Consider the following 121,896-nt stretch of genomic DNA (forward strand, 5'->3'; position numbering starts at 1 on the left):
TTTAAAAAATCAACCCTGATACATGATGCTCAGGCTTGAAAATCTTGGATTTTGCTATCAGTAACCACAAAATGATGCTCATTTCTGCAGCATATATCAAGAAATCGTTGCTGTCTGTGGTACATACTGAACAAAGACTGGCTTTTAAATGGAGACTACAGCAGCTGTGGATGTTTGTTTAGCTGAAGCCACCTTCATTTACCTGCCTTTCGAGAAGACAGTATTGTCACAACAGCTGCGTCATGTCATAAACTCAACTTCAAAACAACAATAATTGGAATCCATGGGAAGCACCTGATACTTTCAGGAAAACACAAAATTGTGTCAAAGCACATCAAAGTAAAGTATGTTGTACAACAAAAAAGATGTCAAAGTAATATCAAGATAGACAACTAAGAAGGTGAAAGATTAAATGCAACAAACATTATTGCCAGCTTTTGGAAATAACTGCAGAATATCCAGGTGACTGAAAAAAATTAATTGGAACACTGGGAAAAGAACAAATTAGCTCACTAGGTATGAGCAAGGGAACTAACTAAAACTGACAAGACTGAATAATAGAGCTTGAAGGTGTACTTCATAGAATCTATACATTAGAGCTGATTTTGGGATATCTTCAGGTAGACCATTATCCAGTCTATATCTTAAAGAACATCCATTATTTCCTTGATTTTTCCCACAGGCTTGTCCCCATCTCTGATGCTAAAGATTCTTTTATCATGAGCTCTGAATCAACTACTTAAGCCTCTAAAGAGCTCCACTCAGAGCAGAGCCTGAAAAAAACTTTAGTACCTTAGCAGTACCAATGATAAAGCTCCTCCAAAACCAGTAGAGCTATTTGTATTTCCTCATCTCCTAACATGGCAATGAATGGGATACTTGCACTAAAAATTATGAAGCAGAATTCTCAGTTAAGACTTTATCAGCTAAGGTACTTCCCTAAAACTTTGTTTTGTGGTTATAACTTGAAAAGAAATTATGTTCCAAATGTCTAGAAAGGTTTTTTAGTGGCTATGAAGAAAATAAAGTGATACCTACGGCTGGCATACTGAGGAGCAAAAGGAATGCCTTCACTCAGTGAAACAGCTCCATGCCACCTGCACAAGCCACCTATGCCCCATAAGCAGCAGCAGTGCACAGGATGCTCCTGAAGGGCATCTTTGGTTTGGTTAAATTTGAAGGGAATTCAATCTGTGTGCTTCAAGACCAATTTTTTATGTGAACAAAAGCATGCTAAGGGGGCAATTGCTGCTAATGCACACTCTTACTTTGCACTAAAATATCACTGGCATATTGCCTGCGGGCACCAGCCTGCTCTGCTGGGTTCAGAAGCTGAGCAGCAAGTTGATGCTTCTGGCAGGACTTGAGAACAGGTTTACTAAGGCTCTTTGGGATTTCTAATGTAAGTTCAATACTCAGAGGGAAAGATTAGGCCTTCAGGTGTTTTACTGTAGCGAGCTGCTGTTGAGTTCTGAGTGCCAAGGTAGGCACAGAAGATTTCAGCAATATCTTTGAAACTAGAAAAAGAAATCAATCCCCTTCAAGTTTTGTACAGAGACTGAAAGTCTCATAAATTTTCTGAGGTGAAAAATTTCAAAAAATGAGGATGGAGACAAGAGTGTGAGATTGAAGTACATGGGCACAAAAAATATTAGGAAAACTGAGGAAACCACTGCAAGGGCTCACTTTCTCACTATAAAATGCAGCAGAACTTGGAGGACTTAAATCTTTGGCTGAAGGATACAAACATAGCAAAGACCAGATGTGCAAAAAACCATGAGTGACCTGGTTTGAACTTTGAATTCCAAAAGGGAAATCAGCAATACAGAACAGAAACTTCTCTAGTAACAGTAGGTCCTACAATCTTCTTGGTCCTCATCTGTTTCCTGCTGTTTTGCTGTTTCTGTTTCAGCACTGAAGCATTCCAACTGCCCAAACGATTGTTTTGTGCAGGGACTATCTAGACACAAAGAGGGTTATAAACGTTTTGGGGTTTTGTCATTTGGTTGCCTCTAAGAATGATTTTCCTGGCTTTGCAAAGACTAGTCCATGTCCAAACAGGTGGCACATAAAGTAAAAAAGACAGAGCAAGTTACACACAGAGCAATATCACATCAGTCCCTCTAGTCTGCATGTAGGGTAAGGAATACCCCACATGCTCCCCATGCAGCAGGATCACACCAGCACATTTATGCAGTGAGTTTCTAGCTGCAGTTCTCTGAGACACTGTGTTTTCAGGACATGTTTTCAGATACAAACATCACTCTCCTACCACGGCTAACTTGAACATACCTTAGCAACATGGCCAAAAATGAGAAGCCTCAGGCATACAGACAAGTTACCAGGCAGTGACGAGTCGCTGTGTGTCAGCTACCCTGCAGTAGCTATCTGCACTGATGCTGTTCAATGTCTGCAAGGAAAGACTTGGGACTGTGATTTGCTTCTGCCACAGACTGCGTGCACAGTTGCAGCACATCAGCTGATAGGAGGTCATTTCTTTCCCACTTTCATCCTGCCTGTGCTGCCTGTAGTATTTTGCTGGCTGATTTGACAGGCCTGTGCAGACACAGGCTGTGGATGGCTGGAAGCTTGTTTCTATAATTTCCCACTTCGCTCCTGTTTGAAGGACAGCCTGGCAGGGTGTATACACAGGCGTGAGTCTGGCACAGGGCCCAGGGAAGCACCCATGGAGTGGGAAGAAAACATTTGCTATGAATTAGTGGTTGGGCAGAGGGAGGGAAGAAGAAGGCATAGAGAGAAAAATTATTCGGATATTTCTCCATGGAGTGAGGACAATGAGGGTTCATAGAGGATGGAAGATAATAGCTGATAGTGTGATTGTGGTTCTGGGGGCATTGACTCAAAACAAAGGAAAAAGGTGTCATGTCAAGCAGGACTCTTGCCTCACTCCCTACAAAAGCATAAAGATATTGGGAAGAGAGAAACAAAATCTGCTTGTTCTATTCTGTTTTCTTCTTTTTCTCTGAAGGCTGGTACAGTACAATAGAAAATTTAGAAGCACACTGAAAAAAGATTTCAGCTAAGTGCCTTCTCTGAGAGCAACCTGTGAATTAACTTCAGGCCGAAGTTCAAAACTATTTTACTGCTATACCTTTTTTTACACCAAAGGCATCCTACAACTACTCAGCGTTTCAAATCAGCTTATTTCAAAGCTTACAGTATTACCTTGTTACAGTTTCCATTTGAGCCTAGTTAATGTTTGCAATAATAAGAAAATAAATTGTTTCAGCGAGAAAATAGCAACTGCAGATATTTGCTTGCATTGTAAAACTGATTGGGTCAAAGAACAACTTCCCCAGAGGGAAAAAAAGAAAGAGATCCAAATAAAACCAGAGATGTAAACAGAAACATGCATCACATCTCTATCCTGGCAACCAGCATGAGGGTTCAACAAATCTGCACCAAATGACATCCAGCTCAAGGTCCAGCATTTTGCCTTTATTATTTAGCTTTTTTGATTAAAGCTTTGGAGTTTTTTCACTGCCATCTTTTCAGTGACTGAGACATGCCTTTCACAAATTAAAATGTCCTTTTTTCTTAAAAATGCTGGGATTGATTGCCAGCAGGTCACATGTATTTCAACAGAAAAACTGGCACTCTTTTCTTACTCAAGTTGACTATATAAAACAGCATAGATCAAACCAAGCACAGTCCCATGGGAGCAATAGACAGGGAAACACACACACTCCAGAATTTCCTGGATTATTTATAAAATATGATGACTTTAAGTACATGGTTTCTGTAGCAGCTCATAGGTCCTCTGTGTACCTGAGATTCATGTTGTTTCCTCTTTTTTTCCCATTTTATCTCCTGGGTTTGGTTTCTTAAAATATAAATTGGATATTTCTGCTTGTTTGCATTCCCTCCCCAAACACCAACAAAATTTCTGGAATTGGCACTAGCACTCTGGATGCATAAAGAAGCAACTTTTCAAATTAAACCATGCACAATTTAATTTCTCTTGGGGTCTTAATAACCACAATATCTTTCAAACATAAGGTACAAAGCTTTATTTCAAAAAAAGAAGAAAAAAGGCTTCAATTTGTACACGTCTCACTTATTCCCCTACTAAAGATAAGATCTCAAATTCTCAAAGCAACAAAGGTAGAGGCAGCTATTTAGTCATCTGAATTTGTTTATCATCATTGTTTACTATTTATATCCCAGTGGCATTGTATTATACACAGTGCAGTATAGATGAAGACAGTCCTCTGCATCACACAGCTTACAGAGACAACAGTAGTTAATAAGGATGGTCTCAATCTCTCAGCCTTTGGTGTTCATCACCTTTAAAAGAATGGCATTTGTGCTCGGAATTCTAGATCATGTGTCTACATGGAAAAAAGTGATAGTAAAATATTTAAGTAGGTAGACACTTTTACAGGCTTCAATGCAGGCATAATTTCAGCACTTCTAGCTTCCCTGTTGTATGTGGAAAACACAGAGCACTAGTTACAAATGTGGGCTGCATGTTTGTGGGAATCCTAAAGGCTGAAAGACAGGGGAAAACCAAGACAATCACCATTTATTCCTAAAGAAACTAGAAAGTATCTTGTACTATAAAGGCTATTCTCACAAACTTTAGATGTACAAGTCATGATTTCAAATATTTGAGGTTGCAGGCTTTGCCCCTGCATTTTTTACTGCTGCCTGTGAGTAGAGCAGCAGTCTCATCATTAGCACAGCTTTATATTATTCTGCAGTATGTCAAGAGCTGTATTCTTAAAATCTGCAGATTTGGAAGTATGAATCAGCAAAATTGTCACCTATTTCTTTTACTGTTAGAGAATGGCTAAGCAAACCACAAGTGTAATCCAAAAAAAACCAGACTATAAACACTCGATTGAACTGGTTGGTTTCTGGTTTACAGGCTCTTACATTCTGCTCCCACCAGCCAGACGATCAATAGGGCATAGATAAAAAAAAATATTTGGAAAAATAATTCACAGTTTATTTATGAAGGGAATAGTTTGTTTTTTACCCCTCAGGAAGTTTCACTTGGTTGCTTAAACAAAAGAGGAACAATTCTTCTGGATATAGGAGAAGGATATTATATTTTTTCATAAACCCCTTTTCTCATCACTTTTCCCTTTCTACCTTTGCTATGTACCACTCTGTCTTGTGGGCTGCTATTTAGTGAAGAGATGATAGATATACTTTGCTTCAGAATGCATTACTATGAAGAAATGCCACACAAACACTAACTGTGTGGGAGAGAGGACTGAAGAAAAGCAACTCAGAGTCAAGCTGTGTAATGAATCTCCATGGGAAATATATGTAATTAATTAAACGTTGAAAGAAAAGACTAAAAGCTGCCAGCTGGGTCATCAAGTAACAATAAAAAACCAATAAAACAATAAAAAAAGATCCAAGAGGCCAACTCACCAACTCAGTGAGTGAGGGCAGCCTCTCTGTTCAGCTAAACCAGAGATAACTTTCACTGCTACCCTAGTACATCTCAAGAATTTGCAGGATAAAATCTGCTCAAAAGCTTAATTCCCCTTGCTGTCAGAACTTTCTCAGATTCTGCCTGTCATATGTGAACTGGTTCCTCCCTCACCAAGCCACTGTGGCCTTAAATGCCTCCAGACTGAGCTCTATTATGTATTGTAGCTGAGCATACCTAGTAAACAGATACATGAGCCAAACTAATGATCAGGTTTATAAAAACCTGCTGCACTGTCATCTCCTCCCTTCTCACACATACCACCTGTTCTCCAGCTCATCTGGTTTGGAGTGTTTTTTCCCCCATCCATCTGTTATACCTTCCACTGTCTTCACTGGTAAGCCCTGTGCTGCATCATTGTATAGTAAGCAGCACAAAATCATACTTGCCAGCATGGAGCTATTAATTAAGTTAGCAGAAGTGGGATAATAACGAGACCCTGGCTCAATATAATTTTCACCTGAACCAGCTGAACACACTTACCTAGAGGAAACAAAGGCCACTCTTCCAGCATTTTATGTATTCACAATTTTTATTCATGGCACAATTAACCATTTCTACCATTACAGACTGTGCTGGACAGTTTTATTTGAACAGCAGTCTGTCTTTCCTGCACTGAGCAGTAAAGCACTGACATCTTAGTAGGGAACAGCAGACAGGCTTGGTTTTGTTCTGTAGTGGCAACAGCTCCCTGCAATGCTGCAATAAGCATGCTGTGACAACCAGTAATGACACCAGCCAGAAGACATCTGAAAAATACTGCAGTAATGTTGAACTGAACAAAATATTTAACTCTGCAATTTCTTTACAGAGAACCTGGCATTGAACCCAGATCAGCTGCTGGCTGAGAGCAGGACCCTATGCAGCTGGGGCAGTGACCACTTGGGTGTGCAAAGAATTGTCTGTAAAGACTGGAGGTTTTGGTTCCTTCTCTAGAAAGCAGAAGACTGTCCCTTGCATGCCACACATGATGTATGCTTGCAGAGATATGTGTTAAAATATGTCTGCATAAAGTAACCTGCCTTTCTCCATCTCTCCCAGTCAAGAGAGATGGAGAATGTGTGTTCATCACACAGCTAAGGTGCCAAGTAAACAAGTGGAGTATTTGTAACCCTCCCCTTTTACCTAAAAATGCTTAGCTATGCATATCTTCTTTGTTTTATACTTCCATGCTACATTTGCAGGGAGGAATTTCTCCTTCCCTGTGTCTGGACATCTTAATTTATGGAGGAGCTAACCATTTCTCTTAACTTTGACCTTAATTCTAAAGCAATCTGAGTACTTGAACAGGGGTTGAAAAAGGCTAACGAGGAAAACATAGCTTTTTAGAACCTGTGTCCATCCAAACATTTCACTCAGCACTGGCTATGGTCACAGCCAAGTAAATCCCAGTTACCTACTCCCTTACCAGCTCAAGAATGTATCCCACAAAAGATGTATAATCAGGAAAATAACAAACTGCTACTTTTAATCTCCCCATCCATACACTTTGTACATACCTATCCAAGGCACTGAATCCCAAGAACCTTAAAGTTAAAAACTACTTCTTGATTTCTGGGTTTGATGCCTAAGGCTTCTTCATCAGGAACCTGCTCAAAATTATATAAACAGAGGGAATAAAACAAAGGGCCTCCAGACTCTAAAGACTGGTTCCCTTACAGCAAATTTGTGATCCATGTTTACATTTTTCATACAGAGCTACTGGCACTTTTGGAAGTTCAGTTTATTTCTTGACAGCCCCAGCTGTCAGGTCAGTGCTACAGACCAAGAGAATTTGAGAGGGTCAGGACCTTCTCTCCAAGTCTTGTTTGTTTCAAAAAGTCTGTAGCCAGTTATACAGAAATAGAATGCTCCCTTCATGAAGTACAGCAGTACAGATCATTTCCTCTTAATTAGTGAGGACATACAGACTTTTGACACTTTCTTTCTCGTGTATTCCATCCTGTTTGTATCAGAGATTTCTGTTACTTTTCACAGGGCTCTCACTCAAGCTTTTCAGACTTCCTTCATTCTCATTGTAAAGAGAGAGCAGATTGCTCTGTAGGAAAATGCACATGAAATAAAATGTGCTTTCCCTGAAGCACACAGCCTGCTTCATGGGGAAAAAAGCTAAATGCCTCTGCACTGCCAATAGGTGCCCAATACAAAGCAAAGTATGCAAAAGAGAAGTAACCTGCTCTGCAAACTACTGGCACAGATGCAAGTGTTGCCCTGTGCAGGTATCCAAAGTGCAACACTAGAGTCAAACACATATCTGCCTGCAGCTTTGCCAGAGTCACAACAGCAATGCTTTTGTCTCCTCTGCTTTCTTTAATTAGTGTCACATCCATTACAGAGCTGCAGCAAAACTGACATTTCAGGAAACAATGCCTGGCTCTTGCTAATCAGAAGGAGAGCTGTAAATCTCGCAAGGAGAGTGGTTTTAATTTGTGCCTATGGGATTCTGATATTGAAATACTGGCCTTAAATATCTGCTCCGTGGGGAGTTACTGCTGCACATTAATTCTGAACTTACCAGTTGCTGAGCTGCAATAAGAACAATAAAAAAAAAGAGTGATGAGTGACATAACACTAAGTGACACAGCACCAGGAATGCTGTAGCAAATGCAGGAGTGCACTCACCCATGAAGCACACCACACCAATATTCACCCCCTACACACAGCCTGTACTATCCATGTGGGGAAGGAACCAGCTTCACCAGAGATCCACACTACATACACAGAGAGATAGTTACATGGAACAGCAACGCAGCCCATCAGAGAGACTTGGGACGTCACCATCCAGTGTGCCACTTCATGCCTTATTTTCTTTCTTTGCCTATAATGACTCATATGGGGACAGTTCATTGAGTCATCTTCTATGCAGCCTGTTACCACAAAAAAAAAAAAATCAGATTAACTTAGGAAAGTTTTCAGGAAAGTTTTCTGAAGTGCCTCTCTCCAATTTAACACACTTTTTGATTATGCAGCTTCCTATTGTTTTTGTGAGGTGACATGAGATCATCATGATTCATTCAAGTTGTCCATGTTTCACTACATCATTTACTGCTGGAAATGGCACTCCAGAATGCAGATGCCCTTCAAATTCCACAGTCAATGGAAAAACTTCCACACCATATTTAGAAAATCTCAAATCTCTCTTTGCTGTGGCCCTTCATAGAGGAACTTTTCCCAGGGATGGCTGTAAAATGGATTGCTGCTTATTTTTGAAGGTGCAATAAGACAGTTTAAGGATCTGTCTATTCTTTAGAAGTCTTAGTAATATACATACCATTACATTTTTGCTTTTAAATAAGCTTGTAAAAATATGTAAAAATTCAAATTTCCCACATTTTATATGCAAAATCTTTCTAATACCAAATGGTAGCAAATATATATTTGGTAAATGCAAAACTACAAGGATGTCTCAATTGGATGGAGACAGAAGCTCTCCTTTTTGCATAAGATAAATATTTATATTCATATAAGCTTCTATTATGATTCATAAACATCTCAGATTTTTTTGCATCCTTGTGGCAGCTTCCTGAGGCACGGTAATGCTGCCATGTCTGCTTCAGAGAGGAGGAGCTGAAACACTGAGGTTCATCTCATAGAACTTTTAGTTTCTTAATCTGAATTACTAACCTGAGTTCCTCTCCTCACAAAAGAAAAGAGAAGCAATCACTTTCAGAGTGACTGGTCCTTCCTAAAGTAAGCCAATTGAAATTACACTCAGACATTATCTTACCCTAGACTAGATACATGGAGAAACTGGAGGGCTAAAGGATATAAGACACTAATTTTGTTCCTGTGCACAGAGACTTTGTTAACAAAGAAATTATGCAACAAAACATTATTTTGACTTCATATTTCTCAAAAGTCAAGCCCACATCTTAACTATTGAGTAACATAAAATAGTGGGCAAGACAATAAAATAAGCATTTGCTAAAATTCTTCTTTGATGGATTTGATGCAATAAGGAAATTACAAGATTAGTTTAACCTAACAAAAATTCTGTAACACAGCTATTACAGATGCAGACCAAAGTAGTTTGTTTGAAAATGCTTTATAGGTCTTACAATGATGTATGAAAAAAATATTACATATGAGAATGGTAAATCTAGTGACAGGGCTGAATACCACAAACAACTCAGAATTGCATGCAGCAAGTCATCAAACACATAGATGGATCATGCAGTTGTTTTTTCTTTTGAATCCACTAGAACAGGAAATTAAGCAGTGAAGTCAAAAACCAGTCTGGATTTCTGGACTAAAATGTACCAACAAATCAACTAAAAATGCGGATTTAAGGAACCATGTTGTTCATTTGTCAAACATAATTTTATTTGTTTTTTTTTACTTTGTTTCTATTTCCTTGCAATATTCCCCTGTCACAAATTTTTCCTCGAACTTCAGCATTGAAATATGTCAGCTTTCAAGTAATACAAGGGCAGGAGAAATGAGCTAGCATTCAAAGAGAAAGGAGAATGAAGCCACAAGAGCATAGTTGAGCTTTAAGTGTGTTACTGTCATCTTATAAAATTCTCATCAGTTTGGCTAGTTGCACTGTAGTTTTTCCCCAAGATTTCTTATCCAGAAGAAATGAAGTGTGATACTGGGGGTTGTGTTCAAAGTCAACTGCTATCACTGATTTCAGAAGAGCTGTTTGGAGTCTAAAGCTAAGTGCAGAACTGTGGTCCATCTTGTACAGCTAAATGAAAACAGGTGTTTAGAGCAGACAGAAAAAGGGTGGCCAAACCATAGGTCTATTCAAACTAGTATTAAATGTATTCCACATTTTGGAAGCTGAGCCACAGCCAAAGTGGTTTGGGTTTTACATAGTGAGTGATTCTATTCATTTCACTTTTACAATGATTTGACAATAACCAAGGTAATCAATTATGAATTTCAGGCAAAGTTCTGGTTTCTGCTGGACTTGTTTTTGTATGCTGTGGTACAGCTGAGAAACACAATGAGGAATACTCCTTCTTTTTCTTTATCAAACCTGGCTGGTTTTCAACATTTGTATTTATTCTGAAATCAATTCAGATTGACTCACTTCTAATAAGCCTGCTCTTATATCTACAATTTTAAAGAGGAACCAAAATTCTTTAAAATAAATGCATTCCAAACCTTGCTTACTCTGGTGACCAGGGTTTACATAGTGCACAGGCAAGGAAATGTCAAAGCACTGAAATAAAAGATCAAAGAAGTCAGTCTGTAGAATGGATACACAGCTACACCATAGCAGCTACAGAATAAAAAAAAAAGGCATTGCAGAGTGTTCCTATGGTTTAGACAAGTTGTTCCAGGCAGCTTGTCAATATACTGGCTGTAATATCTCTTGCAGTCTTTCTACGTGATGGAAAGGCACACACGAATATTTAGGTCAAATAAATAATACATATCTCAGAAATAGTACAAACCAGTGGGTGTGTCCTTGGAGGTTTCTGTTTAGTGGACAACATTTGTATCTTGAAAACGAATGCAAGTGTGCTTTGACCTTTTGTATCAAGATCTGCTGGTTTGGGCTGGGATAAAGTTAATTTTCTTCACAGTAGCTGGTGCTGGGCTGTGTTTTGTATTTGTGCTGTAATGACATGGGGATGTTTCGGTTGCTGCTGAGAAGGGCTTACACAGGGTCAAGGCCTTTTCTGCCTCTCACCCCATCCCACCAGTGACTGGGCTGGGGGTGCACATGGATTTGGGAGGGGACACAGCAGGGACAGCTGATCCCAGCTGATCAAGGGGATATCCCAGACACTAGAGGGAAAGTTGGCTGGAGGCTGCTGCTCAGGGACTGACTGGGCACTGGTCATTGTTTTTTATCTGCATCACTTATCTCTCTAGGGTTTTATTAATCTCTTTTTTTTATTACCTTCTTTTTCATTACAAGTTATCAATATTAATATTATTATTTTATTTCATTTCAATTATTAAACCATTCTTATCTCAGTCCAGACGTTTTCTCACTTTTCAAGTCTCCTCTCCACCATCCTTCTGGCAAGGGTGGGGATTGAGGGACCAGCTGTGTGGTGCTTAGTTGCCAGCTGGGGTTAAACAACACAAGAGCACTGGTGATTTGGTGATTTATATAGTGTTCCTCTTTTTTTTTAATATCCATATCCAGAAGGACACACCTAGCAAAACAAAACAAACAAAACAACAACCAAAAAACAAAAACAATCAACCAAAAAAAGCCAAAGGAAAAAAAAGATAAAAAAGTAAAAAAACAAACAGGAAAATAAAAATCAAGGAAACACATTCCAGGCATAAATGAAAATATACTGAGTCAGTTACTGGTTGCTAGATCATTTTCTCTCATAAATAGGTCTCTTACCTACTCTTGTCTAGCTACTGAGTAGCTAGAATTTTCCTCTTTCACTTGCCACAGGTTTGAATTCTGAAATATAGACTAAAATTAGGACTATAAGATTAATCATTTATAGAAGGGTACACAAAATCATGGCAAATTAGAAATCAAAATACAGACAGAGAGGTGAAACCCACCAGCAGTCTGAGACCAACAACTGTGCATTCCAGCTTCTATTATAATATGTACTTATTTTTTCTTTACATCACATCACACATTTTCCTATTCATTGTCCACCAGCTACTATCTAGGGATGACCATGTGCTGTCTAACTCACTGCTTTGCTTAATAATGCACTTGCTATATCTTCTTGTCTCACTTACTACACTTGTCACATTTCCAAGCACCCATTTCAAGCAGCTAATTACAGTCATAACTGGAGCACTTTCAGACCAGCCTACATGCCTCGTGTTTGCCAGATGGTGGATCCAGATCTCCCTGTCTTGTGTGTACTCTGCAAACAGATATAACCACAGCCCAACATTTTGGAAACCTGTTTTAGATCAATGTTGCATCAGTATGTCACTGAGAACTGACTTGGCCTACATCTATAGAAGGTAGTTCTGCTTAACCTGTTTCATACTGAATTTCCCCAAGAGCTGCTCTGATATTAAAATACTTTTAACAAAATATTACAAAGATTCTAACCCCCAAATGATGTAATCTTCTTCAGCTTGTCTATCTGAATTTTAAGAGTGCTATGACAATTAAGGACAATAACAACTTCAAGGTCCTGTCATTGGATGCAGCACTCAGGATCTAACACATTTGCAGCTCAGAGTATCACAGCTTTTGTACTCACAGCTTGTCCTGCTCAGCACATAAGTAATAATGCAATGACAAGCTAATATCAAGCTGACAACGAATAGCCATAGAATTAATCAAAAACATCTAAGAAGAAGAAATATTTAAGCTAGAATGCTTACAGTTCATGGCTTGGAGCATTTCTGCCACAGGAACTTTACAGTTGCAAGGATGTAAGCACAGGTATATTTACTTTTTCCATACAATAGCCACCACACAGGAGTTCAGAAACTTCTCATGTTACAGTTGGTCAGCATTTTACTCCTTTATCTGGCCACTTAGCGACCTTCTGTCCTGTTCCATGTGCTATAAACCATCCCTGTGCCACGGAGCTTTAGGAAGAAAGATGGAAAGAAGAAATGTACCAGTCACTGCACCCATAAATGAGGACAGAGTATTGTTATAGCTTCTGGAAACAGCTGAAACCTGAAGGATTACAGCAGCCTTTGTGGCAAGACTGTTAAAAACAGAGCTAAACAAAGCAATAAATATACAAATAGCAAGGCTAAATTTTTCAGTGCTGGGAATGAGTTTGCTACAGTGTTAAGCTATGAGTATGCACTAATTTTACACAAAGGCACTGGAATAGCATTACTTTAGATTCAGAAGTGGTGCTTTCCTCAGGGAAGGCTCCCAGGAGAACCACTTCCAATGATTTTTGTCCCACCCCCCTTTCCTCTCAACCCTGTGAACTGCTGTATTTCCACCCCTGCCAGAGAGAAAAATGAGAGAAAAATCATTCTACCAGGCTTGAAATTTCCAAATGCTTTTAGTGGTTGTAATTTCCCCAGTGAGCAATTTTTAGCAGAATGAGCAGATAAAATTACACTGCAAACCATCAGACTGAAGGATAGAATCTTCATCATAATCAGGCATCATTCTAGCAACCGTTTCATCTCAGGAATTCCTTGCATATTCATCCCTCTTAAAGGCAAGGGGACAGAGGTCTCTGAATAGATGCTGTACTCAGGAGTTCCTCCTACATTTTATTGCAACAGAAAGAGTGGCTGTATTTACAGGGACTGTATTTGCTGTTCCAGGAGGGTAATCCAAGGTGCCCAGTGTTCCCAGCATACAGCAGCTGTACAGTTGCACTGTTTGCACCATCACTGCACCAGCCCTGGGTTCCCAGCCAGGACTGTGGGATTATTAAATACCAGTCAGGCACTGAAACCAAATATATACAGGTGATATCGAGCAGTTACAGATTTACAATCATGTAAATTAAATCATGATGAACCACCAGCTCTGTCCATCTCACTTTTCCTCCTGGTCCTCAATCTGTCTTTCAAGTACCATTTTTTATTTCAAACGACTGCTGTGAAAAATGATTGCTCTCATAAATCTTCACAGGTTCAGATACTTAATCACACACCTCTGGCATCTGTGACCAGGGTAGCAGCCCTATAGACCTGGATTTATAACGCCACATTTCAATTATCAGCTCTATGGTCACTTATTTTACCATTCCTTTCCTTCACAGTTTCTAAATGTCAGAGGTATAAAATATTTGGTTGGGACATTTAGGGAAATACCAGCATTATAAAAAATATGACAATGTGCTAATTTTCAGACAATACATGCTAGTAAGCGTGTAGTTTCCAAGACTTAATTTCAACCCTAGTATGCATATTTTAAAATCACCGATTTTAAAATTTAAATTAGAACAATTGCTAATATAAAAAAATTAATTATAAGCATGATCACTGAACCAAAAATAGGAGTGAGTTATAATTAGCATGCTAGCATATAAATGCCATAGTAGGAACTGATACTGGTTACAAATAATTGATTTGTGAATAGATATGTTCTTCGTGAACTTTAGAAATCTGTAACTCAGAATTATTCTCATTACAGAAACTGGTCATCTTAGGTGAAAGTACTTCTATGCATGAATGATCCAAGAAAATCAATCATTTTTATGGCCACAGAAAGAGGTTGTTCTGGGTCACTGTCCAGATAGTAAAATATTAGAAGCTTGTGATCTAGTTTATAATTCATGATAGGTTATAGTTAGGCCTACAGATATTAAAAAGCCCTTTCTTCTGCTGAAACAGAAATTGCTCTAGAGACCTCTGCAGCTTTCAGAGTTTAAACACCCTGTTCAATGATTTTGTTAATATGTGTCTGTAAATTACAAAATTTTCGAAGAAATTGTTTATTCGTATTTCAGATGGGCATCCCAAAAGAAAACAACCTAACTCTTAAAATTTCAGTATTGCTGTATTGTCTAAAAAGTACAATAGTAACTTTATTCTATCACTATTTGTTTAACAGAAGAGTGGGAGTGAATGTAAGATGAGTCAATAGCAAACACAGGCTCAAATTTTTACCACAGCTTTGTTTTGAAAGGGAATCCTGAAAGCAATCAAAAAGAAGCCCATGTGTTGATGTTTCGTTATCTGTCACTGGGATCATGGTCTGCTGTCTAATATCCAGGACCAGAAATAATAGTAATAATATTTTTTTTTCTGTGTATAAATTTGGTCTGTATTAGCCAAATGGAAAGATGCTGCCTAGTCAGATCAGCAGCAAAAGCAGTCAAAGGAGCAGGAGAATTATGAAGAGGCTATTTCTTTAGATATCACATAAATTAATTGAAAAATACAGAAAGGGCTCATTAAATACTTGTTTTATACAAAATAAGAACACTTTTAGAAACATGATACACAGAAGTAAAATGTAACAAGTATACCCAGCTACTTACATGACACAGAGCACGCACAGCACAAAGATCAAATAAAACTCAGAAATCATTGAGATTCCTAACATTGAGAACCAAAGTGTATCTTTGAATCAACAGGTCTGACCTCTGTAAGAGCATATCTAGTAATTCTTACATTTGAATTAATCAGTCAACAGCTTAAACAGTCATTTGAAAGGGGATAATGAGGTGGTGACAAAGATGTTTTACAGGACACACATGCCAAGTGTCAAAGGAGGTGATCAATAGGTAGCAGAGGATGACTCCAGAAGCTCATTACAGGTGGTGAACACATCTCAATACTAAATTTAATGTTTCCTGAAGGGTATTGGAAGTATATACTTCATATTTGAATATAACTTCATATTTGAAGTTTGAGAGGCTACAGTCAATGGAAGGTTGTTAAAAGAGGATTAAATTGTTAAAAGCACTGCTCTAGGTAAGTGACCTCTGCAAGCAGAACTTTGGATGGATATCAGCTGGAGAAGGCTCCATTTGTTGAGGTTGGATAGAATCGTGCTTCAGTGATGAGGGACTGGGCAAGACTTATCACCATGCAGGGGGTCAGGAAAGGCAGTGTCATAATCTAAAAGACACAGCTTGAGTCTGAATGCAAAGAGACAGGGCTGAGTTGGAGAATAACCTATGAAAAATAAGTAGGGTGGTGACCACTAACCAAGGCAGGAAATTACTTAGAAAGTCAGGTAAAGAGGTGAGACAAGCCATGCCACTCTAGGGAAGTTTCATAACATGACTAGATGTGTTCCCTTTTAATAAAGTGGGGTGAGTAGCTTCTGCTCCTGTCTGGAATGCTTTTTTTCACTCATGCATTCCCTACGGAATACACACACACACACACACACACACATATATATACATACATGTATTTGTTTTTTCTGAAGATGACTGGCTGAAAAAAAAAGCAATTTTTAGCTTGTCTTTGTTGTGATATCTTGATAGAAAACTTAGAAGTGGTTCTACTACTGTTGCTTTATAGATATGGTCATACGTGGTACCCATTGTTAGTATTTAAGATTTGAGAGGTCTGGCTAAGAAGTTGATAGTAACTAAAAGAATATTCCTTTCAAGTAAAAAACTAACAGTGATGGTTTCCAGCTCCCCACTTTTCCACATCATTAACTATGATCACAGATAATGAAACTTCTCTCTGATCTGCCCTAAATTGCACTTGCATTACTACACACTTGGATTCTCCAGATTTCTGACACTGGTATTTACAAACAAACAATTCAGAAAGGTGCTGTCATTCAGAGTGGAACTGCAAGACTTTTCTTTTGGTGGATTTTTCCTAGGGGAAAAAAACCACTAACTTTTAATTGATTACACAGATTGGAGTGAAGCATCACGTCTATGGAGGTGATAATTCTGTGAAAGACATGTTGGATCCACAAAGAATTTCTGACATTTTCTGCTTTGACACAGAAGAGGAAGTCAAACTCTTCCATTCAGTGGATTTTGCCACCAGCCAAGCTCACAGCTAAACCCCTCTCACTGAACATCCCATGTAATACAAAGCAATGATCAGACAATGAAGCTAATGTTTCTGCAGGAGGAGTGCATGTTGCTGGACAAGTAGGAGTCTACATCCAACCTCCTCACACAGCTAACATTTCCCATGTCATGCACAGTAACACATCTGACTTCAATAATTTTTAATTACATTTGTGAGCTTGATAACATATCTTTAAGCCTTATTACTACTATTTCCACCAAGGTGCAAGCATGAACATTCACTTACCCTTCAGAGAACTATCTATTGTAACTGGAAATGCTTTTCAGATTACTCCCAGAAATAGGCTCCATGCTTTTAAGAGCCATGATGCCCATTATCTCCTTATAAAATAAGCAGAATAATCAACGTGCCTCAAATAATTTTCCACTTTGGGATACTACTTTGCTGGCCAACAGAGCAACCAAATATAGCTGCAAGCCAGCTCTTCTACATAAGCATGGTCAATATAGGGGTTTTTAGCACTAATTTTTTCCAGACAACATACACCTTTTAATATCTTTAATATGCTGCCTTATTTTCTCTTCCCTGATGCCCTCTGTGGTCTTTTGAAGAACTCCAAGTACTTTGTGGGGCTCTAAAAAAGCTCAGTGCTTCTCACTCATTCATCTCATTCTTTATGCCCAATGAGTAAATGAAGACTGTAATGAAAACAGGTTTTGTCCATGTAATAAAAAACTAGCAAAAAGCTGCTTATAAAAGTGCACTTTCTTCAGTTCCAGAATAGTCCACCCATGATAAATCACCACACCTCCCCCCACCCCCCAAAAAAAAAAAGAGAGAAGGAAGTTATTCAAAGTACGTAAGAGAAGGAGAAAAACAGTTTGTTGTGTTAAAGGGAGCAGGAAAGAGACACTAGATACCAAGAAAAACATGAGATATATTTGCAGGGAAACATGCCCCCAAGACAGACAATTGTTAGGACCGTAAATACTCAGCCATTTATCAGACATGGGCAAAGAGCCCATCAGGATAGGACAACTCCTCAGAGCAGTTCTCAGAGCAGCCCAGGCTACTGAGAACCCAAGGGAAAAGGGTTTGTTTGCAAACATCTCAGACCATCAGAGTACTATGTTCTTTCATCTGAAGAGAACAAACGGTGAGTGGTAAGAAATTTCTCCTTGCTATAATGGCCCACGAAAAGGAAAAAAATGAAATTACTACTAATTCACTCTCATTTCTCAGTACTTTTCAAAACACACTGGCCTGGGCTGTACAAAGTTTTCAAATACTGATTTCATCAGTTCCCTGTCCAGAAGAAATAATTATTTCCTTGCTTCTGATCATGTTTCTCCTTTTATCACAGCAGCCCTCTGTCACAGCTGTGCTTTGGGAACTTATCTACAACAGCTACTTCCCTTTCACAGTCAATGCTGTACCGTACTTGGTACCCTGTAATGTAGGAATGACTAAATCATTTTTTTAGATATACAGTTATGCTTATAGCTGTATATATTAAAAAATAAATTGCCTGAATAAGCTGTGTGACAAAAGCTCCCCCCTCACCCCGAATCCTCTGCTGTCTTCTTTGTTTACCATGATGTCCACCTGTCTTTATAATATGTCCATTCTTTGCCTGTTCTGGGGGTTATGGAGTAAGTGCAAGTCTGGCATAGGCTCTGTTGGAAGCTCGTGTTTTAAGAGGTTGTAAGAAAACAGGTATTAATATCCTTCATGAGAATTTTAATGAAAATTGGCACTTCTCTTATAATGGCATATGATAAGACAAGTACCTTTCAAAAATCTGTTGCATCTGTGGAGGAACAAAATATGTCTTCCTATTGTAATAATATCTGTGTGACAAGACTTATTTTCTTTTAAATTGATATAAATTGGCAAGTATTCTTTTATGATCCATTCTCTTTCTTTCCTTTGGAAATGGGCAAAGACCAATTTAGAATAAACCCAAAATATTCTCTATATAATATTCTCTATATAACCCCCACTGTAGTTATGCTCCTAATTGTCCCCAACTTGCCTAGAATTCAGAAAAATAAGTGATGATTTCAACACTTGATTCACTTGAGAGGGAAAAAAAAGAGAAAGTTAAAATAAAAAAACAAAGGTTAAATGGGCTGTGTGGTGCCCAGGGTATGCTGGTTCAAAGATTGTGAAAAATCAGTAATAACTGCACAGTTCTGCACATGGGAAGAATTTGGTTCATTACATGGTCTGTGTCTACATGACATTCATGTAACACTAAAGATGAAATCAATGTAAAGATGAAATCTCCTGAAAAGAAATTCTAACAAAAGCCATTTCTACAATGTACACAGGCTGCTGTCATATATTTAGGGTTTTCACACTTCTTTTGAACAGCAAACCATTACTATCTGCAAGAGTTGTTACCAGAATATAAACTTCGTTTTCTTAATTTTATTTAAATTACTGTGTAAGACTACAAATAGGGAAAAATAAAATCCAAAGGAAAAATAATTCCAGGTAATGAGGACTCAAACTTGAGTAGGTGCTCCTTCAGGGTGGTTTTGATTATATGGATGAAAGACTGGGAGTCAAAACACAGAGATTAAGAATAGAGAGAGGATGCTTAGGAAGGAATAAGGGAGGCTTGGGACCCTGTTGGATTTCCTGGAGGGAGGCCTGCTAGATGGTAGAGACCCAGATGAAAAATATGTCAATGTGTTATTTCAGGATGATTTTTCTATTTGAATAGTACTGTTTAGTTTCTGTGGATAGCTCTATTATTTATTGGCTGGTAACTCAGGATGATCCCAAAGCCTGATGCTCCTACTGTTCACACCAGGAAGGCAATGGAGCAGATGACATTTTTCATCCCTCAGCTGTATGAAGTGGCTCCCCATCCATGGCGCATGAGGTGCTGGAAGCAGACTTGCCCCTCAGGACATGGCTGGGGTATGACCCTGGAGAGGAGATTGCCATGTATTGCCAGTCACAAATACCTGAAGGAATGAAGGGCATGTCCCTGAATTCACACCCAAACCTCCTGGACACAGCAGGTCACTGCCTGCCTGAAGAGTGAGAAACTTCCAGACTGTGACCAAGACACATAAGAGCACTAGACTCCACAGGCATATTATTCCACACAGGCATATATATTCCTCAGAATATGCCATTATTATGCAAAGTCATGTTGTGTTACCTGAGCTGGGCCAGAGTATCTTTGTACGTCACCATGGCAGTCACAGCGTCAGACACAGATCCCAGGATCCTGGGCCCAAAGCCAGCACAGCCTGACCTCTGCTTCCAGTTCCAGCACTAGGCTGTTCTGTGCCAGCTTGAGGGTCAGCAAACATCCCTATCAGCACCTTCATGAGAGACAGAAATAAACAGCAAGGTAGTGGTACAAAAGCTCTTTAGCTATGACCTATCACTAATTTTTGCATCTGGTAATCTTCATATTGCCTAAAGAGAGATTTTCCTCTAAGTGACAAGTGTTCTGTTTCACTGGGTGAAATCCATGCCAATGCCATTTGCCCTAATGACGACAGTCCACCATCTCAGGAAAAAGTGACAAACTGGCAATATCCTGCAATACAGGATACAAACATTAGCTTGTTTATAATGTGTTATAATTGGAATGGAAATCATTCACAAATTAAATAAGTGAATAAACACAGCTCTCCAAAGTCCTAAATTAAAATACTCAATTGAAACGCTTGTCTTTGCCATTTGTGAAACAAATGTTAAAACATTTGAAGAAAAGCTTTTGCATTTTTATTGCAACTGCTCTAAATGGAAGAGTGACAGATGATGAAACACACCAAACATATTCAGTCCAGATCACAGGAAAGTATTTGTCACACTGTCATATAAGAAATCACTGCATAAAACTAGAAGACAATGATCAGCAGAAAGGTGATATCCATTTTTAGTCCTTGTTATAAAGCAGGAGGGGCACCAGAAATATGAATGAATCATCTTGAGTCATCCAGCAAAGTTTCACAAGGCTTAGCACAGTGACTGAGGTTAATCGGAATGAAGGATGGCACCATGCAGACTTGCTGAGTCCGTAACTCAACAAGGGAGAAGGAAATCTTCCATCTGGATTCCAATGATTCCCCAGGGCCTGATTTTCCAAAGGGTTTTAGGTGTATAGTGGTGTAAATGAGGACAAAGTATGTTTTCCTAAAATTTCCCAGGCTCCTCTGTAGACCAACTTATCCCACTGTTTTGACATGCCCTGGAGGACACACTTCTCTCCACTGACTGTACAGAGGACCTTGGGGGACTATTTTCTGTGCGGAAACCATCTGTATCTGGCATTTAAAGCTGTTTGGTGTGGCTCCTCTGACCTAGTGGCCTATATCCGAGTTTAGTTCCAACTAAGTCCAAGTCCCACTGGCCTGCCTGCACTGCTCAGTATCTAACACCTTTGTAAAAATGCCCATGTATCCCTAATGTCACCATCCAAAGATGGCAGGCATTCCCATGCGCATGCTACCGCAGCAGGCTCTCTGTACAGGCAGAAGCTCCTGCTTTAGACCAGACACTGGGCATCACTCTTTTAAATCCTTTAAACCATACTTTCATTTCCATGTGGTTGTAGACCACAGAATCAAAGAATGGTTGAGGCCCCAGGGTTCCTCTGGGGGTGATCTGGTCCAGCCCCACTTCTCAAAGTAGGGTCAGTTAGAGGAGGTCATTTCATTCAGGACATATTGGAAAGGGGGTTGTAGCCAGGTGGGGGTCAGCCTCTTCTCCCAGGTGAGAAGGATGAGAGGACATAGTCTTAAGCTGTGCCAGGGGAGGCTTAGGTTGGACATGAAAAGAAATTTCTTCAGAGAAAGAGTGATTTAACATTGGAATGGGCTGCCCGGGGAGGTGGTGGCATCACCGTCCCTGGAGCTGTTTAAGGAAAGACTGGCTGCGGTACTCAGTGCCATGGTCTGGTTGACATGGTGGTCTTCGGTCATGGCTTGAACTCAATGATCTCAGAGGTTTTTCCAACCTAATTGATTCTAGCATTCTATGATTCATTTTCATATGGTTGTAGAGCAGAAGATCACTGGAAGGTTAGGCTCTGGTGATGGTCTGCTCCAGCCCCACTGCTCAAAGCACTGCCAATTAGAACAGGTCATTCAGGACCGCAGAATCACAGAACTCTAAAATGGTTTGGGTTGGAACTTTAAAGACCATCTAGTTTCAAATGTCCTGCCATGGGAAGGGATGCCCCCCACTAGATAGGTCACTCAGTACCCTACCCAGCCTCGAACAGTACCAGGGACGGCGATGTCATCAGCTTTGGAGTTACCTCCAGAGAAGGGGACACCACAACCTCTCCGGGCAAACCCGTGCCGCCGGCACTTGACCAGCCCCACAGTACGGGGATAATTTTCATTTAAACCATTTCAGGCGGCTCCTGCGGCAAGGGAAAAGCAGGGGGTGGCCGGGAGCCGCAGGGCCGGGCGCGTCGGTCCCTCGGGGGCGGAGAGGAGCGGGCCGGGGGCGTCCGCCCCCTTTTCCCCCCTCACCGCCTCCCACGCGCGCACCTGCGCAGGCGCGCGGGCACGAGGCGCGCCCCCGCCCCCTCACTCCCTCCCTCGCAGCCAGGCGCACGCACACGCCCTGCGCGCGCGCGCGCGGGGGGCGCGCACCTGCGCTGCGCCCTCAGCTCCCCCCCCCCCGGCCCCCCCCCCCACCGCGCGCGCGGCGCCGGCCCCGCTGGCGCCTGGAAGGGACCGCGGCGACCCCTCCGTGCCTCCTCCTCCTCCTCCTTCCTTCATCCATCCTTCCTCCGAGCCGCCGGGGGACAGCCCAGGTGATCCGCCGCTGGGGGTGCGTGGGGATCTGTCTGTGTGTGTCTGTGTCTGTGTGTGTGTGTGGCGTCCGCGTCGAGTTTGTAAGTTCTCGGCGGATATCGCCCTGCTCTCCCCCCAGCCCGGGCGGGGTTTCCTCACTGGGGGTCGGTGAAAGATATTCCGCCTGCCCTGCTCCTTCCCCATCCTGTCCGCTCCCTCCGTGCCCGTAGAGCCCGCGCTGGAATCATCAGCGGCTGCAGGCTGGCGGGGCTTGCACCTCCCGCAGCCGCCCCCACCCCAAATTGCGGCGCTTAGAGCGGGCTTTGGCTGCTCTATGGGCTGCCTCCCGTGCCTCGCTCCCTGGGCAGGTTACCCTAAGGAGCACTCAGCCTCCGTGCATCGGTCCCTTCCTTGGAGGATAATCTCGGGCAGTTTTAAATAGCCTCCCCCCTCCCCCGTTTTTTTGTTTTTATTTTCTATTGCCACATTTATGTAACAAGTGCCTGCCCTCACATCAAGCTGGTGTTGCTGTCTAGGGCGTTGCATGCTCCGGGGGGGCGATGTGTCCAGTGCTGTGGCTGAACATTAAAAACAATGTCTTTCTGTTGAAGAAGACAGGGGTTAAAATGAATGAAGATCTGAAGGTTAATTTGAGCTGGCTGCCTCAGGATCATGTAGAAGCCAGCTCTACAGAGAATGCCTCAGCTGCAGGCTCCTCCCTGGTTCCTGCCGTAGACCCTGAGCCAGAGCTTTTGGTAAACCCCTGGGACATTGTCTTGTGTACTTCAGGGACCCTTATCTCCTGCGAAAATGCCATTGTGGTTCTGATCATTTTTCATAATCCCAGTCTTCGCGCCCCCATGTTCCTCTTGATAGGCAGCCTGGCGCTGGCAGATCTCTTAGCAGGCATTGGATTGATCATCAATTTTGTTTTTGCCTACCTTCTGCAGTCAGAAGCTACGAAACTGGTTACGATTGGACTGATTGTTGCCTCTTTCTCAGCATCTGTTGGCAGCTTGCTGGCTATCACTGTTGATCGTTACCTCTCCCTGTATTATGCTCTGACTTACAATTCAGAGAGGACTGTCACTTTTACCTATGTCATGCTCATATTGCTCTGGGGTGCATCTATCTGTATTGGACTGCTGCCTGTGATGGGCTGGAACTGCCTCAGAGATGAATCCACCTGCAGTGTTATCAGACCACTCACTAAAAATAATGCAGCTGTCCTTTCGGTCTCTTTCTTGCTTATGTTTGCCCTCATGCTGCAGCTCTACATTCAGATCTGTAAAATCGTGATGCGCCATGCCCATCAGATTGCCTTGCAACACCATTTCCTGGCCACTTCCCACTATGTGACCACCCGAAAAGGAGTGTCTACTTTGGCCATTATTTTGGGGACCTTTGCTGCTTGCTGGATGCCTTTTACGCTCTATTCTTTAATAGCAGATTACACCTATCCTTCTATATACACCTATGCCACCCTCCTGCCAGCCACCTACAATTCCATCATCAATCCTGTAATATATGCTTTTAGAAACCAGGAGATACAGAAAGCACTTTGGCTCGTCTGTTGTGGCTGTATTCCTTCTAACCTGTCTCAGAGGGCAAGATCACCCAGTGATGTCTGATTGGCAGCCACGAGGACGCTCCTTAACATGTTACTTTCCAGACATTCTGTCTTTGGTTTAGATGCATTCATTATTAAATGGTGTGTGATGGGTTCACATAAAAACCGCAGGATGGACTGACCTTTTTGTAAACAGAAAACCCCAGCGACCGAAATCAATCGAGTGGTTTAAGGAAGATTTCCAAAATCAAAATAATCAGTGTTCTTAACAGATTTATAATGTTGCTCAGGGTCTTTTTGTCATATTACCCAGACTTTGCCATGTTTGCCATGATTTTGCATTAAGTTTACTAATTAAAATTAGATTGAAACAACATACTTCTTTAAAATTGTTTATGTGATTGAGTTTAGTCATACTGCATGTTACAATCTGTTGTTTGGATATTTTTTCCTCTTTAATTTTTTTTTAAACAGAAAAAATAACCCCAAACCAAGTCCTGTTACCCCATCTGTATATCATCAGAATACTCTTCAAAATAATGGCCAATTGTACTGATTTATATGGAATTTATTGTAATAATATCAGTGCAACGAATTTGCTCGAAGTGAGAAAGTACTTGTGCAGCTTTTTATTTTACATCTCAGCATGAACTAGGTTGACAATTGTTTTCAAGAGTTACCTGTTCTCTCATGTGTTCTGGCTGGATGTTAAAGCAAGAGAAATGCGTTGATTTCTTTTTCAAAAATCAGACATATGTTTTTACTTGCATGTGGGACATTGGAGCTATGCTGTTGATTTTAAAACTGATGAGGGTATCTTTGAAATTGATGAAACAGTATGTCCTCTTTCAGCTAGGCATTTGTAATAGATTGAAAACTAGGTTTCTCAGACGAGTTTATCTTTTCAGAACAGTATGAGAAATGTTTCATAAAACAATCTATAGATTGCTCACAGCACATATTTAGCACTACACCAAATGGTTCCCCTACATTTTTTACCAAGTCAATACTATTACCATTTGTTTTCGCTGTTCTCCAATGTAATTTTAAATACCAACATTTATAAATTCTCAAAGCATATCTGGTTCATAATTGTATGCAACCAGGACTGCAAGATGAAACAGTGTTTTCTCCTTTTCTGGCAGTTTCATTCTTTGCACTGTACACATGTCAGTTCACTTCATTATAGAACTTCATTATAGTTCTGGTCTAGAAAGCAGAGCTTCCTCTTGTGAATGGTTAAATTTCAAACTGCTTCTAACCTTCCACTGAAGCCACATTAAAATGCACTAGAAATAAAGCATTGTTTTCGGATTTGAAGACTACTTGATTGTCAGAGAGAAAATCTTCCTGGCACTTGTCTTCATGAAACATATAGTGTACCCTCATGTCAGCGCATGGGAGTTTAGAGTACTGCTTCCATTAGTGTTGATGGGAGCTCAAAGTGTTCACGCCCTGGCATCAGCAGGAGGTTATGCTCCCTTGAATGTCAAAGTCAGCATATTGTATTGTTGCTTAAATACCTTCCATTAAAAAAAAAATAAATTCCAAAACTCAAGTGTAAAAATAGCAATATTTACAGTTCAATGAAAAAATATACCTGTGTAGTAGAGATAGTAGAGACAACTGCGCTGCTGGTCTGGACTTTTCCAAATGGAATCTGTCCTTTCCACGTGGACGTTTGGATGACTGTAGCTTTTTGTGGCAAAGTTTCTGTGATGTTAAGAATCATATGCTATACACAAAGCTGAATCTCAAATGTGAGTTGTCTGTAAACAAGACTCTGTCGAGATTTTTATGAGCAATAATTAATTTTAGTTGCAATGCTGGGTTTAAATTCCATTATTTATTTGGTTCAACCTTCATGATATTTGGTTCTTTCTTGGTAATCTGATTATTTTAATAATAATTGCATGGCATGATCCAGTAGAGCTGTGAATTTGAAGCTCCCCTGGCTTCCCTGTGATTTACAGATGCTCAGCAAGTTAGACTATGACCTCTGCTCAGTGTAGGGTATCGGTGTTCTTTATCTACTTATGAATGTTACTGAAACGCTAGTCATTGAATTTTCTTACAATTTTTTGTATAAGAAATACTCACTTCATAAATATCCATGATACATATGTGTGCAGTTTTGCAAGTATGCAAACTATTGGGAAATAATGGCAGTAAAAGTCATGAGATGAATAATGCAGAGAGACTGAATATGTAGGATGGCACTTAAAAAAAGTTAAAGCCATGCAAACTTTGTTCCCCCTGCTTTTTCCCTTGTTTGTTCTTCTGTGTCAAATTGCTAAAAGTATGATGAAGATGAGCAGCTACAACTGTGACCAAAATTCAGTCCTGAGGGCAATTGTTGTTTTCCTTATGCAGATGTGTTCTCATGCTCTTGGATAACCTCATAGGCATTAGTGCTTTTCTCTAGGCAACACCTGTGTGGTAGGGAAGCCAGAGAAAAACAGCACAGAGGGAGATAATGTCATTCCCTCTTCTCATGTGGTTTCACCTCGTGTCCTTGTCATCTTCCTCACTCCACAGACTGCTCAATTCTGCAGAGGCTCTCCAGTGTGCCGGGGGAGCCGACCTCTTCCTTGTGCCAGAGCAGAGAGATTTGTAATTGGAAGCTTCTCTCCTGAGGAGCAGAGCAAGTCAAATGGAGGAAAGAAGGATTAATTATAGCAATCCCACAAAGCTGGCTCATAGGGATGTGATTTGCCCTTGTTTGAGGAGTTGTGCATGGTTACCTTCCACCACAAACAGATGCGAAACATGATTCTGCCTCCAAAGATACTACTGTGACCTCCAGGAAGGATTTTACCTCTTCCAGAAATATGTTCCAAAACTGAGGCTGTGCAGCACAGGCCAGAAAATCCCACTGAGCATAGGTTTGCCTGCAGCTGTCAGGCCAAACTTTACTATAGTCTGCAGCACCAGGATGGGTGCTAGATAACACACCTCTGAATGAGCTCTGGGAAATGGGGGCAGAGCTGTGGGTGCAGAGCTGCCTACCTCACTCACACAGAATTGCTTGACAGGCAGCCACCTTTCAGACCCTGCAGAGCTAAGCAACTCTCTGCTGTCCCCTCAGAGTGACAATGGCCCCTGTGCTGTATGGTGAAGTGCCAGTATCCATCCAAGGTCCTCCTGCAACTGGCAGAAATCCAGCCAACTTGCAGGTTCTGGTATTTTGTTGTCTTACCTAACAACAACAGTGCATAAGACCAGGGGGGTTAGATTCACCTTCTCTGTACAGAGAAGTACCTTTCATATCTCCATTGTAATGACAAAAGGTGTTTTTTTCCTTAAGATGTAATTTAGTTTAAATAATTGAAGTTCGTGTTTATTTATTAACACACTTGACCCAAAGTTAGTAACAGGTTGTATCCTGATGGGAAAAATTTATTGTCAGGTTTTTTCATACATTCATCCTTGAAAGTTAGGAGAGGATTTTCTGTATTGTCTTCTTTTTTTTTCCTTTTTTTTTTTAACCATTTCCCCCAATAGTAGTATTTCAGCAATAAGGAGAAATATGTCTTTTTAGCACAAGAGCAATAAAATCCTCCATTATGTGGATACTATAAACTGCTGAGTAAACTCAGAGCAATAGAGAGGAAGCAATATATACTTTAGACAAAAAAAAAGTAACTTGCATAAGGACTTTTAGTAAGCATAAGTCTTCCTTTGTTAAGCAGATCCTATCAGACCAATGTAAGACATTATTTCTGGTTGATTTGTTTTATAATCATTGAATTCCTGAATAGAATTACACAGCAATAACATCTTACCTAAATTCTTGAATCCTGAATTTGTGCTATTTGCTGGAAGAATTATGTACTGCATTGGGGAGTTTTATTCTTTTCATTGTTTGGCATTTAGTTGTACAGCATTCTGTGGATAAATTAATAGTGTTCAAGATTTCCAGTTATAACTTGATCCCAAGAATACCTGAATTGGTCATGCTCATCAGAGTGACTGAGAGGTGGTGCTACCTGTTCTGCAGAGAGCTTGGTTATGATACCAGTGAAGAACACCCCTGCCAATACCCAGGCTCTTTGGAAGCAAGCTCAAAGGACCGATACTGCTTCTGTATCTTCCTACCAGGGACACTCAGTGACATAAGCAGTTGCATCCATCCTTTAGTGTTCAGGGACCAGCCTTGAGGCATCTTGGAGTCGCTAAAACTCCTCCATGGACAGCAGTGAACTTTGGCAGAGACCCGTGCTCATGCTGTCCCCAAAGAGCTATTATTGTTTTGCCTTGTTTTCTTAGGGATTTTTTAGCTTTTAAAAATAAAATAGATGTGACTTCATTTCCCCAAGGTGATAAGCAACCTTATAAAGCAAGTGTGACTGGAAGTTGGGATAAAATAGCATTGCTACAAATCAAGCCCATGAAGCATAACTACACACTCATTACTTAAAAAGAAAAAAGTGATTCTGTAACATTCAGAACAGTGTTTCCAAAATGTTGGCCCTGACTTTTATGACGAGAAACTATGTAGGGTCTGTTTTTTCTATGTATAATAAATAAATAAAAATAAGAATTGGACGGAGCAGTTGCTATTTAAAAACCCAGCAGCAATCCTGTCACTTTATCTGAGATACTGAATGGTTCTAGATTGGCTTAGTGGTAGTCCAGAGATGTTCCGTGGAGAAAAAATAAGATCTCTCAATCTCTGCTTATAGAGAACTAAAAGGAAGGAACTCTAAGGGAGTGGCATAATTTATATCTCATGAATAAGCAATAGGTCAGGAAAGATAAATTAGGCATATGTATCTCCCTCATCTGCCTGTAAAAGAATGATGGTACTCCCAATAAACTTGAAGGGTCTCCTGACTGGAAATACTTCTTTGGTACAAGAGGAAATTACCCCTTAAAACTGGCTGCTGCCATCTTCTTCAGATCAAGAAAATGCAGTTCCTTATAATGGATCAGAAATCTGAATGAGCTGCAAGGATATCTACTTTCATATTAAGTGGATGATGAAAGATGAGGGATGGAAGTCTTTATAGCTTGGTGAATCAGCCAGATTCAATCACTCAGCCTTGAGCTTGGCGGGGGAGGATGCTTGAGTAAATGCACCCCCTGTAGGAAGGGTGTTAAGAACTGCTCTGAGCTGCCCATTTGGAGCCTTACTCCAGGTACACAGAGCTGCCAGGAGGGCCCCGGGGGCTGCCCCTGTTCCAGGGTGTGGTGCAGCAGTCCCCTGTCCCTGGGGCTGGCAGTATGGCTGCCCCTTGTGAGTGCTGTTCAGAGAGCAGAGAGGAGGAGGTATGATCAGATGTGAGGTATCCCTTCCTTGAAAATGTTGCCCCATATTTTATTCTGATTACTACTTGTCTTGTTGGCACAGTCTTGGGTGGCCCCACTTGAAATCAGAAGAGGTTTTTTTGTGGAAAAACATTGAAAATTCAAAGTAGGACCACCAGAAGATTATTTTACAGTAAGTCATTATGTATTTCTGTTCCTTTTGGGGAGCAGCTAAGCCTATAACTTTGTAGTAAATGTTTCTTTGAAAACAGCATGCCTTTGCTCTAAAAAAGTCCATGCTGTGGTTTATTCACAAAATTGTTGTGATCTTCTAAGCTCCACAAGAAGAAAGAGTTGCACATTTCACTGTTATACAAACTTCTTATAGAAGAGAAGGGAAAAATCCAAACTTGAATGTAGGTTAGATGAAACCATATTGCAGTTAATTAGTGTGTCACTGGTGATGCAGACTAATTCAGTGCCCCTTAGAAAGGATGGGGGAGATTTTTGTTTGTTTGTTTGTTTGTTTTTGGATTTTTTTTGTTTTTTACTATTTTAACTGATGGCCATAGGATTACAGGTTGGGTTATTTTTCTTTTTCTCCTTCACCTCCACACCACCCCAGCTCCCAGCAGTAAGATGTCTGGTACAGTCCTTTTTATTTCAAGGCAAACATTGGTTCGCAGTTGGACTTAATGATCCTAAAGGTTTTTTTCAACCTAAATGACTCTGTGATTCTAAGCACCTGCCTCTCATAAGTACAGTGGTGCATTCCCAGGTAAAAGCTGATTAACAAAGTTTTTAATAGTTTGTTATAACCCTTTCAAACATATCAGCAGCCCTTTTTCATTGAACCACTTCACTTAGGCAGGAAACGTCCGATTCACCTGTGGGGTGGGAAAGCAAGTGTACTGGTATTGGTAATATTCTTTTTCCTCTAACCACTTGATCCCAACCCTACTACAATGCCTGAGCACAGGCCTAATCCCAGTTTCTCAAGGAAAAAATAAGCCAATAGCAACTGCACATGCTGAAGACTGTATCCTGCAATGATTTACCCTAGAAAATGGAGGGGGCTTTCCCTTTTAAGAAATAGATGCCAACAAAATAGACTTTTAAATTTTTTTCTTTTAAGTATAAACTCATTCTTAAAAGGAAATACCTATGTCCAAGTTTAACATACTAGTTATATTACATGCTGAATAGAGAAACAGTTTCTTAGAGTATTTCAGTGTGCCATTAACTTGATTAAGTATGATGAGCTATCATTTTTAAATAGCATAATTACATAGCTAAATATTATATATATGTGTATATATATGTATATATATATATATACATAATTATTACAATTATTTAATTTAGATTCTATATGTATGACATGCCATGTATCATGCTCTATGCCTTCATTGTGGATGTGGTTAAACTATAACTTCTTTGCTCAGCAGTTCCTTGTGATCAAAGAAACATATTGCCCAATTTGTATGAGTCTTGCAAATACTGAAAGATTCAGCAATAATTGATATTTCAGCAAACAAAGACAGGCAAGAGATTTTGGAAGGGAAGCAAATTCTCATGTCTTTAATTTGGGCCAATCCCACTTCCATCTTTGAGATTACAGGAATGTTTTCCATGACCACCGATAGTATAGAATGCAGGAAGGGTACTTGCATGGGCCTATAAAGCAGTTATAACTTCTTCCACCCACTGTTCCCTTTCCTCTCTTGCTCTTTTTCTGTCTTCCATACGTGCTTTGGTAACAGGACTGCAGAGATCATGATTCCACACAGTCGTGGGACACAGGTGGACATTTTGCACTGGCTGATGCTAACCTGGGGAATCTTAGAGTATTTTAAAAAAAGTATGTATTCATTTTTAAAAGGCACACAAAATACACATATGCTTCAGGGGTTTTCTGGGAAAAAGGCCTAGGACCTCTAAGATTTAGGGCCAAGGTATAGAGTTCTAATGCATTGATTACTTATGGTCACCATAGAATTTTCCTCTTACTTCAGTGTTCACTAAGATTAAACCCATCAAAATAATGAGGAATTTGGCTTCCCCTGCTTTCAGGGGAGAGATATTTTATAGTATGCAAATAAAAGCAGCAGGACCTTGCCCTTCAAAAATTGAAGTACCCACATCCAGATAGGACAAAAGGGTTGTATCCCCATGGAGTGTGGGCAGTTGTGCCCCATCCATGGGTTTTTGTGCTGCCACTCTTTGGTTGCCCTCTGACAATGTAGTCCCTCATATATGATCAACACTTAGTCCACCTTGTGGTGCCTCTGCCCCAGAGGGCCCAGGAGAAAAGAGCACAGTGGTGAGGCTTTTCTGATGGGTTTGGAAGGGAGCTCTGCTCTCAGCACAGAGCTCTCTGCAGACGTGATAGAAAACAGGGAGCCTTCTTCAATCACATTCCAGCCAAATCTTTCCTTTTGTACAGCCCTCTCAGTGTAAGCAGAGACTTTCCCTGGTCCAGGAGGAGGAGGGAGAGTGGTTGCTGGGAGTTAGCACACTCCAGCACACAGCTTATTACACAGCAGCTCTCCCAGAGCTGAGCAGCTGAAGGTACAGTAATCTGGTGCTGAACTCAGGCTGGTCCCTCTAGGAGGAAAATGCACTTTTCCAGAATGCAGGAACAGCGTGTGTGATTTGTGCCAAAAGTGTGGAATGAGTATTGCAGCTGAAGAGGCAGGTAAATTGCCTGGATTACACATAAGCAAAAAAGTCAGGCAGTCTCTAGGGTTACTTGCATGCACTCAAATATATTTTTTGTTGAAGCTGATAGCAGTCCCATATATGTATGGAGAAGGAGAAGAATATGGACTTTCCTGTTGGGCCTAAGCCAGAGGCAACCAAAGGAAATGGGCATTCTTGGTTTTGTCATTGTTTCTGGAGAGAGACACATTACACCTCTGTCCATTTTGATGTCTATAGCTTTTTACTTTCTGGGGTTAAGCCCTCCTTTGTGTGGTCTGAGCTTTAGTGTCACAGCCAAAATCTACAAAAGTTGATTGTAAATGTGTTTACAAATGGAATTTCATAGGATAAGTGCTGTAAGTGTGCCTCTGAAGTAAAGCTGTAAACTCTCTTTAATTTCAGGCCATGAAATTTGGAATTCCTGGACTAGTAGAAACACTTGTAATTTTTTAGATTTACTAACTAGACCCCCACATTTTTTGTTGCCAAATGCAATAAAAAATAACTTGTAGTTTATCATGTTCATGTCATCAAATCCTCAGAGAGAACTTTTCTTAGGAAACATTGTACATTTCAGGTAGACACCTGATACTACTGACTGCAATGTAGTTCCATGCTGAATTGTAAAAGCTTTAGCAAAAGCATCTGCATGGAGGATAGTTCTCATGCTGTACATCTCACTAGGAGCCAGGTGGATTGAAATCCTGCATGTTGTGCTCTTCATATGAGAACCAGTTACTGGTTTCATACATAAAGGCCTGTGGTAATTTTTGATACTAATTTAGGTTTTTGTTGTTTTGGTTTTTTTTTTTGTAATTTAACTGTGGTTGAAGTTTGAACCATGGCTTGACAGTGTATGAAGTGATTTTTAAAGGAAGTGAAACATCTTTGCCTCAGTTTCCCTTAAGCTTAAAGCTTTGAATTGCAACTACAGAGCTTCTTGTTGTATACAAGATAGTCATTTAATGCACTTTATTTAAAAAAGGCACAAATTATTTTCTTTATAAAATGTTACAATTGCACTATGCTGTAAGAATTGGTTATTAAATATAAACTGTACAGTTTTGTAGTCAACATTGTGTTAGTCATAAATGATTGAAACAATTACATGTTTCAGTTAAATGTTAATTTTATATGTGGTGTGTGTAGCCATAAATAAATTTTCCTTTTTAAAAAAAGAATGGTTGTTTGTTTCATTTCTTTGAATTCCCCATTTTGTTTCAAATAACAAAATGATATCCTTCTACAAATATAAGATTTAAGTGTGTTCCAGTGCAAAGGGATGATGGATGACACTAACTAAACTTGGGGGATTAAATTCAGATGTGCAAACTTGAGCTGAATTTCTGTAGATCCCCTGCATTTACAACACTGCAGAAGGAAATACCAGGCCAAAACCCAGAAAGAAGAGCTGACAGGAGTTCTTGAACATAGAGTTCCAAGAAGCCAGAGTAACCTTCCATGGCTACCTGTCTTATTCAAGTTAATTGGACTATACTGCACTCCCTTCTGACATGCTGCCTTTTGTTTTCATTGCACACACTCAGTTTTGGGGAGCAAAATGCACTATGGATTATAAGAGGGTCTGCATTTGGTCATGCTAAATGGGTCTAAATACTTAATATTTGTGTTAGCAGTCATTAACTGGAGAGGAGAGGTAAAAGTTACTATGGAAGTAAGAAACTGTGTTAACCTAGATTTTTCTTTTAGAAGTTAGGTCCTAATCCTTGAATTAAGTAACTGAAAAATCAGATGCATGATCACAGTTCTGTATTTCCAATTTGACTGTTTTAGACAGGCTAAAAGAAAACGGTGGACTGTCTCATTGTCCAAATTAAATTTTTGTATAAAATGTACAACTTAATTCCTCTGAATGGTTTTCTTGCACACCCATCTTATTTCCCAGGCACATAAATTGATGGAATGAGTTACATCTCTAACCATAGGAGTGACTGTTGTACCCCATAGCCATTGAAATGTGGCTTCTGAAGGAGATGGGACAGTGACTGACAGATATCCAGGAGGAGATCTTGGGGGTGTTTACTTCTACCAGATACAGCTGTCCTCTCCACCTCTTACATCAGCATTAGGCACCACCTGTTTTGTCTAGAGAAGAAGAAACTGCTATCATGGTGCAGGAGTAGAGACACAGTTTGTTTCTCTGAGGTTAAACTATATCCAAAAGGACTGCAGCACAGTGGTGACCAGGATGTATTTGATAAAGATAACAGAATTATGAATAATGGGTATGCAACTTATGTGGCCAGTAATAAATGGCCACTCTACTTATAAGGATGAAACAGTTGAAAGCTGTCAGGACATGGAATAATTTCCATGTTACAGTAAGCAAAACAAAGTTTCACTGTATGAGGCCCACAAGTGGAAATCAAAAAGTGTAGTTTCAGTGTCCTTTACTTGAAGGATCCTTGAGTGCATCATTCCAGGTGTGCATGCCTGTTCTTAGGTTCATTTAAGTGTCTGTAAGTCACACCAGAGATGAGCTGCTGAGTTGGACAGATTTTTGGACACGGTGCAGCACATCTTACCTTCTTACTAAATGCTTATGAATTGTCTTAGTTACAGCAGGATGTCAGAGAGTGTCTATTACCTCACCACTGTCCTATACCATGAATCTTTGCTGTCCATGCAAAGTGTGAGGCCAGTGCAGTTAATGGAGATTTTACATTCATTGCTGAAAATGTTATAGGAGAAATCATCAGTCTGGCATGTATGATGAAGAAAACTCCATTTGCAGATATTCTAAAAGTCCTCCATTTTAAAGTTATTTTGAAATTATCTATAATCATACACATCCAAGTATTTTTTCTCTAAAATTGCTTTTAAAATTAGCAGCTCAAATCTAATTTTTCTTTTTAGTTTTTCTTTTAGTTGAAATGTCATCCTCATAACAAAAATGCTCCATAGGGTTGGTACTACTTTGCATTCCTCTAATGTGGATGTGAGCTGAGCAACCCCACTGCTGTACAGCCTGTTACAGCCAACACTTGGTTGCTGCATGCAGATCAGCTCTTACCCGAGCACATTCTGCTTGTGAATTTTATTGGGATTTTCTTTCATATCTGCAAAAGCCTTTCATCCCCATATTTTGCACTAATTGTGAAGCTGGTGGCCCTTCAATGCAGACATTCTTTATCTGACAACAAAAGATATTTTAATGTAACCAGGACACTGCCTTCCCACCAGTGGCCTAGCAGAGTTGTTTTCACCTTCATTTTTATCATGATGTATGGCATTTAAATGGTGCTTGACTGAAAGCCTATATAAACACATTTTCTAAGATACATTGAGTTTGCCATCATCATCATTTTGAGCTGTCAAGCTCAAAACCACACCATTTCCAGAACAACATTCCAAATCATTCTGCTTACAAGGGGAATACAGAGGATATGGCAAACCAAAGAACTCCAGTTTCAGGCATTAGACAGGTCTAAATGGCGGCAGAAGATTACAAAGTCTCAAACTAACCTCAAGATTTCCTTCACTCCCCTGGCTATTCCTGCTCTTTCACCTTTGCATGAGGGATGACAAAGAAGGTGCTGGTTCTTGTTCCCCCTACCCCCACCCCTCACACGGCATCAGTTGCTGCAGCCTCCAGTTCCACTTTTGTTTTTTCTAAGAGCTGGAATTCCTCAGTGGTGCCACTGGTGAAGCAGTGCAAGGGCTTACATGGAAATTACTGTTTACATGGCAAACCATGAATCTGCAAGGGCATGAGGCTGGAGAAGGAAGTATTTGCTATTTGTCAGTTTAGCCCAGCCAAAAAAATCCACTCCCTGACATCCAAGCAGGTCGGATAGCCCCACTGCTTTCAGTGCTTTTCCCACTGGTCCTGGCCTAGAGGCAGGGCCTGTTGGGGTGGAGGGGCTGGTCCCTGCCCAGCCTGCAGACACTCCCTTTGCTCTATTGCTCTGCAGATATGGTTGAGTTCCCTGCCTGCCAAGGTAGGATGTGTTACACTGAGCCAGGGCCACATGGCACCAGCTTATCTCTCCCTTGATGCTTTGGATCCTTCTGCAGCTTTGTTTCTTGCTCAGATGGGCTCCAGGATTTATTGTCAATGCTGGATTCCCAGTCCCTCCTCAGCTTTTTGTGGGAACTAATAAAACAGATCTGGTTTTTGTTGTTTAATTAACTAGCCTGTATTAGTGTCCCTGGAGCTCTCTGTGCTGAGGTTGGTTTTGGTTTGGGTTTTTACCCTCTCCTAGGAAGATGTCACAGAAAAATGGTGGGGTTTCTTAATGTTCAGTCCATTTCGTTCATCACACTTTTTCTGGAAAGTGTTTGTTTGCCTTCCACCCAGCCACAGCTTGTGCACAGCCTTTACAAAAACACACTCAGCCTTGCCAATAGATGAGTCTGGTGTTAGATCTGCAGAGCCCTGTGTCTGCCATCACAGGGTCGTTCAGGCTGGCTCCCCTTCAGCAGCTGCGTGTCAGCTGTGGAATTGCGCTCAGAAGCCGCCCCCCTCCCCAGGAGCAGCAGCAGCAGCAGCAGCAGCCACCTGCCTTTGCTAAAATCAGGTGTTTCTGCTGGCAGAAGGGGCAACCAGAGTGTTCCTTGGTGTGCTGTTTGCTGCTGCTGTGGTCACCACATCCCTGGGGTCTGGGAAGGGTGGGTGTGAGGGACAGAGAGCAACAGGCAGTGCTCAGGGAGGCCGATTTCCTTCCCTGGTGATCCCAGGTTGTGAGCAGCTGTAGGAACAGACATTTACCAGTCCAGGATATGTTTGCTGCTCAGCCATCCATGGTGCACCTTCTCTCTAAGATTCACCTGGCTGGCTGGGTGCTGATAGCCACCAGCCCTGCCCTGTGGACGTGCACTGAGGCTGTGCTGTAACAGTGTGTGCACTGCAGACCCACAGCAGCTTGTTGGCTTCCAGCTCAATGTATTTCCTTGCCTTACCAGGGAATGATGTATTCTTCTTCAGAGATGAGATAACACATTCCTCAGAGCTCGGTAGTTTCCCTTCAGTGTTTTTCTGCTTCTCCTTGATTCTATTAGATGCTGTTTTTTGGGAGCAGTCATTGATCACAGACATCTGTCTCCAGAGATCTAAACAGCAGAATCTCCATAATTCCTTCTGCTTCACAAAATGATACAGTGTTTCATTAAAGACAAGTTAAAAACAGAACAAAATGCTGCTCCATGTCCCTTTCAATCACCTCACCTTCAGCAGTCATTTGCAAAAAGGCTGTTCCTTTTTCCTCTGCTTAGAAGTTATGTTTTATACCATTTAAATGACAGCTTAATCGTATGATAAAAGGACTTCCCTGAACACAGGTCTTCCCCTTGTGTCAAAATATCAGGGGATTCCATATTTAACATCAGACACAGCTGCATTGCAGATGTAGGTAAAGTTTCCCCTGTGAATAGCTTGCATGATATTACATCACTGTGGAGAGTGCTTCCTGTTGGAAAGCTGTTCAGAGACAAAAGTCAGCAGGGCTCCAGCCCCCATAGTAGAAATCAGCAGCAAAAATCCTGAGCAGCACCTAAGTACAGTGTAAAGATGTCACTGTTCCTGGAAAGGCGTGGCCATGTATAGAATAATTCAGACCTTTTATGATAAAGTAGCAATATTGTTTAGAAAGATACAGAAGGCTTGACAAACACCCATAAAGAGCTTCACAACAGATGGCAACTTGAGCACAAAGAGGTCATATCAAGCATGTGGCAAACACAAATATCTGCTGCTCTTCCTTCTTGCTTCCCTAAGTGTTTGCTGTGAGAATGTGGCAGATAAGACTAGTGCTCCCTGTCACTGTGCATTTGTGGGATTAACATCTAAATGAAATTATTACCGTGAATTTAACATTTACTTAAAAGTTCTGAACAATTTCCACTCCTCAACTAGGCTACATCACATTACATCATCATATGTCTCCCTCTCAGTAGCTTATATCATCTAAAAGAGTGCACCACCACCCAGCAGTTGTAAAGCTTAACATAATATTGCCTTGTTTCAATCTTAGAGTGTAAAACAGGCTGGCATCAGCCTTCTGCTGATGCAGAAGCAAGTAGCAATGTAAAAAATGAGATGGCAATTTGAAAGGCTTCCAGTAATGGGTCAGGGGAGAGATAGGAATGCTTCACAGATTCTGTAGAGTTTTGGGCATTGTGCCTCCCCTTGCATGCTGCAGACATGCCTCCAGTCTGAGCCAGGGAAAACCCAAGGGGAGAGACAGCAACTGAGAGTTTCTGGGCAGTGCATCAGGTTAGAACCTATGAGGCCTAAGGTTTATTTGACCCATTAAAAGTTACTAAAAGCCTCGCTTCCAAGAGGGTTTTACCAGATGCTTTTCTTTCCTGGTGAAGCTGGAGCCCTAGAGATATTTTGCAACCAGCATCCACTGGTTCAGCTGCAGCAGAGGTACAATTTCCTGCAGAAAGGTCACAGGCCATTTGCAGCTTTCCGAGTCAAAAGTACTCCTTAAAACTCCATCTAAAAACCACCTGGCAGCAGTTGTCAAGCACTGTTATTGCCCCTGTGTTTTAGCAGCTGACTGTGAGAACCAGAACTCGAAACAAAATCCTGCCCAGGAGAGATTATGGGTTTGTTACTGATGGTAAAAGCAGAGCAAATGTGTAAGTGGAAGAGCAGGATGTTGCTTTTGAGCGCACAGCATCACGGCTGGGATACGGTGTTCCAGAAATAAGTGGGGTAATGAGCTGGTGTTATGTGAGAGCTCATCTTATCTACAGTGAGCATTGTAAAAGAATTCAGGAAGCAATGCAGAAACTTTTTGATAGCTCTGCTTTCCCTGTTTCAGCATCAGGAGAAATGAGTCTGGGTAGCTGGTGAGGTACAGAAATGGTATTTCAGATCACTGCAAGACAAAAAAAGGTTGGGAGCCAGCAGGGCAGCTGAGAGGGACGCAGCTTGGACTAGGCTGGAGGAAAGGATTTTAATGTTGATGACTGAGTTTTGATATAAAATCAAATTTAGCAGATGAAATCACCTGATGGGAAGCTCTGATATTTATGTAAAACATAAAGACATCTGTCCTTTAACCTACAAGGCTTTATAATACCTAAATTGTCATCAAGATAACAGAGGTCAGACTGCTCAACAAATTGACTTCTACCCAACAAATTGACTTCTCAACAAATCATCTGGTGCTGCATTTGGGTGTTAAGAGGTTTGTTTTATAAACACACATCCCTACAGGTAAGTCAGAGGTTGCACAACAGCCTCTGAGGAGACACTGGGGGAGCTTGGCTCATTCAGCCTGGAGAAGATCTGGCTTCACAAGCACCCAACAAAGCTTGTGGGGATGTTGTCAGGGAACAGATCCAGGATCTTCACATGGTGCATGCTGAGAGCCTGCAGGCCCAAGTGAAACAGTGAGGAGGAGACTGGACATAAGGAGAAACTATTTCCCCATCCCAACAGGAGGCAGTGGAACAGGTTGGCCAGAGAGTGGTGCAATCTCTCTTGGAGGTTTTCAAGACTCCACTGGATAAAACCTTTTGCAACCTGGTCTGACCCTGCTTTGAGACAGAGGTTGGACCAGAGACCTCCTGAGGTTCCTGCCAACCTGAACTATCCTGTGGTTCTCGTGGACAGTGAGTGTTCATACCATGCTCTGGAAGGCTTGGACCTTGACAGAGCATTATCATAGAATTGTAGAATGTTAAGGGTTGGAATGGGCCTTAAAGATGACCCAGTCCCAACGCCCTGCCATGGGCAGGGACACTTCCCACTCAGCCAGGCTGCTCAAGGCCTTATCCAGCCTGGCCTTGAACCCTTGCCAGGGTTGGGACATTCACAGCTTCTCTGGGCAACCTGTCCCAGTGTCTCACCACCCCCACAGTGAAAAATTTCTCCCTAATATCTAACCTAAATTTCCCATCTTTCAATTTGTACCTGTTACTCCTTGTCTTATTTTTAGGTCATAACAAGGAGGTAGATAGAGATCAAGCCTTGGAAGATACTCCCAAGGAAATGGGGGATCTCCATCTCCTGCCATGCAGATCAGCTACTGAAATGGCATGAGCCAAGCGCAAACTACTGGATTTAGTATAAGAATAAATGACTGACAAATTAAAAGAGCCTACAAAATACTGGTGGTCTGGCTCAAAGATCTAGTTGACATTTCTGGAGTTAAACAATAGGAATCAATGACCATGGTCACAGGCAGGGGCATTGACACAGCCTCCACAAGTTACATATTGGATCTTCCTCCTATACCTCTTGGTATCTGCTGCCTTGAACAATAATAAACATTTTGGTGCCTTCCAAAAGGGATGGGCAGAGAAACAATGGGCCTCCAGCCTTTTTTTTTTCACTTTTTACACTATGCCCTTCATAATTTTAAGGATTTCCCCTATTATTCATAACATTGGGTGCTCACAGCAGGTAACACATTTTAAAATTTAACACATTACAAAAATCTACCTTGGGGCATGAGCATTGGAAAAAAATTAATTAAAATTATACCAAGATCTTCATTGGCCCACAGTGTGTTTATGTCATATCAGAGGCAGTATTTAAAAGACAAAGTTAACACTTGTATGTTAGTCTACTCAACAGATAATCCAAAACAGCAGAAAGATCAAGGTACAGCATGAGGCAGCATTAGCAATTGGATTCTGAGTGGGAAAAATTTCCTTATACCATTAAAACATGTTCTTTGTCAAACCAAACAGCTCACAGTCTCTCAACTCCAGCCCAAGTTTTAGGCACAATTCAAGTTTGCAGGGCCATATCATCTGCAAGAATTAAAGCAGAACCTTGTGTCTGCAGGGTACCTGGCACAACATACCTTGGTCCTCGCCTTAGAATCATAGATAACTTGTGTTTAATGCAAATAAAAAAATATTACTATCAATCACAATTATGAGTTCACTATGATTTATTTATCTACTTGACATACTTTGAGGGTATCAGTCTAGTTGGTGGTGACTGATCCATTATTCCCTTGATGTTTGACTCTTATTCACAGACTGGAAAAAATCCAAGAGCACAAAAGTAACTTAAAGACGTCCTGTCCTCTGTAGGGCTGAGGTACAAGGAAAGGCTTGCACAATTTCTGGATGGAGTGAGCCTTCCAGTCACCAGGACTACCAATGCTAAAGTCACAAGGGGAAAAAAAAGGAAGGAAAAAACTCCTGCTTCTGCCAGCATTATTAATCAAGTACTACTGGTTATGACATGAACATTTTCTATGGCAGCTGGTGCATTGCTAAATTAATATATATTCCTTAATACTATTTTCCATGTGATTATGTCTGGCATTATCTCTCTAGATATGATACAATCTTGCTGCTATAACAGAATAAAGTGCTACACATCCACAATTTATAGAAATGCCTGTTCCCTGCTCTGTCTTTACAGTGGACCAAACCACCTGAGTAAGTGAAGTAACAGCTTGTTTGTCAGTGTCCCAGCCACCTGCAAAAACCCCTTGCTAGGAATCCTGGTCAAGCTGCTTTTAGGCTTTGGTCCTATTAAAAAGATTCATTGAAAGTCTTGAATCTGCAACAGGAACTTTTTCCTGACTTATATTGCATGAATGCTTAAGAAATGTTCACATTTAAAAGATATCTGATGGAAGTCTCCATATCAGCCATCTGGAGCAGTTACGATGGGCCCACCACCATCCTGCCCAGCCAAAACTTGCTCACCTGGCAGCTTCCATCTCCATCAGCCACAGAGAGAAACATGTCCCCAGTTCATTTGCAGCTGGCCACTAAAAACCCCCCAGTACTAACTCCTGAGTGGCATTCAGGGAGCCCACCCTGAAACAGAGCAGAAGGTGCCCTACAAATCCTCAGCAGCTCAGCCTTGGAGGGTGTGAGGCTGCCAGGGAGAGTCATCACTTAGCCTGAGGATGAGGGAGGATGGAGGAAGGCTTGTCTTGAGGAGAATGTGGGTTATAAACTGTGCCAGGTTTCATCTTAAAAGAAAAACATCATTTCCTAACTTTTCATGTAAGGGGAAAAAAACATACCCACACAGAACAGGGTAAAAAAAAAATGTCCCTCCTTGCCATTGAAACCTGGGCTCTCTGACCTGGGTTACTCTACTGACCACCAAAGGCCACCCTTTGGGTAGGAGGGAAGTTCTCAGCAAGGTGTAGAAGAAAGTGAGACTTGGGGGACACATGCTTCCATCATTCCCTGAACACTGGTGGAAATGAAGAGAATGGAGAAGCCCTTCTGCATGGAGTGCATTCCACAATGGAGACTGACAACAGAGAGATCATGAGGCTCCAGATGCACCAAAAATAATAGTGCCACACATTTACACACGTTTACACCCATCCATAAGGTAAGGCCAGCCATCACCACTCTGCTCCCTGACAGGAGAGGAGGCAGCTGAGGAGAGTTCCTGGGGGAACCTGCTTGGCATTGGTGTTTTCCCAAGTGGGGTCTGAGCAACAAAATGAAGCAAGTGGAGCTTACACAGCCCATCAGAGCTGCACACCAGCTGTGCAGGGTACCTGCCCCCTACCTCTGCTACAGCACAAAAGAGTGCGTGAGCCCTGCCAAGAAGCTGATCTGAGGTGCACCAGAGCACATTCTCACTTGAAAGACAAAGAAACTGAAATGAACAAAAGAAGAAGTTTTGTCTTTATGAGTACAACTCCCAGGGCAGCAGGGCTTTCCCTCAGCTCTACATAAGCAATAAAAAGGAATTACAGAAACCACATTACTGAAATTTTCTTAGGCCCATGCATATTCCTGCAAGCATTAGGAACAGGTTAAAACCAGAGCAGCTAGTAACAGTGCTATCTCATCCAAAAGATTTGCCTGCCAATGAGAGACTGCTTGTGTAATGCTCTGCCGAGGAGATGCCAAGCCCCAGGAGCTGAAGGATCCCAAAGCTGCTGCAGGGCAGCCCTGGGGTGAGCAGCAGGGCAGAGGGGCCCTGACCAAAGCCCAGGGGGATGTGCAGGACAAGCTGCAGTGACACCTCCCTTTTTGTCCTGTTTTTTTTGTTTTTCCCTGCCCCATTCTAGCAGATATTCTCTTCTCCCCTTCTGCCTCCTCTCTGCCTCCTGCCAAAGTAGTTCAGGAATTAGCAGGGGATGCTCTTTGGCCTCCTTGTCGTTACCTTTAATTAGAAGACACCCTCATTTGCTTTGCTTTTGCCCTCCTACCTGGCAGAGTAATTTGCATTTCACAGGCCATTCTTGAGTCTTGTTCTTCCTGTGCCTGAAGTGAGCAGCACAGAGGGTCACACTGAGAGGCTTAGCAGCAGCAGCTGTGGCACAGCCAGAGCCAACAGCTGAAAGAACACCTGGGAAGCCTACAGGACTGGTTAAAAATTAATGAAAAGGGAAAAATGCTGAACATGCAGTAGGCCTGGGCTGTCTAAGGTCAGTGCAGACACAGAGAGCATCACAACTAGGTGGCACACAGAGAGCAAATTGAGCCCTATGCACCTCTTCAACACAGAGTGACAAGAAATTCATAGCAGTTGTATGATCTATGCCCTCTGCATGTGCCTGGAATATCTGGACAGCAAATACAGCTCTGGAATGCCCATCTCCTCTTCGAATGGCTCCACAGGGAGACAGCAGTTCTGTTTCCAGGCCCCTTTGTTGTCAAGCTGTGCCAGAGCTGCTACCAAGAGCAGTAACTCATACCAGATCCAGTGCTGAGTCACTTTTTTGGCTTCATTGCATAATTTGCATCAGCAGTATCATAACAAACCATCTGCTTTCAGAGACCAGACATCTTTGCAACACCATGCCCCATACCATAAGTTACTAATACAGCAACTCTCATGGGTGCCCAGATGAAGATAATCACAAACACTTCCATAATGTATGAAATAAATCAGATCTTTCAGGAACAGTCACCTTCTCAGTGGATGCTAAGAGCTTTTCAGATCTCTGCTATAACAGTACAGATTACACTGAACCATTTCAGATTGCTCTTGACTTTGTTTTTGTCCCAGCCATGCTTCCATGGCTGAAGCTTCCAGCCTTCAATACTTACAAGTGAAATTTGAAACTTTGGATGTGCATAAGCTTTTCCTCAGGTCCCCTCTTAAACTGGCCCGGAATTATTAAAAATACTTGTGGGCCAGGAAAAATATGTATGTTGCTACATCAAATCCTAAAAGAGATTCACAGCTGAGGAGGCAATCTAAGAACAGAATGATGAGAAGAATCCTGTCTGCTCTACTTCTTGCCACCTGTTCACATGAGGCTTTTTTAGTCTGGTTCACGTAAAGAAACAGCAATCATCTGGCAGAGCTGAAATGCAAACACAAATCAAAATGCCAGCCCTGGAATTCGTTTTGGCTAGAGATCTACAGAGATAGGAAAATATGATAACTGTACAATTCACAAACTGTACAGTTATACAATTCTAGGTATTTCAATAGAATTATCTATAAGCCACGTTAATTACCTCAAAAAAAATTCTGAATCTGCTCTCTTTCCTAGAAAACATCAATATGTTTAATAAAATTTGCAGTATCTAAAGTTTTCTTCCATATTTTTTTTGCCTAGATAGGGCACAACCAAAGAAATCAAATTAATCCCTCATGACAGCATGGGAAATAAGGAATGCATAGTAGATACAGGCTTTAAATGCTGCAGTAGAGACACAGTTTTACAGAGAAATATTGTCTGTCTGTACATGGTTTTGCTGTACACACAAAAGCAGCTGCATTACAGAAGGTTATTAATCAAATAGGCTCAGCACTTTTATTTCTAATCCCCAAGAAATTCTGAGAAAACCTCAGTCTAAAGAAGTCACAGTTTTAAGGAAACTACTTGGAAATCATTACATGTTCTCTGGAAAAGGTAATTTTTCAAGTTATTAAATCAGCCCATCAGAAAAGCCACCTATTTCCCTCCCACTCCTACAATTTTGTCATCCTCCTCCCCTACTTCAGTCCTTGTGCACCTGCTGGTTCTCCTTGCACCTTTGTAAGCACAGAAAAATTAAGACAAACCTAACTTGGTTGTGCAAGCTGATTAAAACCGGAGGAGAAGAGGGGATGTAAAGAACCTGAATAAAGTTAATCTTGGACTAATGGCTGTATTCATCCTATGGAAGAAGAGAGAGCATTTGCAGGGGGGGCAAAGGGGGTGAAAGAAAACTAGCACCACTTGGAGAAGCTGCAGAGAAACAGCCAGGGAGTATCAATACTCCAGCACATCATGTTCACTGTGCTCTGCTTACTCTGAATCACAGCACAAGGTTTTATGTACCAACCACGGCCGTTCAGGCAATTTAAATTGTATTTCCTGTTGAGAAATGCCTTTGAAAAGAGACATTGTTCTGACTGAAATGTTTTCTTTCACTCTCACTTCTCCCATCTATTCAGAGTCAAAGCAAATTATAGCAAATAGAGCCTTCAGAATGGCTGAAGCAGATTGTTAAATGGCTCCAGTCAGTTCAAAGGAAAGAACAAAAAAGTATCAAGTGGCAGCAATGTCTTTCCAAGACACAGCAGAGATGGATGCTGGACTGGCAATCACACCATTGCTGTAGGAATGTTGCACTGGCAACAGGTTCTTTGCAGAGAAGGCTGGGTTTAATCTGAATCCACTCCCTGCCTGGTATCAGTACAGTGTTAAATTGAGTACAGCTTGGTCCATAGCAAATGGGCAGGCTTTGAATCAGGAAAAAGTCAAGCTTCCTGTTCAGACAATGTGGCTGCCCACCAACTACCCTTCAATTTCAGTTTAGACTGCAGGGACCACCTTTTCTTTCTGTGGTTATGCACCACCTGCATTGCAAGCTTCTGGCCATAACCTCAAACAGTAAGAAAATGATGAAGCCTGCAACACATTTCTCATTCTGAAAGAACAAAAACCCCATCTGGAAACAGCAGATAGATAAAATTTATTAAGAGAGGATAAAATGATAAAACCTTTTATGCTATTAGTACTATTGACTTGTAATCTCTTGATGCAGTTTAGATATTATGGAATTTCAGACTTAATATTCTACCCAGAGGATGATATAAAAGCCATTATTGATTTCTACTCCCTGTAAGCAGACTTCATCTCTATGTAAATTAAAGATTGTATAATATATTTCACAATATGTCATTCAAGGGTTGATCAATTCTCATACCAACAGGCAAGTTCCAGGCAATAACCAGTGAACACCCAGTTCTTTCTTCTTTCTACCACCCAGTGAAATCTGGTTAGGCCTTTGCCCGTTAACACTCGCATCTACAGGCACATCATCAAACACCACAAGGAAAATTTGGGATGTATTTCTGGTGAGAGGAGTGGTGTACACAGCAGTGCTGCAACAAGCATCCCTCACCATCATTGTCCCGAGGGAATAATTACCCCCTTTCTATTCACCTGAGGAGGGCAGGGGAAGACAGCAATATCTTCCAACTACCAAGTACTCAAATCCTTCAGATATTTGGAGAACTTCCAGAAGAGGGAAAGTAAAGCAGCAGCATCCACATGGTCTCCCACCCAGCACCCCAGCCAGCCTCTCCTGTAACACACACGTGGGGAGCAGGGAACACGAGCATTGCCAAAAGCTCCCCCCGTACCGCAGCGAGGTGTTTCCTATGTGCTTGTCCCTTAGTGAGCAGGAAGCATTTCTTTTCTCCTCCTCAGAGCAATTGAGACTGTGGTCTCAATCATTTGGCAGGGGAAAGCTTAACCCCACCATGAATGTCCTTGTCACACACTAGGGGGAAAAAACCAACTGTTTCTGTAGGCATTGGGGCCCACATCAAGCATGGAGCAGCTTGGTTTGACACTGTTGCAAGCAGGATGCTGCACAGGAGGGCTCCTGAGGCATCCTTCTGCCTGGACTACCCTGTGATCCTATGAAAGAGCACTGGAAAGGCTTTCTACTAGAGGGTGGCTTCCACCACACAAAGGAGCAGCACTGGAGTCTAAGGAAACAGCAGTAGCTCTTGTTGCTGAACATACTTCCCTTCCTGACTAGGAGATGGGTTTCAAATCACCTCCCCATCCAAACCTGTGCTTGCACACAACAGTATGTGGGGAAACTTAAGTCTGCCAAAACCCCATTCTGATCCTCCAGTCCTTTTCTAAAAGGCAGCCAAAAAACTCTCACCTCCTTGAAAAACAAACTTACCAAAACCAGCAAGGCCCTCAGATTATTTCTCATTAGGCTGCTGATAGGTTTTAGAAATTCCACCTTGCTTGGGTAATGTGCTTTGAATTTCACCCTTGCTGGGTGGTGAAATTCAAAGCACATTACCCAAGCAAGGCTGGAAAATAATCAAGATTTTCTAGTTTTGTATTAGGCTCAGCTCCAGCCATTGATGATGAAACTTGCTGTGCAACTAACTTTTTCTTTAGTGATTTCTATTACCTTGTCACTTAGAAGCTGAACAGCACATCCATTTCTAATCACACATCATTTTCCCTGCAAAAAGAGAGACTCATGATTTTTAATTTAAGCATTGCATTTACAGCAACACAGTTATTAAGCATTGAGGGGCAGCATCTGTAGAGCTCAAGCATACAGCTGAAAGCAATGGGCACAAAATGACACACAAGAGGTTCCCTCTGAACATCAGGAAATGCTCTTTCACTGTGACCCTGCCTGGGCACTAGCACAGCTTACCCAGAGATGCTGTGGAGTCTCATTCCTCAGAGACAATCAAAAGCCATCTGGACATGGTCCTGGGCAAAGAGCTCTAGGTCATCCTGCTTCAGCAGGGGGCTGGAGCACATGACCTCCAGGGATTCCTTCTCACCTCAAGCCCCCTGTGATTCTGGGAATGAAAAGTTTAAAATATCAAACATTAAGCAATTCATATCCCTCTCCCGACTTCCTTGGAGGCCTCTTCTTCATCACCTCACAACCAGGGCAGGCTCAGGGGACTTGTGAGGACATTTACAGGTGGGAGCTCAGCCAAGGTGCAGTAAGTTCCTCAGCTGTCAGACCTTGTCGCTTCAGTGTTTTTTGCTTCATGGCAGTTTTACATTTCAGAGCACTTTGTTCCAAGTTTGTCAAGGACTGAGACTCTGAGTCTCCAGCAGTCAGCACAGTTGCACATGTACAGAGATTTTGCTGTACATCCACTTTTACCACACTACCACTCGATAACTGGGAGAGAAACATCTCTCCCTCTCTCTAACTCGAAATTCATCTTCTCTCTGTCTTCATACAGCTAAGTTTTAAATTAGAACAAGTTCTTATGATTGCCCCGTTTGTCCACTGGAGGTCAGTCTCTTGCTACGGAAAGATTGTCCCTCTTACCTGGTGGGTCTGCAGGGCACAGAAATCTTCTTACACAGAAATCTTACCTCATTTTCCTGTCACTGGATTTTAAGGCTTTGGGTACAAGATGAGGAGAGAAGCCTAGTGCAGTCCATAATGGAAGGTTGCTCCTGGCAAGGCCTTTCCCAGTTAAAGTGACACAAAGAATTGCAGGAAGCTCAAACGTAGTGTTTTCCCAGCTATTGAGTAGGTTCAATCCAAAAGCTGCAAGTGCCCTCCTGCAGCTCCCCTGCCACCACTGCAGCGTTGCAGGAGCCAAGTGCCAGACTCCTCCCTTGAGTAAAAAAGCATCATGGGCAGGGAATTTGTAACTGATGAATGAGCATTTTGAAACATTTTCACACTTTCTGCATTACCTGGCTTTGTATATAAATCAAACACTAAAGTGTAATTACCAGCCAACAGATTTTTACTATCTAGTAAATCCTCCTTGGCTCGTGTGCCAGGATGAGCTCCAGAGAAGGCGGCTGTTTCGGCTGCTGCTCAGGCTGCGTGGGAGAGGTGCTGCACCACGCTGCTTTCAGCAACACCCGCTCATTAGCAAGGCTTCCTCAGCTACTGCCAACACTTTGCCAGACATTCTGCACAAAGACAGGGGTGTTTGCCTCTCCCAGGCTGAGCAACAGATGATGTTGAAGGATGGCAACAGCGGCGACCAGGAGCCGGGGAGCACGGCAAGGAAGGGTCAGCAGCCACGAGAACGGGGCTGTTTGGCAGTCATACACAGAGCACAGGCACTAGGTCCATGCCAGGACTTTAGCTTGGATCAGAAGCACTTTGGAAGCAAATCTGCTCACTCCATCTCTCCATGCTGTAATTCACACCATGGAGCAGCATGTGAATTCAGTTCCTGTCAGATGCAGGCAGGCACAAGACCTGCTCTCACTACAGCTCCAGGCACTTAGTTTGCATGAAGCAGAACTGAAGCCCACTGCCTGCAGTGCCCTGATCTATAGACTGGCTCCCTTTGAGCCCCACTCTGAGTCACCTGGACACGATCTCACTGACCAGCTGACATCAGGGCTGTCTGGGCTGCAGTTTCAGGCATTAAGACTGATGAGATGAGACAGTCCCCATGTTGTGGATTGCAAGACCTGGAACTTTCAAGCTCTACTTTATTTTCTTTAATGCCATGCTAAGAAATTAATGGTGCCTGCTGTATCTTCAGTTCTGTCCTGCCAAGATCGCTGATGTTCTCAGAGGGAAATTTTGTTCTTTCCATCCCACTAGCTCTCCATTTCATTCCATGCATGCTTCCTAAGGCAACATTTTTCTGCATCCTTTCTACAGCACTGATACCCCTGTTAGCATTCAAGCAGCTGGGTGAGAACAAATGGTTGCAGCCCAAACCCTGAAAGAAGCAATACCTACAGCAGGCTGGTAATTGCAGCAATTGTGCAAAGCTCACATCTGGAAGCCTTAAAACAGAGCAGCACTTTAGAGCTGTGCTTTATCCACACATTCTTTTTATATATCCTACCGCCCTGAGTATAGTATGTTTTGCTTTCTGAGCAGAACACATTACCAGCTTACTAGACTACTTAAGCAATTTTTGTATTCATGAATTTTTAAAAAGACCTATTTACTGTTTAAAATGTCAGCTTAAGTCTATTCATCCTAATCAGGTACCGAGGCCAGCAGCACTGCCAGTGCCATTTGTATCCTCGTGTCTCATCTGATCAGTGAAGGAAATAAAAGCTGAGGCAGGCAGATGGCTGAATCAAAGAGAAAGGTCATTGCATACTGCAGCTGATAAGGTGAAGAGAATAAAATAGGGAAGGTGATCTTCAGGGAAAAGGTTAAAACGTAGCCTCACCATTTGGAGGCTTCTGTATGGAGATAAAACAAACACAAAGAGAAGTATCATCAATTTCACCAAAGCACTTTCTCCTATTGTTTAGAACAGAAAAAAATTCCAGACCTTTTTCTTCTTCCCCATCTCGGTTGTAAAAATCTTTATTTTCTACCTCCCATCTAAGAGACAGAAGAATGCCACAGATCTGTGCTGTTATTCTCCCCATGTAAGTGAGGCATCCATGCTTAAATGCTTTTTTACTTGGCTGAAACAGTAAATAAGCAGCAATGTTATAGATAACTCCCACATCTCTTCTGAAATAATTCTAGCTGTTGGCAACTGCCTCACCATTTGGTGTATTTTAACTAGGTTTGAAAATCCCTAAAGTAAGGATTTATTATCTCTTTCAGTAAAGTATGAAGTAAATCTATCAAGCCATATAAATTATTCACATAAATTCCAAAAGCATAGCAAATAATATAGGACAGGAGGGGCACTACAGGAAGGGGATGGAGCACCCTTTACTTAAAAACCTGTGGTAGACCTAAATTCAATTTTCTAAGCAGACCATGTCAACTTATAAAGATGGTTCTTAAAAAACTTTAAAAGCATTGGTTGTCATGACAGTCACTGGGGTTTTTGAAGAGAGTACAGGAGATGATAAAAAATGGGATACTCTTTCAGGTAAGCATTTGGCTGATGGCAGTTGGTTGTGTACTGATGCCTCAAATTTTAGCTTTCATATCATCCAGATTCTGTACTGCATTAGTATATAACTCTGAACTTCATATAAAGTGTTAGCAAGTTCTCCTCACAGTTTAGTTAGACAAAGCAATCCTTTTCCAGCCCAAGAACCAATGGCACCATTGCAGCTTCAGGCCCAAAAGGTATAAACAAACAACAGTGAATTGAGAAGAGCAGTCTGAGAGGATGGGACTGCATAGCCTGAAGCTGTAATTGGACAATGAACACCAATATGTAAATGGATCAAAATTTACAAAAGTGTGACGATTCGTGACTGGTCATCCATCTTGGGTCCATCATGGTTGTAGCCATGGCCAGGCTCTTGAAGTACCCAAGGTGTATCCTTTGAAGGCCTTTCAGTAAATACCTACTTTATTCCTTTAACACTGTCTAGCCTCTGTTCCATGTCACCCTCCCAAGGGATCAGTACAAGGCAGCAATCTTGCTTATCTTTCTGTAAACACTTGTGAAATGTCACAGTGGTGCTCTGCATCGCTTATGCCAAATCAGTGACTGCTACTGGGAGGAGCAATGAGCCAGCAGGATCCAGGTATTTTAAGGTACACCCCACATGCCCCAAGGAACTGCAAACATTTATAACTAATCAAGCTCACACTGCAGCACAACACTGCACATGTTATACATCTTAACAGTCTCAACACAGTCAGATTAAATATTCTGATGAACCTATACAAAAGTTCTTCACAGCAATACAAAAACTTTACCATCTGCTGTAAGCAAAGCTTCTAAACCTTTGTTACAGCAAAATGTGCCATAAATACAAATTATGTAGAAATAAATTTGTGGGGAAACTTTAACAGCCATCCTTGAAAGCATTACTTTGGTTGTCATTCTGAGCATATAAAGCGAACAAAAATCCTTCTTCCTCAAAGACAGAAATAATGATTACAACATAATGGCAACCATAAGCAGTGTACCCAGCTGTGTGAAGGCAACCTAAGAAGAGTTTTAGGAAGCATACTAAATTTGAAATGAAACACAAACAGAACAGAAAAACAAACCACTGCAGGTGATGCCTCTAGAAGGCTGAGCTAGAACTGAGGCTAGATGGAGCTAAAGAATAAAGTAGGTATTTATTAAAAGGCCTCAATGCATACACCATGGGCAGTACAACAGCCCAGCCAGGGTTACATCCAAGATGAACCCAAAACAGTCACAAAATGGACAACTGGTCATGGGATCTCTCACTTTTGTAAGTTCTGGTCCATTAGCAAACTGTCCAAATATAGGTTTAGGTTATGAAGTCCCAGCCTTCTTGTTTTTCTTTCTTCAGTCCACATTGTTTATGCTTTTGGGCCTGAGACTTGGATCAGTTGTCCTTGGTCCTAAGTTAGGAAAGGAAATTGTTTTGTCTACCTACTCTGTGAAGAGAGCTTACAATCCCCTAATATGGAGTGCATAACTACACACTAAAGCAGTACAGAATCTGAAAAATATAAAAGCTAAAACCTAAGGCATCACAGGTATAGCTGAAAACACCTCAAAACCAGACCAGAGAAAATTAATACAAACAAGCATGAAAGGGTGTCTCAAGTGAGGCTAAGGTGGGGCCTCACATGGTTGGGATAAGCAGCAACTTTAGAAAGGCTTAGCTTAGTGATAAAGTGTGACTCTATGATAAACAATCCTACTACCATCATCTTCCTCTGTGGAGAGGAAAAGCTTTTACCCTGAAGCAGCACCCCTTTTAACACCCACTGGTACCAGCACACTCACAGAACAAGGATCCACCCAAGGGAAAGACACCATGGCAAACCAACCAAACCCTTGGTCCTGCTGAAACAGGGAAGGGGAATATTCTTGGCTGGTAATGTGCAAACCATCTACTGAAAACCAGGAGGACAAGGCTCATGAGGAGGCAGAGGGACAGGCTGCAGGCGACAGCCCGTGCTGGGCTGTGGAGTTCAGGAGAGCAAGGGCACTGCCCCCATGGCTGGTGACTGCATCCAGTTTGTGAAGGGTGACAGGCCATGGTGGGCATGGGCCATTCAGAAAGTAGAGAAGGTGACTGCTAAGGGACTAGAAAGTTAAACTCAGTAGAGAAATCAAACAAAAATTAACAGCAGGATGACTCAGGAAAACTTGACTAAAAATTTTATCAGCACTGGCATCTACCAAAAGAGCACCTGATTTCCAGGAAGAGAGGAAAGCAATGAGTCCTGCAACCCCCCTCAGTGCAGCTCACAGGACTTCTGGTTAGAGTTGCTGCCCCAGAGAGAGAGGACAGGCTGTCCACTATTAACTGGCATTAGGGTAACTCAGGCAGATTCCCAGGCCCCTCTTCCCTCCTCTACCCTACACTCGACTGGCAACAAGTGACTGCTGAACAGAGCAGTTTGTTTTCACGTGGTGCCGCAGCACAGAGCATTGAAATGCAGAGTGACTCAGAAAGGCAACAGCTTAAGACAAGCTGCTGAGACATCTCGGAACAGTGGCCCTCAGCTCTAATCTCCAAATCACTCTGCACATAACCCCTTGACAAGAGAAAAGCACAGAACTCTACCCTACTTTGGCTAATCAGATAAGTTCTCTATTTATCTGCAGCAGTAGGAATAATCTCCAAGAGACTACTATATTTAGCTAAGATTCTTAGGGGCAACTCGTCTTCTTAGGTAGCTGAAAAGCTCAGCCCAGCACAAACCTGAGAGTACTTTCCTCTTGTAGGAGTGCACATCTATGTCACCCACAGATGAGAACACATTGCTCCAGAGAAACCTACACAGACTTGACAGCACATGAAAAGAGATTGTTTGCCTGTTAGTAGAGAAAGCGAGATTTGAAATTCCATCTCCCTGCTTTATATCTAAAGGATTTATTTTCTTAGGGTTCTTGTTCTTTCTCTTCATCTTTTTAACAAAAGATGGGCAATTGGGAACCCATAGTCCTTCAGGAGTAGCCTAACTTCTTTTAAAGTCCAAGGAAACTGGGAACGGTGTTCAGTGATAAGCTAAAATCTCTCATGACTGTTCTGGAGCAGACACCTGGGCCTGAGGGATTCCAGCAAGGACCATAATTTATTTTTATTCCCCTTGTATCACCCTCAGTGTTTTAGTACCTGAATGCAGATATGCCTCAATATGCTAAAAATCCTTGGACTTGAGTTCATGTATGTATGGAGTCACTCTTAGCAGGAATGCTTCAAACTCAGAAGTAAAAATCCACACCCCCACAGGGCAAGCACTTTTCCCCAAAGCAGACTACAGCAGGCTGAATTTCTGTGTGGTTTTTCAGAAGGAAAAAACATGTAATATCACCTTAAAGAAAATTCACTGTAAAAAACATTCTCTGGATAAGCTGTTCTAATATTTATTTTACTTCTTGGCTAGGAACTAATACCTCAGCTCAAAATTTAATTTGTACAACTTCAGCTTCCAGCCATAGGATTCTAATGAAGTCTTCATTATTATCAGGTTTACACTCAGTTCAGTTCACAGTGAGATTTTAAGCATTTTTAGAAATAACATCTTTGCTGTACCTTTAGGTATGTTGTTTCAAGGGGAAAAGAACACTTCATTATTAAAACAGTGCCCAGCACAAGAGAGAGAACATAGCTGAAAAATACATCAAGCACCAATGTCCTAAGGAGACATCTCCCTTCCTCCCAACTCCATCTGCATACTGCAAATGAGCTCAATTTGGAGCTTGTACTCAACACCATGCACCCCCTATTGTAATAAAGGTGTGTTTCTTCTCCATTCATCTTAGTAAAGAGAAATCTCAAATACCCAAAAATCCAGTTCAGTTTAGTTCCATGAAAATTCTTTAAAATTCAAAGGGCAACCACAAAAGCTGTAGAAGCAGCATGCTGAGTGACCATCAGTCCTAACTCCAACCAAGCTACAACAAAAGTTGTACAGTTATAAATGCTTTACTAAGAGAACCTTTGAACCAAAAAATTTCAAGCTTGCATATTCAGTTTCAATGTAGAATTCAATGTAGAATTGGTGTCTAAGAATTCTGGTCTAAATTATTTGAATTAAGTTCAAATCAAAAAGTGGAAAATTTGAGAGAAGTAAGAACTGAGAGCCAAAGGGACTGAGGTTTTCAGTTGAACAGAATAAAGATTGATTTATTTTCCCAAGAAACAACCATGTCTAAGATGCATAAACAAATCTGTTTAATTTACAATTAACCTACTAAATTATACAATTGGTTTATGTAAGTTCTTCCCAGTAGGATGAAAAGCCTCTCCTGTCTTTAATCTGATTACAATTAAAAGATTAAATTTAAAGTATTTTTCTAGTAGGCCTACTTGGGTTTGCCTTTTAAAGTATTGTGCTGGGTGTCACAAACCTACAAACACAACTTCTTATTAAAAAAGTGGGCAAGAAGATTTGCTGATGTAACTTGTATTTTCTGCCTTGTTCCCTCTGGAAGCAAAGCTGGCATTTAACGCATTTCACTGGAAAAAAAAATTCCGTAAAGCTACCTGTAGGGAAATTCATACCTGCTTAGACCAGCCAGGAACTTGGAGCTTGAATCAAGGCTGCAAAAGAACCAAGTATGGATGTTAGCAGGAGCAGCAGTACCTCAAGGGAATCTGGTTTTGTAGACTCCATCCTTCATCCCAGGAACATCATGCCTTGGGATCAGAGGTAGCATTTGGAAGTCCTACATTTTCCCTTCTGTTATTGGTAAGTTAAAATAAAGATTAACAGCAAAATCTTACTAATCTAAGGAAAGAAACACAGGCTCAAAAGTGAGATTTTATTCATATTTGTTACTTATGCACAACCCGAAGTATGATAAAACTGATAAAAACAGCCTAGAATAGTGTTTACATCACTAAATTCAATTCACATTTTGTCCATAAAATACCAAAAGGAAAATTGACAACATTGCAGGTTCAGAAAAACAGATTGGCTACTATGACTGAAAAATCTACACTATCTTCACTGGTCACAACTGATTGCTTGTTTAATGCTTATTATTTAAAATAAGCACAAATTACAAAATTTCAGACACACCCAACTTCTGTGCTCATAAAATATATCTTCTGTCATATCAAATTTCAATAGATTGGAAAGAATTTTCTGCTGAGACATTTAATTTCAGCATGTATCAAAAGAACATCGAGAGTGCTCTCACCACCTATGCAGTGATGTAACACTGAGGTCCCAGTTGCACCTTCAGCTACCTCTCCAAAGAATCATTTTGCAGGCCACTGTGCAAGCACACTGTGATGGTAAGGACAAGCCATGTCCCACACAGTGATGAAAGCCACCATCAGGCTACAGCCCAAATTATGTCCTCCCTGGTGGACACACAGACCTCAGACTCCAGGACACAAAATAAAGCACACTTCAGCTCTGCATTTTAAGGCAAAGACAAAACCAGCTCCAACTGGGACAGAGATCACCAAGTACCTTCAGCTGCCCCTGAAGGTTTACAAGAGCTATGGTTGCTCACCACTATGCAGAGATTGGTCATACTTTGTCATACTTTGTGTGATAAATTCTATCACCAGCCCTGAGGCAGCATGTTATCCCTCTACCATAAAGGCAGCCACCACAGATTGCAAAATCATATGCAGATTAAACAGCAATGCAGTAGCCAACAGTTTGCATGCAGACATCATGTTAGACTGTTACATTCTCAGGACTAAAACTGTTAATGGTGTAAACACAGGTTAGATAATCACCTTCCATTTCTCTTTTTATTTTACATACTTCTTTTAACAGATGGGGGTGCCTCACAGAACAAAGGAGGTTTACCACATGTTAGACCTGGAATTACAGAGACTTCTGTTACAAAGATTAAAACTGTAATCTGGTAAGGAAAGAAACCTTCCCCTGCTATGAATAAAATTTAAAAGCCTCATTAGGCAGAGCAGCAGCCTGACTCTTGGTCCAGAAAAAAAAACCAAAAAACCAAAAACAAAAAAACCCAAAACAAAACAAACCATTTTAATACTGTACGGCTGATAAAAAATGGAAAACAAGGAAAACAGAGACAGTCAAAGCAGGCTTTATGGCAGCAACTATGCCTAGGAAAGGACCAAGAAAGTGAGTGTATATGTATATATGGCACAGTACCTCAACAGCCATCAAAACTGCTCTAACTGCCCTTGTTTTATCCATGGGATGTACTGGGAAAGAAATACATTCAAAGTAAGAGTTCTGAGTCAATGTGCTACACAACTACACACGTACAAATCAACAACAACAGAACTTATTTACACACGTTTATACCTACAGGCATAAAGACCAAGTTTAATACTTGTGAAATGTATCTGATTGCTAGACTCTTCCAATCTTTAGCAATAACAGTAGCATTTCTGCACTGTAACAGCCACAGGGTTTCCATCAGGACTATCCTGCATCCAGCTGATCTTATATTAAGACTGGAAAGTTCTACAGGCATTTTCATTTCCATTTATAACACAGACATGCATCTGCTACCCAGTAGAGACCCTCCCAACACTCTTCCCAACAATCAGCCAGCAACTTAGAGCTGGTACTGTTACAGACATATCTGTCTGCTCACCAAATGTTCTTTTTGGATCATGTGGGGTCATTCTTCAAAGTATACATTTCAACATCTGCTACATTTTTAAGATAAAAAGGAAGATAGTATAAAATCAATTCTGTATGCATAAAAACTTAAGCCCGGAAGTGGTTAAAAATAGACTAAGGTGGGCATAATTAGTACCTAATAAAAAAAGCTAAAAGTTACATTTATGGAACTCAACACTTCACTCAGCCATACAGTTAGCTGCCCTCAAAGACTAACAACCAGACCAATTCACAAGTATCTAAGTTGCTTACATAATTAAAAGAATAAGATGTAAAGTCAAAAAAATATATTTTATCCCTTCAAGAACAGGAAAGTAAAATAAAATGCTGGTTCTGTAACAGTGCAACAACTGCATCATATTTTGCACGCAGCACAAGAGTTGCTACATTTAGTGGCACTTAAGTATTATGCAGTAAATACTGAAAGTAAGACAAGTTTCTGATCTGCATAAGCATAATCACATCATTATTACCAGAGTTGCTAAGCTACAGCATTCTGAATAATACCAATTCAATTTTAGCACTTCCCTCACTAGCCTTAATACATGTCAACGTCCTGCTTTACATCTTGCTAACAAAGCAATCACTGAAGCCAAGTATTTAATGCAGTTGCCAGCAGGCTTGGGGCCACGTTCAGTCTGACCAGTCGTTCTCATCAAACTCGGAGTCGTCGTCGGAGTCACTGTACTCCACGGCGATGCGCCGCGACAGGATGGTGGCCACGTCATTGCCAACGGGCTCGCGCTTCGCCTCCTGCTCACGCTGCTCCTGCACCTTCTTCAGCTGAATTCCTGCAGAGACAATCACCCTCAGGCAAAGCTTTCCAGGCAAGAGATTTCGTATTTGACACTGTTGTTGGTGAGTTTGTTGTATCTTAGAAAATACTCAGGAATTTCAGGAATACTCAGGAAAAAAAGAAAGCAAGCATTGAGAGAAGAGAGCCTCCTTGAGCAAGGAAGAGGGAAAGACAAAAAAGGCAGCTGGGAAATAATTCTCAGAGACTGAATACTTCCAGACTTCTAAAACTGTCAACAATATGTTGAAGCTAAATATTCAAGACTGTACAGGTCATTTTGATCTGTATTTGGAAATACTGTTAGACTACAGCTCCATATTGTAAGTGAGGTCAGGATGAGCTGTAAGTCACTGGTTAAAAAAATCAGTGGGCCGAGGCCTGGTGTTGGGTAATTCAGTTCTTCTGAATAGAAGCAAAAATCCATTACATGTACTGGTACTTCACATAATGAACAACAAGTGCTGTGTTCATTAGATTATGTCCGCACAAACACTAGAACATGCTTGACAAAGCTGTGCAGTTTTAGGTGCTAGAAAATGCTCCAACCTCATGGCTGACAAATGTCAGAACAGGTGTGTGGTACCTGTGGTTAATGAAATCTTCCCAGCTGGGAAAAGAAGCCATAAACTCATTTCAGTGGAAAACACTGTGCTCCCACTGGAAAAAAAGGAGTACCTAAAACCCAGTGTGCACTTACCCATCCTGATGGCAGCCAGCAGATCGCTCCGTGCATCGCTCATCGGTGCCTGCTTTGCCTCCGACGCCGGAGGTACATGCATGGGGGAGGAAGAGAGGGATGCACCTGCAGCAGGAGGGCCTGGAGGGGGAGGAGGTGGGCCGGGAGGAGGAGGAGCAGTGACAACAAGCCCACCAGCAGGAGGAGGATGAGTAGCTGCATATGTAGAGCCAGTCACCAGTCCGGAATGGGAAGGTGGCATGGGAAGCTGAAGAGGACTAACAAATGCAGTTTGTGCTGAAGGAATCATAGGAGGGGGAGGAGGAGGGGGAGGACCTGTAGGATTGTAATAATCCACCATCTGAGCTGGGAGCATCCTATATAAAACAGAACAAAAACATTTAATGCATTCAAAGTTAGAACTTAGAAAATTATCACCCTTTAAACTGCACTCATCCAACCTCACATAAAACAAAAAACAAAAGCAATTTAAACTGGTGACTTAATTATGCAAGTGATTATACATGTAAGAATTGTCAAATATTGCTGATATATTGAGATTTAAGACATATATTGAAGTTAAAAGCAATGTCCTTTCAGCACTCTACAAATTGAGCTTCTTTATCTTAGTTCTCCTGCCCATTTAAGTATGAAGCTGCATTTCTTATTAAACATCTACTCTGTGGGACTGCAAAGTGCAAAGTCATTGAAGAAGAAGGGACCAAGAAAACTGCAGACTACACCCTTCAATTCCATAGAAGGTCAAGAGGTAACAGAGGACACAGACATGGAGAACAAGGGAAAGAACGAAAGGAAAGATTTGCCCAAAGGTAAATGTATGTCATGTGCTTCTTCAGTCAAATTTATCAGTTTAAATACCATTTAATTAAATTGATACATTTGATCGATTTTTTAAATAAGAGGTACAGGGAAGAGCTCATTTCTTTGTTAAAATGTCATTGAAAGAAATCTTAATCAGAAAAAAATAGAGAATTTATAAGAGTTGTGAAGAGGTAAAGAACTAGGTACAGGAGACAGGAACTGAAGCAAAGAGACTGATGACATTGAGTGACACATGCCAGTGTATGACAACTGCAACATCCCAACAATGGTCATGGACCTGAGGGCTAAGCACAGTGATGTCTTACACACTGGAAACAACAGAGAAAGGGCAGGCTGGAGCAGTCCCTCCTAACTGAGTCATCTGCAGCACAATAGCCATGAATCAGGCAAGGGCTATCCCAGGATGCATCAAGCAAGGATGACAAACCTTGGCTTGCATAGTAAAAAACAACACAGGCAAGAATGACTACAACTTCCTGGGGTTACAACTTGAAAGTTTAAGCTATTTACACAAAAGAACAGACACAGAGACACAGACGTATTAGAAAACAGATGTTTTCTTGCTACAGGAGAACCAGAACTCTGGAGCAAGCCTTCCTTCAGAATGCATTCAGGCAAAATATCTACACAGGCATTTGATAAATCTCTGTCTTGAATTAAAAAGTGGCATTCCTCCTGTGGCAGTAAGGAATTTGTGTCTGAGGAGACCCCTCCCAATTCCATTGCAAGCTTCTCTAAAAAGGCCTTTCAGGGATTTCAGGGATGCAACAAACACTGCCAGATTAATCACAATCAGCAATACTCTTTCTGCACATTTCCTGAAGTTTAACATTTTATCCAAATTATCCTGTAACTACTTTCCACTTTGGAGGAAAATTATCCCTTCTTCAATATTATATTAGGCACCCTTAATATTTTACAATCATACTGACTTCACCAATATACACTTCATTTAATACAAACGTGGTTATTTCTGCTTTCACTATTTCTTCACTTAAATTCAGTTCATACATAGAAATTATACCAATTTTCTTCTCTCCTCCCCAAGGAGGTAACTAATATATTTGGGGTCTTTTTCTTTGATGTATTACACGTTACGATGGTTACGGAAAACATGCATTCCTCTGGTTTTGCCAAGAATCCACTAGAGTAAATCAGACTTACCCATATTCTGCTGGTACCACAGGTACTGAGCTGTGCTGGCCATCTGAAGGCTGGGGTGGAGGTGGAGGTGGTTGCTGAGGTCTGTTTAAAGTGGCATGTCGTACAGTGGTGGAGGGCGGTCTGTATTCATGCTCGTGGCTTTGGGATGCTGCCATGTACTGTGGACCATCTCCTGCTCCATAGGAAGGCATTGCTATCTGCTGATGGAGGGAATGATTCGGAGTAGCAGGATAAGAATAATCTGTAACATCGGATGCATGGGACCTAAAATTAAAGTAAATTGATGCAGAAGAACAGATTATGTGAGTGCAACAGGGCATTACCTAAATAACTGACAAAACAAGCAAAAAAGAATACAATCAGCGTTATTTGTCTTGCAAGAGGATTCCCCGATTTATCAGTTATCACTCCCTTTAGGTCCACAGAAAGCACAAGAATTTTAGTAGCCATAATGAAGCTTATGGTTTTTGTCAATGATTTTGACAGTCCCTTGTTTGAAATGGCAATACTTACCAGCCTGCCTCAAGTTAACAGTGGCAGCAGAAAAAGAAAAGCAATACTACAAGCACTTGCAATTATGCAGAAGAACATACTTTACCGATGCAGAGAAAACCAATTTTGAAAGTTAGAAAATGCTTTTTATTTTGTTTGCACAATTAATTTTGTTGGAAAGGCTTAAAGAAACTGGGAAATGTAAGTATTAGTTGAGCAGAGAGTTCATAAAGATACAAAGTCTAGGATGTTCTGTCAAATAAGCCCAAGAGAGGGAGCAAAAGGATCTTTTCATCCCATTACTGTGAAGACTTGTTTTAGTAATGAACAATGGTGCAGCCTGGCTTTTAGTGAACACAGTGAACTGATGCACTTATCTGTGAGACTGGAAGCAAGGTAAGCAACAAAAAGCCAGGGCTTTGAGCAAAACAAAATAACAAACCCTTTGGGCATTTTGTCCTCTTTCATGCTTCCTGCCTGTTCCATTTTCTTTGCGTCACTCATGAACTCAATGCCCATTTTCCTTCTCTCCCACTCTTCTTTTCTTGTTCTTACTTTTCTCACATTAATTTGCTGGTTTCTGTTTGGATTCAGCTTGTGTTTCTCTCTCTAAAGTACAATAAGTATAACAAATACATTGTAAATTGCCACAGTCCAAACACCGGGATGTCAACATTTAATGCTTAAGTCTTACAAGTACCAAACGAGAAGATATGCGACCAATTTTTTTTACTTTAGCACTAGGAAAAAAAAAGACAGTATAACCCAATACACTTATTTGGGATCTGACTTACAGAACACTGCTCATGCAGTAGCAGGCAGCATGAAAAGGTCTCTCAAACCACTACATATTTCTATATGTATGGATTTTTTATAGCTTAAGACTACTCCAAGGTGAAAAAATAGAAAGCCCTCTCTCCACCTCACATTCTCAGAATTAATGCTCCATGGATGCAAAACAGATTTCAGGATTCAATCTCAGATATTTGATTCACTGAAATGTAAAATAGTCCTTAATTTATAAAATATAAAAGCCATACATAAGTACAAGGTATCTGTCACACAAACAACATCAAAATAGATGCATCCTACAATTTTGACTTTAAAAAATCCCACAGATTGCAAATACCACATATCTGCAAACAACCAAATACATGTTGACATTGCTGGGAGATAAAAACAAATAACTTCAATATGATAATTTAAACTCAGGAATCCTGGAAGCAAGGTGTTAAATCTGAAAAAAAAAATACTCAAAAGGTATGAAACAGAAGTTCTGATGAAAAAATCCACAGCTTTTGCTAGATCAACCTATGTAAAGCTTTGTCAGTCTGCAGTGTTTCATTAAAACTAACAGGAGACAAAGTTTTGCATTAGAAACTGTAAAATAAAACAAAACAAACAACAGTTTTTAGACAGTGAGGGAGTCTGAATACATAACTGAAAGACCAATAGCAATATCAAATACTATGTTTCAATTACAAGTTCGTTACTTTTCACAAAGACCACAACATTGCAAAGTTCTGAGCAGATCATTTTCTTTTAAATTAATCTCCACTGGAAAATGGACTAAAGGTATCATTCCACACTCTTGCAGTGGTAGCTGCCTCCTCAACCTAGCCATTCACCAATTTAAACACTTTTTCCAGTAGACCCTATTTATTTCAATGCTTATTGCTTGTACTTAATCACAACAGACAAAGGAAATAAAGTAAGTGGGAAAATCCTCTGGTGAGACCAGCTTGTGCAAAAACTAAAACTTCATTGCACATCAGGTAACTCCCACAGAGCTCAAAAAGAATCTCAGTCAATGAAGATGAATTCTGCTGTGTTATCTCTAAGCAGAGATTTTTGTTATTTCAAGCAGTAACATCTCATCTGGTTTAGTAGCTTGGTTTTTAGACTAATATAACATCAAAAAGCTGAACTCTTCTCCCACCGAAGTATTCCTTCCAGGCAAAAGTATTCTTGACTGAGTAGATCACAGAAAAATATTTATTAAGCTACCAGCAGGGCACCAAACAACAGACTAGACACTAAGGAAGAGCTACTGACATTATCTAGTAGAGGCTTAAATGCTTTGTAACTACAGCTACTGAAGATGAAATACAAAGCATACAGCAAACACTTCTTTCTCTGCAGTACATAGCATTAAGATGACAAAATGCTCATGTGAAGCTGAGGAAGAAAAAAATCATTACAGAATCTGTTATGCCATTTACGCTTAAAAGTAAATTTGAAAAGAATGTTTTAAACACGCATTGTATGTTTTGTCTAACTATTCCCATCCTGTAAAAACACCTAATTCTACTCAGTATTGCTGAACATACAACTGTGGTATAACAAACAGCTTTGCTGTAAACAGACCTAGTATCTGGGGACAGTGATCCCTCGGAAGATGCTCCATGGTACACACTTTGAGACAACCTGTTGTCAGGTCTAAGCTCTTTGTCATATGCCATCATATTCCACTCCTGGCGTCTGTTCCTGGCTTTTCTAACCTTTTTCACCTCACGGGTGGTGCCATCTATACGCTTTTGCTCCTAATGTCCAAACAAAAGAAATAAAGCATGCAAAGAGAGAGAAAAAAGGAAAGGAAAAAAGCTGGTTAAAATGCAGTTAGAGTGCATGAAAATAAGACCAGATTTACAGATGAAGCCAAGTCTTCAAAAAATTCCTCTGCACTAAAATAACCTCATTAGTAGCAGGACTTTTGATCTGTAAGGATGCATGCGCTACTGTGATGCCAATCTCCTGGTTTTCCTAATACAGAAATGGGACCAATTTTAAAAGCCAGAAAGTTGAACTTCTTCTGACATCACTTCTGGTCTTTTATTTACACCACCCTGAAGCACTTGTAATTTTCGTCTCCCAAAAATCAAACTTCTGAGAATGTAAAATAAGCTCAGGGCTATTCTGGTTATTCATTATGGTCACAATGAACTGGGCCAGGGGAAGTATGGAGAAACTGGACACGCTTTCCTATTCCATAGGCTATGTGAAATGATTTTTGTTTGTTTTAACTTCCTCTGCCTTCTTAGATCTAATTAACTACCAAAATTCCTCCTAGTTTCTTCTCACCATTGATATAAAAATACACTAATTCTCTCTGCAGTGAGTCAGCAATACTCAGGCCAGCAGTATATTACAGCTTGATAGGTTCATGACAAACTTGGCTGCTTTTATCTTTCAATAAATATCACATCAGGCTCAACTAATGTCAGTGTTTATTATACCTATTTATCTTTACCTCACTGATAGCAAGATTTCCTAATATTGGGACCTAATGCTTTCACACCTTGGAAATGTTATACTCACCTACTTCTGACTACTCAGTATGAATATAAAACTCACACTGGTGCTTCTGCACAAAAAATGAACAAGATTGCTCAATTCAGACAGAGAAGGGTCTGCTACTCCTTTTCTCAGTATTCATGAGAGCATAGGGGTCTTTTTTTCAATCAGCTCTAGATCCTACATCTTAGAATACATGGTGTTAGGCTTTTGGCTGCTAGAAAAATAGTTTCTCAGAAAATAATTATATTGCTGTACTGAGAATGCAGTCAGTGAGTTATACTGAGAGAAGAGCTTGGTCAAATTCTGGTAGGCAAGGCTTTTACTGGGGAATCTAGACCCACAAAATAAGGGATAATAGTTGGAAAGCCAGTTTAACAAAAAGCCCATCACAGATGAACACAGGTTTTTTACTCCAACTGTCAAAGAGCACTGAGTAAATAATTCTGAAATAATGTGTTTGGCATTACATAACTAACAAAATCTAACAAATAGCTTCCTTGTCCTTGTTTTGGATCTCTTGCTCATTCATGCATATTTGCATGAGGGACCTGCTGACCCTCCTACCATTCAGAATGTCAGAAAAGACTTCTTGAAGTTCAACACCCAAACGTTTTGACAACTCCTGCATATTTCTACAGTAAACAGATTTTTGGTCTGATTTATGTTTAATAATGATGATCATTTTGGTTCTTAATCAGTTCTCCCAAAATATTTTTCCTCCACAAACTTTTTCGAATCACACCCTTTTTATGTCTGATAACCACTTTTTCACATCAAATTCTGCCAACAGAGGATTTGGAGAAGAAAGGACACAGATTTAGTCATGCTTTATTTTAAATATATATAGTTTTGCTAATTGCCATGGTTGAATATATGCTTATTAAAAGCTTTTCATCTGTCTTTTTCAATTATTTGCTGTAAATATTTCAGGATTTTTAATTTTCGACTTTTATCCTCGTTCCTGAGTCATGTTATATTTCAGAAGAAAGATCAAGTAAGCATTTTCACTGAAAACACTTTGTTTTGTCTTCTTTCAGAACAGCAATTTGTCATCTGGGGGTCACAATTATATATTTCTTGCAAGATTCTAAGTAAAATAAATATTCACCTTTTGACCAATATATGATGCTACTAGGAAGACAATCATTTTGATACAATTCCTGCACAATCATGAGTGCTTACTTGGCTGCTTACAGTTACTGCTTATTATTTAGAAGTTTAGTTTTTTATGAAAAACAAAAGTTTATAAAAAGTTTTTAAAAGTTTAAAAAGTTTAAAAAATGTTTATACATGTGGATGCATAAACAACAAAAAATAAGCACAAAGCTTAGCTGGTTTTAATTGGATCAGATTTCAGCTGGACAGGTTGTTCCAGATGAGCCTCTGTAAGCATGCTAATGAATAAATACACTTGAATCATTTTTACTCAAGCAGTACTAAACCCTACTGGCAGTGATATTTTGATTAAATATTATATCAATACATCTCTAAAACATTAAATGTCTTCCAAAACAGGGGTGCAGCCCTATTGCTAGCAGCTGACAAAGCTGCATGTACCTCTAAGAGTAGTTTTAAGTTGTTTCAGTAGCAGTTTCAGTCCCTTGACAATGGTGACAGCTCTAGCTTTACAACCCAGGGCAAAGATGACAGAGTTGTAGGGAAGCTAAAGACTTTCTAGATAATTACTGCTGGAAATATTTCTCAGAAAATTAAAGCAATATTAAGAGGAGTTACTTTTTTTTTAACTAGCTGTAATAGAAGCTGTGGCAGACAAGTGGGTGCTGTAGATTAGGCCAGAAAACAAGTCATTCATGTTGGCAGCAAATTATTTCAGCGAACACAAAACATATTAGAGCCTTCAAACAGGGTTGAGTTAATTGTAAGTTTGATATTTGCATCAAGAATTAGCAAATGATATTTCAAGCATCTGAATAAAGAATTAAGAGCTAGTAATAAAAAGCAGCTTCAGCAAGTATTTGCAATACTTTCAAAAAACTGGAAGCACAAGCCTAGAGTATTTTCCTCACCACAAATTCATAAAATCCTATCAAAACACAAGTCATCAGGAATGATTTCTGAAATATAAGCATTCCAAATTTAGAAATTTTTAATTGCTTGAATAGCTAATTATTCCCAGATAAAAAGCCAGCACAATAAAGAGGAAATTCTAACAGTTTATCCTTTGTTTAGTCACAACTGCCCTACCTACAGCCATTCAATTTAGAGTATCACTGGTACGTACCAAGTCAAAACTACACTGAACTCTCAGACACTGATCTACAGAAAGTAAAAAAAAAATAGACTACACAGATTTTAAACTTAAAGAATTAAAATTACATTTTTCTTCAGAAAAAGTTTGCCTGAAAGAGTCAAATCAGAGGAAGCCTGTCAGATATTTTCAATTAAACTGTATACAGAAACAAAAAGCATGATATTTGAGGGAAGAAAATTAAACAGTTTATGAACCTCCTGCTGCAACAGCATGAGCACTTAGGGCAAATTATCAAAATAATACTGAAAAACTGATTCTCTGGTGCAGGAACTACTCTCAGATTTCACTGAGCACCTAAAAAATTGAGGCTAAAAATTAGCTGTACTTGGTCAGCTGAGTAGGATGGCATTTAGGTGTCTAGCTTGTACTTTGTTAAACAATAAACATTTATTTCACCTGCACAGTTTCTCAACAACTATCAAGTTTTGTGCTTCTGTAGAGCACAAACTGAGCAAAGAATTCTCATTTAACAGATCGAAAATTTAAGTTCAGCTATCAAATTGTTAATAAATGCTCTGAATTCATTCCTGGTTACTGCTATCATAAGGACAAGAATAAAAGAAAAAGGACATTTGGTTCAGCAACCTGTGGAACAAGGTGTACCTGTGGCACATCTCACCCAAACCATCCTGCTCTCCAAAGGACACAGATCATGAAATGCATGAAAATCATCTTCTGGAAAGCTAAACCTGAGATTTCTTCCCATCACAAACTGAACTTTATCCATGCAGACTCAAGTCTATGCTGCTTTCTTAGTTGGACTTGGCATATATTTAATCAAATCAAATAGTACTTCAGCTTGAATTTATCAAGGGGTATTTCTGTGATGTATGGCTATAATAGTACATGATTGGAATTGAGTATATTTGCATTTGTAGACTGTAATAAGACAATTAAAATCTACAGAAAATATACCATGGATGGAAATAAGCAGGATGTGTTGCCTAAGTTGAAGTCTAAAATAACTTATAAATATATAAGTAGTTTTGTAGAAATTGTTCTATAGGAATAAAGAAATGCTCAAGTGATTTTTTAAATTCTTATAAAGGCATCTGTATTTTTTCCTGTAAAATCAGAATGGAAAAAATGGGACACTGGAATGGAAAACATTCTAATGCCAACTCCTTTCCTCTCCCATTACAGTCTTTCTCTGGAGCATAACAGGGGCATTTTTCTGGGTACCAATAAACAGATATTGGCAAAGGATTCAAAACAGCATCTTGGAAGATAACCACAGCCCTCCTAAAATTCAATTTGCTGCCTTCTTAAAATAGACAGGATAAGCTATAAAAATGGAATGTACTGAATCTAAGCCACACAAGAGGAACAATCTTCCCACGCACACAAACTAAGTATGACCTGGGAATCTTTATGCCTGGACAACTGCACATAAAATTGTAATACACAAACATGCTATTATGTTTCTGCTTTTACCTTTTGTCTCCTCTTTTCTTTTCGCTTATCTTCAGTATCCTGTAACATTTTTTCTTTCCAAAGATCAAAAAAATAGGAAGGATCGGTGTAGAACTTCAATCCATCTTTCTTATCATCCCTGGAAAAGCAGCAGAAGGAAAGATAAAAATACATGAAGTAGTGTGCTTTAAATCCAAAAAATTTACCTTTGATGATCATCCGAGCCTCAAGCTGATCAGTAACAACCCTTACTAACTGGAGGTCCATAAACAAATACCACCACTGTCTGTAGCAGCAGCAAAAACACATCCCTTGGTCATAAATCCTACACATTCACATTCCAGTTAAAACTTCTTATCTTAAAAATAAAATATACTGCAAATGCTGTGCTATACCATTCTTTAAAAAGAAATAAATTATTTATTGCAGATTGAGTTTTATCAATCTTGAAAAATCAAATCTCAATAGTCACTATAGCTTTTCCCCTCTGCTCTAATTATTTTTTGCATATGATTAGGAAATAAAGGGTAAAGTACAAGAAGGTAAACAATCAATATTTCCTTACCTATAAGGTGAAAGAATATTCAGAGGTGGTGGTTTGTCACTTTGATTATAAATATCAGCCACCGGGTTTGGAATGCTGTTCTTTGAAACTACCTGCTGGTCTTGAACTGTTGAGCTCTTGAATGCTTTTTTCATGTTGATGTCCTGTAAGGATACTGTTAGAAACAGATACACATTTACCATAGGTCTGAAAGGAATGAAAGTGGATACACAACATCCTTTTTCCACTAATTATTTGAAATATTTTCAGCATGTTAAAACAAAGACAGGTTTTTCCTCAGTGGATAATCCTGATAACTAGGCACAAAGGCATGTAAGAATTCCCATAATAAAACAGATGTAAGTCTCACTTAGTCCAGAACATCACTTAAAATAATGGGACCGTGGACTGTATCTTGGAAAATGATGCAAGAATGCTGTCACATGCAGATGTACAACCATTTCCCCTTTTTATAAGCTTTATCCTGGAGTTCTAACAGCAGAAAGACTGGCTTCAAGACTGAAACACAAGGTATGGTATTCCTCTGACACAGTGTGTTTTATAATTGTATGTGCTATCTATACACATATTCCAGCCCATTCTAAGTATAATTAAATTACAGCTGCAACAACCTCCTGTGAGAGACAGAGTTCCTCTCATTTTACTCTCTTTCAACTCTTATGTCTTCCCATATAACTAAACACTCCTTGCTCTTATGTTTTGCTTATGTCTCTACAGAGAGAAATACTTGCACTCTCGTACTTTCATTTTATCTTTTCACATACACAGCTCTGGGGAAAATGACACCAGGCTTTTCATTCTTTCTTTTCAAATGAAAGGTTGAAGTTGGTTTTAATTGTTCCTGTCACTTTTATCAAGGCTTTCTTTCACTCTTAATACAAGTTTTCATGAAATGCAGCAATCATTGTTAAAGAAGATCCCGTTAAAGGCCAATCACAATTTAAAAGTGACAGTAAGCTCTTGATATCATCTTCTACCCCTCAGCACCCTGAAATACAGGTTTTAGACTGGAGTTGAAGAGGATGTTGAAATCTTCACTAGGTTGTCTACAATGACACTGACCATGTCTGGATTCAATCCAAGTGTTTTATAAGAGGGTAAGCTGTAGGACTTTGTGCAAACAAAATGTACCGGCTTAGTCCCCTTTTATTGCCATTGATATTTCATGTAATACTTCTTGCCCATTCATCCAATTTATTGAATCTCAAGGACTAACTGTGAGAAATTTCACAAGGCAAATGAACAGTAATGGCCAAAAATGTAGTATACTGATGACCTGAAAAAAGACCAAGGGATGAAATTTTACACTGTTACTGTCTGTCATGATGGACACCAAATCCCGCTCAGACTTCTCTGCCCAACTATTTTTGTTATCTCTGCTGAGGTCTTGCTTCTCACTCCAAAAATTACTTAGTTTCTTCTGTAACTTCTACAATAGCAAAAAATTTAAAATTTATACAATGCAAATGTATAGCATTTGCAAATAGCAAAAAATTAAAAATAGAATATTTCATGTCTAATACTCGTTCCCCCATTCACATCATCTGAAGTATCAAACCATCATTTCTAAAATTACTTTTTATTTAAATCTGCCTGTAAGTAAAAGGTTTTTCAGACAGATTTTTTAGATGCATATATCTGAATTGTTTCATTCTTGTATGATGGAAGACACTCAAAAGAACCAAAAAAACCCCACTGTTTTTCTGGAGATTTTTAGAATAAGTTATTTATATATTTTTGAAAACTTTAACACAATTATTTTAAAATGTTTTTTCAACTGTAGTTTTTTATATATAAAATATTTTTATATACATTGTATTAGTTATATCTAAGAATATAAGAAATCACTGATGCAATCAAATCTGAAGGGCTTTTTAAAACAACCTTGCAACTGACATTTTGCTTAAATGCCGAAGCTATCCAGAAACATACTATTTCTGACAGTACAATGAATTATTATAAAGACTTCAACTCCTACAGTGAAACAGCTAATAAAATTTACTACTGACACTAAGGTGACAGCAGTTTGTATATACAGCTTATTAATATGAAACATGATTAGCAATGCAAGAGTAAGTAACAACTGCTGTCAATTTAAAATAAACACTGATTAAATTCTCAGTCCATACACTAGTTTCCCCTTCCAAAAGATTGCTTTTAATTATCCTCCAAACTCTGAAAACTAGCTGGGTGCTACTGCATAACACTAATGAGACATTAACGAGGCATTAAAAAAAAAAAAAGGGGGGGGGGGGAAAAAACAAAACCAGCAAAACCAAGATGAGAACTGCCATTTCCAAAAGTACAGTGTATTAATATCATCTAGTTTGCTCATAGTACCAACACAATATGCCTCAAAAACTAAGCTGAATAGTGATCCCATAGGAGGTCAGTTTATGTTCCCAGATAGCTGTTGACCCCTAAGACAGTAAAATGCAGGTGCTTGTACCAAAAAATCAGAGTGGTTTGGTTTGGAGAGTATCTTACAGATTATCTCATTCCAATCCCCCTACCATGGACAAGGACACCTTTCACTTAACCAGGTCTCTTTGGAGATAGACTATCACAGTTGCCCAGAGAAGCTGTGGACGCCCTAACAGTTCATATGTTCCAAAACCATAAAAATAACAACGCACAATAATTTCCAGACAGTAACCAGCTAAAACCAGTAAACCAGCTAAAAAAGGAAGGCTAAATACTACACCATTACACTATTAAATATCAATACTACAATTTAATATTGGCACTAATAATTTGCACTATAAATATGTAAGCTACAAAAATCTGAATGGCACATGAAATATATAAGCCATATAAATAGCACGATTAAATATATCACAAGTAGCATTAACTACTACTGAGTCAATATTACACTACTGTACTGATATAAAAAGCTTTTTACATTTTAGTAAATGTCAGGAATCATCTAAACAGGAAGTACAGACATTAGCTGGCTCAGACACGTAGCATGGAGGCGAAGGTGCACGTTAATAGCCTTTAAAGCTAGACAGAGAAATGCTTTATCTACCCAAATAAGCTCATAAGCAGGAAATATTTTTAAAGGAAATACACAGTTTCTAGTGGTAGAACCCCCTAAAGATTTTCACCTGGTTGATCCAAACACAGTGCCTTGTTTAAATACAGAGTATTATAACATCTTTGATGATCACAGAATAGACTAATGTACTAATGTAGTTTGTGATTATCCTACTCTGAAATTGATAGGGACACCCAGTCCAAACTTTTTCTGACTTACCCCCAGTAAGCTCTATATTTATTCATTTATGATTTATTACACTCACGAACTCAAAGTTTTCCTCATGAAAAAGGTAGCTTAATGGCTCCATTACTACAGGGGCTTCTTGACTCAAGAATACTTTCACTTGCTCTGCTAAAGTGATTATTCCCAGCTTGCCTTACTGAGACAACAAGATGAAATATCGTTACAGGATTACTTTGAAAAGACAGAGGTTATTGTGCAATTAAATACTGTGCTCTTGTCAACATCACTTCTGGCTCAATGCTTTCAGGCAATTACCTACCCTCTTCCACTGTTGAATCCAGCTGGGTGACTTTGACAGCAAGGCGATCAATTCTGTCTTGGAGGGAATTTGCTCTGATGTAGAAGCTGTTGGCCTCATTAAACAATTCACCAAATATGTCTTCAGCATGTTTGCCTGTGTAAGAAAATAGACAAGGAAATCCCTTTGCTAGTGGCTTACAAAACACAAGACAAATGGCTTCAATATCATGAAGTATAATAAAACACAGTAGCTGTAGGATTAGAACAGCGCAGTTTGTCATTCAGCAAAATTCAGGGTAACAGATTTGTACAAAAAAGTCAAAATATACCATAAATTCTGCCTGAAGTCTATTCTTCTGGACATCTTGGTTAGCAGTCTTCTTAAAAACACAGGGAGACTTACAAATTCTAATCCTTATGTAGCTGAGCTAGTGCCAACTGACAGACAACTGAGCATTAAAACCTGTCTCTGTGATGAAAAGGCCTGAAGTTACTGCAGTCAATAAAAGCTTCTGAAGTAGATCTTGAAATTAAAATCTTGCAATTCATAGTAGCACAGGCCAACATCAAAATCAAAACAGCGTTAAACAGATAAAAACAGCAGCCCACTTACCTCTACAAATGCCGACTGCAAACGTTGCTGTCCTTGGAGTCATTTGAGAGAGGGTCAGAGGCCACTGACCACATTTACCCATGGCCACACTGGACTTGGTGCACAACCTTTTCAGCTTCCCTTTCACCTGCTCTACATTCTCAGTCACTCTCACAGTGGACAATGCAGTGCAGATCACCAAATCACAGAATCAATTTGGTTGGAAAAGACCTCTGAGATCATTGAGTCCAACCAATGCTCAAACACTATCACATCAACTAGACCATGACACCAAGTGCAACATCCAGTCTTTCCTTAAACACCTCCAAGGGATGGTGACTCCATAATCTCCTGGGCAGCCCATTCCAATTTCTAATCACGCTTTCTGTGAAGAAATTCCTCCTCATGTCCAACCTAAACCTCTCCTGAAGCAGCTTAAGACTTTGTCCTCTCATCCTGTCACCTGGGAGAAGAGGGCAACCCCCACCTGCCTACGCCTTCCTTTCAGGCACTTGTAGAGAGCATTAAGGTCCCCCCCAGCCTCTTTTTCTCCAAGCGAAACACTTCCAGCTCCCTCAGCTGCTCCTCCAATTTGTGCTCCAGACCCTTAACCATCTTTGTTGTTCTTCCCTGAATCCACTCCAGCACCTCAATGTCCTTCCTGAATTGAGGGGCCCAGAACTGGATACCATACTCAAAGTGTGGCCTCACCAGTGCCTAGTACAGATTTGCAGCCTCAGGCCCTTCCCTGAAAGTGCTACAGTGGACAGAAGGTGCCACATGACAAACCAAATCCCTCCCTGATGCACAGATCATTGTGCACGGCCATTCCTCTCCCAGTCCTCCCATAGAACTAGGCATAGTCATCCACAGTTTGATTCTCTTTGTGCCCCACTCCACAACTCTCATCCACTGCAGATCAGTGGTTCCGGATCCCCAATTTAATAGCTGGCCTGCCCCAGAACTTCCCCTACAAATTTCAGATTCCACCCAAACTCATTGCTCCCACTCACTGAACTGATGGTCCCGCCTACCCAGATACTGATATTTCATTTAAGATGTCTCCCTCTACAATTTCTGCAGCCCAAACCCCTCAAGAAATCCTTGTAGAAAGAAAAGTCCTGCCTCCTGCACTTAACCATGCTTTTCAAACAAAAACAAACTTTAAAACCCTGCTTCTGAATTAAGTTCATCTTGATAACAACCTGCATCAAGAAGAGTCTGAAGAGCAGAAATGGAAGGGGGCAAAGTAAAACTAATTAGTTGGAAGAATATGGAATATGAATTAACCACCTAAATGACAGGGACTTCCAAAGCAGCCATTATTGACATTTTAAATTGGTCCAATAACCAACCTTAATACGTCACAAAGAAAAGTAAAAATACAATGAAAATTTCAGTTAAGATCCCATTCTGTGAACATCTGGAGATGATAACTCAGTGTAAAAAAATGGCCACACTTAGGAAATCAACAGGACAATCTGGCCTCTTCTTGGTCACTTACCTGGGAGGGGAGAGGAAACAACAAGTAGACCAAAACATTATCTGAAAACACTGTGAATCACAAGAAAAAAAGTGATTGCCACTGAATGAAGGACTTTACCAGTAATAGTTGTCATTACTATGTGTAAGATCCGCCAATAACTAACCCAAAATGTAAAGATATGTCAGTGTATGCAAGCTCTGCTTAATATATATATGTGGAAGGTGGATAGCAAAGGTATGCTATCTACCTGCTCCTAATCTCCTCTCCCTCCCAAACAGAAGTCACACACAGCCACAGAACAGTTGAAGTTCAAAATCATCTGGTCCAATTCCCAGCTCAGATCACAATGAGACAGGACTCTGACCAGCTGGGTTTTGAACACTTGCAAGGATGGAGGCTCCACAACTCCTCTGGGCTACCCATGCCAGTGTTCAACTGCCTGCACACTAAAAGTGTTCTCTAAGTGTTCCCAGCATCTAGTTGAAATTTACTTATAATCTCCACTTGATTTAGTTGCTCCAAATGAAGACGTTATTCCAAGCTATGGAAAAAAATAAGCTTTTCAAATCTTCAGTTAAATAAAGCAGTTATTACATTCTTCAGCCACCAGTATTCAGAGCTCAATCAATTTTAATAGATGTTAGTTTATGTTAATATATTGAAATCAGCGTGCTGAGAGAGGACTGCCACATCCTAGGATTAAACATATTACCCCTAGAGAAGTCAAGGAGATGGATATTTGTCAGTTATCTTTCAGAAGACAAAGTGGGAGCATACTTCTTTCAATACTTGATTTTTTTTCAACACTTGCTAGCCCAGAACATGTGAAAGACAGACTGTCAATCTCCTGTCTGTGAAATCCACTGTCTGTGGAAACAGTGCCATTGCAAAGCAGTATTGGACATGCTGTTGTGATTAACATGATGCAGTAAGTTTTAGAAATAAAATAATATTTCATGTGTTTTCTACATTGCCATTGTTTAAATTAGATCTTCAATAAAACAGAAACAAATTGGTAAAAAGCATGTGTCTGTCAATTTGAGACCTGACCTAGGCACTGTAAGACAATAATTTAAAAACAATAGGTGTTGCCCAACATGTGGCCAACCTATACATTAATTTAAAAATCCATCTAAGAAATTATGTAATCTTTCCTATTGACATTCCCTCCAATGACAGAAGACAGTGATTCTACCCACCCATTTGAAACTGCATTAACTAGAAACATTAGAATCATACTTTACCCTCCTCTTTTTTTAAAGGTGCAAAAGTGGTAGGCTGTTACTGACTAGGTCTTGATTCCCATCTCCTTTTTCACAGTACCTCTAGCATGATACTTAATGGCAAAAAAGCAACCTTTCCAACCCAGCTGGTTCAGCGGTACTATAGAGATGTAGTGTGCTCAGGCCTGCATGAAAACTAGTGAAACTGAGCCAGTGGCCAATCTACCCAAGAAAATACTAGGAGGCAAGTTGGTGAATGTTGTTCTCTGCATGAAAAAAAATGTCTTCCAAGTCTCCACAGATTACACTTCCTCCATGCTACTTAGAGATACAGGCTGCAATAGCTCCCTGTCCTTCCCCTCCAGAAGATTCTCTCTACCCAAATGGAGGTGAATCCCCTAGACAAGATTCTGCCTTACATAAAAGTGCAGTTTCATAGAGAATGCTGCTCACTCTGCCTGTGCTCTGAGCCAGCTGGTTGGAAATGAACCCAAATCTGAAAACATAATACAGAAAAAGCTCTCCTGAGAGTACATTCCCTTTGGATAGGAACTTGTTCACATCTCCCAAAAAGAGCAGAGGCAGAAGCACGCCAAGTTTGTATGCAACAGTACAGACCTGCCAGCTTTTAAAATCCACACTGAAATCACAGTGCAACATTATAAAACCAGTGTTAGTGCAAGATAGACCTGAACTTGCTTGCTCTATGCCACAAGCTCTGAGAACACCAACCAGCTCTGATGCAGTCATCAGGACATACTACTTCAGCTCCAGGACAGCATTTTCTGTGATCATTTCCTTGCTCCCAGTTGGCTCAAAAGACAGGCAGAGCAAATGCTGTCTGCAGAAAAACCCTCTGCAAACGTGACGTATTTCAGACTGCGCATGAGAATGGTGGTACATTTCACTTGTTAAATACCACATATTCATCTGTTAAGACTAAGGACACATCATTTATTTGCATAGATCTTTAACTTGACACTACCAGAACTTTAGGGGCTGTCGACAAAGACTTCAGATGACCTAGAAATTCGCTAAGGGAAAACTGCCGGATATGAATATAAGTAGCAGTTCCTCAGCAACTGCTAAGTGGATCTAAATACATTGTATAAACAGATTAGCCCCAAGACCAAATCTGAATAAATGAAAGCTGTACACATTCCTAGCAAGTCAGACAAGTAAAAAAGTGCATTATCCACACTTGGACAATCATAGCACAACACCAAAATGAGGTCTTATCATTCAAAAGGAGGTCTCCTTCAGTATAATTAGAACATTAGCCATTCTCACCTTTCTGAAACTTAAGGATGGCACTACTAAGCAACTGTCTGAGAAAACAGAAGATGAAACTCAATGACAATGCAAACACAAAGTAACTCTAAATAACATTAGACACTAAATCGTCAGCTGCTGTTCAAGAAAGATCAGAGGATCACTTGCAAGCTTATCTGAAAATAATCATTCAACACTTAGCAACAATCAAAATTCTACAAATTCCTAGGGCAATAATGATAAAACAGAAGTCTGTTTTGAATATGATCTGAAGTCCTCAACACTCCACCTTAAAAAAACCACAACATACCCTAACCTTACATATCCAAAGCAAAAATCCGAAACAGTGATCAGAAATACAAAATGGTTTCTGTTCAAAAAGATCACTTACAGATCAGGACACTTCAACCTGCAAAAGATATCACCAGGAGAACAGGATAAAGACTTAACAAAATCACAAATTATTATGGAAATGCACACGATGAAAGCACCTTTCATTATCTTTCATCACACTAGAATGAGAAGGTATCAAAAGGAAGAAACAGGTCAACTTCCATTGTGGCACATTCTGCCAAAGGTCATTGATGAAGAAGAAGTTGCAGTCCCTATTTCAACAAATCTAAGCAATACCACAGATGATAGTTTTACAAATGCTCATTACATAGAATGATTCAGATGGACCTCCAGCTCAGAAAAATCCCTAAATCCCTGACTACTGCAAAGAGGAAATGCTGTGTCTCCTGTCCTCTTTCTCTAAGCAAAGGCTTTTTCCTATTATCATGAACTGAACACCAGTGGGCCCCATAGTCTGAGCTCCATACAGATTCTCAGTTTGAAAACCACGTCCATTTACAAAGAGAAGCAACTGATGAAGCAGTAATTTCTTTTCTAGGAGCAGCGTTATCAGCACAAACAACAGCTGCTGATTGTTAAAGACTGTCTGAAAAACATCTCTTATCCCTTTCATCAAAAATATTGTTCATCTTGCAAACACTCCAGTCATGCTTCCAGAATTGCTAGTGGTGGTGTCACCTGACAGGTGTGGTGTGTAGGCTACTCCGTACAGAGCTGATGGTAGCCTGCCTCAACAGTAGCCTGCTCAGCAAATGGCATCCTTTCAATGTGCCTAATTTCATTCATATGAATTGAGCACACACATATAAAAGAGAAGGCTTAAGAAATACTAGCACACTACGAAAAACTAAAATTTCAGTCAAATGTGTCATTTGATGCCAAGAGGCAGAAGAGTTTGCTGGCTCAATCCTGTAGAACTCAAGTGCTGGTCTTGTTTCTTGCACTAATTTCTCTCACCTTAGAAAATTTTCTGCTCCTCTATGGTCCAGTCTTTTGGTTGGGGATTTTCTTGGTAGTGGCTTTTTTTTCCTGCTTGTTTGGTTTTTTGTTAATTTGTTTTTTGGAGTGGGGTTTGGGGGTGGAGGGAGGGTTGGGTTTTTTAATACACTTCAAAATATAGAAGAGCATAAAGGCAATTATTATTATAGCATATTATTACAATACATAAATGGTAATGTCCCATACCATACTTTTGCAATTTAAACAATCCATCTCAAAGCTTTTCATCATGAATCAAATACTTGCAGGAAGTTACAGATACTTACTTAAGCTGCTTAGCTGGCGTATGATAGCAGCAAGGGTGCTATTTGTTACACATTCCAGTTCACTTGTAATTCCCTCTGGCAGAGCTCCTCGGCAGAGATGCCGTGGTTCAATGTTCCTTTTCACCAAAGGCATGGCTCACAATCTGGAATTTACAAACAAATACATATGACATTTACAAAAATGAAATTAAGAGCTCTGAATCAGTGTAGCACACATTCAGGCTTTTTTTCTCCAAAAAGCACTTTACCTTTCTTCTTAAAGCCTTGCTTCAGCCTTCCCACTGTAAGACACTGTACAATTCCTACCAGGGCACCGCAGTTGTCCACTCCTGCCAGAATATGACAGGAGCATGCGGAGCAGCAGAGTAAAGGCAATATAGCTCATGTAGGCTTTTTGCCTTAGATTTGGTGTAAGATTTACTGTATGCACAGACTTGTGCTGCAGTTCCAGAATCACTGACTTGAGTGCACATTTGCATTTGGAAAAAACTGGCAGTCCCCACAGGAGTGGCAGGAAAGGTCACTGTCTGGAGCAGGCTGGCATCCTGTCTTGGCAAGCTGGCCACCAACAGACCAAGCAAGCACTACAGCCCCCAGTGACGTCAGACACCGACCTACCCCAGCCCTGACAGTTTCCAGCAAAAATGATAAATTCATCTGGCATGTAAGGGCAAGTGCCTCTCAGAATTAGGCTGCATGAGGAAGAAGATGGTTTTCCACAGGGGGAGCTACATGGCATTCTGAATGGGATAAGGGCATTCACTGAACAGCTTTTGGGAACATGCCAGATGCAGGAAGACATTTATCTGAGAAAACTAAGGTTGTCAGAATTGGCTTTCTTAGAAAAATGAAATAAATGAGGATGGCGTCTTCGTTCCAGTCCAGACCAAGGGGAGGGTCCAGGACATTGTGTTATTTGATACCATCTCACATCATTGCCAGGGGCAGGGAAGAAGGATTCCTCTCTCATTTCCAAGAAGCAGTGCATTCCTCTACAGCCAGGAACAACCTGGCTTCTGTCAAGTCAGGCTCTACATTTTTTGAGCATTTTTGCATGTGAATCATTCTCTCTTTTTATATGCTTATTAATATTGTTGCTGCTAGTTTGTTTTCACATCTCATTGCTGTTTCCAGTAAATTGTTCTTATCTCAGGCTGTGATCTTTGCCTTTTGTGCATCCAGTTCTCCTCTCTGGCCACCCTGGGGGCTGAGGGGCAGAAGAGGGGGAGAAGAGGAGCAAGCGAGTGAGTGTGGTCTGTAAAGTCTCGGGGGGAAACTAAAGTGTGGAGTACCATTCCTAAACCACAACAGACGGAGAAAACAAACACAAAAAGAGATCTGAAAGCATCACAAAAGGGCACAATGGCATAGAAACACTGTCCTGCAGAGAGCAGCTTTGAGAGCAAGGATGCCCAAGTGCGACAGAATTCACCCAAGAGGGAAGCGATATAAAACAAAAACATCTAAAGCAGTTTTCTTTAAAACTATAGTCAATTCAATGTCCATGTACTACTCATGAATAATATTCTGTTTAAAACCATGTGGCATGGAAATTTTCTGGAACAAGAAGTTACATTATTACCAAGGACATAGTTCATTTGGGAAAGACTTAGCTGAAAATTTCTTTTTTACTGTACTAAAGCAATTAAAGTAGCTTTTCAGTTTCCCTAATTAAAATCACATTAGTAAATTTAAAAAATCCTTTTGCCTTTCAAATGTTGCACAGTAATTTTTGTAATTACTTCCGCCTGAAAATTTAAAATATTTTATTCTCAAGAACATTTCTAAAAGCTTAACAGCCTTAATGAACAAAAAGAAACTATTTAACTGTAAGACTATTTCATAACAAGTCAGGAAGGAACAAACTCATGACTTCTAAGCAGCAGTCTTGAATTATATTGTACGTCTTTCTTAACATGAGATAATTTGAATATGTCAGAATTTAAGGTTAGCTGAATTTGCTAAATTTTACACAGCACATTAGAGGTAATAGAGGAACAATTTCTGTATTTGATAAAAAAACCTTCCTGCTTCTGTTCTATGTTTTTGTATTCCTCTACAAACATATATTTGAAAATACTGCTTCATACCCATTGCAGACACTTTTCTGAACTTGATCAAAAATAAGTCAAAACTGGAAATTCACTATTACTGAAGAGCAACATCTAGCACCAACGCTCTGCAAACAGGCTAGTGCATTGGAGCTACAAAATAGGAATAATTATGAGGAATTCGTCCACTTTAATGTAAATGCTACAGTGAAAATGCATTTCATATAAACATAATTTATAAGAAATAAATCAAAAGGAGCACAAATTAGTGCTAAATTAATTATATGATGATTTTCCCATGGCTTTCTGTCTAGCATTCTCAGAGCTGACCCCTGCCCTTGCCTTTTGCAGCTCACCCACCTCCCTCACTAGCCCACACAGCACTCTGGGCCCAGCTGGAAGCTGGATGAGCACTGCCCAGCTAATCGTCTCTACCTCTTGAAACAGCTACCACACTGAGTACAATCAGAATGCCTTCCACCAGGAGCTCATATTTAAGTCTCTTCTCCACATAATGTTCTTTTTTGCCTGTAAAAGCTAATTTGAAGAAAACATACAATTGCAGTTTGAGCTTTTTGTTTTCTTGTCACTTACTGATGAAATGGTCCAGTGTATTCAAGAGCTACCAAGGGAGTGACAGACCAACACATGAAATACCATTTCTCTAAAGAGCAGGCTAAAGCACACACCAGGGCTGAGGGTAGGGAAAAATAAACAACTTTCATATTTGAATGCATGATTTAAATTATTATGTAGCAATCTCATTTCAGTTTGAAGTTTAATTCTAAAAGATAAACTGAACACCAATGAGTAAATATATGCAACAAATTAAGCAATCCACTACCTGCTCTTAATCAGAGGGAAAAAAAAAGAACTCTGCAACTGCAATAAATTTCTTCTAATTTAAACCCTTTACCTAACTGCATTAAACACTACAGACCTATCTAGATATTAACCCATTACTAAGTAAAAAGCTTGTGTCCTTACTACTAAAGCACAACCACCTTTTTCTTCACCACACACAACTCAGATGAACTTAATCCTTTTCAAAGAAAATGCATGAGAAGTGAGGCTAAATTCATTTCAAAATCTATGTAGCAAGAAGTTAGACGAGGAATCAAGACAAAACAGGTCTCTGAATTACAGGGTCTTCATGAGACACAACCAGACTGAAGGGAATGTGTTACCAGGAGCAGAAACCAAGAATTTGCAATGGCAATTCCATTGCCTTCCACATTCATCTTCCACCTGTTTTGAGTCACACCCAGTCCCAGTTTCTTTCTAGACAAGAAATACACTGTGATGTCACTATATTAAATACACTGGCATTTAGAAATCATATTTAATTTTGCAGTACAGAGGTTTAATGACTTCCCTTCAGCTGTGGTTTAACCCTAGCCAAGAGCCAAGCCCCCCACAGAGTTGCTCTCTCTGTCCCCCACCAGCTGGATTAGGGAGAGAATCAAGAGAGTAAAAGATAGAAAACTCATAGGTTGAGATAAAAACAGTTTAATAGGGAAAGCAAAAGCTGCCCACACAAGAAAAGCACACCAAGGAATTAATTCACTGCTTTCCATGGGCAGGCAGGTGTTCAGCCATCTCCAGAAGGGCTCCATCAGACATAATGGTGACGTGGGAAGTCAAAGTACTGCACCATCACTCCAAACATTCCCCCTTCTTCTTCCTTCTTCTCCTCACTTTATACACTGAACATGTCGTCACATGGTCTGGAATACTCCCACGGTCATTTTGGGTCGCCTGTCCCAGCTGTGTCTCTTCCCAAATCTCCCAAGCACCCCAGTACTCTCCTTGACAATGTCAAAGTACAATAAGCAGAAAAGGCTGTGGCTCTGTGTAAGCCCTGCTCAGCAATAGCACCCCTAATTTATCAACCCTGGGTTCAGCACAAATCTGAAGCACAGCTCCCTACTAGCCCCTGTGAAAAAAATAACTCTACCCCAGCCAAAAACAGAACACCTCCCATCCACAAATAACTGAAAAATCTAATGCAAATAAATTAATATTTTCAAAAATTATGTCAGTGCAGTAGATTGGCCCCAATCCTAAATTGGTAATTTTTTTACTCATTTTACCTCAGGTAAATACACAATGAAACCAAAGACTTATAATTTGGATAAAGGGGTTCATCTCCACTGTGAGGCCACCTACGCTTGACAGCTGCCTTTAAACCATCAGCTACATCAAGCAGAAGAGAGGAAGACTCTAGAAAGATGCCATATTGCACATGTACAACTGGCTGAAGTGGAAATGTATGACACACTAGTGTCAGACCAGAAAAATCAGAGGAGTCAAAAGGGGAGAGAGGAAAACTAAGAGGGTGAGATGTCGCTTAACATCTCACTAAACCCATGCGTGCCTCACTGGACATGGATCAGATTCGACATCTGGCTGGACTGAACTCGGACTGCAGTACAAACGGACACTGCTCTCCAAACCCTCCAGGCATCAGCAACTCGATTTCCACACACATTCTGAAAGGACAGGACATCAAAAGCTTGAATTAGCTTAGATCAACCCTTTAAAATTCAGATTTTCCATGCTTCCTCAGTATTCTCACCTCCCTTTCTCTTGTCTCTTCCCCTCCCATAAAAACTTGCATAACAACTCCATAACAACTTGCCTTTTGTCTTAAAATTAAAAGGCACTTATCCCAGTATTCATTGCTGTAGAGGCAAGTGTGCTATGGGAAGACTTAATCAAAGCATTTTTGCTTTTCTTTGCATGCTTCCCCCGCAGCCACAGAAGTACCTCTCCAGGTCAACTCAGACTGCCTTCCCCTGGACAGCAGCTGCTAAACTGCTTGCAAGAAGTCTGACACTGCCTTGGCAAGCCAGATTCTTAAAAAATCATGTAGAGAGCAGATGTACAGTAACAAACTTGAAAGATGACAAACACCATGTGCAATCTTTCCAAACAACAGCAGACAACAGCTATTAGAAGAGACAAGATGAATTTTTCAAATATTTGAGCTACTGGCAAAAAACTCGAAGTATCAGCTGTTCCCCAAACCTGCCTTTTGTCCTTTCATATCCCCCAAAAGGCACTGAAATTTACATGAGTGCTAAGAATAATGTACCTGAATTCCACAGTTCTTTATTTTAAGTTCTTTACATATTCACAAATGCCACAAAACAAATTCCGATTCATTAAACAGCCTCCCTACTTGTCAATGTTTACTTATTACATTTTCCCAAAGACACTGTTCAATCCCTTTCTTAAACTCTTCAGAGATTTCTTCTTATATCCTCTAGTAAAATATGACAAAGCTGAACATTTTACATGAAAAAGAGCTTACTATACATCAATTCTAAATTCTCCCTGAATATAGCCTATTCTTTTCAGAGAGCTTTGGAGCTTTCCATTGATGAATCTCCCAGCTCTCTATACATACCATAATTCTCTTTCTATGGAGAAGAAAAATGAGACAGTCTGAATACACAGCTTGCCATGAGTAATGTACCAGATGGGATTTCATTCAGAATTAAGCACCTAAATTTGTATGACTACATACATATGAGCTCAGCAGAAGCCCAGAGAGCAACCAAATCCCTGCATCTCTTGACAGATACAAGAATGACATGGTGTGCTCAAACACCTCATGTGCAAGCTCTGATAGGCACTCACCTGAATTCCAGTGTCTGAATCGACAACCGCCTTTCACCTCATCAAAACCAGAGAAATACTGTTGGATTGTTCACATCAAGCCACACAATCAAGTTACGCTACCTCCTAATCACAGTCTCCATGTCTAGGGCATTCCAACATTTAAAACCTTTACAGACAGTTAAGTTTTCCCATATCTGATGTCCTAATGGTCAATTCAACACACAATTTCCAACTCTAAATGACATCCAATTTGGTAATACTGACTATTTTCCTGTTCAAGTTTGTAATTCTAGATTGCCTGCCATGACCCACCTTCAAGATTCATGTATGTGCTAAACTGGAATAGAAGAGAAAGCAGAAAGGTGAAAGACCCCAAGCACCAGCTTTCGAGATGCTCTCCCATGCCCATTCTTTTTCCCCCATGGAGGTGCCATTATCACAGATCTCCATGTCCTCCAAAGGCTCTTCACCCTTCACGAGATGAAAGAAAATGGCTACATGGAGAATAAACACTGCTATTCCTCCTATCCTAATGGAAGGAAAGGAATAAATATGCCTTAAATGCATGCTCCTTTCTGGTTTTTCCTTAGTGACCAAGAACCTGATGTTTGTGAACCTTTCCTACTTGTCATCTCTGAATGAACAGTAATGACAAGTTAAAAACAAACCATAGCATATATTCTGGAAATTACTGAATTCAAGATTTATCTAATGTCATTCTTCTGAGTTAAACGTTTTGTGCTTTTTTTCCTTTTTTTTTAAACTGGCTTCATTCTAACAAGAATGTGAATCCACATTTTGTATAGTGCAAAACAATACAGAATATTTAGCCATCAGTTATTGTCTCACAGTGCTCTCTAATACCACTGAATTATTTTTTATCAAAAGGCATCCAAACAAGACTCATTTTTAATAGTCTCTTCTAGCTATTCGAATTCTATCAAGTATGCAATTCATCTCTCAGCCACATTATTATGTAATTTGTATCGAAACAAAATATTGTTTCACTAAACCACAATCATGCTTCAAGTACCAAGTACTTTATTTTTATTACAGCTAACCCAATCTAAGGGACATTGTATTTTTTAGTTAATATACATATTTTTTTCACATTTCACATAATTTTTAATGCAACTCTCTTGATTTTGATAGGAGTTTGGATATGCAAGAGCAGACTTCTGATATAACGATGCACAAAATCTAATAGAATTCTATTTCCTAAGGATAATTAAAAATCAAGAACATTTCTAATCCACAACAAACCACATCTTTCAACAATAAAGTGAAATGCCTAGAAAATGTCCTCCTCACTAAAAGTTAATGTATAGCCAATCCTATCACCATTGTTTCCACAGATCTTCCTCCTGATTGCCAGGTCTGAGTGAAAGGGATGAGAGTCAAGGCCGGAATGAAAGCAGGTTTTTCCTCTCAGTATCAGACCACCACATCTCATCTTCCTCTCGCATCATACCCATCGTAGTACTAGCAATGATGAAAAGGGCACAGGAATTCCTAAAGCTATTTTCTTTCTTTAATAGAGCTCTTCAATGTCTGTTGCAATGAGCTGTTTCTGAAGGTTCACCAACTTGGACGGTTGTTTTGTTTTCTTTTCTTTATTTGGCAGAGTTTTTATCTGTGCTGAGATCTTCAGGGCAGATTTTATGGTCCAGTGATATTATGAAGGAAATCAAGGCATTAAGTAATGACAAGAGAAAGGACAACAGGAGAAGGGATGGTAATTAGTTTTGCTTATCTGTAATCTAAAATTGTATGGATGTACATTTTCCTAGTCATCCCTTCACATCTCCAAAAGACTTGTAAGAAGCAGAACAATAGCTACCTCTATTAACAGAGTGGGCCTGGAACACAAAAGTTTGCAGAACCATCAAAAGGTGAATGCGTTAATTCAGGAATTTCCATTAATTAAAAAGTTGGGAGAGAAAAAAGTGAAAAGATCTTCACAGTAGTGAACATTTATGGTACTCTATATTTAGTTCTCAATATTTCAGATTGACTATAAATATGCATAGAAAAGATAACATTCACAAATGCAGGAAAAGAGGCCCTGAGGATGATTCACCCTAAAATTAAGTAGCTGTTCTTTCCTTTACACTATAGACTGTAATATAAAATGCTTTAAAATAATATCAACAACTATGATGTCAGAAATTGACTTATTTTCTCTACAGCTTTCGGGGTGAGTATTTTGGGGTCTTCTCCCCTTTGTTCTACAGCCTGTTTGCATTACCTGCCCACTGTAGCTCAAGATGATCTCTGGGCACCTGCCATTCTTTGATAGTGTCAAAAGTCTCATCAACTTATGCTTAAATACTTGTGTCTACAGTTTACTGCCAAGTAAGAGTCCCTCAGTGAAGAAGACTGAGGGACCACTTCAAAGTTATTGCATTAACTTTTTCCTCTCCATAGAACTGTAATATTTCAAAGCCACAATCCCAAGAATAATTTTTCCCATTCACAATGCTTTTCACAGCAGTTTCAAAGAAAATAAAAAGCTTATCATCAGGAAGTACAGACAGATTATGATGAAGTTTCATCTCCTGCTCAAAAACAAGGGATCACCTACATCTCAACCAATTAAATGGCTTCATCATTGTTCAAGGAAGAAATAAAAGTATTTCTCACTCTCTGCTAATGAAGCCACTTAACTAAAGGTTAACACTGGTTTATCTCAGTTTCCAAGTAGGCAACTTTACAAGCCCAACTGCAACATACCTATACAGGAATACAGAATGTATCTCCTGTATTAGGTTCTCACTGTTCAAATTAATGGACTTTGTCATTTATACTCACAGCATTTTTTCCACTGCCCAATATGCAAAAATCTTTGCCAGTAAATTGCATTAGATTTTTTAACTCCTGCTACTTAAATCTTTATACTTTTAAACATGTCTTATCATTTTCATAAAGATACAGGAAAAGCATATACATAGTATATTTGTCATGCTGAAGTATTTTTTTAAACACTAATATTTACTTAATTCCATCACCCCATTTCTTCACAGAATAACCTTTCCCCAGAACATCTATGCATATCCCTTAACTAGTTTTATGTTCTCTTATTTTCTCACGCTTATCTTTACCCTGAAAATGGAGATCTGAAACCTGATATCTTGGATTGTGTCACTTTCTTCTGATTATCTTCTCCCTTTAGAACAGCTTACGGCACTGCAGTAGTAGTTTCAGACTTTAAGCACCTAATTTTCAAATAACCTTCATGAATCTGATTTCAAATTTCCATTCCTTAAAATTCTCTTCTTTGAAGAAAACAGAAAACTATGCAAGAAATACACTGTGGTACCACTGAACCTTTGTGTTAAGCTTTGAAATTCAATTTCTCCTTTACTAACACATTTTAGTCGTCCTTGACACCCAGTGTTACTCAAGTATCTATTCAGAAACAGATTTGCTTACCTGAAATCTAACAGAAGTTCAAAGAGTGCACAATACAATAGCTTGCTGCACTGAATCAAATCACTCTGCCAGCATCAGATCCACCCACCCTTTTCTACTCATTCTGTTTCAGAATGCAGATGATCCAGGGCACCTTCACACATGATTAAAGTCCCTCGCTTCTAAACCACAAGCTGTCCTTTCTCCATCCAAAATTTTGTTCATTAAGCCAGAACACTTACGTTTTATCTCAAAAGATGTAAGGCTAAAGGGTACTAAAGAAATTCAACTGAGTAAACTGAAAGACACCCACGAATGGTATACTTGTTTCTGTAAAAAAGAAAAATTCAGGGTAAAAAAAATAAAGTTCATTAAGAGCATGAACTGAAAAAACATGCACAGAAGTTTCTTCCCAAATAAGTAAATTTGAATCTGTTTTAACAGAATGCTATTCCCTGACACTGTGCTTAATGGTAAAGGGTGACCAGCCACATCAATACAGCTGAATAGGGAAAATTTGGTTTCTGCCTGTATGGGTCTAAGTCCAGCCTGACTACCATTAAATTTATTAATTGTTCTATATAAATCACATTTTCTCTTCTGCCTTCTTTCCATAGCCACGTGAATGATCTTAGCACACAGGGAGTCATGAGACATCCCATTGTTTCTTTCTGCTGAACAAACAGTGACCAGCTTAAAGTATCAACAAAAGATGCCGACACGTTAATCTTGTTCTTAGCGTGATGGCTGCTCATCCTGCTCCTAGTCCCTTCCAGATGGCTCTGTGTGAAAGAGATGGTGGGATGGGGAACAAGGAATATTCCACGCTGTTCTGAACATCTGTTCCACTGCATTCATACATTTAAAAAAAACAATAAAAACCTTACCGCCACTATCAATTTTACAATTTCAACCTAACACTGCTAGACTAACACCTAACAGTGTAAATGTTATGCATGCACTTGAAAAAGAAAAAAACCTCTTTTCAAATCATGTCAGAGCATTTGTTTTGTTTTTGCTATCTTAAGAACGGACTTGTTTCAATCACAAAGTACTTATGCTGCACTGAAAACACGGTTTTCTTTCATATGACCTTTCTGTATTATACCCCAAGAATTTATTATCATCCCTTCTCCTACTCAAGCAAACAGAATTGAACTGAGTCACCATTTGTTTCCCTTTGGTTTTATTATTTGTCTTTACAGCAAAGATGCACACTATGCATTTGTTGGAGCTTGTTTAAATTTCATTTGTCCAGTTTGGTACAGCAGCTAAAAATTACTTTGCTTGTGCATATAAAGAAATAGTGATAGCCTTTAGTTTTTTAAGCATGGTTGAAAGAAATGAAAATATAAATACCTTACTACACTATACTGTCTACCTCTCAAGTGGCATTTACCCTTTAAAATACCACCTCTTTCTTGAAAAGAAGCACCCAGCCAGAGCTAGGAGAAGCTCAGAACAGAAAGAGGAGGAAGCAGTGCTTTGTCCTACAGCACAGGAAAGAAGACTTAGATTGATCATCCTCCCCTTTTGTATCATCTTGACATGTGCGAGCCATACGGCTGCTGAATTATTCAGCTCTTTGTACTTGGAATACCTAATGATTACATGTATGAAAATTTAGAAGTACTGAAACACTGACTGGAAGAGCAGCAGATTGTAAAATCTAATTTTGTTTTGACCTTTAGTACCCTACACGGTAACATTCAGTGAGAAGTGTAAACCAGATGAAGTCAAAAGGAACAAAATCACAAAGCAGCAGAGAGCTGGTTATACCACCAAGCTAATTAGGTCAGGAACAGCCCTCCACTAGCAGGTCGAAATGCTTCCAGATGTCATCTGGAAACAGGCTTGGATCTTAATCAGATGTGAGCAGAGTTTGCTATGCAGACAGAGCCACACAGTTCTCACTTTCCACAGCAAAACTCAGCAGCCCAGACAGCTGAGAAAATGTCTACAGGCCACTATCTCAAAACTCAGAAGTATTCCCATGAAACTGGCTAAGATTAATTAAGCCTTAAAAGTAAATCATGGTTCAAGTAACTTGCTGTGTACTGCAACGCTAGTCATTCCCACCTGTTTAGTACCTGTTAATTTTTCTAGCATAGTAATACCACAAAGCAACGATAATAATTTTTAAAAAATTAAAATATGACAAAACCAAGAGAACTGCTATCGAATAAACATTAGTACTTAATTAACAATTAGCCATAGCAGGATATTTCCCACTTGAAGGAAATTTCTTTGTTCTCTACCCATCTACTGCAGTCCAAAAAGCATCATTACAAGTAGATTCCTTCTTCAGCTATCTGACAATTAAAATAAGACAAAGCACAGCTTTTCATGTCCCAGTTTAGGATACACCACTGAGAAGCTACTGTAAGTATGACTCTTTCAATACTCTCTTGAATGATGGCATTAAACACCTTGCAGTGCTTACTTTAAGCCTGTTTTGGTTATCTGATGCACTTTCTTTTAAGAGTTTAGTTATATACAGTCACATTCTATCTACCCTACAGAAATGGAAAAACTCTGAGACAAGAGCCATTACCCTATAATTTCTTTACACTGCTTCAGACAATTTGATGCTGGAAGAACTCATAATAGAATATTGAAACAACTGTAAACAAGCCTTTCTTAGTGTTTCAGACTACAATAATGTACAAATAACTCCTGCAGACCATTTAAAGTACATTTGTCCCAGCCTTCCTCCTTCACAAATAGCAAGGGTTATCAGAAGCAAATGCCTTGATTATATAAAGAAAACCTAAGTTGCAGCTAGGCTTGCTGACTTACACTGATCCCATTTAACAGAGCCTTACTGGATTTAAAGTGCTCGAAATAACTGTCTGGGTCACAGCCCATGTGATAAAGGCCACCTGGTGAGGCCTCAGGAGCCCTCCTGCAGGGACAACATGACATTCAGATCCTCCAATGACCTCAAGCTAAACCAGAAGCAAATTCAGTAATTTGTTTCTCAGAACTCCAGTTAACCTTAAATTGGAAGGGAAAGTAAAAAAGGGATCAAGGATTGGATTTTTTGTCAAATAATATCCATTTTATGGCAATACAGAGTGTTCCCCATTTCCCATATCTAATATTCACCATGAAAAACCTTTTAAAACAGGATTTTTCTGAAAAAAAAATATATATCTATTGTTAAACTGGTTTTACACACAGCAGTTGATCTAAAATGTCACATGGAAGTGTTACATTTTCACATAATTCAGTTAATCTAAAATTTAAAATGTCACAGGGAAGTGTCAAGTTTTCTTATAGTTCTTTTCTGTACAAGAAACCCTCTGGATGTCATATATGTATATACACACAAGTACACTTTGTGTACATTTATGTTCTATATATACACATGCAATTTATACACATTTATTATAAATATGACACAGAGATGATGGAAGAGACCAATAAAGTAGGTCAAACAGTAAAAGAAAAAGCGCTTAAGATTAATGTTGAATTGCCATGATATTTTCTCCACCTCTACTCCCAACAAACCTCCTCCACTCCTAGTTCTCACCAGGCAGGAAAGACTACCACTGGGAAACACCTGCAATGATGCTTTTTCAGGCTACCACACTATATATCACAATCCTTAAAATACTTTGCAGTCAAAGCAACTTCAATATCCATCTGAACAGCCATACTACAGCAGCAGCAATTTCCTCGTGTATGTCAGGAAACACACGGACAGCCCAAGAAGCGGTGTAAAGAAATTATAGGATAATGGTTCTTGACTTTACCTATATACCAGAAACCTGGAAATGGCAACTAACCTATGTGAGGGAAAACCAGATTTATTTTGGGTGCTTTCACGGAAAAACTGAACTAAACGTTTCGTGTCTGGATCCAACAGCTGAGTCTAAGTGATTGAAAATTCCCAACTATTTTTATCCTGAGCCAAGTGTGCCATCTGTTCCCACAAAGTCCATCTTCTGGTAGCAACTCTACTACAGCATTATCACAAAGTGCCATGTGATCGAGGACTGGTGTAAAAATCAAGAAAGATACTACGAGTGACAGAAAGCAACACTCAAGACAGTAGTAAAAATAAAAACCAAAGAAAAACAACACAAAAAAACAACCCACCACCCCCCAAAAAATCACCACAAAGCTCAAGCAGCCTTATCAAGGTCCCCTGTTAATACAGCTTTTTGTGTTGTGGTTATTTCACTCTGGTGCCTAAAGAAGGCTGAGCTCTGGTCAGAGACTTTCCCAGGGTGGGGACACATTTTATGTCTTTCCTACATGATCTTTCCTATGTGATCTGCCTGTGCACAGTAACCTGAGCACTAAGGATGCTATTTCCCTCTCCTAGCTAATCTTCCTCACTCTTCTCCACACAGTTAACATCTTCAAGTTAATCACAGAAACCTTTTCCACTTGACACATGAGAAATAAGCAATGTGTAATTTTTCAGTACATAAAATGAAACAGTAACAGTTACAGATGACAGCAGAACATCCAGTTATCACAAGTACAGGAGCTCCCTGTACCCCAACAACTGAATCACAAGTGACTAACACGGGGTCCAGCAGAAATCAAGACAGACTGTACTCCTTTGTCCTGACCTTAGCAATACTGAAGACTTTTTTCAAACCTAATTTACACAGGCAAATATCCATTTGTACCTCTCACCAGAAACAGAATACTAAGAGAAATAAAACCACAGTAAAAAAACTTAAATCTAAACACACTTGATATATTTGTTATTGATATGTAAGGCATACTGAGATTGTAACCAGGTACAAAACATCACATCCTCTCTTGGTTTTCTGGCTCTTTTGTGACAGATCTCACGTGCTAGGATCACAAATTTAGATGTCAAGGTTCTGCCCACCATTACCTTCTTAATAATTCAACGTATAATGTTGGCCTCAGATTTTTCTTTTTCTGCTGTTTTGAGGTTTTAATAGCATTTTGTGTTGGAGTTTTGAAGGATTTTGGTTTTGGTTTTTTTGGGGTTTTTTTTTGTTGGAGTTTTCTTGGGGGGTGGTTAAAGCTAAAATCAGTGTCAGGCAGTACTACAAGTAACATGCTTTGATACAGCAACACTGACAAAACCTCATTCTCATCATTAAAGAGATTTCCTCCTTACACATACAGTAACTCCCATTGTGAGACAAATAAGCTACTGTAAAACCATAGTGTGTCTCAGACAGAATTCAGCAGTTAGTCTTCTGTAAAAATCCCCTTTCAACACTTGAAGGCTGGAAAGAAAGTTGTGTTCCATGAAATCTGGCATTGTATCAACACATCTCCATGGAGCTGGCAGGACAGAAGTGCTCCAGAAACCAGCTTCAATGAAAAAAAGCATTCTTACCACATACAAATAATCACTAAGAAGAGGCTTAAGCAACTTTTTCTCCTAGCTAAAAATCGTCAACTCACAGCTAAGATTACTGGGGACGCAGAGGTTATCAATGACAACACTAAATTCTTTAAATCTACTTTATTCCTATATTTCAAATCAGTGCATTAAAATATCCCTTGTGGAACCTTTTGTCTGTCTTTCTTCAAGGCACCTATATATACATATATGACTTGAAAATGTAAACTTAGCTTTATAAGGAACTATGAAATTTCAGAGCCTAACCCTAAGTACTTGAAAGCATCACACTGCTTTATTGCTATGTCTGTAATTCTCTTCTTTTAGTCAATGCCAAGTGTGGGTAAATGATAAGTGTGAGCTTGGAGGAAAACAGTCTTACGTAGAATAATAAAAGCAAAATACAAAAATACTCCATGAAAATACGTGGAGTCCACAATAATGAACAGCATGAGCCATCAGGTTTTTCATGTGTGAGCCTCTGGGGATGTTCAAAGACTTCAGAGACTGCATCAGCAAGTTGTGTGGTACAACAGGAGCATAAGCACCTTCAGAGCTGCATAGCTGCTGGTGATGATCCTGAGTCAAGCCTGCACACACTCTTTTTTGTAGGGAAACAGGAATATTTGTTCCAAGCTAGTGGTCTCCCAGTCTTTGGACCATCAGATGCTGACACTGTCCCATATGCCCCTACAGACAACGTTTTCGTTTTACACTCATCTGAAAGAGTTCATATAGCTCACATCTGGGGAATTTGCATCATAAATATAATGCTGGATCCAAACCAAACCTACAGCATAATACATCCTACAATGTTGTTTCAGCACGCTTTAATTTGCTATATAAAGGCTGAAAAAGAGTAGTTTTATTTTGTTTTAATTTTGTCAAGACAAGATGTAAGAAGAGAGGAAAACACAGGTTAGAAAGAAAAAGAAGCATCTTAGGGCTGAAAATATGTCACAGTATTTTTTAATTATGCTTCCCTCCAATACTTACAAATAAATACTCCATGGAAAAGGGAGGAATAAAACAAAAAATATGTACAGGAGTCAGAGTTACGTCGATCCTCTCACTCCCTATAATGCACTCAGCCTCCCAATACTTTGGGAAGGACCTCATCTTCCTTACTAACTTCAGTCAAACACACAGCAAAATCCTGGCAATAGAGCCAACTAAAACCCACTGAAAGAGGAGCAGACTGCCTAAATCTAGCAAGGCTGCAACTGTCAAGAAGCATCTCCAAGCCTATTACAGTAAGGTCACCCAATACCTGCACTCCTACAGTATCTGTACACCCTGACATTAAATTTACTCTCCGAACATGAGAAAGGCAAGAAGCAGCATCTCATTTATACAGCTGAGAGGCACTAGAGCTACTTGTGTGCTGGTCAGCATCATCAAGGCCTGTAGAAGGACCAGAAATTGGACCTAGACCACATCAATACTTAGCAACGAATGTTTCAACCACAAGATGAGTTATGCTTCCTTCTCAGAAGCAAAACCCAGTCATTGCCTTAAGATCCGCTCCATTTAAAGTTGTGCTTTTTAAGACAGCTGTAAGCCAACTGCTCCTTGATTTAATTAAATGGATTCCTTTTTCAACATTTGTGCTATTATAACTGCTGCTCCTGGCTGAGCTGCTTCTTGTGCTGGAATCAGATTGGAAGTCAGCAAAAATCTAATCCAGGGGAAAGAAGTCAAAGCAGTTTATGGAATTACTACCCTTATACCTGAGAGCATGGAAGCACTAGTGAAAGCACTCAATCTGCTTCAGGACAAAAAAAAAAAAAAAAAAAAAAAAAAAGGAAACCAGAAAACAAAGCAATTTAAGCTGAACTCCCATTTCATACCCAGTTACAGTGTTTAGTTGTGTAAGTGAGCAGCAAGCTAAGCACAAGTGACTAGACAACAAGACTAAAAGACTAGCAACTGCTTCCTACAAGAAATGGCAACAATATTGTCACATTAAAAGTATTTTACTTGAGTCATAGAATATGCTGAGTTGGAAAGGACCCATGACGATAGTCCAGTCCAGCTCCTGACCATACAGGGCAACCCCAAAGTTAATCCAGGTACTTAAAAGTGTTGTCCAAATGCTTCTTGAACTCTTGACAGGTTTGGGGTCACAACCACTTTCCTGCAGAGCTGGTTCCAGTGCTTGACCATAACTCCCAGTGAACAACTTTTCCCTAACATCCAGTCTAAATTTTTCTGATGCAGCTTTATGTCATTCCCTTGCATCTTGTCACTGGACACCTGACACAGGCTGGATCAGCACCTCCCTTTCCACCCTCTCACAAGGAAGTTGTAGACAGAAGGTACCCTCTTCCCAAAGATTACACATAGTACCCTCAGCTGCTCCTCAGAAGTGATTCTCTCTAGTGCCAGTCCTTCTTACTAGTAGGAACCAAAACCAATGACACTAAAGAGCGCAGAAATCCTGCAATTTTCAGGAACTTTCTGCTGACACATTTCCCAAAAAATCACGTAGGCATCCCAGCAAACTCTGAGTAGGTCAACAAAAAATTTACTGAACAGAAGAAAAACGGATATCCCACGTGTGCATTACAAATTCTGCCAATCATGTTAGCCACATAAGTCATTTATGTCTGTATCCTTTCCATCTCTTTCTGAAAAACATGCTTTTAGTGAATGCTAACCTGGTATGCATTGATTTCTGTGGTTTGTTTATAAAAAGAAACAAGCAGCATATACTTATAAATATTTAAAACCAAATTTATTTTTAAAGAATGAAATATTAAATATGTACTTTTTTAAATAAATACACAGTACACAGTTGTTATCCAGAAGCGTGGATAACAACTCGAGACCAAAATTAGTATCCTCTTCTCAGGAACAAGAAGTCACTTATCTGATGAAAGGCACCATCACATCTCAAGAAAAGTAGCTGCCCTTAGCTCCTGGTAAATTGTGGAGGTCCCTTTTTTCTTTCCAAGAGACTAAGGTAGAATCAAGGACAAACCATTAAAAAAATTAAGGAACCATTCCCCCTATGTTGTCAATCTAAAATCCAAATTGATCTTGTAATTCATAGAGAACAGAATATTTCTTTAGCTGTTTACCATTAATCACTAGTCATAAAATGCAAACAGGCAGACTGCATGTTGAACTGATCACACTCATATTTCCCAATTGCATCTATCAGCATTCCACAGCCAAACACCTGAAGCCATTCAGTTTTATACTGATAAGATGCTCAGCCCGTATTTTAGAGCCACAGTCCAACCTTCTCCTCCTTTATAGGAGTCCTACTGCTAGTGCTTTATCTCCTCCTTCACATCCAGCACCACTGCTTAGTGCATATTCACCACTCCAGTTGCCAACACAGCAACCAAGATTTGTGTCCTTCACATGCCCTACAGCCACTTTCCTCTCCTCACCTGGACTCTGCTCTCCACACCTCACTTCTGCAATGCCATGTCTCACTGTTTCTTTGGAAGTTGCCAGCTGCTCCAACAAGAGTTGGAGGCACTGGTAGCTAAGAGGAGACATATAAATTAATCCTTTTGACTACCCTTTCACCCTTGCAGTTTTACAATCGAGTGTTTGCCCTATTTGGTACAAAACATTTATTTTTTTTAATTATTGAAACTGTTTGCTATTCAGAGACAGATTATAAAGACTGTTTCTTACTCTCAGAAGAAAGAGTCCAGTAACTAAAATAATGAGATGGGGTAGCTGCTCCTCCCCCTTTCCTATCCACTCCCCAGAGACATTCCAAACTCCCCTCCCACTGTCAGTCCTATTCAAAGGCCGTGTTCTTATTTGAACATGAAAACTCTTCCAACACCCCATAGCATGTCAACTCTTTCCACAAACCCTCAGAAGTAAATGCTGCTTCTTCCCACACAATAAGGAAAATGCACCTAGCTTACTAAATGCTGACAGATTACAGACCGGGTAGCTATCTGCAAAGACTCAGCACTCTATTTTTTAAGTATAAGGAGACTTGTTATCATTTTGAACTGTTTTACTGCATAGCTGAGGCTACCTTGGAGTTGCAACCAGATAATTTCAGGGCAGTTTGTTTTATCTTGAAGGCTCTTCTCAGTGGTGCCAAACAACAAGGCAAGAGGCAATGGGCAGAAAGTAATGCACAGGAAGTTCCACCTGAACATGAGGGAGAATTTCTGTAGTGTGCAGTGACGGCATACTGGAACGGGCTGCCCAGAGAGAGTGTGGAGTGTTCCTCACTGGAGACGCTCAAGAACCATCTGGACACAACCCTGTGCCATGTGATCTGGGATGACCATGCTTGAGCAAGGGAGGTTGGACCAGATGCCCCACTGTGGTCCCATCCAACCTGACCCATTTCATGAAATGCACAAACCAAATAATAAATGAAGCTTTAAATGTTAGTGTTTTATTTACAAGTATAACACTGCAATGAGTATTGATGAAATATGCTTTAATTTTATTCCTGAATTTAAAAAAGAAAGGGCATCCATCTAGACCCTGATGATCACAGCAGTCTCTTGTAAACTTAAAGAAAGCCATTGGAAATCAATTAGGGCACCTATTTCCAATGAAAGAAAAACCCAAATGATGCTTTTCACCCCTCCAGTTCCACAGTGGTTAGTATGAACTTTGCCATGAGTTTGCCTCAAAATATTTTGCATAGTGGATCAAAACATTTTGAATATTTCCTATCATTACATTGCTTTGAACAAAAAGATTTCCTAGACATTAATTCTTAACACTAGTAAGTAGATTTTGAACCTAAACATGTTGAAGTGAAAACAATGGGGGGGAGGGACAATTAAATCCTGGCATGTTAATACTCAAGAAGCTTTTGTTTTTCTTTAAATATACAACAGAAGCAAAGAAAGATGCTGAATTCTGAAGTGAACCTACTCTAAACTTGCCTCCCTCACAGCAGTGCTGTTGCTGTTCTATTGGTGATAAAATCTTCTCCTGTGAAATGCAATTATTAGTTTAAAACCCATTGAGCTGATGAGATCCCCCAATCCAAGAGGAATAGATTTCTTAACTACAGCTGTGACCAGCTGGCTGCTAAACAGAAAAAGGACTGCTATTGCCATCTCTGTGATGAGGCTCCAGGGGCAATGCTGTGGTTGTTGGCACCCTTCCTGAGGTTGAGAATCACATCAAACCAAGCAAAACCCTTTGTGACTGGAGACCAGTTTGTTTTTATGGACTAACAGGGTGGCTGCAGGCACAAACACATTGACTCCAGCTCCCAAAGACTGTAATTAAAAGTTATCTGTGATTACATGGATCTTCCATACACCCCACCAAATTATGTAACAAACCTATCAATACTTACATTGCTCTTAACTACACTTTAAAATAATCAGTGTAATCTACATAGACTACAAGCACATATGGAAAAAATCAAGCCATTAGAGACTAATCTACACACAGTTCAAGAAGTAATTTAACTACATCAGTTAAATTTAGAAGCTGATTTATTTAATCATTGCACAGGCAACCAAGATTTAAACCTCATCTTCAAGCAGATCCCTGTGCACTAGCTGCATAATTCAGAGGGAAGTTATTATGATGCCAATCACAGAAAAGTTCAGAGAAGAGGCCAATGACTGCATTTATTTGCAGAAATGAACATTTCCCAGTCTCAGACAGTGATAACAAAGAATATTTCTATATGTGATGAGCATGCTAAGGTTCTCACAGTGCAGACACCAGTTTGGATACACAAAGAGAAGAAATTTGCTAACATCAAACCCATTTTGCCAGGCTGCGATTTAATCTAACTCCATGCAGTCAAGTCCAAAATGTAAATAAGTGCATACTGAAAAGAGTTTAACCCCAGACAGGCAAGAGCTAAGCCCAAATATTCAGCCTCTCCTAACAGCAAAATCGGATAGGAAACAAGAAAAGGCTCATCAAAAATGTGTGTACCTGAAGATGGAAATCTGTGATCACTTCTGTACCATGTTTTAAGTTAGTCTCTCCCAAAACCAGTTTCACCTCATTTTGGCTTTACTGTTTGCAATGCAAGAATTCTGCAAGACTTTTGCCTTTCTCATAGGTCTTTTTCCACCCCTGGAGACCACTGGGAAAACGCTGTCCTGCTACTCCCCCCATCCACTGCTACGCAATTGGTGATCCAGTTTTTGGCTGGTCAAGTAGTCCAAAAACCCTCCACCATTCTCCAGAGACTATTTCTCTCCTGCCCAACCCACTTTTCACATTCAGTCTGCCCCATTCTGAAAAGCTTCTTTCTTTCAGGGGAATATTCTTAACAGTTTGCTTTAAATCAAACATTTAAGTTACTAAATAACTGTATAATTTACCAGCCATGAAGGTGAAAGGATACAGATTACATGACTGAAAGTCAGACAGTACTGGCAAAAGTCTTGGCACATAAATTTGGTTTAACCCTGACTGAAAATATCCAAGCTGCTTTCCCAATAAAAGTATTTCTAAACACTGGAGTATTATCCTCACAGCAATCACAAATATAATTTTAACATCTTTTTTCAAAACATGTAAGTGAATACACTGTATTTTTATCTGTCAAAATAAGTGTAAAGGTCTATTTCTTAGAATTGCTTGTATGTGATGACAAAAGAATTCTTCTCGTAGTCTAGTGAATTGACAGCTGGGGCTAGTAAGCATCAGAGGCTGTATTCAAACCCTGCATCTGGTATTTCACTCCTCACTGCACGTTCTCTAACTTTCTTTGTGGAAGACACTTTTGTACTGTAGTGTTGTAGGTTTACTATAATATTTAATCTAGTTTTTTTATCAACCTGACAACTTTTGGGGGCATTTACATTGGCAAAACACAGTAGGAAATCCAGAGAAGCAAGACAAGGCATAGCTATAATCCAAGTGACAAAATGAGTGACAATTTCAAATTCAAATGCCTTACTACACATGCAGGTGAATTAAGCTGTTGAAATTTTTTATTGACTTGAAAGTGAAGTTCTTTGAATAGAAATTTAAAAAGAAAATATATTACATTTCTGTAGAAATCAATCATTATTTTAAATACAAGTTTCTCATTTTATTGATCAGGTAGTTTCCAAATTGTATGTCCAATCCGAATGTTTCTGATACATGAATGATCACTGTTCAATCAAAAATTAGAATTTGTTCACTAGAATTAGGTTTTAATATATTTAAAAAACTTAAAGGTTGATATTTTCAAGTATGTTCAGCATTGTGTTTAGACACCCATCAGTTACATTAAATTCCAGACTAGTTAAACACTTGACACTTCAATTAAACTCTACATGAAAGCTGAGCTTAAACTGCACAAAGAAACAGAAAATACTTGATAAAACTACACTAAGAATGAACAGCAAATAGCTCAAAATAATTTTTGAAGCTTTATTAATAAATGTAACTGAGGTAAAATATTCCAAAACCAAGGTTCTTATTCCTGTAGTAACTAATTTCTATAGCTCCCTGTAAATAAAAGCAATGATGTTTCCATGCACATGAAAAGCAACTGAAATCTAACAGTGCTGTAACATTCACTGCTTCATTAAATAATAAGCAATATGCTAATATAATAATTTAGTAGTGAAGTGACAAAATTTTCAATATGTATATTTAGTTTACCCTTTTTTTTTTCCTACAGACTACTTACTTTCCTTGAGACACTTCCTCCACTTTTGACCGTTACAGCAAGAGATCTTTTTTCCAAACAATTTCAGTATATAACCGTTGATTTACCTTTCCATTTAATGGGTAATGCAAGAGGGGTAAAGGAGGAAAGAGTGGGTTTTCTTTCACCCTTCTCCTTCAAAAGCTGTTACCATAACCCTCCCACTCCTGTGTGCACCATATTGCTTCCTTATTCCTTCATTCCTCAAAACAGTTTCCTACTTGAAATTGTGAAGGCACACATTTTCCAGAATTATTCTTTTTCCTAACTTAAAGTACAATCTCTTTCAGAACATATATGCGAAAAAGCATCTCAAGTATCATCCAGCATATTCTCAGAACTCAAAACAGAAATGAAGCATAAGTGAATTTCAGCTGAGGGGGAAAGTGTGGCAAAGGATCATAGCCAGGGTTATAGACAGAGTCTATAGGACACAGCTCTAGGACACAGGAGAATAGTATCCTGAACACTCTCCTAAGTCACTGCTGCATACTTTACAGTCTCTCAGAGACCTTGAAGCAAGGCTGGCCGTGGTTTCTGCCAAAGGCAGCACTGTGGTGTGCAATGCTGGAAGAAAACAGCCTCTCCTACAGGTAGCTAATACTACTTTTAACCTCATCCTTTCAGAAGGAAGAACAACAAAGCTGCTCTTCAGCTTCCTCCCCTGCTCAAAAAGTTTCTCTCTCCCACTGCAAATGCCAACAAGCTGCAGCTCCCTGTAAATACACACATGCATACATCTATCAGCTTTACTTATTGTAACAAAATTGTCTGCACCTTGCCAGGAGTCCTCCGTTAGCACCCCCAGGTGTGTCCCACCTCTTACATCACACCATGAGGAAAGTGCTACTCTTCCAGCAATGCAACACATAATCCTTATCTAAAGGTCCTTGGTGTTGAGTGTGGCAGCTGAGACAGATTGGGGGCAGGGAAATATTTCCCCACACAGCTAGTTTAATATCAATAAATACAAATCTTTTATTATCCGTTGCACTTTGATGCCAACAAACATTCAACTTCAGCAGATTTAGTTTAAATCTCTTAGACAATACATCAACAAAGTACAGATTATACAGGGTAAAAGTAATTAACAGATGCAAATTTATAAATCCAGTAGCTCATGAACAACCATGAATAAAGTAAATTTATTTCAGTTTCTACACAATAAGATTAGTATTTAAATGCTACCAGTCTCCTGGGTGAGCAATGCTTTTGACATTTGTTTCAGGGCCTAATACAGCACATCTTCAATATCACAAAAATATAAACCTCCTTCCCAAGGCTAACTGAAAACCTTCTGGAAGAGTTCCTAAAATTCATCACTGGTCTTCAGTTTGAGGCACTTATCACAGTCGTCCAAGCTATTTGTAACAGATTCACACAAATGCAAAGTAAGTGACAAGGAATTTCAGCAAGAGCTCTCTTGAACAACTTACCATTTAAAAAGGAGCGTGGAATATCCGTACTGTTTATGCCTTTGAGAAGACAGCTGTTCTCTAACTTCCTGGCACACTCAGGTGGCTTTTTCTGCAAACAAAGACAAATCTAACTTAATCTTTCAGTAACAGAATAATTAAAAATATGCATTAAAAGTGGGGCTCGGTTCAGTAATCAGCTGAAAAAAAAAAACTTAGTAAAATATGCATGAGTAGAATCCAGACAGTTTTAACCATTTTGTGCTAAATATTTCATGATACAGCTTAATTTTTTTCAAGGTAACAAAATAGCTTGTGTTATTTTATAATCAATTTTTAAATAGAAACATCAGCAGAGAAAGTAACATTTACCCACTTGAAGACTGCAGAGATGGAAAAATGATGTAACAGCCTACAGTAATGCACAATAAAACAGCAGTCTTAAATCCCTCTGAGATCCTTCACAGCAAATTAAATATTACTGAACAGAAACCCACTAAAACAGACTAAAAAAAAGCAATGAGAATCTCCCGCAAAAATAAAGTAATGAGATGTTTCCATGAAAATATTACAGTTCCTAGCATCAAGAGAACACTGGGACTTATAGATTAGCATTTAGTAATACACGAAATTTTTATAAATTAAGGGGATTTGCAGTTAAGATATAAATGCCCTTTCTGCAAGAACTATATAAAAATGATCTCTAAAACAGATCACTTGCTTAGAGGAGGCTGATACTATTACCAGAATTTTAAAGAGGTGCCTCTATGCATTTTTTTGCCTAAATATTTTAGACAATTAAAATTTACAAGAGGAAAAAAATTTCTTTATCTCAAGGACACAATTATAAACCGTGATGTGTAAGAAAGAAAAAGCATCTAAAAGAGCAAAACACTGTTAAAGTCACCACACAGATTTCTCAAAGGCAAGACAGCAGTGTCCTCCTTGCTCACTGTCACCACCTGCCTTGCTCACATTCCTTCATTCTCCCTCCAAATACCACAGCTTTAAGGTGCCCAGACCTTGATTCCACTAACCACTGGTGCAGTAACCACCTATTCCAAATAAAATATTGTCCTCTAGTTAACTTGCTCACAAAATCTACCAGTTGGCCAAGGTCTTGGTCCTCACTTAAGTGTTTGTATGCTTAGAGAAAAATTAAAGAGACACATTATAAAGGCTCACATACATACAGTTCATTCATGTTCTCATTACCAGGACAGATGTACTAAATGGGGAAAGCTATTTGCCTAAGTTAACATAAGATGGATGTGGACCTGCTGTAGGGATTCCAGGAGGGCCACAATGATTATTAGAGGGGCGAGAGCACCTTGTCCTATGAAGACAGGATCCTGGACAAGAGGAGGCTCCAGGGAGATCTTATGGCAACTTCCAGTGCCAAGAGGAGACCAACAAGAGAGCTAGAGATGGACTCTTCACAAGGACTTGTAATGAAAAGACAAGAGGGAATGGCTTCAAACTGAAAGAGGGTATGTTTAGGTTATATATTGGAAAAAAGTTCTTCACTGTGAGGGTAGTGAGACTGGAATGGGTTGCCCAGAGAAATTATGGAAGTGTTCAAGGGCATCTTGGATAGGGCTTTGAGCAGCCTGGCCTAGTGGAAAGTGCTCTGCCCATGGCAATGGCATTGGAAGTAGATATTCTTTATGATTCCTTTCAACCCCAGCCTTTCCGTGATTCTGTAAGCGACTTCAACCAGCAGTGATTTAAGTATACCTGTGGCTCAGAAAACAGTAAATCTGCTTTAGAGCAAACAGCACTACATTAACAACACTATGGAACAGACATCATCGAGCACTTGTGGTACAAGGTGACTGGAACTTTATATAGATCCTAAACCCTCCAGTACTACCAAGGGGTCTGAGAATGTGTTTACACATTACAGTATCCTCAGCAGCAAAGGCACTTCGGGAAATTCTCAGTTCCCCACGAGTGACACATTTTTGTCCACATGCTGCAGTTTACTTCCATCATTTACATTTACACACTGTCTGCAATGCTGAACTACATAAATAGGATCCCTGAATCCATTTTGTGATGAAAGAATTCCTCACTCAGATCAACAATACAGAACCTATAAAGGGATTAAAGGGATGGAAAGAAAGCTGAGAACTACCACGCATGAAGACAAATCTCAGCTTTCACAGTGAAATTAAATCAACTATCTTGATGTGTATTTCAATAAAAATCCTTACCTGGCCAAATAAAAACATGAAGATGTGGTCAATGTCAAGCAGTTTTAGATTTTATTTTTTTTTGCAATCAGATTTTTTATATTTTTTAAGTAGAATATTGAAAAAGGCCCAGGATAAGCCAGAGACAAAGTGTTGGACTCTCTCTGAGTTCCATATTTAAGATACATAGCTATGATGAAAACACAAGATACAGAAAGGAAAATATGTTTTGGTACACCGCTAACAGTCCAGCAATACCTATCTACTGCCCAACTGTGAAAACACGCACATTCCCTTTTGAATGGATTCTTTCTTTCCCATGAAATCCCCAAGAGGGGAAAAAAACAAAACAAAAGCATTATAAAAAGATTCTTACTCATTATCAAGAACATCACTGACTCCTCTGCCAAGTGCCCCATTTGACACATTCACTGACTAAATTACAGGAAGTACTAAACAGTTTCAACAGAATAAGAATTTAGACATGCAGAATGTGTAACACTGACTTCTGGTAAGAAATTTACATCCAGCTGAATTTTGTTTAAAATCGATGTTTTAAAGCTTTCTAAACAAAACTCCAAGAAATGAGACTATTATAGGCAAGCAATTTGAAGAACAAGCTATATGGCACACAGAGGATTACTTCAGAAATCCACAGGAAAAAAACATAAAGGATTTAATGCAATACATAACTTTTACACAGATTGAGGATTAAAAGTATCCAAATGGCAGGTCATCATGAAAATGGTGAAAAAAGGATTTTATTTTGAAGTCTGCTTTCTGGGGTAGGGGGAGGGTTTTTAAAATATGCTTTCATATATGGAGACCCAAAGTTTACCACTATAGTTTGAATTCAAGTAACTGCATTACCAATGCATAGAGACAAAAAAGGAAGTGGTTTAAAACTTCAGTACTGGGTTGCCTTGTTAAATTTGTGCATGTATTTAATCTTAAAGTATGAAATTCAATCTTAGAAACTACTGTAACTCTGCAACACACATTTGGAAAACCCAGACAGGTTCTGAAGCCTTCAAAGAGTAGAACCACACATCAATTAGTGGTTAGGTCCCCCTTGATCTTATGTACTTCTACAGTGGGATGGGGGCTTTTCTGTAAAAGAGCCATACAATCAGTTACTTAAAACTGAGGGGCCTCTTAGGAGCACATCTTAAGCAGCTTTTCTAAGATTGATCAAGACAACTCAAAAGTTTCTTATTTTAAACTAGACTATCTTTAAATCCCTAAACTAGATTGTTCCATATCCCAGTCTTAAGTTCGAGCACAGAACAGGAGCAGCATAAAGACATGGCAACTCATGTTTTCCAGGTGGTCTTTAACTAAAGATTCACTCACTGTTGTCTAATCCATGAGCCTCCGCAGCATCCAGAAATGCAAAATTACTTGGGATAAACACTGTACTTGGAGTGCAGAGAGCAACCTGCCCTTTGACAAGCCCTCAGGGGATACTTTCCCACTCTGCATCTTCTTGAGAACCACTCTGACAGTCAGACTTAGTCACCACACCCAGTGTGTCCTTTGCCACTAATTCCGTCCAAGGAACAAACAAGTTCAAGTTCTGGAAATTTTTCTTCAGAGCACAGGCAGATAAAATAAAAAAATCCAACCCATGTGGAGTACTGGGTGTCTCTTTTATTCCATTTGACTCGCTGGATTATGGTACAAATATTCACTACTTGACTGAGTATAGCAGTCCTTCAGTACTGGACAGAGGAAACCCATCTAAACAGCAGGCTTGCAAAATCCTAAACATCCTGTAGAATTTATCTGAGGTTAAACACTTGATCTTCAGAGATTTTGCAATCTACAAAAGCCAGCCCATCAAGCCTACAAGCCAGCCAGTAACAGCAGTGGCTTGTCAGACATTCTTTGCTGGCTCCTGCAGGACCATTCCTACATCTATCACCTCTTTGGTGTCCCAACAAGAGGCCTGCCCAGGACTACACTCTCTTCTTATAGTCAGCACTGACTCTTTACTGCAAATGAAGCCAAACAAAGATTATACCACAAATTACTGGTACCAACCACAAGAGACAGGAAGTAGCTCTCTTGTCTTTGATCCAAAAAGAGAGGGTTCTTCCACCACCGGGAAAGACAAAAGGCCAATACCTCTGAAAAGGAGCAGATTTCAGATGGGATATCAATATCAAAATGTTTTCAAACGCTTGAAAAGGTTTGCTGGCAGAATCACCATCCCTAAATTCTTCACAGATAACAACCCGAATATCGCAGTACAAGTCTTCTGTACTATCAGCCTGCTCTTTCTCCTAATACAGCCCTGCACTCTTCTCCAGAGGGCCAGAGTACACATCCTTACAGAATAGCAAAGAGGTCCCTCCTAGGCTGTAGAGATATCTCCCTAATGCTTCACAAAAGGAATTCAGATGCCTTTACTCAAGTGGATCCCCACTCTCATGTAACAACACTAAAAATGGGTCATCCTCAGCAGACAGCATCTCTAATTTCAGTTGTTACCCACCCAGCATTACATAGCACAGTTTTTCAATTACTAATATTTAAGAATATGTTTCTTGAAACAGAAAAGTCCCTTAAATTGCACTTTCTGGAGCATTCAACCTCCTTTCTTGTTGTTAGCAGGCACTGCTAAAAAGCATGAACATCTAAGACAGATGCTTTGTGTAAGTACTCCAGACAGAAAACCTGTGGGTTCATTAAGGGGATTAGTCCAAGGCTAGGTGATGTGACTTTCAAGTTAAATGCTTCATTAAAGTATCTGAATTTGGTGACAAAAATCAATCAAAAAATATTCTCAGGTCATGAACAGCCAACATTCAAATCAAATAACAGATTTCACCTTGTGCTGAACAAGACTTAATATTTTCTTCACTCCTACATCTCCAGAAATAGCAGAGGCTCAAGCAGGTTGTACTCTACAGTTTCATAATGTTAGAGAGAAGTGGCAGAGTAAGGGAAGCATGAATCAGCACAGGCCACAGAACCCTGCTGAAAAGCATTAGCCAAAAATACCACATATAGACACACACATAAACCACAAATGAGACACCTCAAGATTGAGAAATGAAATCTAGTAGGTTTCAGAATGTCCAGGAACAAAAGAAAAATTAAACAGAACTGATGTGGTTTTTAAAAAGCGGAAAAAACACCACACCAATAAAGAAGTGCAACAGGGAAGAAGGCAGCACCAACGTCCTACTAAACAACTCAGCACTGCTGTAGCTGACAGCCAACTTCAATTCCATGGAATCAGAATTATGCAGATGGTCACAGCCTGGACCAAGCAAGCAGCTGCTCTCTCTAGCACACCCCATTCAGGGCCAAAACATATTTTTACATCTGGATCTAGCTGAAAGCAGGAACTCGCATCACTCCATGGCTAATTTCCCCCCAGCATGGTGGTGAAAGAGAAATGAAAAAACATAAGAGCACTCAGATTTAATGTTTGGAGAACAGAAGGCACATCCTTCACCTTAGCAGACAGAATAATGCTTTGTGATCTAGAGCTGGGTAGATATATGGAAAAAATTCACCTTCCCTGTTATTATGTCCTCCTAAAAGGCCACATCCTTTGTTAAAAAACCACAACTGAGATATGAAGCTTGCTTCCATTGGGAACTGCTTTATGATCCCTTAAAATGGCTTTTTAAAGTATATAAATAGCAAGAGGTCTAAAACAAAACAATGGACTTGTGGGAGATGATTAAGTGACTGCTGGGGGTGAATTAAAAACAATGTCATTCAGTGGTTTTTTTCCATTACAGAATTACAGAATGGTTTAGGTTGGAAGTGACTTTAATGATCATCTTGTTCCAAACCCCCTGCCATGGGCAGAGACACCATCCACTATCCCAGGCTGCTCAGAGCCACTTGGCTTTGAACACTTCCAGGGATGGGGAATCCACAACACCTCTAGGCAACTTGTTCTGGTGCCTCACCACCCTCTGAGTAAAGAGCTTCTTCCTATCCACTCTCTTTCAGTATAAAGCCATCACCTCTTGTCCTGTCACAAAAGGCCTTCTCTTCCCCAGGCTGAACAGCCCCAGCTCTCTGAGCCTGTGTTCACAGGAGATGTGGTACAGCCCTCTGATTATTTTCATACCCTTCCTCTGGACTTGCTCCAACACGTCCACATCCTTCTTAGGTTGGGGGCCTCAGAGCTGGATGCAGCACTGCAGGTGGGATCTCACAAGAGCGAAGCAGAAGTTGAAAATCACCTCCCCCAGCCTGCTGGTCAGGTGGCTTCAGTCACAATACTGATGGACCTGGGGCTGCCCACTCCCAAGATGGAAGACCGTCAGTGTGGGAACAGCGAGTTTCCATTTATGGATGACGAAATTCTAAGGGATCAGCTGAATATTTCCAATTCCATGGGGAACGATGGGATTCATCCCAGAGTTCTGAAGGAGCCAGTGGATGCTTCAGCAGCACCCCTGTCCATCATCTACCAAAAGTCTTCAGAGTCAAGAGAGGTCCCTGCTGATCCAGATCTAGTTTTACTCCAATTTACAAGGAGGGTATGAAGGAAGATCCAAGAAACTACAGGCCTATTAATGTAACCTCAGCTCTTGGAAAAATCATAGAAGAAAAGATTATACTGGGTAATACTGAGAGGAATTTAAAGAATAATGCAATTATCAGGCACAGTCAATATGGGTTCACAAAAGTCATAAATAATAAGCTAATTTGGTTACCTTTTCTGATAAGGTCACAGATCTAAAGAAGGCAAGGCAGTAGATGCCTTTTTCTGGATTTTTAGGAAAGCTTTTGATACTGTCACAGCATCCTTCTGGACAAGCTGTCCAGCTGCAGGACAAGCGGGTTCATGGTGTGCTGGGTGAAGGACTGGCTGAAGGGCAGAGCTGAAGGGCTGTAAAGTGGAGGGGGTACAGCTGGTGACTGGTCCCCAGCACTGCTCCTCAGGGGTCAGTTCCAGGGCCACTCCCGTTCCTGTACTTCCCAACCATCTGCACGAACGAGTGCAGTGCACCTTTACTGAGTTTGGTGGTGATACCAAACTGGGAGGCGCTTTTGGCTTCCCTGAGGAACAGGGAGATTTGTGTAGGGGGATCTACATAGATTGGAACACTGGGCTATGATTTATAGCATGAAATTTAACAAGTCCAAATGCTGGATTGTGCACCTGGGACAAAGTAATGCCAGACACAAGTATAAACTGGGAGAGGGATCTGGAGTACATGGTGGGCAGAAGCTCAGTCTGGGTCAGCAGTGAGCCCTGGCAGACAAGAGGGCAAACCCCATCTCAGGATGCATCAAACAGCATCACCAGCCAGGCAAATGAGGAGATTGTCCAGCTGCATTCAGTGTTGCTGTGGCCTCACCTCAAGGACTGTCTACTGTTCTCAGGTGCACAATTTATGAAGGCTGTGAAGGTGCTTGAATGTGTCCAGAGAGGCTCAACAAAGCTGGAGAAGGGCCTGTGAGGAAAAGTCCTGCAATGAGTGGCTGAGGACTTGGGGTTTGTCTCGTTTGGACAAACAGAGGCTGAGTGGTGACCTTACTGCTCTCCACAGCTTCCCAAGGAAGGGATGTGAAAAGAGAAGGATTGAGCTCTGCTCCTTGGGCCCCAGTGACAGGATACATGGGAATGGCTCAAAGCCGCTCCAGGCGAGGTTCAGGCTGGACAGTAGGAAGTGTTTCATCACCAAGGGACGGGTCACGCACTCAAACAGGCTTTCTAGAGAGCTGGTTGATGCCTCAGCTCCTGACAGTGTTTAAGAGGCATTTGAACAACATCACTAAGGACATGCCTTAACTTTTGGTCAGCCCTGAAGCAGTCAGGCAGCTGGACTGGACAAATGCTTCCAAGTGAAATACTCTGTTCTTATAAACATCTTTCTCATATGCACATACTCATGTGTGTATGTAGCTAATGCTGTAGTTATTTCATTTATAAAGCCTTGTGTACCTACAGATACAGATCTCTCTATATACATAAAACCAGTATGTTTTATCACTATGAAGATATTTGTGAAATGTGTAGGGTTTTCCCCCAATTTTAAAGTCTCAAAAACCATATAAATTGTTTTCAAACAGACAGAGGTATCATACAGATTAATCATTAAAGAGCCACCATTTAGAAAATTAAAACTAGTGCAATTCAACAGTTAATGACTCCTTACAGCTGACCTATGGGGTTCAATCAAGGACATTATTATGTAAAGAAATAAGGTGGGTGAGAAGGGAGGGACAGAAATGAAAGCTTTTTAACAGGTGAAACTTATGTATTGAATTATTCCTTATTTCATCCCAGCTGGAAAGCTGTTCTTGAAAGAGACTGGCATAGTTTAGCATTAGCTACATGGTTCAGGTCTATCCCAGTTTCTCTAGGGGTTTTTTTTCCTCCCTCCTCCTGTTTTTAAAGGGCCAGATGCAACTGAGTTTTGTTGGTTTCTTTTGGGTCTTTTTTGTTATAAACATTTTTATTTATAAGCCAGTTAAACTAAAGCAGTTTTGCATGGATCTGTGACCTCAAATCTCACTCAATGTAGAGGAGCTTAGCAGTTTAGGAAGATCAAACAAATCACCAAAAATCCAGAAGTATGTGAAATAAAGTCCACTTTTTCTTTTGAAAAGAAGGCTGAAGTGGCTTAAAACAATCATGCCTGCTGTTACCATGGGATTTTTATGGTTTTAATTAAGACCTGTTTTCATAAAAAGGAATTTTAAAATACTTTTTTAATATAGGTAATGAAAAATACTGACTTCATTATCCTAATCACATAACCCATCCAGGTCATCTACTGCCTTACCATCAGATTCAACACCACACAGTTGATACTAACTAAAGAGACGAATTTTACCTGTTCCCACTACGTATTCCTATAAATTAAATCCTTCAGATTAATTCACTATGACATTCACAGCCATGTTTAGTATTTTCTACTGGGGGGAAGGAAGAAGAGGCAGTCAGCTGCCACAAATACAGCATCTTACAAAGTAATTTCCATTAAGAGATTTAGAAACAATAACTAAGATATGATGTGACCACAAAGAAAACCTAAATTACTTAATACATACAATATATACATCTCAGACATCTCCATAATAATGTGATTGCACGTAAATTATCCTATTCTGGATTGGTTTCTTGTCTGCATCCCTTCCTCAGTCTTCCAACAACCAGAAAATACCCATTTCAATTTTGCCTTCCTCTATTTACATTTTTAAAACTATAAATAATTTAGATTTCCAATAATTAAATACAGATTCACATCATGTAAGATGCAAAATATCTTGATTTTTGGGAAAAAAATAAACATTTAATGTGGCAACTGGTTGCTGAAAGACATGGGCTGCCAGTAAACATGCAAGAATTTTTTTTCATTTGAAGAGCAGCTATTCTGTTTAACCCTATGTAGGCAGGAGTGGAGACAGAGGATGTCACAGGAAAGAAGGGATGCCATGTCCCAGGGCAATGCCATGCCTGCCCAGGCAGCAGTTGACAGCTCCAGAGCAATGTGTGGCTTACATTTGGAAATGGAAGCAATGACATTCTGGATATTACTGACCACTTCATTCTGGGATAGTAAGAGATAAAAGACAGCAGGAAACCCAGCACAGCTTCAAATCCACCTCTTCCCACCTCCATATAAAATGCAGAAACCACACAATGCTTTGAAGAGTAACAACTCCACTTACCAGAGGGCAGGACCACAGCTGTGACACATGGTTTCCTCTTTCCCTCTTTATTTAACAGCTGCTTGGTGCTGGCCAGAGAGCAGTAGAGGAATAAAATACAACCAAACAGGGAGGCTTAGTTAAAACTACTGATATGCCGTGCATGAAGCTTTTGTTCAAAGAGCACCAGCACATGCACTGTAGATGGGTGGAAGGCTGCAAGTAAAGCCACAGCAGATGCAGAACCTGATGCCTTTGCTCTCCTACCACACCTGACCTCAGTTTGAAATGCTCATGTAGCTCTTCAGACATTACCTCTATGACCAACAAGTGCCCAGGAGGTGTAAGCACCACAATCATTTGAGCTGACCATTCATGTTATTACAGGTTATAAAACCTCTGGCAAGTTCTGCACCAAGTACAATGAACTAAAACGGATCATCAAGAAGGCATGGAACCTTGTTTGTTTGGAGGTTTTTGTTGAGGTTTGGGGTTTCTTGTTTTTTTTCCCCAAAGCCTCCTTTATGAAGTACCACTAAAAACTATCATCTGATCCCAAATAATACAGTGTTTCCTTCTGCACAGTGCGGATGAATGCTTTGTTATTTTAGAAAACCATGCTGCAGATTTTCATAGGAATCACACTTCTTTTTAAAAAGCTAAGTGCCCCCAACACTTTCAAGATCTAATGTTTTCACAACTACCTCATTTTCAAGTATAACAACAGTATAGAGATATTTTGCCCTTGAGAAAGGCATTTATTTGGAGTAGCCTATTACCAAGTTAACATGTAAATAAGTCTGTTCTGCAACAAAACTACTTCTTATGGGCCAGCTGTTCCATAGGTCATGTCCTCTTATATGCAGAATCACCAAAAGTTGTTTCAAGCCTACAAAAAAAAAAAAAAACCACACTGCTTAAGGTTCCCACTTTGGCCAAGTTTGTTCTTCTTTTAGCACTCAATAAGAATCTGATTTAAATCATCAAGTCCTGTGTGCTTTGAACAAGAAAAGAGGATGAACACTTCATTATACACCTGCAGAAATGAGCAAAAAAAGTATGGAAGGCATATTTTAGAGAACACTACTAATATAATGCAAATCAACTAATCCACAGCAAAATTCAATTATTTCTACAGTCTTATCTTCCTAGAGTTACATTTATTTTAGTATTCTGTTCAAAGTGGCTTTAGAAGCCTCAAAAATACACTTCTGACAAAAGAACACTTGTCCTTCAAGCTTTGTATTTCAGACAAGCTTTTGTTTGAAGGTTTCCTCTATATTTTAGCTCTAAAACATCAGGTTAAACATCTTCAAGAGATTATAACAACTCTCAGTAACCCTCAAATAAATTCACTAGTTTTATTCCTCTAGATTCAACATCCATACTTCTCACCCTCACAGTTCAATCTCCCTGTTTCCCACCCAGTGCTAAAACACCTAATTTTTCTCATTTCTTAGCCTATCCCTGTAACTCAGTGAACCTACACAAATTTCTTTGAGTAACCCACACTGCTCTATGCTGCATTAATTGTTCTGTGATGAGGCATGAAGGAAGTTATCTTATCTTTGACCAACAAATCAAAGCTGTTTACTATTTAGACTATCATCCTTTAAGTTCACAAAATCTAATTCAGTATACTTTCTAATGCTTCATATTCAAAAGCATTAACAGCAATAATTCCACCAGGATGAATAAGAGTGGGGATACTCAAACTACAGATTTAGAGTCACAGGTCTTACAGTCAACATCACCATTACCAAAAGTATAAAATAAGGCTGCATTTTTATAACTGAACCTCAACATTTAAGTTTGCTTTTAAAAACTTGATTATTACAGGCTGTCTATGTGCTTCTCTAACTTCCTCAGTTCAATTGGCTGAGAAAAATACATGCCAAGCTTGGATTAGCATTTAGCAGCTTCGGGGCTAACTGTGCTTGTTGTTTCAACCTTGACAACCAACTGTATGGACACACTATCATATTTAAGCTTCCAGAAGCATTTAACATTTGATTCTGCTGAAAATACAGTTCTACTATACGTTTTGAAAATAAAATCACTTTTTCCTCTTTTAGAAGTCTATGATGATGCCAAACATATGCTTGTTTTCCAAACAACAACTGTTTAAAAGAAAGAAAACTCTTTCTGATGTTCCTGCCAAAACCAACATTCTGCGGCTTAAAGAAATTTGATAGTAAGCAGTTCACTCAGCTAAGGGAAGACGGATTTACATTTGGCAAGGATTTACACTTCATGTCTTGCATCTACTTCCCTCCATTTTAAATTTTTTCAGGGATGCACGTGGCAGCTGGGAAGGGTTTTTGTTGTGGTTTTTGCTGGGGTTTGTTTTTTTTACATCTCCAAGTATTTCACTCTCAAAAAGAAGGCATCAGTGGGTTTTACTAGAAATGACACAAAGCAGAAGTTCATCATAACGTTTGTCTTTTTACAGGGATTACTAGGATATAGGAGTGACTTTCGAAGGGAAGTAAAAGGCTTCAGAAAAAATGCATCAGCGAGAGTTTGCAGCAAGAGGAAGGGGAACAGAAAATGCAAATGAGGAAGTGGCACACAAAGCATTTAACAGCTTCATTTTAAAGCATGAAACGGGGAGAGAAGGCAATGAATTTGGGGTTTCAGCAGTCATTGTCACAGGCAGCAGTAATACATAATGCATACCCAGTAAAGGTGATTATTTCAGAAATACTGCTGCCTCAATAGTTCCAGATTAAGAGACAAAATGGCTAACAGAAAGATGCAGATTGGACTATATACTGTATAAGATTTATTTCTGCACATTTCAGAAAGCCAGAGATTTAAGAGGAGGGTTCAGTCTGCTACAATATTTGACTCTGTCCTTCATTAATAATGCACAGAAATAGTAACGGGACCAATTTACTAAATAATGTAAAATATTTAGTCCATTCCAAGCAGCTAAGACAACAGAAGTTCTGAAATTTTCCCCAGCTGTGGAATATCACCTTCCTCTCCCCAGTTTTTGCAAGTAGAATTCTAAATCCCATTGAACAGAACCTTGCCATCACCCTCCAAGACAGAGAAATTACAGAAGATTGCTAAACCTGCTCCAGCATCGAGCCAAATAGACAGACAGTGCTTCAGCCAGCTGTGGGACCAAGCATGACAGCAAGCTGCAGATCCAAGGCCCTCAGAACTGTTAGTACAGCAACCAGAACAACACTTTACAAAGCACACACTTTCTCCAGTAAGGTGGCGAGCATTCTAGAAAAAAATCAGAATCCAAATGATGTTACATTAGTATTTCAAATGCAGCTATTTTGGGACAATAAAAATCCTTAAGGCTAAAAACTTAACCACTTATTAGTCCAACAACATGGAAGCTTCTCTTGTCATTATCAGTGCAAATCCAGTACAGAAATTCAGCAACTAGACATGAAGGTCTGTCTTTACAGCAAGAATAGCTTGAGCTATAACTAGGTGTAGCTCCTAATGTTCACTATGTGCTTGTGTGGAGCTACCCACCCTGAATCAAAGGATACCTGAAATTTCAGCATAGTCTACAAGAGCACGAGCTGTGCTTGATGCCTGCTACAGTGAACATGTACAAGACCTGTAGGATTGGAAGGGAAAGCTTCAAGAGAAGCAAGCTGGCTGAGCAGAAGGAGACAAGATCTCCTCCATCTAGGGAAAAAAAAAAGAAGCTGCTGAAATGCTAGTTCCTGGTTCCTTCTGCCAAAAGAAGACTGGATAGAAAGCACATGGCTTGCACAGCTGCTTGTCTAGCAATGCAAATAACCTGCTCCTACTATTCAGTTAAATAATCTGATACTGTAACCAAACCACTAGTATAACTGTACCAAGACATCCTCTTTAAATATGACTTAAGATTTAACTGCAGCTCCACTCCAGCTCAAGCTGGCATGCAGAGGTGAGAAGAAACTTCAATATTCCATGTGCAAAAAACATTGATACAAGAGTGTCTTGAAATTCAGCATGAAATCAAAGGCTTCACTTGAAGTGATGTATTCTTGTCCATGTTTGCAGCTGTTTAAGCATTCAAAGCAGCAGCCAAGCTTTATAAAGAAAAACACTACTTTCCCAGGAAATAACTCTGCAGTAAATCTGTGCTGATATAAGTTCCAGAGAATTTCAACATTCTATAGAAAACTGATCAGCAAGACCTAACTGCTGCAGAAAAACAAACTAAAAAGCCACATTGCCACTAAAGCCCTCCTTTTAATTCACAAGTTCAAACTTCATTTATCCATTCACATGTAATGAGGCAGAAGAACTTCTCGAAGAAGTGCTTCCAAAGGCTGTTTGAAGTCTCAAAATAAAACAAGCTTTGCAGGCCTTGTCTTCCAGCACATTAGTCTCCACAGCTGCCTGTTGCTCTGTTACAACAACACCAAGTCCATAGTAAATGAATGGCTTTCCTCAGCATCACTTGATACTGACCTTTTCAACTACAGGATTTCAAAACCAACATCAAGAAATCAATTCCAGTGTTCACTGGATACTACTAACATGTTTTGATGTATTATGCATCACCTATTACATACACAAGTTCTCCAACTATTACTTGTTATGAGCAAAGTAGTTTGCCACTGTGAATATGCCCAAGAAATCTGGGATCCATCAGCTGAAGTACTGAATAACAATTTCAATTTCTCTGCTTCTAAAACATACACTTGAAAATGTAAAAGTAAATCAGTTCAAGCATGCAAGTGGCACGACTATAATGAATACTCAAAACCAATATATTTAATAAATGTGGCATACTATGCTTTACACTCAGTAGAAACACATGCTCTCCCCTATCACTGAATTTGGCTACCAAATCTCTGTTAGAATAAAGAGATTATATTTGTTAGATAGGAAGGGGCTCCAAGAATCTTGAAGCATTAACTAAAATTCTGCTGAATTGAGAGGTCCACAAAAAAAAAAATCCCCATACATTCTGGGTCATTTCTAGATGCAGAAAACACCATCAGTTCAACAGCAGAATATTTCAGTATGTGAAAGGAAAAACTAATTCACAGCATGTTGAAATTCCAGACACCTATAAAGCCTTAACACAAATAAAAACCAGCAAATCCAACAAATATTTACCATACTTAGAAGCCTTCAAAATAATTCTCCAGCTACCTCCCCTGTCAAAAATGAAGAAATCAAAGATAAGCTCCAAGTTCGCAGCTTAAATCAGCATAAAGGGTGCCATTTTGATCTCCAGCTGTTTGTACAAATTTCTTAATTTCTTCCCAAGCATTTTGATTCTTCTTGTGGCAGAAGAAATTACATCCATCAGTAGCTAAAAATATTTCAGTATTTGAATTTTCAAAAGAGGGGTGAAAAACAACTGTGCTTTACCAGTTAAGAAAAGAACTCAATGCAACATTTCAACAACTTTTATCAAAGGTTGGCTTGGATCTAAATAATAGTTAAATGTGAAGGAAAACATTTGGGTAAACTGTAACAAATAATTCTAGTGTAACTTGAGATTATTGTCATTTTTACCTCTAAAGGCAGACTAAGTTCTCAGGAGAGAATGTAAGTGCTATGGCAGCTCTGCTACAGAGCTAAGAGTTGAGATGCTTTGATTTAATTCTCAGTCGAGACACTAATTTTTCTTAGATTACAGCTATTCTGTATGTGAGCCTTCCATATGGAGAAGTTAATAGTCACCCTCTACCTCCACCTTTCCTTTTAAGAGAATAAGCAGTGACAGCCTGTGATTCATCATACTCCTTGTACAAGGAAGCTTCCAAAGGCAAAGTACAGCTATATCCTACACTGGAAGACATTTGTAATCTGATCCTATCAATGATCTCCATCTACTGCATGCCATTAAGATTAGAGAACTAAGAAATTAGCCTGACAAGACCAATTGCTCCCCATCAGTACTGTATACTAATGTACTTCTGCTATGGAGATATTCAACAAAACTTAGTATCATAACCCACTGGGCATGCACAGCCTGGTCAGTAACTTACACCAGCAGTGTAATTCATGTGATACACTACCTATGGCTCAGGATCCTATGCAAGCAAAAATGAAATAAAAACAAGTCAAAAGTAACGACCACAACTTGTCTAGTAGTTTTAACTGGAGCCACACATGAACCAGGAAGTCGTAACACATCCCATTTGAATTGAAAAGCCCAAGAAAGGTTGTATTATACAAGATTCCAGTGCAGTTACAAGACAACATCAAGTACACATCAGCTAAAGACAGGCCTCCAAGAGCAGACTGAAATTACCTGCAATAGTATTTTTTGCTCTTTCCTCATGCAAAGCAGTCAAGAGAACTCTGGAAGAGAGTGCTCTGAGACTGCTCAAAAGAACAAAGAGTACACTAATATGTGACTGTTCATGCAGGAAGTTTAATCAAAAAACAAAGACTTGCAAAGGCATGAAAGCTAATTCATGTCCAGGTCACACTGATACAATGATGGAAACACTCAATCACCATCAGCTCTTCTGGAATTCTTCACCAAAGTATCTGCTCTGATTTAGTTACTTTCCAGAAACCCTGTCTTTCTCATCACTGTATAAGACACTTCAAAACACTCTATCATCTGTCAGATGATGGCTTTTCTTTCTCTTTCCTCCATACAACAATACTGCCCACAGACAGTGCTATTCTTGTTTCAGAAAAGTAAATGGCATGTACCTTCTCACTGAAGAATGAAGTAAATAAACCTGAGCTAAAGTAGGCACACTAAAGAGTAGCTGACGTACAAGGACTTTATACTGTTACTCCTAAAATCATGATCCCTTGAGGCATGTTTTACAGATAAAGCACATACTGAAAAACAAAACAGGCTTATGCTGTTATTAACTATGAAATGTCACATGTGTCGTACCATATAAATCAAACATGAAGCCACAGTAACTTATTCCTGCTGTGAAAATACCTTTTTTAAGCACAAGCAATTCTATTTCTGGCACGTAAAGTAATTTTTAATACTTCCATGGACAAATAGGAAGATTAACAAAGACTATTCAATTTCTGTAACTATTGAGTATAATCAAGACTATTGTTTCAGTATCTGATAAAAAAAATGTTTTCTATTTTCTCTTTATTTGAGGAAAACAGCCATGGAAAACGAGAAGAGGACTGGCTCAATTATACATTATTTCATGTACAACAAAACCTCTGTGTTCACTGCCTAATAACTCCATTCATACTGCCGCTAGCTATATAAACACAAAACTAATCTTCCAGCAAGGGACAGAAAAAGTTTGCTTTGCACAACTCATCCCCAGAATTCAGCTGGAAACAAATCAAGTTTCCACATCACTTAAGGGAAACATAGTATGGTCCTAGTCTCAAATGAATAGCTAGCGATAAAACATCCTAATTCTTAGTAAGAATGACTTGGGGCCCGTGGGCAGATAACTGTCCTTCCATCTTAGCATATTTTCTTCTGATGAGAACTTAAAAGGCAAAAAGCTGTAGCATAACAACTGACAAAGCTCAGTTCCACTGCTCAAACACAGAGTTTAATCTTCAATCACTGAAGTTTGCAAGCACTGTAACCAGTAACTTTCACGGATTTCCAGCTTGAGCACTTTAGTGCAGCATAATTATTTTGTATCATGTCATCCTTTATATATTAGGGGCCACTTCACATCTGAACTACAGAGCGCTGTAGTGTGGGACAGCCTACTGGAGGATAAGAACTGCAGCCTTATTCCATTACTTCATTCCTCTCCTCAAGTACACTCGCTATTAGTTTATGGAAAATACTGTATCAGCCAAAGTCAAAACAACAGTCTGTCTCCTCTAAATGTAATATTTTTTGATTCCCTACGTCAAGTTTTAAAAAGAAGGCCAGTCTTGCATGATAGGCAAGAAAAAACAACCTCCTCATCCCCAGATTTTAAGTTTCTTGAAGTTCCTGGCTGCTCTCATAATTTGCCCCATCTTTTTCTAATAGGAACACTGTCTCCTCATTCGCTGCAGTTTACAAAAGAGGCACAAAGAACTACAGCTTTTTGCTATTCCTGCACCAACATCACACACACTACACCATTTGTGCTTTGAAGTGTCTTCTATCAAGGAATCTCACAACTGTATCCAATCACTCAAGTACTGGCCCCACTTCACAGATTACTGCTCAACCTAAAACTATCAGCCCTTCTCCTGTTATCTGCAGCGAATACTGAACTATATCAGAAAGAAAGAGAATAAACAAAGCATTTTTTAACTGCTTTTAGGTCAGTGTTAGACACTAAGCAGTTGAGATAAATCCCTGTCTTCACACGCCTGCACTCAACTCAGACTCCAGGCTTCTTCTCAGCGACACATTCACTTAAGAGCCAAGTAGGGGGGAAAAGAATTAACAAAAAAAATCCCAAACGCGCTGGGGCGAGGAAGGGTTTAAAAGTTCCCGAGCTGTCAAGGACTGCCAGCGCCCTTCAAAGCCAAAGACGATTATTTCTTAAATACTTGAAGAGCGCCGGACATCAGAAAGCCTCGGCGGTGCCGGGGGCCGCTCTCGGGGGGCGAACACGAGCGGGGAACGAGCTCCCCCCGGGCAGCTCCCGGGAATGGGCGCCGTGCTCCCGCTGCCCGATCGGAGCGCCGCGGGGAACAGTCCGGGGGCCCGGCCCCGACCCCAGCACGGAGGGCTCCGGAGCCTCCTCCCGAGAGCGCGGGGGGAAGGGGAGCGCGCCCCGCGGCTCCAGGGACGGGCGAGGGGCCGAGGCCGGCGGAGGACTCGGAACAAAGCTGAGGCGAGAGGGCCCGAGAACGGACAGCTCAGCCCGGGCCAGCGGAGCACAGCCAACAGCTCTCGAGCGACCCACCGGCGCCCCCGCCGCGGCCGGGAGGAGAAAGGGGGCTCCCGCAGGGCAGCGCCGGGATTGTCCCCGCGGGCTGGAGACCGCTAAAAAGCGACTGCTCCCCCTCCACGCTCCTCGCAAGACGGGAAAGGACCCTCTAAGCGCGGCCACCCGCCCTCCTGCCCTCCCTGCACCGTGGCTACGAGGGGCTGGAGCGGAGCCCCGCACCCACCTGACGCCGCGCTCCGTCCCATCCCGCTCCGGCCGCCGCCGTTCCAGCGCTCCAGCCGCCGCCGCCTTCGCGGGCTAAGCCGCCGCCGCCCCGCCCCCTCAGCCGCGGGCCCCGCCCCCTCGCCGCCCTTATGATTCCTGCGCGAGGGGCGGGGCAGAGCCCACCAATGGGATGCAGGCGCCGGCGGCGCTGAGCGCTGATCGGCGTGGGGAGCGGCCAATGAGAGCGCCGGGAGGGCGGTGTCAGCTGTCAATCATCGGTCCCTACCTGGGGCTGGCGAGCGGCCGGGAGCGAGGGATGGCGATTCCGTCCCTCCTCCCTCATCTCTCCCTGCCTTCATCCTTTCATCTCTCTCCCAGCTGGCGGGCCCATACCCGGCGCTTCGACCCCTGCCCGCCCTGACCTGGGTGCCGCCTGGCCCCGTGAGGCCGCCCAAGCGGCCAGGGTGTGGTGGCTGCCCTGGGGCTCCCTGGCGTGTCCCTCGGGGGCAGCTGCCTCTCCCTCAGTGCCCGAGCCGCCCCTTCCCCGGCCGGCCCCGGCTGCGGGACAGCGGTACCCAGTCCCTCGCAGTCCCCCGCAGTCCCCCGAGGCCATCTGGCGCCTGCCTCACGTCGCCCGCGGGGTCGGTGCTGTCACCCACCCAACGCCCCGGCCCCTTTTCTGCCCGCAAGAGGCCTCTGCGGCGCTTCTGCCCTCATTCTCGACTGCCACAAGCACACCCACCACCGCTGCCCTTTTCTTGCCCTTGCGACCCAATTCCTGCTGAATCCAGCTCCTGGGCATCCGGGCCCCCAAGAGATCCATGTTTATCCAGACGGGCTCTCTCCCCGCTGGGCAGGTGCATTGCGGGGCTGCAGCTGCCGGCCGAGGCCCAGCGATGTGCCCCTTCCAGCTGTGCCTGAGCTGCCGGCCTTTGTGGCTATCCCTGCGGCGGGGGCTTTTGTTGCGCGCCTCAAAGCCTTTAGGAAAA

General features: G+C 40.2%; 2 protein-coding genes across 7 annotated transcripts; one reads left to right on the plus strand and one right to left on the minus strand.

Annotated features, from left to right (window-relative positions):
- The first annotated feature begins 22,377 nt into the window (after nucleotides 1–22,377).
- Nucleotides 22,378–33,282, plus strand: GPR12 (G protein-coupled receptor 12). Of its 4 annotated transcripts, none has more exons than XM_077173849.1 (2): nucleotides 22,378–22,615; nucleotides 23,190–33,282. In XM_077173849.1, the coding sequence occupies exon 2, from the start codon at nucleotides 23,205–23,207 to the stop codon at nucleotides 24,207–24,209; it is 1,005 nt and encodes a 334-aa protein (XP_077029964.1). In that variant the 5' UTR covers nucleotides 22,378–22,615; nucleotides 23,190–23,204; the 3' UTR covers nucleotides 24,210–33,282. The 4 variants fall into 4 exon arrangements, with proteins under 4 accessions (XP_077029964.1, XP_077029963.1, XP_077029966.1 ...); XM_077173848.1 differs by having other exon boundaries at nucleotides 23,193–33,282; XM_077173851.1 differs by having other exon boundaries at nucleotides 22,378–22,598.
- A 22,290-nt stretch (nucleotides 33,283–55,572) lies between these two features.
- Nucleotides 55,573–121,028, minus strand: WASF3 (WASP family member 3). Of its 3 annotated transcripts, none has more exons than XM_054654923.2 (10): nucleotides 120,927–121,028; nucleotides 102,118–102,208; nucleotides 78,628–78,770; nucleotides 72,455–72,589; nucleotides 68,913–69,066; nucleotides 68,369–68,486; nucleotides 61,808–61,974; nucleotides 60,874–61,137; nucleotides 58,888–59,243; nucleotides 55,573–58,185 (listed from the first exon to the last, which is right to left on the minus strand). In XM_054654923.2, the coding sequence occupies exons 3-10, from the start codon at nucleotides 78,758–78,760 to the stop codon at nucleotides 58,028–58,030; spliced, it is 1,485 nt and encodes a 494-aa protein (XP_054510898.2). In that variant the 5' UTR covers nucleotides 78,761–78,770; nucleotides 102,118–102,208; nucleotides 120,927–121,028; the 3' UTR covers nucleotides 55,573–58,027. The 3 variants fall into 3 exon arrangements, with proteins under 3 accessions (XP_054510898.2, XP_077029967.1, XP_054510897.2); XM_077173852.1 differs by lacking the exon at nucleotides 61,808–61,974 and adding an exon at nucleotides 63,733–63,908; XM_054654922.2 differs by lacking the exons at nucleotides 61,808–61,974; nucleotides 102,118–102,208; nucleotides 120,927–121,028 and adding exons at nucleotides 63,733–63,908; nucleotides 78,876–79,024.
- Nucleotides 121,029–121,896: the final 868 nt, after the last annotated feature.

The sequence above is a fragment of the Agelaius phoeniceus genome, chromosome 2 (genome assembly GCF_051311805.1).
Source record: "Agelaius phoeniceus isolate bAgePho1 chromosome 2, bAgePho1.hap1, whole genome shotgun sequence".
NCBI classification, from domain to species: domain Eukaryota; kingdom Metazoa; phylum Chordata; class Aves; order Passeriformes; family Icteridae; genus Agelaius; species Agelaius phoeniceus.

Excerpts from the sequence above, each read along its gene's own strand:
- WASF3 (XM_077173852.1), bottom strand. The coding sequence starts at position 78,760 with ATGCCTTTGGTGAAAAGGAACATTGAACCACGGCATCTCTGCCGAGGA. Across the intron at positions 69,067-72,454 it reads GGATTCAACAGTGGAAGAGG|TATCCTTACAGGACATCAAC; the intron begins GTAGGTAATTGC and ends TGTTTCTAACAG. Across the intron at positions 61,138-63,732 it reads TCACTGTCCCCAGATACTAG|GTCCCATGCATCCGATGTTA; the intron begins GTCTGTTTACAG and ends CTTTAATTTTAG.
- GPR12 (XM_077173849.1), top strand. The coding sequence starts at position 23,205 with ATGAATGAAGATCTGAAGGTTAATTTGAGCTGGCTGCCTCAGGATCAT.